The following is a 115,791-nucleotide window of genomic DNA, read 5'->3' on the forward strand; positions in this document are numbered from 1 at the left end:
ACCAGAAGCACTCGAACAGAGGAAAGGTCTACTAAAGTGCCCATGAATGAGGAAGGCTAGCTTTTTCACTGTTCTTGAGTTTTGATTTATGGGAAAAGAGTTATAAACGTGATCAGAGTGCATAGCCTCTGGTGGTTTGGAAATGGGAGCTTGAAACATAGTTCTGTATAAAGTGATGTTCAGTATTAATGTCTTTTGCAGGGGTAGTCTGGATGGATCCTAATTCATTTCTGTTAATATATAATCATATAAATTATATATACAGACAGTATTGTTATTGTTATTACAGTGTGTGTGTGAGCAAGGGTTCAGCAGCACGCACACACAGCTGGTTTTCTGGGGGATTCCTCTGGTCTGTTGTGAAAAAGTTGACTGTAAACTGAGAAGCAGATAGTTGATGTGACCAACTGTCTGCGTTTAACCTTGTGGAATTTTGGCAGTTTGGTGATCTGTGGTGGTGATGGGAACAGGGTGTGTGAACCAAAGCCCCAGTGAATCACTGCTGTGTCTAAATGTGTGTGTGCACGTGTGTGCGCACGCACATGTGTTTCTGTGTGTGTGTGTGAGTGTATGTCCATGTCTGTGTGTGTGTGTGTGTGTGTGTGTGTGTGTGTGTGTGAGTGTCAATGTGTGTCTGTGGGTGTCTGTGTGTGTGTGTGTGTGTGAGTGTGTGTTTGTCCATGTGTGTCTGTGAATGTCCGTGAGTGTGTGTGCGTGTCCGTGTGTGTGTGTGAGTGTGCATGTGCATGTGTGTGTGTGTGTGCATATGTGTGCATGTGTGTGTGTAGGTGTCTGTGTGTGAGTGTGTGTGGGTGGGTATGCATGTGTGTGTGTGTCTGTGTGTGTATGTGCTCAGGTTCATTTTCACTGTAGCATCCTAACTGCACCCTGCAGACCCTGTGGCATGCTGCTGTTTGTACATAAGTTATCAAAGCCACATGTGAACAGAGCTTTCCATGGTAACCCAAGGCGCGATGATGCAGCATGTGCATCACGAATATGCTTCAAAGCAATGGCACGGCTGTCCGTCACAGCACTGCCATGACAACAAGCATTTGCCTTACAACTATATTTCAACCTTCCACCGACCCTCACAGTCCTTCCGACAAACTGCTTTTAACTGTCACACCTCTAAATAACGGAATGCAGAGACATCACCTGAATTGTAGAATTTAATTATAATTTAAAAAACACAAAAAAAGATGGCAATTTAAATTTAAATGCTACAATTCAGGGGCTTATGGCTTATATTGTGCTTATTTTTAGTACTTTTTTCTCTATATTTTACTGAATCTTTCTAGCTATTTTTTAAATTTACTGAAACATGTAAATTTTGCCACTTTGATTTATCTTCATTTTATATTTTAGTCACTTGCTCTTTGGACTATATTATTGTATCTTAATATTATTATTATTATTATTATTATTATTATTATGACTGTTGTTGTTATTAATATGTCTCTCCCCTGAGCCCATCAGCAGGCTCCTCTCTCCCCAGTCTCACTCAGTTGGGAGGCGGTGTGGGAGAACTGGGCTGGAGGAAATTCTAGCGGACATTCCATCCAATCCGGGCTTCTCTTCCCAGAACTCTCCATGGAATTCACTTTCCCCCCAAAAAAAGTGATCTGGTTAACATCGCCCCTGATCCAGCTCCTCCCTGTTACCGAGAAGCTTTATTAAAGACAATAATAACCCCAGGGCGCAGACACGGCTAACATCACACGGCGCAGGCCTGGTTTTTAAAGAGCCCCCCTCCCCCCGAAAGGCAACTGAAAATATTTAAGTGAAAGTTCAAAGGGACGGCTTACACACAGCCTGCCCACGGCCGGGAACAGGCCGCTAGACTGAATCCTTCTCCTCACAGGTGTCCTGGCTTTAGATCTGGGTCACGCAGCGATGAAACGTCCGCTAAAACGCAGCGAAGCAGTGCGGCTGCATCTGCGCTACATCCGCTCTTTATTTGAGTTTGCGGGACTTACACGGCTTACGCTGTTACTGCGGAATATTTATCAGTGATTCAGGTCGTGTAAACTTTACACAAGGGTATGCCAGTGCCCCACCAAGGAACAATGTCTGCAAAATCTCAGATGTAAGCCAAAGCAATATTATGCACTGCCATCGTGTGCAGTATATGCTGATACATATAGAAACCTTAGCAAAACCACCATCCTCAGCACTTTCCCCTCAAAGGTTTATGTTGATTCTCTGCTTATTGTGAAAGTCATGGTGGTAGTTCTGTTTTTGGTAATAAAGAAAACATAACTAAACAAACTAGACTCTGTGACACTTGCTTGCAGGTACAGTACACTCTGAAAAAATGGTTGCAAAAGGAAACCGATGATTCCACAGAAGAACCCTATCTAGTTTAAGGGTTCTTTGTTTGGCAAAATGGTTCTTTGTCTGGGAGCTTTTTATGATAGAAAAAAGGTTTCTCTATGGAGACAAGCCAAACAACCTTTTTTATGAGAGCGTATGGGGCATTATAACTGTGAAGTAACTCCTTGGCTTCCCCACATATTCTTTCATCCAGAGGAAAGTAGAAAGACTTGCACATGATGGAGGATGTCCAGTTTGACTGACCCCCCCCACATCCAAAAGAAAATTGACCTTGTGTCGAAATAAGCCTGAGCTGAGTTTCCCACCAATGAAATTTGCCAAAGTGCTTGACCCCTCCCCCTTGCCCTAACCACTGTACAACCCAAAAATAGAAGACTTTTCCATTCTGTCTTCTTTATCCAAGCATTCCGGGCAGGCATACACCATGTATACGTGCATTTGTCTCCCATAATCAAAGAACTCCCGTTCTGATGAGGTGCAGTTCAGACTTCAGACGGGTAAGAGGGAGCCTTGCACTCTCAAATGTTACACACATTAATCAAGACATGGGGCAGAAACCTCATCAATCCCCTTCTCTGTCATCACATTTCAGTCAGGCTCTGCCCTCCCCCCCATCCAATCAGAAACAGCATGAAACAAACTCAGCCAATCCCTTCACTATCTCAGCCAGGCTCCTCCCATCCCCTCCCACCCTACTTATAAGAAATAGCCAATCACAAAACAGCAGAAGAGAAGCTCAGTGAGACTGGAGAAGGCCTTAATCTAGCCTGTATTACCAGAATCAAAGGACCCTTAAATGTTTCCCCAGTTCAGGACCTGTAGCTGCGTGATTCATTGCCTCAGTAAATAGTGACATATCAGACGTGATAGCAAACACAAATACATGACCTAACTAAGTCATTGTAATTAAGTCCCATCCATCAAAGTCTGTGGCTGAGAACAGAAAAAGACCTCACTACCAAGCCACACAGGAAACGTCTGCAATCGCAACTGCAAAGAAACAACAAAAAGCGAATACATAAATCACATTGTTTGGAATGTAGTTAACTACATTGACTCAATTTTCAGTCCGCTGCAATGTGGGTTTCAGCTCTGGAGTTGGTTAAGTGAGTAATATTAGTACCAAGCAGTAGTACCCAGAAGGACAGATTTTCTCACAAGTGAAAAATCATGATGACCAGTGACCAGCCCTCTACTAGCCTTGACTGCATGTTTCACAGCGATTTCCACAAGCTATCTGAAGATAGCAAAGCCATGAGGTTCCATTAATAGCAAACAATGTAATATTACCTTTAATTTGATAACCTTTGATAACCTTTGATAATCATAGAAATACCCTTGTAGGTGTATCAGTAAATACCAGATTTACTTCCTGAAAAGTACGATAAAATGTCCGCTTGGAAGAAAATATGGATGAATCTGTGAAGGTGCACTCTGTTGAAAAGGAAATAACTACACCAAGTAGCACCAAGCAGTGCTTGTTATTTTCCCTGCAGTTGTGCTAATTACAGCACTCTAATGAAGCAGTTTGATGTGAGTCTCACTATCTGACTAAGCCCTCCTACTGAGTGATTAGACTGGCAATAGAACGGTGATAGAGCAGTGACAAAGTGAAATTAGCCTGTAATTAGTGAGAGTTGCATTAGCAACAAAGCACAAAAGCAGAGCTAATGGGAGTGCCTCTAGAATGGAGTTAGCCTAGCATTCGTGTGACAGAGTGGCATTAGGGTGCAATTAGCGTAGTATTTTCATAGCAGTACAGTGGCATTACTGTGGTGTCCCAGAAACATCAGAGTGCCGTTAGAGTGGCAATAATCGCCCTGCATCAGATGACAGTGGAGTGCCTGACACAGGCCTTGCATTCCTCCCGATAAACGTTAGCGTTTGCATGTGGGTGGCAATCACCTCTGCAGACCTGAGGAACAGCTGAGCTGATATTTCCCAGCATTCCTCTGTGACAGGCGTAGGGATGGATGTTGATTTGTGTCTTATCAGTCCTTCAGCAGTGAGGGAGGGTGGGGGAAACCCAACATCTGCCCTGGTTGCGTTCCGCCCGTCACTAATCGGGCTGCAGTGCTGCAGGGTCAGGAGAAATGGCAGAGTGTTATCCCCCAACTCCCACCCTCTCATCACACACTGTGTACCATTGTAGTACGGACACTTGATGGAATTGGAGCGATTTGTAAAATTCATTTCACTTCCCTGGTGTGAAATCCAGCTATGCCTGCTTGACCAGACTTGACATAAACTGGACTATCTGGGTATGAGCTTGTCAATCAGCATGGCCATGCTTGTCATAAAGCTGATTAAGCAGCTAGTGCTGGTAGCTTGTCTGAGCTGGTAGCTGGTCAACCTGTTTCAAAACATAGCTTGAGCTGGTCAAACCATGTCAAGCTGGGAGCTGGTCTGGGACTGGTCAAGCAGCTACCAGTTTCGAAGCCCAGCTTGAGCTGTTTTTTTCAGGAGGGTTTGCTATCGTTTCAGTCACGGTGGTCGGTCCTTGCCGCCTCTGTCACACCATGTGAAATATGATGTCTGCCACTGAACCCGCTGACATCACAGCCAGCGGAGTAGAGCTTAAACACACCCTATGATCTCAAACACTCTCCTCTACCCGGTAAGCTGGCTCACAAAAGCTCGCGTCGCGCTAATCCCTTCAATGTAACCGTTTCGGCTTCGGATATCTCCTCTCCCATGCGGCAGAAATAAACACAGCTTATGTCAGCTTTGTGAGAAAAATGCGGAGGAATTTTCTCTTATGTACAGATTATGGGGTTGCAGCGGGCGTTCCTGGCAGCCCGCGTGTGTGAGGAGGGAGAGAATGAAGGGAAGCGGGCGGAGTGCTTTCCTCTCGTCCAGGGAGGGCGGTATGAAAACACGCTCGCTCCTGAGCGGGTCGCTCCGGCCCGTGGAGACCACACCGCTGCTCGGATCCCCACCTAAATCCCACTGTACATTCCAGCCCAGGCGAAACGCTGACAGGACAAAGCTGTACTTGACTGGGATTTCGCCCCCCCCCAACCAGAGCCTCTCGCCGCCACTGCGGACATGTGCTCTCCAGAATGTTGCACAAAAAAAACAACAAAAAAACAAAAAAAAAGCCAGCTGCCTCCCGCACGAATGAAGGACTTTATCTGAGTCACACAGCCGGGCCTTCACAGAGCTCTTATTCTCTGCCAGGACAAACTGCATTTTGAGGACATGCCCAAACGATGAACGTTTTCATATTCACACGGATTTGAGCTGTAACGCGGTATCCCTGGGAAATTGGTAAAGTTCCGATTTGCATAAAAAGCATTGGGGCCTTCAGTTATTGCTATTACAAATGGCTTTTGTGTTCAATTCTCTTAGGCTATTTTCTACTTCATAAGGTAACGAGCCATAGTAGTAAAGAGGATGAGGAATATATTCAGGTTTTTTCTTGAATTGCCAGGCATTCACTGTACTTCACATAAAATACTTCAGCATTTTTCATAGCAAGCAGTTGCCTGATGAAATCACAGAGAAGAAATGATAAGTTCACCTGCAATACAGTCTCTGTTTATCCCATAGAATTTTAAATGCAAAGGGAAATAAAAAGTCAATACTGTATGCCAGTCTTAAAAATGCATAAAAATGAGCGGAAGCGTTTATTTGTTATCTTCAAAACTTTTTCGTTTGTTTTTGAACAGGACCCAGATCTACGGGAAAGAGGTTGCACGTATGGGCTCGCTGCGGTTCTTGGAAAAACCAAGAGGCCGTGCATATCTCCACAGCAGCGGCGGAATTACTCTGGAAGGCCTAATGACTCCAATATGTGCTGGGTTCCAGGCTCCAGTGAGGTCAATGAACCCCCCGACCACCACCCCCTCCTCCCATCCGAGTGTCTGAGCCAGTGATACAAAGAGGAAGATGCACACAGAGGCCTATCAGCACTTCAACCAGGATCACGATCATGTCTCTGCTACCCTGCGCACAAGGCTCGCTCTGTTAGCCAGACTATTAAATACATTCCTTTTCATGCCTTTCTTTTTTCTCCGCAGTTTAATTCGCGTCTGGAAGCAATTAAGCCTCTCGTCCATTCCGCTGTATGCCCACGCAGTCTGGGTTTTCTGTTCTCTCATTTTTTTCTCTCTCGCTCTTTGAATTACCGAGATGGGGCCTGCTCTCTCTCTCTCTCTCTGCCCGAGACTTTCTTATTTTCTTAAAATTGGAAGCAAATGTATTTTTTTTTTCTCTGGCAAATGCTTTGTGCCTCCCACGGGCGGGGCTTGGTAAATCAATGTGATTTTTCTTCCTGTGTTTCAAAGTAAAAATGCGAAAACCTGCAGACATTTGCAGCGGAGAATGTCCGCTCAGTTATCTGGAGTTATAGCCATCATAACGCTTTAATTTATGGACGTTGTATCCACATTTCTGAACAGATCAAGCATACTGAATAATGGACGCATAAACATTAATAAGTACAGCGCCTTTATTTAAGTGGGTAGTATACCATGCATATTACTTACCTGAAGGTAAATGCATGTCTGAGGTAATCTTGGCGACAAAGTGATTAAAAACATTTGCGGCCTACCAGCAGGAAAGAGATTCTACAGATGCAACAGATCCCTATACTTAACATTCTCCATGCCTTTTCAGCTGAATCATTCTGTTTGAAGTGTCTTTTGAAAATTTGTGAAGGAACCAAGTAAAATATTGCAGCAGTTGACATACTGTGTACAGTAGCATAGCAGCAGAGACTCGAGTTACCACCAGTACTCTCCTGCTGTTCGAGCACATAATCATGAGAATATGAATCCACATTCTTAGCATTTAGACTAAAAATATGATCACCGCCAGTCAAATGGCACGTACATAACTTTAAGGAAACCTTTCTACTCAGTATAATAACTCAGTAGAATAATGGTAAGTAAGTCTCAACCATAAATAACGTGTAATAAAAGTCTGTTTGACCTAAAATCCCAGTCTTTGCTACTATCCTCCATTCCCTTTGATCTGTTGACCCGGATCGGCAACCAGTCAAAAAGGTCAAACGCACTCTGTGATGTCATTGTATTATGTCAAAGGTCAAATGCACATTGTAATGTCACGGTTTAATCCCCGACAGCCTGCCAGCCTCTGTTCTTTGGCAGGTGGCAGTAGCCCAGTTTTTCTGGATGAGAGATTTATTACCAGTGACAGAGACATTCTGCTAATTACTCTGATAGTGCACTTCAAACACTATCGCTATCATTGTAAAACAGTCGGGGCAGTCTGTACTTGACGGGGCAGTCTGTACTCGATCAGCCACTTAAAGATCAAATATTAGAGTTATTCATTGTTTTTTTCTCCCCCATGATAATGGGATTGGTTTCATTGTCCTTATAAGGGAAAGGACTTAGACAAATATTGCAGGAATTTCCCCAAATGAAAACCTTCTGAGATGATCATACAGTAGGTTGGACATTACTCTTTATCATATACATATGTATGAGCACATACAGTATATTTGTGTGTGTGTGTGTGTGTGTGTGTGTGTGTGTGTGTGTGTGTGTGTACATTTCAATTGAAGTAGTGGCACTTCTTTCCACACTAGATAGTCTTCGGGAACAGTTGACACATACAGTAAGTCCATATGTGGTGGAAATTCTCACTCATGGTCCCTGAGGAAGTGTTCAGTGTCAGTGTATTGACAAAGAGAACACATTGTGTCCCGGGTTCGCTGGTGTTTGAGGATTACTCGCAATACAGAGAAAAGGCTGTCTTCTATTTGCACATAGACTGCTGCCAAGAAGGCCATTTTAAAGAACCCACAATTTCAATGAAATGACACGATTACATTATTATCTACAGTAGGCATGTGCATATATAGAATGTATATATAATGTCTTTTATATAAATTGTTCCAGGCAATGTCTCAAAATATATGACAAGTGCCATTACTTTTTCGAGCTATTTTTTTAAGTGGGGAAAGACAAGAAAAATTACTTAACCAATAACAGAAGGGTGCCTGTGTACCTAAGTTCCCCCTATTTAGCCTGACTTGGCTTAAGGGTAGCTTTCCATCTGTCTTGGATGTTTCTGTGTCAGGTTATTATGTGAGATTATGCTTTTAATCATTACCTGAAGAACAGGGTCTGTAAGAAGCTACTGATTCATGCCACAACTGCCTCCACCCCTTTGCGTGTTCAGGTATGGTGTTGTCAGAAGTGTAACCCATTTTAAATTGCAAACGCATATTCAGGGAACAGCAGTGACATGTGTTTCCTCCGTCTCTGATCCCGGTCAGGAACCACGCAGAGAGAACCAAGAGCAGACTCAGGGATGACATGAAGAAGGCAGTCATTATTAACAGAAGGAAGATCCAACACGTAATCCGAAAACAGGCAACGGTTATTGTACAGGCACATGCGGGGAAAGCAGAGCGAAATCAAAAAGACAGGTAGAGTTCAAAAACCAAGAAGACAGATAAAAACAGCGAAAGTACAAATACGAAGTCCAAAGAACACAGGGAATCCAAAAACCAGGCGGAGATCAAAAACCAGAAAAATCCAAAAACAGAGCAAACCAGACAGAATATAACAAGGGCAAAGGCTCAGGGATGAGGAGGCTAGAACTGGGGGAAATTAATAAGAAGGGCAGGACCTGGAAACTGGAAAAGACAAACTAGAAATGAGAAACTGAAAAGGACAGGTTTAAACACAACACTGATTAACAGACAACGAGAAACAGATGAGAGACATGACAGAATGACAGGAAGGAAATACATATAAGGAGTGGGAGGCAGAGACATTAAATGGAGAATAGGTGAAACAAATGAATGATAGTGAATGGGAAGACAATCCGACTACGGAAGGCACAGAGGGTAACAAGAGGCGAAAACGCTAGACAGAAAACAGAGAACAGAGAAACACAGAAGGGCACAGACATCAATGCGAAAGGCTTTATTCCACCGACAGGAGATCTGGCTTGGAGAGTGGGGTGGGTAGGCGTAGTCTTTTCAAAACTAAGCAGCCGTCCAGGCCTTATTAGCTCCTGACAATGCAGGATGGAGCTGAGGAAGAGGTGGGTACCCAGTCTGGGTGAAACCCTGTCAACAAGTGTGAGAGATTAGTCTGGCTTCTGCGTCACGGTGTCCAACTGCCAGCGAAAGCACTTCCTTTGTTCTAGAGGGGAGCAGGGATTCAGTTTGGACAGGGAGAACAGGAGGTGAGGAGAGTGTAGTGGTGTGAGGAGAGCACAGCTTTTCATCTGTCAGCAACATGGACAGAAATGATTGTCTCAGGTTATAAATATGTGGTCCAGGATGTGCCCTTTTCTCAGCTCTCACTCTCTCCTGCTGTTCTGTGTTCAGGGGTGTTGAAAAGGAGGCATTGGCTTAGCCTGCAATTAAGCTGTTGATCCTGACGTAAGGACATTTATTTAGCTGAAAAGGCAGTCCCACCTTTCCCTCCTCCATCATTAGCAGCATTGTTTTAGCTGTGCTCTAATAGGGGAGTCTGGCCCCAGTCCGGATCGTTCTAGGCCAGATAAACACACACACCTGCTGTTAGCTATGTAGGCTTTACGGGCATAGAGCATTCCTTCTGTGCAAATACCCAGCCTGCTGTTTCCCCTTGAGGATAGACTACACGGTGTGTGTGTGTGTGTGTGTGTGTACCTGTGTGTGTATGAGTGTGTGTGTGTGTGCATTTACCTGTGTGCGTATGTGTGTGCGTGTGTGTGTGTGTGTGTGTGTGCGTATGTGTGTGCATGTGTGCATTCATGCAGCTGTGAGTGTGTGCCTGCATGCATGTGTGAGTGTGTTCATATGTGTTGTTTCCCACCAGAATACATCCCTGGGAATAATTCTGCCTAAAGCACTCAGAGAGAGAGAGAAAGAGAGAGAGAGAGAGAGAGAGAGAGAGAGAGAGACAGAGACAGAGAGTGAGAGAGAGAGGCGTCCAGGTGCGTCCCCATAAAACCTCTTCAGACAGGGAGGTGCAGCCTGCTGGGCGGAGGGGTGACTCAGGTGAGAACCATGCTGTAAGGAGGTCACAGACAAGCTCCTACCTGGACATCTGGATCGCCCCGCTCCACAGCCCCATGACATCACCCCCGCCCGCCTGCGTAACCACTGCTCTTCCCCCGATGGGGCCCAGAGAGCTTCTTCCGCTGCTACAACTCTCAGCCAAATATTGACTATTGCACCCAAGGGAATACACTAAAAGATGTACAAAGGGGGATTGCCTGACTAGTCTTTAGTCATATGCAGTCTTGTTATGATCTTCTCCTCATTTCGCATTTGGATACACAGCACATCAGGATTTTGCCTCATTTCATTATATTCAATACTGGGATATTGAACCAGCAGTATGGTAAATATTGAATTTGTGGGTTGATAGTACTTTACGATGCATTGGGTGAGAAGCAGGACTACACTTTGGACAGTTTGTTAGTCTATCACAGGGCACACACACCATTCACTCACACTCTCATACCTGCGGGCATTTTAGACTCTCCAATAAGCCTAACCTGCATGTCTTTCGATATTGGGAGGAAACCTAGAGTACCCAGAGGAAGCCCATTCGGACACACGGAGAACATGCAATCTCCACAAAGAAAGTTCCCAGCTGGAATTCAAACCCTTCTTGGTGTGAGGTGGCAGTGCTACCCTTGCAGCCAAACATAATATAAGTTAATACGATTTTAGTTTTGAACACCTAGTTTCTCAAACTAATAATTATTTTAAAATGGAGCAGATGGAATCCATGTCCTAAATAGGTCAGTGTATATGATCATTATTGCAATACAGAGTGCGTGAGAGACAAGCCGTCAGCTGCAATAATGTTGGTTCAGGTGACCAATCATTTATGTTGCTTTGACATTTAAGGTATGAGAGTTGGGTTAAAGTTCCCTGCCCAGTTATTTCAGTTGGTGAGTGCCCTGCAACATTGTCCAAACATTTAACATATTAAAATCATGCAGTGGGGCTGAGATTTTGAATTGCCTTTGTTTCTTACACGTGATTCTTTAAGAAACACCCAGATCTTAACCCGGATCAAAAAACACCGCCAGGGTGTCTGTATCCCCCAGTCACAGGTATTTTCTGTCGACCTGCACTTGGGGCTGCTGCAACGTTGACACGTTTCTGCTCACTCAGCAGAATGGCTCAGGGTGTAGGGGTTGCCACATTTGCTCCTGACAGCACACGCATAAATCTGACCACTGCTCTTCAAATGCATATCACTCACGAAATGTCAATCATCCAAGTCGAACACTCATCACTCACCCTGTCCTGTAGGCCATCATTACCCGTACAAGTTGAGGTGAGCTCAGCTGCTCGGTATCGTTTTGAAATTCCTCCTCGGTAATAAATGAGACATAACATATTCCATTCCCTAATGCCATAAATCAGCCCTGCATCGGCACTGGCTCAGATTGGTCATTCAGATTTATGTTTCCTGGCAACAGGTGTTTTAATGTTGTTATGGTTAAAAACTGCTGCTGAAACATTCCATGTGCATCGTGCTGGCCGGTTTTTTGAGTGCCGCACACAATCCCAGGAAAGGTGGCGTGAGATTGAGACAGAGTTTGGGCTGGCTGACTGAGAGCCGTCATCTGACCTCCACCTCCACATCTGTACGCTCTGAAAAAACGGCTCCAAAAGGAACCCTGCGATTCCGAGGAAGAACCCCATCTAGTTAAAGGGTTCTTTATCTGGGAGCGTTCGCACTTCACACCTATGAGAGAGAATGGCATAAATAATTCAAAAGGGTTCCTCTACAGAAACAAGCCAAACCCAGAGCACAGGAGTGCTGTGCTGTCACGTGTTTCAGCAGCATTTTTAATAGTGATTTAAAGAGGTTCCACATGCATCAAAAAAAGGTTTAGTCATTCATCACTGGATATGAAACTTGGTGTGTGGTATTGCTTAGCCATATGCTATTTTTCTTCTGCCAATGACCAACACAGTGTCGATTTCCTTTTGAACCGTAGTTGACCACACATGAATACCTATATGCCATTCAAAATCAGTTTATGGATTGAGGCACAGCTCAAAGAGAGGTTTTGGCTCAGTTATGCTTGAAGCCAGCAATATTCCTAAGAGCTGTAATGCTTTCTGACCTGCCTTTATGGGAAGTGACACATTCAGACAAATGACCAAGTTTATTTGTGGGAAAAATTCTGAAAATAAGAGGGATAACATACTTTGTGGCTGCAGTTTTTCTTTGTGTGCTTGATTCCCAGGGTAGGGTATTGCAGTTTTACCCTTGAGCAAGGTACTTAACCTTATTTGTTTCAGTTAATATCCAGTCGTCTAAATAGCTCATGTGTACAGAATCTAAGCTGTTTCAGCCCCTCTGGATAAGAGCATCTGTTTATTGCTTGAAATGTATTGCAAATGAATGAGTGTTATTTATCTATAACTGTGAGTACAAGTTTAGCATGAAACTTTACTAAGGTGTTCGGTTACCAGGGAGCTCTGATGTTAAATTTGCTGGTGGATCTCACATATACAGTGGCTTCAGAAAGTAGTCAGACCCCTTCACTTTCTGCAAGTTCTAGACACATCTCGAGGACAATTAAAGCAAACAGGATGCACCTGACCACAATTTTGAGCGCCACAGCTAAGGGTATGAATTATGTAAATTAGAGATTTCTGTTTAGATTTTTACTAAATTTGCATGTTTAAATGGTTTCACTTTGTCATTATGGGATATTGGGTGTAGGTTGATGGGGGGGAAATGGCAATTGTATCAATTTAAAATTAAATCTACAACACAATAAAGTGTGCAAGAAGTGAAAGGGTCCAAATACTTTCTGAAGCCACTCTAGCTCACTCTCACTCTGATTTAGCTGTCTTCAGAATATGTTGGTACAGAATTGAGATAGATAGGAATTGCGTGCCACTGACTCACTCTGCATTCACAGTCACCCCAACTATCACATTCCTAGCACAAAGGGAGGAGGTGAAACACTTATGGCATGTTAAAGCTGAAATGCTTAAGATTGCACATAAGATTAACGCACAGTGATAATGTACATAAAATAGGTTTCATGCTTTTTATGGGAAAAGAAAATAAACACAATTTTTATATGATTTATTTGAAAAAACATATATCATTTCCATGATTTAAAAGTGGGGGAGGGACAGTGCAAGTAATTGCACCACATAAATAATGTCCAAACACAGGTCACGTAAATGTATGTGTTAGCTGTACTAATGTTTTAAAAGAGTTACGATTAGTGGGGCTTTGATTTGTGCGCATTCATGTGCCCTTCATAACTCTGTGCTCCTATCTTATTCCTCCGCATCTCTCTCCCTGTGTCTCCTCCTCCACACCTCCCACACCCCGTCTCTAAATTACCCCGCTGTCAGCCTCCCTCCTGGAGCTCTGCTGGTCGCAGGAGACCGCAACATTCCTGCTAAGGCTCTCTGACCTTCGCAGCGGAAACGCTTTTCGAAAATTGGGGTGACCAGGGCGGCCAAAGCCCACACAAGCCCCCGCACCTCTCCCAGTCCCCACATTGTTTCCTTGAGAATTCTTTCATCCTCATATCTACAAAAAAGCCCTCACAAAATATACAATAACCACAATACACTGTCAAGTTACTGGGGCTTAATTTGTCTTTCCAAAGAAATAGGAAGCTAGCTTCAGAATATTTTAATCATATCTGAAGTATTTCTACAGAGTTTCTCCGGAATCAATGAAAGACCCAGATCAGGACAGCTGTGCTTTCGGTACTTTGGCTGTGTGCATTTCGAAATCGCAAGTCTTTCGCAATGTCTGCGTCTGGTCGGTCATGGAGCCTGTGCACAGTTAGTCGTGGTGTCAGTGCAGTCAGTTTTAGCGTGTGTGTGCAGGCGGCCACGGTGTCTGAGTGTGTGAGAAACAGAGACCTGTGGCTTGGAGGAAGATGAGAGTGAACAGTGGTTCCCTCCATAGAGAGCATTCCTGCTCCGTGCATCATATACATGATATCATTGTTCCATGAGCTTAGCCTGGCTGTGTTTAACTCTGCGTGCTTGGCTGCGTTCCTCAATGTTTCTGCAGGGATGCATCTATTATATTCAAACGTGTGTAACCTATAAAGATACACAGAACAGTGAGTAGGGCAGGGATTTGTCTTTTCAACTGGGCCTTTTACACAGACACGGTAGCGGCTTTGGGAATTTCAATAGCATAGGCCGCTTTTGGAAGTATTGCACTGTTCTACAATCAGTTTTGGGGTCAGGAGCTGAGCAGCACAGATGAGCTTTGCAAGGGATCTCATTGATCTGAGGTCAGTTTGCAGGATTAGCAGTTGTATTATGTAAATAATCATGTACTTACCTATACTTAGCATTGTAGTGTCCGGCTATGTGCAATGAAATGCATGTAGCGGCCCACTCAGTAACTCCCTTCAGTTGCTTTTGGACAAAATATTGTGAATGGCAACTGAGTACCTCTGTGGATCATGGTACTTTTGTAGTTTTAATGTCTTGCTCTGGAGTCTTGGTAACATGGGCAACAACTTTGCTTTGCTCACTGAACTAAGATACTGAGCCTTTGTTGCTGTTGTAGTTTGCAGAAGGCTACTGCGGCAATGTCAAGTACATCTGAGGCATGATTTATTTGGCTCATGAAGTAATAGTTAACTGTTCTTTTTGATATTGTACCTGAGGAGTGAGTTATGAATTTGTTTGTGCTCTTTACCGTTATTTTTATTAGGAGAATAATTCTGTACTTTCTACCATATCTTTGTGTTTTATGGTTGTTGTAAGCCATTACTGGAAAGTGAAATTACTGAGTGGGCCATTAAGTTGATTGCAGATTATTTCCTAGGTTACACATACATGCACATACTCACACACAGGCACACACACACACACACACACACACACACGCACACACACGCACACACACATTCCAAAACTAAAAAAACAACAAATTCCCATAATATTCCCTTTGAAACATTTCTGTCATACAGTTTATTTTGTCTTTTATGTAAACTTCATAGTTTATAACCTTTTGCCCTGTTCTGGAACAGTCTGCTGTGCAAACTTTCCCTGCGTATCAGATGTGTCTGGGGCAACAATAGCCAGTGATTTAGAAGTCCCGGATTGCAAAATATAAACAGGCCTCTTCTGGAGACATTCCAAACTCTATTGTGAACCTAGTGAATTTGTATATTCATTTGAACTGCTATGGTCTGGTCCACTTAAATTCTGAACAACAGTTTATCATGGATTTAAACAGAAAAGGTTCCAAATGGAAGATTGTCTGTGGCCATTCAAGGGAGATGATTATGGCCGGGGCAATGTATTGTTTGACAGAGGTGATAGGTATACAGTGCAGTCCATAAGTATTTGGACAGTGGCTCTGCACTCTAGCACACGGAGGTTAAAATGCAGACAGACACCTTTAATTTGAGGGTATTTAAATTCATATTGGGTGATCCATGAAGGAATTTAATCGACTTTTATACATAATCTCCCCATTTTAGGGACCAAAATAATTGGACAGTTTGCATTTTAGCTGTTTTGGATTAGTTAGGTGCATTAAATCGCTCCCTTATTGCAGGTATAAGAAAGCATTGAGTATCTAGTCTTGATTCTAGGCTTTTGATTGCCTTTGGAATCTGTTATTGGTGATTGTCAAAATGAGGACCAGAGTTGTGCCGATGAAAGTCAAGATGATGTTGAGAAATAAGAAGAAAAGCAGTCAGGGGCATAAGCGAAACAATGGCCTTATCCAGAAAAAATGTTTGACATGTTATCTCATGATAACAATTGCATTTTCCATGAAGAGTCAGCACACCTATAACATTGTTGACTATGATGAACATTTTACCACAAAACTCAACATCCTATATGGCTAAATGGCAAAATGCAGTTACCACTGATCTCCATTTGGTAGAAAAGCACCACAACCACACAGCCCCTTGAACAGAAATGTATATGCAATAACTGTGATTTTAAATATATGATTATATCTCATTACTTAGAATTCTGCTCTGCTGTTCCAAGCCCAGAAGAAAATTCAACTAAAGAAATAACCTTTACTCTGCTATGAAGTCATAATGCCAGAAGCCAGAAAAGACAAAGAGATGTGTGATGTGTGAGATGATAATTTAAGTGTGCTGTTTTTGGCCAAGGCGTGCCCTGCTGTTTTTTCGTTTTTTGTCGTTGATGTATTTTTTTGGGGGGGGGGGCGGGGGGGGTCTCAGCATCCTTGACTGCAGCTGCTCGTCTGCAGAAATATGAGAGACAAAAGCCTAAAACTGGGCAAGGTCTCAAGTTTTCCGTTCGGCTTCAGCCAGACTCTGGGATGGCCGTGGTTCATCTCAGACCCGCGTACACGCTCGGCGCACTCTCTGTGTGCTGGGGCATTGTGTTCCCCTGATTGTAAACGACGGAAAAGATTTAGTGCAAAGACCCCTGCCCGTTCCTCTGTGAAGGAACACAAAGAGCCAGTGGAGAAGGGTCACTGTGATTACAGCAAAGGCAGCCTAATTTGTTGCCTTAGTCCTGAAGGCTTCCATCTGGTTATCACATTTTTCGTGGTCTCTGCTTCCTCCAGTGTTTCTGACTGGCCCCATCGCCTACCTTTAATTAGAACTGCATCTGACTCCCATTAAATGCCCCCCCCCCACCCCCACCCCCCCAAGACCCGACCGCACAAGAAAGAACAAAAAAAAAAAAAAGAACTTCCCACTAACCAGCATTCACATTCATGAAAAAAAAAACTATCAGTAGAAAAGGGAAGATTCCAGAATAAGTGCGTGTCCACCCCCAGCTTACAGGAGGAGCTCTGACAGAACCAGTAACATCGTCAGCAAGTGGCGTTTCCATCTCTGGTCACTGTCCTGCTTCTGAAAGCATCTATCTCAGTCACTGATGTGGTGTTTAACACATGTGGCGTAACATTACAGACTTCCACTAACACTGATTCACACTTCAGGCTAATTTCAATTACCACCCTTGTCACTGCTTAATTGAATCCACAATTGTGAATTTAACATTTGCTGGCAACAATTAGCAGCAACTGAATGCGTTTTTCACTAGTTTCTCGTAAGTAGTAACATCAGGCAACACAAAAAAGACCATGTTGCAGAAGTTAGAAGACATAATTCAGTTACTCCGGTAAAATGCTAAATGGTACCAACCAAATGTAGAATGATAAGAATGAGCAGTTTTGTTTGTGTATTAGTGAGGTTGGGTGTTTGTCACATACCTGCCAGTAATCTGCTGAAATGTTCTGATTTCCAAAGGAACAAAGTTTCTTCAGTACTTATTTGACACAACTGTGGCATAGCCTAAACCTTCAATCTCAAACTGTAACATCGCTAAGGCTGAAAAGAGAGTGGATGCCAATAAGGGTTAAAAAGGAAAAGGCCTAGCCTGGTGTAAAAGTGACCCGATTCCTTACGCAGGCGTGATGAACTGCAGGCAGAGAAACAGGAGTGGACTCAGGGGAGAATGGACTTGTTTGTTCTGGTCACTCAGAGCAAAGATTGATGGCCCATCATCCACTGCTCTTAAAGTGGACCAATACTGCAGCTTTAGCTCAACAGGAAACCCATTGAAGTGCTGACATCCCTGAAGCTGCACATCGCAGTTACATGCAGGCTTTTAGCAGATTCTTATCCTTTTGACATACAATCTATTCAGCTGTATATTTACTGAAGCAATTCAGCTTAAGTTAAATTCATGCTCGGCATAACCTAAGCACCCTCTTAAATTGGAAATTGAATCAGAAACCTGTAAGTTACAGGCCCAACTCACTTACCATTCCTTAACACAGCCACCAGCGCATACAAAACCACCCCACTCACTTTCACAGTCACCTCAGAAAAGGTTCATTCGGATTTCAGGAGGAGGCTGAATCAGGTGAGCCGTAGGGCTCTTTAACAGTTTTATTAGTTGGGCTGGGGGTTGCAAATATGTGTGCCGAAACCGTGCTCCCAGCATCCCTGTCAGATGGAGGGAAGTGCTGTTCCCTGCACTTACTGTCCCTCCTGTAAATCTGTCTGTTTCCCCTCGTTTAGAGACCCCGGAGGGAGACATAGTCTGCAACAGGTACTTCCTCGTTTTCAAGCTGACTTACAATCTCTCTCCACTCGCAGCTCAGTTCCGGAACTGATTCCTGAGCTTTCTCACTGGAAAGCAACATCTTAAATCAAATAATTATGACCTCATCTCCTCTATAAGATAATAAGAACTGATGTTGGGGTAAGGAGGCCTCCTCTTCACCACGTAAGGGCTGATTTGGGTACACTGTATTCTCTGCTCCCTCCTGAAAGGTGGACATTTGGACGTGATCCCCCAGGCTGAGGGTGTTATTTCAGCAGGGCTGGGGGAAGGTCAGCAGTGGAGCAGCAGTGTGCTACAGATCGTAAACCCTGGAGGTCCTGGAGGGGGGTGGGGGTTGACAAGGACCAAACCACTTAGGGAGGGGGAACAGCATATTGAAGAATAATCTTTATCCGCGCATACTGTACATCTACACACACTCTCGCTCATGCATACAACACAAACACATACTCTCACATCCTCTCTCTCCATCTCATACACACACACACTATCATCCTTACAAGCCCAGCCCACTCTGCAGTCTTTCTGTCTGATACAAATCTCCTCTTGGCCACAGTATGCTCCTCGTTTTGCCAGGATGTATTATTGTTTTCTGCATGCAGTTCTGCTTTTGATTGATTATTAAGATATTCCAAGTACAACAACAGTGCATGCCACGATAAATTTCTCTGTGCATTCACTAGGTTCACATACTTAGTCAGCATAACAAAGTTTGCAGTGGAAATAAATGTAATTTTCTGACCACTGCACCACTCTGTTGCTCAGGTTAACCCTTGTGTTGTCTTAACATTCTGTATACTCCTCTTGTCCTAAGGGTAACCCGCCTTCACTAAACGCCTAAAATAAATTGATTGGTCATTGTTTAGAAATATGTATGTAAGGTCCCACAATTCACACTGCATGTCAGAACAAAAACCAAGCCTTGAAGTCAAAGGAACTCTCTGTAGACCTCTGTAGACCTCCTGTTCCCAGGACCACAGTGGCCTCAATAATTGTGAAATGGAAGGACTCTGCCTTCAGTTGGCTGTCCCGCCAAACTGAGTAACCAGGCAAGACGGGCCTTTTATCAGGGAGGTGACCAAGAACCCAACATTCACTCTAACAAAGCTTCGGATGTCCTCTGCAGAGATGGGAGAACCTGCTGGAAGGATAACCATCTCAGCAGCACTCCATGAATCACGCCTTTATGGTAGATTGGCTAGACGGAAGCCACTCTTGAGCACCCAGACTGTGTCTCCCTCTTAGAGCATTAGCCCAGGTCCAGCCCAGGAATGTTTCTCATTCTTAGGCCATTAGGCCTCGCAAGTAGACCATTAACACAGGCTGTGAGTCACTATAAGATCAGGCAGTGTGTCATTAGCCCAAGGTAGGGTTGCCAATGTCATTTTTAAATGATTTGTATAGATCCAGGTTGTGGTCCCAACTGGACAACATAATGTTTGATCTGTGTATACATTTGCATGTCAATGATTCCGGAGTGAGATAGAAGGGCTGCCACCGTCCCCCCAGTCCAACATTGGTGCCGACACCATTCGTGAGGTTGCTCAGGTTGCTGTTAGTCCAGGGGCCTGTCTGTACACGATGCCATTAGGCGTGGCTATGGCTATGTTGCTTTTCACCCAGGCTGACTCTCCCCAGCTCTCATCCTGCAGCTGGCAGTGTTTTCGTTTCGCTCCGGTGATGCACGAGTCCAAGACAAACTGAGCCTGGTGCTTCACCACAGGCTGTCACTGTGGTGAAGGCTTTGGATGAGCAACAATTAGCACACGCTTACCTCAGTTCCTCCTGAAAATCAGTCATGTCACTTCAACCTTCATCTTGTATGCATGTTCTTCCCTCTTTTGCTGTAAGATAGTGTATACAACAACAGGGATCAGCAACTCACAGTCCTTAAGGGCTGAGAACTGCTGGTTTTCCACCCTCCCTTTACCTGGGAGTCAGGTGTGAAGACAGTCTGGCCAATCTGTAGCATTAATTAGATGGGGGAAAACCAGAAAACCAGGGCTGGAATTGGACTTAAGAGTCAGAGTTGATGTTTCTCTGATGTATAGGATCTGCATTAGCTACATTCAGAACAACTACTTCACATAGACCTAGTACAGTTACCTTGCTCATTTTGTTTTAGTTTCCACGTGGTGTCACCAGGATAAATGGTTTAGCAGAGTTTGTCAATGCACACATTCACTTTGTCTATCTACTTTCATGAGATGAGATGTAATCAGAACAAAGTTAATGTTTTATGTGACTGTAAGTTTCGGTTAGCAATTTGCATCAAAAGCTCTGTGGAACTGGCAAGAATGTTTTCAAATGTTATTTATACATTTGACCCAGGTCTGGATGGAAATCTGCATTGCAGATGTAGTATAATTTGTGTCGAGTTTGTTCAGACTCAAACACTGCAGCAGCACTTACAGTTTGTTGCCCTTATCCTTTAATAATACACTTCCCCGTGGTACTCCATGGCAGTAATTATGTGTAACATTATGAGTCCCATATTGCCCGAACGGGAAAACATCTGGATTAAAAAAAGGGAAAGTGGTCACACTTTACAATAAGGCAAGGTTGATGAATTTGCATTAACTCATGTAGTTGTTAACATGAATTAATGATGGACAAATACATTAATTAAGCATGAAATTAACTTTTCTTTAGTTAATGCATTTATTAACTAACTTTATTAACTAACTTATCTTCGACATGATATGAGCAAACCATAGGATGAACTTATAATTAGTTAGCCATATCAAATACATTAACTGAGCTGTAAAAGTGAACTTATCAGCAGTAATTAGTTAACAGCTACATTAGTTCATGCCAATTCATGGAATCTTATTATAAAGTCTGACTGGAAAGGTTTTACTGGGCTGAAGGTGACATAATTGTAATAATCTGCCACCTACCCCTGGTTCCCATACCAAGTCATTTGATCAATTATGTTCAGAACCGGGGATAAAGAGACCCAGCAGTACCTACAAACCTCCCTGCACATCGACTGCTTTGCGCCAGTTTTGTAGCTGTGAGAAAGCAGGCTTGCCTTTTGGAGAACCTGCTCTTGTGATTTCCTGCATGTGGCTCCATTCAGGGGCTGAAAGAGGCCCAACAGACCGTGTCCGAGACACCGGAAGAAGGCCATGATTACATGGAGACCTCTTCAGGTCTTGTGCTGGAATCCCATAGCATGAGCCAGGCCTGGAATGAGATGAAATATCCTGAAGTTCAGGTCTGGCTGCAGAATCATCCACATCAGCGGAAGCCAGTGCTAGTCCTGGAAAGTTGCATAATGGCTGGTTTTTGCACTTGCCATAACTCAGCAACAGATTTTTGGTGCGTAAGCAACTGTAAGAAACAGATTGATCAATTACATGCTTAGCAAAAGCGAATAGCAGCAGGGCCTGCAGCTCTCCAGGACCAGAGTTAGGTTCCCTAGCAGAGCGTGGGGCTTTCCAGGACTAGGGTTAGATATCCCAGCAGGCTATGCGGCTCTGAAAGCAATATTTCACAGAGCTCCAACATGGAAACGTGGATTTTAGTTCACACAGAAATAACTGCATGCTGCTTCTGTCACCGGAATATGCTGTTTATTTAGCCTGTATAGCCATGTATATAGGCTCCATATATCAACATAGCTGCTATTTACATAATTGACAACCATTGATAGTTGCAAAATTAATCTCACGTGATGAAGATCTGTAAAGGGAATAGTTTTTTTTTTTTTTTTTACTCATCTGGCATAATGACCACATTCTTCTATTGTTAGTTATCATTCCCTTTGGAATAGGGGAATAAAACAAAAAAACGAGGCAACAATACAATAAAAACGAATGTTTCTTCTGGAACTCTGTTAACAAGCTACAAGATACAAAGTCCTACATACTGTGACTTGACGTGTTTTTATTCATCAGTGACAAGATTAATTGGGGTGACATAAAGATATCTTTCTTCATGAAGGTTCCTGCCCCTCTGTCTCCAAGAATAACACGAGGCATCATAAAGCGCGCTATAAAGCATGTCATTGGAAACTAGCCATAGCGTGCAGTCCCATCTAAACGCGACCCACGGTTAGATCCCGTCCTGTGAAGGCTTGTTTCCCCTGGCTCTCTGTCTGGGGCTGAACAGACCCCGTGTTCTGAGTAGTCATGGCAGGGGCTCAGAAATCCATAACTCAGACAGGGGATACCGCTCCTGTGGCCGGAATGGACCGCGATGTGGGATCGGTTAACCCGGGGCTGACAATGGGTCCCGCAGGGCGGGAGGACGACTTCAAAGCCTTGTCTACCTGCCAGCCCCCTACTGACTGAGGCATGTGGTAAGTGGATCCTCTGTCCTCTGTCCAAGTCTTTCATCTCCCCCAGGTTTGGCCTTTTACTGTGAGCCTGGTGGTGTGTGTGTGCATGTGTGTGTGTGTGTGTGTGTTTCTATGAGTGTGTGTGCGTGCATGTATGTTTCTGTGTGCTACTATGTGTGTGTGCATGTATGTGTGTGTGTGTGTGTGTGTGTATTACTGTGTGTTCTTCTGTGTGTGTGCACGTGTGTGTGTGTGTGTGTATGTATGTGCACGCGTGTGTGTGTATGTACGGGTGCGTGCGTGTGTGTATGTTCCTGCGTATTACTGTATGTGTTTTTCTGTGTATGTATGTATGTATGTATGTATGTATGTGTGCATGTGCGTGTGTGTGTATGTATGTGTGCGTGATTGTGCGTGTATGTTTCTGTGTATTACTGTGTGTGTTTTTCTGTGTGTATGTATGTGTGTGTTTGTGTGTGTGTGGGGGGGGGGGAGTGAGGGGTACGGGAGATTCAGGCTGCCATGAGGCCTGCCCCAGTGTTTCCTGCTTTGGACACAGCCGGGACTTTTTGTGTGTTTTGTCTGCAGACACGCGAGAATACAAAATCACTCATTTGATAAACAACACCCAGGTGAGCTTCTGCTCTTCCCAACAGCAGACAATTGAGCCAGGAGCTTTTTGTGTGTGTGCCTGTAATCGCTCCCCCGCGTCCCCCTCCGAACGGGCCGATTCACGAGACTGGAAGCACGCTCTGAGCGTCTGCACAAAGTCCTTTCATCCGCATCTGAGGGGGGATGACGAGGCGTCCTGTCTCAACTGCAGACCCGTTTGGCAGAAACCCCTGCATTGCTGCGGCCATCATTCGCTGGTGTTTTCGGCAAACCGTGAGTGAAACGGCCACGTCACGCTCCGGCGTGGGCCAGAGCCTGCCTGCTGGGTTTTGTTTCTACATCAGCAACAGAGCAGAGATGCAAGAACTAGGTGTAGCGAGTTAACAGTGTAATTAAGTGCTTTTGTTGATTGATTGCGCATTGAGTAACAATGAAAACCCATCAGACCCCGTAGCTCTCCCGGGCCAGGGTTTGGGAGGCCTTTGTCAGAGAGAGTCATTTGTTTGTCTTTTATTCGGTTTTCCTGCCATCCCCGAAACAAGCCCTCCAACCGCTGGGATAGTATTGTGCCTGCCAGACCCTGGAGTTATCTTAAGAAAAAAACATTCAAATACATTTCTCTTTCTGGACTAAAAGAAAAGAACAAAAAAAACCTAATTCTACAGGAATAAAAGTGTGTGAGCGGGAGAATGTGAGGCTGAATGGGCCTTATCGGATGCACTACCCCCCAGAGCCTGCTTCTGTTCAGCACACCAGCTCACATCAAAACACCCGCCTGTCACGTCCCAACACACCCCACTGCCTCAGACTGAGGACTTCATTACTTTACTGCTGCAACAAACTGTCTCAACAACCCACATTTACACAAACTAATGAGGTGAAAATTAGAGGTCCCTCTCCGACGACAAATGGGAAAGTCTCTCTCTCTCTCTCTCTCTCTGCTCAGCAAGGCTTAAGGCGGAATTCTCATATTACTCTCTTGTGCAAAATATACTGAAGTTTGTGCTGTTGTGGGGGATTGATGGGGCCCTGTGTAATGTCGATGGGGACAGGAGGCTGGACATTCACTCTTAGTGTCTGCAGAGTCATTCGGTTTTGCTATTACATGTCTCTTGTGATTGTATCACTTTTGACTATTTCCTGTGAAATCTCTTTCTCTCATCTTTTGATCTCGCTCCATCTTTCTATCTCTCTCTCACCCCCTCTCCCCCTCTCTGGGCAGATGGTTCTCACCGCACTGGAGTTGGCAGTCCCAGTGGACCGGTGGTTCTGGCCGGGTCTGAGCGCTGTGCTGTTCATTAGTCAGGCTTGCCTCGGCTCAGTGGGCCCACAGACCCAGCACAAAGCCCGGCTCTGTTCTGCTGATCCAGTTCACGGGCTCCTGTGTGCTGGCAGATGTGCAGGGGTTTGGGGGGGCCAGAGAGAGAAGAGGAAGGGAAAGGGGAGACAAGGGACATCTGGGTGGTCGAGCCAAAATCACAGCAATCACAAAACAATTACAGCAGTTACAACACAATCACGGCAATTCACACAATTACCATAGTTACGACACAATTGTGCCTGTTACAACACAATTATTGCAGTTATAACATTATTACAGCTGTTATAACATAAGTATAACAGTTACAACTTAATTACAGTAGTTATAACAGGTGTATAACACAGTTACAACTCAATCAGAGATATGATACAACTCCAGTACCATTACAACAGTTAGACCTTAGATCTAAAATGTTAGCATGGAGCTTGTTCAATTTGAACATGTCAAATGAAACAAAAATAAAATAATAATGAGAAAACTGAATTAAATTAAAGATAAAACTGCTATACTTAATTTGTTTGGTTTTTATAAGCACTTCAATCGAGGATTGCTGCTGTGCATCTTTTTAGAAGTGGAATTTAGTCATGAGTGCATTTTCATTGCTGTTAGTCGATGGTGGTTGTTTAAAGTGCCACTCGTGATAACTAAATTGAAATGTGAAATGACTCAGGCCTGCAGACTGAACAGGGACTTCCTGCAGTCTGTAAACACAGTTGAGCCTGGCAGCGATGGTTCTCTGTACTGTGGTTTGTGGTTTACAGGGCTTCGCTTAAAGCTTCCCCCTCCCTTTGGCTATTGATTGTATTTATTGGAACAGAGGAGCGAAACGGTAGAGAGCTGGAGCTACTTTCAGCTGCATGACATCGCCCTCTAATAACTTTTCCTGTCAGAGTGTTCAGTCTCATCCGAGTAAAGTCTGGAAAGAACCTGTGGAGAAAACATAAAAACGCAGAGTGCAAACCGTTCGTTCATTCATTCATTCATGAAATTGTTAATTCACTCATTGATGTGTTCATTCATTTGTTTACAAATGTATAGATCTACTCAGAATGTAATACAAGCTTAATTATATCTCATGCCAAAGAACTTTCAGTGTCTTTACTTGGCCTGAGAAACCAGTGTGATGGAAAGCGTGTTGATATTGATGGGAAGAGACAGATGGTTCTGAGAAAAGCCAACCCAAAAGTAAATGAAGAGCAATGTCTTCAAAACAGAAATCATAGAATCAATGGTGACAGGTCTTTTCGTGATGTAATGCATCTGATCTTATCTCATGTAATCACATTTTCACTCTCTTTCTTTCCCAGATTCAAACAGGAAACCTAGGTAGCAGAGGCTGGATTCCCTGTCAGTTAGAATAAGTGATGAAAATTGAGCAAGTTCTCTCCATTTGTTCTGTGTCTTTTCTCTTTGCCTCACACAAAACCCTTAAAGTACACCAGAAAAAAACTTGCAGTAATGCATTTGGGCACCTAGTAAAGATGGGAGAATCAGATTTTATGAAAGGAAAAATGGCTATGGCTGGTCTGCTTGTTCATTGAATTTGCCTACTCCAATTAGCCGCTAGTCTACTGTTAAATGTTGAGAAACAGACGTACATGGTTTCGCAATAGCATGAGAAAACAATTATCTTAATAACTACCGAAATATTAGACAGGTTATGCTGGTATTTTGTGGAGTTACGATTATTACCAACGCCCCTTAGCTGTGATAACATTTCTATATACCACCGCCTGTCATGAGTTATTGCTTAACGATACAAACGAGTGAAGTCGGTCAAAATCTGTTTCAAAACAGATATCAACAAAGTGCGTCGCCATGGCAATGCACCATTACACCATCCAAGCTGGCACTGGAGTGACAGTTGTGTCACAGTCACCAAGGCTACCATTGTCCGTGGTCACTGGCAGGGCTGCTGCTTTCTGTTCCACAAGAAAAAAAATCTCAAAAAAGGCAGCTGCTCTGATCTCATGTGTCTGGGCAAAGGTCAAAGGTCACCGGGACAAATGCTGGTAATAGCAAGCAGATAATGTATAACCCAGGTCATATTCAGCCATAGTTCTTCACTGTCATCATGTCTGCTTGTGTGCACAACCCTGAAGCATGTAAAGGACAGAGTAATAAAAGATAAATTATCCAAGCTCATCATTCTCCTCGAAGCGGGGATTTTTATTTGCGTACATTTTAATTAAATGGTTGGTAAATGGTTGGCATTTATATAGCGCCTTTATCCAAAGCACTGTAGAATTGATGCTTCTCATTCACCCATTCATACACACACTCACACACCGACGGCGATTGGCTGCCATGCAAGGCGCCGACCAGCTCGTCAGGAGCATTTGGGGTTAGGTGTCTTGCTCATGGACACTTCGACACAGCCCAGGTGGGGGATCGAACCCTCCGACTGCCAGACGACTGCTCTTACTGCCTGAGCCATGTTACCTTTTTTTTTTTCTAAAAATTAGCATAAATAAAGCAGCTAACTCCTTAATCCTGCTTCACAACAGGAAATACACAAGACAGGCCTCCCCCAGGTATAAGAGCACCAACAGTGGAATAAAATGACAAAGATTATGACAAAGATTAACAGGTCAAATAAACACAGTGTACCTGTCAATCAAAAAGCTAAGTGCACAGAGAGTCAATCAACACAGATATACAGCAGGATTACACCCCCATTAGACCTGCCAATCAACACACTCGTTCAAGCCAGAGGCAGCACAACTCCTACACAAGTTAGGTCGATTAATCTGTAATAGCTCCAATACCTACATGCCACAGTGCACAGACCCCAACGGTCTGTGAAAATCTGACAAAACATGGCCTTTCTGATCACAGAGTCCCGCACTAACAAGAACAAATGACACTCTGCTGCTCAGTAAGCAAAGCACCTTTTATGTTTTTAAGAAAGTGATAAATGGGGTCTACTGGAAAAGCCACAGCAGAGAGGCTTGATCTTTGAAAACAAACAGATCCTGAGTGCTTCAATGAGGCCGTTTCTGAAATGTCGGACGTTGAGTGACATAAGCCCTCTCATACCTGCGTCCAGGTACTCATTAGCGCCTGCCTTCTCTCCAGCAGAAAGCGTCCTGTGGAAGTTCTCGGTTACGTGGGGTTTTACATGACAGCACTTTTCAGGGGACGTTTTAAGTGTATGTCTCTCCAGAGTCCTTTTGGAGGCCAAGGATATAGACTGAGTATGCAGTCCCTCATTTCAGGACCATCCATTAATCTAAACATAAGAATATAAAATATGTGTTTCAGAAACTGCCAAGTTTAAATTTTTCTCTCATCGCAAGAGTGATATATAAGTCAATATTTTATTTTAAATGCCGCATAGATTTATACTAGTAGTCTTTTTATTCCTCTACAAAAAAGAAGTAAGATATTTGATATACGGCATATTATCATTCTGGGACAGTTAAAATTTTAAACAGAAAAATATTTGACTGTCAGAAATATCTGTTTGCGCAGTAGTTCTGGACACCCTTACGAAAACATCATATGTTCAAAAACCATGTGTCCAAAAACCACATGTGAACACCCAACATGTGAAGAGTACATCAAATGCTATATACTGTATATACTATAAAAATAACTCTACTTATAAGATGAGCGTGGGAAAAAGTTTTGTTTCATGTACATCACATTTTATATTCACATTTTCATGTTTCAAAGCCAATCAGATGTGAAAATGTTCACGTGAATATTTGAAATCACATGTGAAAATGTTAAATTCACATTTGAAATGTGTGAAAAGCCACATGTGATTTTTTTCATAAGGGCATCGCAATTATTTTGGTGAAAGGGGTGAGCGTGGCCCAGAACCCCATCCCCTCAGTATCTCAGGCCTTAACAGCAGTGCCACTCTGGTACTTTTCTCTGTAAAATGAGCTAACGACCCATACTCCTGCAATCACCCTTAATGTGTAATTATTTAATAGGGGCTCATTGCTCGCTAAGTGCTGTGCTGGAATCACCGACGGACCCCTTTTGTTTCCCTTGCCTTGCCATTGTTTTGATTGGGGTTTCTTCCACTTCTATTTAAGGAAAACGACTTCACTCTTTCCACCTCAACATCAAAATGGCCGTTGAGCTGCTGGCTGGAGCCTGTGAGAGGCATACCTGAATCATGAGAGTCACCTAAATCACAACCATGTGCAGAGCAGACCGCGGAGCTGCGCTGGCCAGCCAGACGCTCTGCCAGCAATGTTACTTTTCAGAAGGAAACACTTTAAGATTGAAGACCTGATCTGGCACTCTCAGCACTTCTGTAAACAACGTGTGTTCAGTGTCAGTCGATGTCGGATTGCGGGGTTCATCAAAAGATCTGAAACCGGAGTAAAATATATGTTCTCCAAGAATGCTCTTTCAGGGTGGGGCGCACAATGGATGTATTTTGAAGCTGCTGGCTGTTCGCTGGCTTTTAGACTTTCCAGAGAAAAGAGAGCGGAGATGAAGTACACCCTGTGGTCATTCCAGCCGGAACATTTCAGTGGCTTTGTGCTAGTCAATCGGACCAGAAATGGCAGAAGACCAAAGATAGCACAATGGACAGACAATCCAGGAGATGTAAGGAGGAGACTGCGTGCCAGTGAACGCAAACATGTTATTTCAGTTTTGTGAATCAACGCGGTGGACAGCAACAATTTGTACAGTACAGAATCAGAGCTTGCACTTGCTTTCCGAATTCCTGTCGGTAACTGTTGTGCGTGCTCTCAAAAGCCGAGGGTAATTACAAACTGCACTGACTAACTCTAGCTCTGGTTCTGAGATATTTCCCCTCATAAACAGAAAACTTTTTTCACTTCTGAGATTGACCCGTTCTATAAATATTGTTGTCATGGCAACACGGTTCATTGGGTTGAAAGCAAATTGCAACAGAATAAATGACAGTCAAAATAGTAATTAATTTATGTGCGCATGAGTTATGGTGAACAGGAGATTAGGAAACTATCTACACAGACTTTGAAGCTTGTCATCATTCAACAAGATGAGCACCTATTGGATGAATAGTTGTCTCACATGTTACTTTATTTAGAAGAATGACCATGTAATTATATTCAGGAGTTGGTAAATGACCGTTTGTTGACCCCACACCTGGATCAGCTTTCATTAGTGTGACAAGAGTTCATACATTCATTATGCAAGAATGTTTGGGGGCAGTAAGATGTGCAGTAAGTACTGTAAGATGGCTGCCATTGCTCTAAGTCTGACTGCGAGAAAAACGTTATGTCTGTGGTCTGTCTCTAAAGAACATTTCATGATGTTTTCTAAGAGTTGCTTTGTAAATGTTTCCTGAGCTGATATTCTGATTGAAGGGTATAAATGCAAAACATCAGCGGAATGTGGCGCCAGCTGAACTCTGTGAAGTGTGGACCAATGTTCAGCATCTGTCTAGACGCAAGCGAACCCATCGCATACACGCACGTACACCCTAGACGCATAGCATTTATCTTAATCCTGTAAACATTTCATTTCTGGTGTCAGCAGGGCATCTGGGGTCTTGGGCCGGATGAATGTTTATGTTTTAATGAATACACATTCAGGCCCTGCAACTGACCCTGGATCAGCCCTCCCTCTGTCAGCACCACTTTAAATGCCTTCCTCTCTGTGGTCACCCAGCAACACAAAGCAAAACGCTTAGACTGCAAATCCGCTTTCCGCTCGCCATCAGACACACCTTAACAAAGCAGGAAGTCCAGACGTTTAACTCTGTATTGGTGCCATCCCCTTCCAAGTCAATCATTGCAACAAAGCATCTGAATTTTGCGATGTGATTCTATAAAATTAGGACTCATAGTTAATTGCAATTGAATATACCAATTCACACAAAGGCAACTGAGGTCAAGTGGACTGACAAAGAGAACACAAAATACAAACACATGGCATTCAGCCAGGTCAAATCCGCCTGCCCAAAATAGTACTCCCACTCTGTGCTTCATGACAGATACACGACTCCATTCATCTCCTAACAGAAGGACATTCAGTGTCCACGTGGGAGTCACAACTCCACCTTTTACTGTCTCAAACAGCCTCCAACATCTGCACCTGCTATTGCAACGCGCCTCACACATCGTTTTATAGTCAGAGCTCCACCTTACACACCTCCAGTGCTTCATATGTCACACCTACGGACACGATTTCACTGCTGCACAACCACCCCCCCACCCCGCCACCCCACACACTCATTTTTTACTGTGTAAATACCATCTTTTATTTGCTTGGCTCCCCGAGGTGGAAAATGGGAGCCCCCGTGCTGCCCCGTAACAATACCTCCAGAACACGAGACGCTTATGAAAACTGAGTCCAAAGTGGCACAAGGTCGACTGCGGAAGGGTAACTGCCAGAGGGGCAGTTCTCATTGGGCCTCGTTAGGGGCTGATGGGGCCGGCGCTGGGGCCAGAGGCCGGTTCTGTTTGTGATCAGTGTGCAATCCCTTGTTACTAAGTAGACCCTCTCGTTGTTAAGAGGACAAAATAGGATCTGAGTATCTGGATAGTCTAGAGAATCTTTGGAAGAACAAACGAAATATTAATTTGAACTAGTCTGGCCCTGATCAGGCCCTTATACTGCACAGATGTATTGGCGGCTGATAGTGTGGAATCTTTTGCATTGCACGCTAAATTTGGTAATTTCATGAAGGATTGTGTTCCAACATTATACATAAGCCATTATTGTATCATTATTATTATTTCTTTTTTTGTGGGGGAAAATCTTAAAGCATGATTTAATATCCACAAAGAAGCTATTCAGGGGCAGCTCAGAAGCTGAATACACCAAGTTAGCTAAGAACTGTTTTCAGGGGGGAAAGCACAGCTTTTCATAAACATAAATTAATGGGGTTTATGTGAAGTTGTTTTTGCTCATTATATTTCCTGGCTGAAAATATTTTGGGGGTTAGATCCATCTAGCCCATGACATGCTAACAACGTTGCTGTCCAGACTCATAGATATTTAAGCCATATCCATTTTGTAAAGCACAGAAGCCTTATTTATCCATTGTTTTATATAACGCTCTGATTCCCTCTGTGGCATGTAAGTTTAAGCTGAAAGAGAAATGAATACGAGGGAAGGGCAGAGGGAAAGCGAGGCAACGCTCTGTGTAAATAGGACTGGGGAAGGATGTCTGGTAACTACAGGTTATTCTTGGATTGTGTGAGAGCGCTGTGCTGTCTCCGTTACCCAGACCGGGCCCCAGACGATCAGAGCCAGGGTTCAGGGTCAGGGACACCTGGGAAAAGCCTGGAAAAGGCCTCTGATGAACACAGGTGTTTGGAAATGTCATTCAGTTCCATCACCTCACCCTGTCAAAACACCTCAAGCTGAGGGGGGCACCCCCACCCACACACCAAAATACTCAGGGGTCTCCTCTCCTGGAGGGTGAAGTCATTTCTTTTCTTTTTTTCCAAAAAACCGTGGGGCCAGGAATGAGGTTGTGGGAGACATGTTTGCAAATGATGATCTATTAATAAAAGAACAGACCCCCACACACACACACTCCTGCCCCACATGCTGCCGCTGAGGTAATTAGATCTACAGTAAATAGAAACCTGCCTTCCCCCCCCCCCCCCCCCCCACCCACCCTTACCTTCAGCCCAGTAAAGCTGCTTCATTTATCAGACAGAACCCACCCGAGAGGACCTATCCCATTTCAGCACAGAATGAGAAAACAGAGAGCGGGGGAGTTAACACAGCGCCCCCCTCTGGGGGGTGGACCTCCTGCTTCACCTTTTAAAAAGCAGGCCTTTATTTGGACAGCAGATACAGGCCCGTCAGCATCGGATAGGGAAATGGAGGAGACCCCCGGGTTCCCAAAATGCACTGGCCCACCTGGACAGCACGGGGGCTGAGTGGGGGGGGGGGGGGGGGGGCTGGTGGTCCGGGGGCGGCACTGGGGGGGGGTGGGGGGGAGGCCCACTGGGGCTCTGGTTTCATGACCTACTTTTGTATGGCACATTGGGGCTGAGTTTCTAAAGCTCTCTGCTCCAGAAGGTGGGAGAGGGGGATTTTGCACTGTGCAGACCAAATTTATAAAGTTAATTTATCTCAAAAACAAAGGAGGGGTGAATCAAATCAACCCCCCTTTTCTGCAACTACAGTTTTCAGAAGATAGCAAATTAAAAACCTCCATAACACGACTTAGACTTTTACGTTGGCACCTTCGTTTTCTTCCTCTTCTGTGCCCTAACGCATGCACTGGAGATTTCCGCCATCTTAAATGAGATAGAAAGTAAAACAGTGGGAAAGAGAGGGTGGAGGGATAGCAAAATAGAGTCAGAGAGATAAAGGGAGAGTGAGAGGTGGAGTGAGGGATAAGGCAAAGGAAAGAGAGAGTGAATGAGAGGGAGAGAGAGAAGGGTTGTTATTATAAATACCAAAGGAGAAGGAATGCTTTGTTTCTCTTCTCTGAAGGTCATGTTTTGATAGCTCTCCACATGCGATCATTTATGAGTTCAGTCGTGAAACTGTAAAAAATATATATTTTTGAATAAAGGAGCATGCTGGGAACGAGTTGGGCATTTGTTGCCTTTTGGTCTCTTTAATTCCAACAATGCCACAGGGAATTCAAAATCACGGCCCAGAAGGGTGGGGGGGGGGGGCGTAGGCCCTGCTGTCTCTCTCTCTTCACATCGCTGTTTCTGAGCCTGCTGGGATTATGTGACCACACCAAGAGCATTCTGGGTTTTGTTGCTATATGTTGGTAGTGCCATTGACAGGAAATATACATATATTACACATATAACATAGGTATATAGTCACTCCCTTTTAGCTATCAGGAAGTACTGCCCCCTGATTATCTCACCCACAAAGGAGTGGCAGACAGAGGGGAATTATTTGTGTGGTGCAGAATAAGTGCAGAATAAACACTAATATCAGCTGTAGCACAGCCCAAACACTCCACAAAACACTGTTGCTACAATACTCTATTGGAGTTGCATAGGCTATTTGGTTGTCAGCCTTAACCCTTTCCATTCCCAATTTAAATAAAGAGGCCATTTTCCCAGTTTTCACTTCCCAGTCCACTAGGGGGTAAGAGGGAACTGGTTTGCCAGGGCGACTAAAGAGAACAGCAAAGGCTAATGTGGCAAACTATCCATCCATCCATCCATTATCTTAACCCGCTTATCCTGAACAGGGTCGCAGGGGGGCTGGAGCCTATCCCAGCATACATTGGGCGAAAGGCAGGAATACACCCTGGACAGGTCGCCAGTCCATCACAGGGCACACACACCATTCACTCACACACACACTCATACCTATGGGCAATTTAGACTCTCCAATCAGCCTAACCTGCATGTCTTTGGACTGTGGGAGGAAACCGGAGTACCCGGAGGAAACCCACGCAAACACGGGGAGAACATGCAAACTCCGCACAGAGAGGCCCCGGCCGACGGGGATTCGAACCCAGGACCTCCTTGCTGTGAGGCGGCAGTGCTACCCACTGCGCCATCCGTGCCGCCAATGTGGCAAACTACATCTTCTGAATACCACAATCCTTTACCTCACTGACATCTCTTGGTCCAAGCTTACTAAAAAAGAACAAGGCTAATTGCTGGCTTCCACCTCACCAGCTATATGTCAGTCTCTGGATATTTTATTTAATATTTCTGGATATTTTATACATGAAGATGTATTCTGCTAGAGTCAATGGACCTAAATTAGGTACTATACAGATGTGGAGAGATGCCAACCAGAGTTAAGGACCTTCTGCACTAAAATCAGGCATTTATGCATGTACTTACTATTATTACTATTATTAGTAGTAACACGAGAATAAATCTTCAAATAGTGTATTTAATTTAAATGTGTCATTGCATGCTGTGTATGTGGGGGGGTTGGGGGTGGGGGGTTTGACAGGATTTACTAAGAGAATGGCTGACTGCCAGAAATGCCTATGTTATGACTGATACCTCAATAAGAATTGAATTACAAATAAAAAAAACAGCGTTACCAATGTGCATTACAGCTTTGCAGCTTCAACCTCCTACAAACAGTTAAAAGTCCCTGTGAACCCTAAATCAGCACTGTGACCAGGAGGGGAGAATTATGGGACACTTTGCACCAGGGTTGTGTTGTTTTGTGATGAGGAGCTAATTATGGCCTCTTTGCTGGGGCAGTAAATCTGTGAGAGCAGACTACCCCCAGGGCTGGGGGTGGGGGTTGTGGGGTGGCTGTCCTGTGCTGTTTAAGGGCAGAACTGTGGCATGGTGGGCCCGGACTGTTCAGTGTGCTCTACAAACCAAACACAGTGGGGTGCAGCAGGTGCCCTCTTCACCAGCTGTAATCCTGGGAAACACATCAGACACCTTGAACAACACAGTGTTCAAAGACATTTCATCTGCAGACATTCCACATCTGCTTTTACATTATATAAAAAAAAGGTCCTCAAAAATGGATATTCAGATCATCTGTACAGCAAAAAAGTCACATCAATCACTGTCTACTATGAGCCATAACGAAGACGTATGGAGAGTATTTGGAGTATTTTGCATATTTGATTAATAATAGGCCGAGCAGCTTGTTAGCAATTCATGGTTTCCCTGGGGTACCTGTAATGCCATTTACGACCACTAGGGGAACCCCGTCTGGGGAACCACTAATCAAGAAAATAAACAACGATAAATCAAAACTCAGAGGGGTTTTGGGAAAAGAATGGAAAAGCTATTAAAAAGGGAAACATTTTGTACTAGAGGTAACATCATACCTTCAGAGGATGACATCATCGTATCGTAATCAGTCACGCGGCCTGACTTCCTCTCTGAGGCATGAAAGAGAGGAAGTGAGCCTGGGGTGGACGGACAGTGCAGCTCCCGCTGCGAAGGGGCCCAGGGGGGCAGGAGCAAACAGAACCTTCTGGAGGTTTCTGCGAGGGGATGTTTACAGCAGTGGTCACCAGCTCTCATGTGGCCTGTCCTGCCAGTGGATAAACACTGAGCTGCACTCCCGAACACACACATTCAGTCCAGCTGCTGATGTATATCTGCGCTGACAAACAGTCACTGTCAGTGCTTATCGGAGCAGAGGCTAAGCTGAGACATGTCATCTCTGTTGACACACCAGGCGTGCTACCCGACAATTATTTAGCACATTGTCAGTTTTGTTTGATAATGTAGTTACCAATATTTTGCCATTTCATGTCTCACTCGAAATAGTAAGTATACCTTTATTTGTGAAGGAGGGGAAGAGCGTGCTTTGGGAGGGGATGGCAGGGAATCAAGTTCAGTACTTTCAGTACAGCGGTGCTTTACCCCATGGTGAATATGTAATCTAGAAACATTTAATCTATTCACTTTTATTTCCTAATAATATGATTAGTGGTCAATTATGACTGATACTCATCAAAAGCAACACTGTAAATACTAAATTACAGAATACTCAAAGTTTCAAGGTTTTTCAAAGTTTTGTTAGAATTAAAAAGGTATTGACTGAGACCTCAGGTTTCCATGGTGTGAAATGTATGGTGTTTGAAATGCATGGTGTTTTCACCGTGAGAATCCAGTGGTGTTTGGGGCTGAAGCAGCTCCACTCCCAGCTGCTTGCACACTGTCACACCACCCTCCCCCCCCACCGCCTGGCCTACCAGGCAAGGCCCTCTTTCCTGCCATACATACTCTCTCATACATAAACCCACACCCACGTATGCACACACACACACACACACACACACACACACACACACACACACACTTACACACTCACACAATGTGGTGAAATAAATCATGAGAAATCTGTGAATGTCACTGCGGGAACAGATGACGGAAATATGTCCCCGCCCCCCTTCCCACAGTCCCTCATTGCCAACGGAAGCGGCCAATTTGCGTGAGGCTGAATTTCCACTCTCAGAAAAGCTGTGTGAGCAAACGCTGGCTTTATCCTCGGCCTCCATTCACACCGGCAAAAACTGGACCCAGGGTGTCCCTCGCCCCTCACGCCATTGGCTCTCGCTAAGTCTCCGCAAATCTACGGCCCGAAAAAAAAGCTGCTGACACAGCGAGACTGCAGGCGAGGAGAGCGGGCCCTTCCCTTCCGCCCCCGGACGGGGTAAAAAGAGGGGGCCACGCGTCCCTCGGCTGGCCGTGTCATTGTTGGTTTTTGGAAAGACCCGTCCTTCTTTTTCTTCTTTCCGCTGTAACATCATCTCCTCTGAAAGCCATTTAATTCTCCAAGGCCCAGCCATAAATGATTGCTTTCCTAAAAGGTTCAAGTTGCCAAATGCCCAAACTGCCCTTTCAGCTGATGTGGACACCAGGTTTCTCTGAGAGATAGACAACGTTGGAAACAGAGTTCTGTGGCAGACATTAATCTCAGCAATAGGCCTTTGAAACCATTGCAGAGGTTAGTTTGCTTCGGCTGACCTCTGAACAAGCTTTCCGTTTCCCTTTCCTACCTTTGCAAGTTAGGCGATATTCTCCAATATGAGTAGATTTATCGAATAAAAAAAATGTGAAAATGTCTTTTCCCTTCACAAGGGGGACATTTTTCCCCCTTTTATAAGTGTTTCATAAAAGTTTACTGTTAAATCATGTTTTAACATGCTATTAAATTCCACAATTTTTATTGGCTAAGTAGCAGGGCTATGGAACACAGGAAGAAGTGAACTGCTAAACTGAGCTCATAAGAAGTTATCATTTCATGTGCTGTAATTCATGCTCCCATCTTGGATGGCTTTACAGTGGAAACCAATCCTGTGTGTGTTTCTCCACACCTCTCTAGTTTATTCATGAAAAATGAATCACTCTTTGTTTCCGAGTAGTGCCATTTAAAAAATTTGGTTACGGATAGCCCAGGTGACTGCAGCAGTTTTGAGGCCACAGTATGAGAACAACATGGTTCAAGTAGGACGTAGTTTAGGATTAAAGGCGGCAGATGTTGAATGAAAGGCAAAAAGGTAACTTTAATGTATTGTTTTTAGGACCAAAACAGTTTCTGCTACCCCCACAGCGGAAGGACATTCCAAAGCTTAGTTAGCAGCCCTAAAGCTGATTGCTCTGCCGCCAGTTTTAAGACTTGAATTTTTGGTACTCCAATTAAGACTGTTTTTCAGGGGAAGGCTCTACCACACAGGTATATCACTGGTACATGCACGCATCCCCTTACGATGTTATGGCCGGAAGACAGTTCCGGCTGGCCGCAGGTGGTTCGCCCCACGCTGAGGTGGCACGTACCCAGACCCTTAACTTTTAATGCACAGCCCTCAAAGTCCTCAAAAGTTTGCATGACAAGAAGGCCAGTCTGTTTTGGAGAAGGTTCATGGTGCGGAAACACGGAGGCCTTCGGTGTTCCATGCCGAAATCTGCGTTGTAGGCGTCAACGCATCGCAAACATCAACTACTGTCCACATGGCTCAGCTGTTACACACATTTGTGTGTTGCTTTCTGCCACTCTAACAAGCCGTCTTCAATTTTCATGTTTTCATGTCAATTTCATGTCAACAAAGAGCCTGCACATATGTTTTATGTAAATGTATAATGTATGTATTTATACATTCATGTATTTATTAAGAATGTATGTTGCTCTGACTGAAAAACAGTAAAAGAAAGCATAAGTACACCTGGTTACATGCTACATGCTAACTCGTGCTAACATGCTAGACCTTACTAAAGCTAACTTGCTAATCTTTACTAATGTTAACATGCTAAGTGTAAACTCATGCTAACGTATTCATGTTTAACCGTATTCGTGCTGAGGTGCTAACATTTACTGTGAGCCATGCGTCTTGTAACACATCATCCAGCAACTGGATTCAGAGAGACCCTATCCCCACAACTTTATGTGTCCTGATTACAGCAGACAAAAAAAAGAACACAGGTCATCCAAGGCTATCGGTGAGCCAGGAAAATGCACGCGATTGTGCAATCAAACAGCCATAGGCGTTAATAAAAACTGGAAGCAGGGACCAAACCAAACAACCGCTGGGCCAAACAGCACAGACAGGAGGGTAATGGGAAAAACACTGGTGGTTTGCCTTGACTCATGGACAAGATGGAATTCACTGCTTTTCTCAGGGAGGCTGGTGTCATGTCACATTAAGGCCCCCATCAATAAAGCAACTGCAGCAGCAGATAAAGAACAGACTACCCCCCAACCTCTCCCCCACTGAGGCAACGGAAACCTGGCCTGGGTCCTGGGGGTCTCCATGGTTCTGGCTGCCATTTATTTCTTGCAATACTTCCAAATTTTCCCCAAGTCAACCTCTTAAGTCATCGCTGTGCATCATTTGGGGTAGATGTTGGCATAGGGGTAGGAGACAGTTCTTTGTATTGGGGTAGATGTTGGTGTGGGAGTTAGAGAGCTGTTCTCTGTATTGGGGTAGATGTTGGTGTGGGGGTGAGACAGCTGTTCTCTGTATTGGGGTAGATGTTGGTGTGGGAGTTAGAGAGCTGTTCTCTGTATTGGGGTAGATGTTGGTGTGGGAGTTAGAGAGCTGTTCTCTGTATTGGGGTAGATGTTGGTGTGGGAGTTAGAGAGCTGTTTTCTGTATTGGGGTAGATGTTGGTGTGGGAGTTAGAGAGCTGTTCTCTGTATTGGGGTAGATGTTGGTGTGGGAGTTAGAGAGCTGTTCTCTGTATTGGGGTAGATGTTGGTGTGGGGGGGAGGCAGCTGTTCTCTGTATTGAGGTGGATGTTGGTGTGTGAGTTAGAGAGCTGTTCTCTGTATTGGGGTGGATGTTGGAGTGGGGGTGAGACAGCTGTTCTCTGTTTTGGGGTGGGTGTTGGTGTCAGAGGGTCAGCGTTAGGGGCCAGTGTGAGGAGTGTTAGAACCCGAAGCAGTCCGCAATGTGTGTCCCTTCATGTCCTCTCCTCCAAAGTCAACATGGTGTGGGCCACCCTCTCGGGGCCTGATGCATGTGTGTGGGTTTAGTGTTTCAGGCTCTGGTCTGGTCTGGGATTCCTCTGCACAGACGTCATCAATTACCTTTAATTAGCTGGGTGATGCTCCGCTGAGCAGGGAGAGAAAGCTGTGATTAACTAAACACAGAGCTTTGGAATGAGAAGTGTCAGTCCACATGTGTCAGCTGTGTGACTCCTGGTGCCATGGGATCTGTACACACTCACACATGTGCACACACACACACACACACACACATACAGTGCACACACACTCACCGACATACACACTAATGCACACACACACAAATTTTCTGCACACACACACATACACACACACACACATACAGTGCACACACACTCACCGACATGCACACTAATGCACACACACACACACACACACACACACACGCACAAACATACGCACACACACAATTTCTCTGCACACACACACATGTGCACACACACACACACACAAACATACAGTGCACACACACTCACTGACATGCACACTAATGCACACACACACATACAGTGCACACACACTCACCGACATGCACACTAATGCACTCACGCACACACACGTGCATACACACACACACACACATATACAGTACACACACACTCACAGACATGCACACCGATGCACACACACATACACGCATATTCTCTGCACACACCAAGTTCACGTCCCTCTGAGTTTTCTGCGGCTGTGCCTTCCAGTTAGGGTAAATATCCAGGTGTGCAGATGGATCACATTCACAGTTTATGTGGGTCTGTTTCAGCCATCATGCTTACACATGCCCATTGCTAGACTGTCCAGTCAAACCATTACCATTACGCAGTCATATTACTACTACCACTACTACCAATCATAATCATAATAATAGTGTAATAAAGCTGTATTACGAATAATACAATTCATAAGAACATGAAGGACTAGCAGATTATTAATGCGCCCCCTGGAGAAGAAATAGGTCTATATCAATGACAGATTTGTTTGTTCAATGTGGGAGCATCTCTATTTACAAAAGTGACACATCCATTGGTTGCATTTCCAGACAATGCCACTGTGTGACAGTGCTGCAGGGAGCTTAAAATTTGTTGTCGGCCTCAAAGATGAAAAAGGAAAGTGTTTTCTCCCCTTTTCTAATTGGCTTATTACTCTCTTAAATTGTATGTCATTTTTAGTCTAGTCCATTCAACAGTGATACAGTCCATTGCACACATCCACACAGAGGGAAATGTGTAGGCAGTCAGCATTTGTTAATGTATATCTGCAACACTACCAAGGAAAGTTCACTGTTATTCAGTAAATACAGACAGACAGAAATACAGACTAGCAGACTAAACACGACTAATTTAGTCACTACACAGGCAAAGAAAATAATCAGCAACTCAAGAAACAGAGCCAAGTCTTTCAGAGGAAATGTCACATACTATGATTACTGAGGTAAATAAAAAAGGTTAAATGAAGGAACTACACCAAACTTGTTATAGACTCCCAATAAACTGTGGAAGATTAAATCAAACAAACAGTTACTGTATGTGTTATAACTGCATAAGGGACCCATGTTTCATCGCTATCTAGCGAACCCTGCTGGTCAATTGGCTGTCTGTGGACTCCAGGTTAAAAGCCCATATGAAAGGTCATCCTCTGACTCCACTCTATACAAGCTTAGCTAGTGTGGAAAAAAATGATCTTGCAACACCACATGTTTCAGAAGAGAATCATGGTTGTCTACACTCTCCCAAATCAGCAGTGCAATTTGCACAAAACTTTCTATTTATTTATATATTAAATGCTAGTCCATTACATTACATTACATTACATTATTGGCATTTGGCAGACACTCTTATCCAGAGTGACGTACAGTTGATTAGACTAAGCAGGAGACAATCCTCCCCTGGAGCAATGCAGGGTTAAGGGCCTTGCTCAAGGGCCCAACGGCTGTTATTGTGGCTACACCGGGATTAGAACCACCGACCTTGCGGGTCCCAGTCATTTACCTTAACCACTACGCTACAATTCGCCCCAATAAAGGTATCATGGAAAGCCACTGAAATGTGTTGCTCTCAAAATGTTCAAAAGACAATAAATAATTAAAATAGCAAAGAAATAACCAGGAAGAAAGTTTGCAACTTTGATTCTCACTGTCATGCACTTCATCTCTCTAGTGCTCCAGTGTGAGATGCAACAGGCCATTGAGACCTGCTTTGAACCCTTGACACTGAGAAGCCTAGTTGTTCTCTGCCCAGTAATATGTGGTGTGTTCAACCCTACTGTCAACAAGCCCAGTCAGGCATTTTACTCCATCCAGTCATTTTACTCCATCCAGTCATGAGCAGCAGTCCATTAGACACCAGAGGTATTTCAACAATAATTATATTCCTGCAATTTCATCAGTACTTGTATGAGTAATTATATCAGAGGCAATATGTAGGCATATAAGTGCTCTTGAAACCAAAAGTGTATTACTGCCATTACTAGCCTTTGTCTTTTACCTTGAACAAGCATTGAGTTCAACTTGCATATCACAGGAAATTTCAACTTGAACAGAAACAATAGTGTGCATAATCTTTTACCTCCAGTCTTCACATTCAAATGTTCAAATATGTGTGGGCGTGTTTGAGTGGGTTATCAAGTTTGTTTCTAAGCGCGTGCCTGTGCGCATGCACGCTTGGTAGCCCTCAGCCAATCCCTCCCTCACTGATTCCCAAGCCCAGACATCATTCCAGACAGTATGACCACAGTGTCTGCAGCCTGTCAGTGCATCACAGAGTCAGCTGGTGGCTGATGGGTGCGTATGAAGGCCTTTTCCAACGGGCCTTCAGCATGGAGATTAATCACCAAGGAGCATTTTTCGCCGAGGAGTCATAAGTGATAGCAATAGACCTTGGGAATGGTGGAAATGGAATTTTAAAAGACTGAAATATGCAGAGTTTATCATACCAAGGCCCAGCCATCGCTGTGCGGGTGTATCTCCCATCGTGTCACCCCGTTCATAATGAAAAGGTCTCAGAGCCTCCACTCTGTAATGAAGCTGGATCTTCTTTGATACCGTGCTGATTTACGGAGTGCCGAAGGCGCGCTTTTCCGCGCCGTTAATCACGGCTTCGGGACCGGGTGATGAACGGTCGCAGGCGGTCACTGGGAGCATAGCGGGAATGCCGGTGAAGCATGGCGGAACCCCACCCCTCCTCCCTCCCACAGGTCCGGCCATGCCAAAACATCACCTCTGACCCCTCACCTTTCACCTCTCGTCCAGCTGCAAGGGTTCTGTCGTCATCCTTAAGCCGAATCTTACCGAGGTGCAAAATACCTTGTTTTAACCGTTCCAGCAGAGATGATGAAGCATAAATCAGTAATGTGAGCTGTATAAGGCACCGCTGGATAACTGTATCATGTAATACCTTATAAATCTTACCATTGTGCAGACAACTCATAAATCCTACTCAAAGCTGTCTGCATTACTGATGCACCTCTGCAATATATTCCAGATGAATACAGTGTATGGCCATGAAATTGGGGATTCAGGTTAAACATTGCAGTAAATTAAAGTGCACCAAACATGAGACAAGCACGACAAGCACAACAACTGATAGAGTTTTGGTTATTATCGTACCAGAGTCTGCTGTCTTTAGTTTCTGGTAAATAAAAACGCACTGCCCTGTAGCTGCTTATAGAAGGGGTGCCCAACTCGGTACTGTAGAGTCAGTAGGCCTGCTGGATTAATTGATAAAAATCAATTGGTTACCCAGTTAAATCACCTCATCCGGTTTTAGGTATAGACTGGTCACCAAATTTTACAGTGAAAACAAGCCCTGTGGTTCTCCAGGACATCATATCTCTCAAACCACTGTACGAACACTAATCTAACCATCTCTGTTCATGACTTCCTTTCATAGCTGCACATCCTGGTCAACTCTCGTTGGTGCCACCCAGTGGTAGAATGAACACCCTGCAGCTGTACAGAAAACCAAAAACTTGGCAGCGTCGACCCAAGGGTGATGGAACACTACGCTTTTGGAACTTGCTTGTGTCCTGCTCCTGGCCAATCAAGACCTCAGTGACCAATTTATTAGGTAGACCTGTACAGCAGCTCGTTAGTGCAAATATTAAATCTGCCAATCATGTCAGCTACTAAATGCATAAAAGCATGCAGACTTGGTCAAGAGGTTCAGCTGTTTTTCAGACCAAATATCAGAATGGGGAAAATCTAAGTGTGACCGAAGTGACTTTGACCGTGGAATGATTGTTGGTGCCAGACAGAGTGGTTTGAGTATCTCAGAAACTGCTGCTGATCGCTGCTGAAGTGCTCACTGTCTGTGTATAATCTTAAACAGGCGATAGCAGGTCATTTTATCTGGCACCAGCAGATTCAATATGCAAGGTAGCTATGCTCTCATTGGCCACTATTTGGCAACATGTGGCCACCAATTAGATTCATTTTCAGGTCATTATTAAGGCTTTAAGTGCACATCAGAATGACGATGGTATGTGGCTCCTTGACATTATGATGACAGCATGTGTCTTATTACAATAGTGACTGTTGTGTATCTTCATTTAGCAGTGTTTCCATCTGATGCAAAACCACTGTTCCCATCTGTGCTGGGTTAGCGTCATGTATAATTTTGCAGCTGCTTCATGATACAGTATGCAGTCAATATAACAATGTCCCCATAAGTCACTGTGGAGCTCCTAAATAAATAAAACAGCTCTGATGAGAAACAGCCCTAAAAGGCCTTACATTGGCCCTGTGAGGAGTTTATACAGCAAAACCTTGAAGGAAAAGTCACAGACTGAAAAAACAAACGGCTCGACACCGCAGAATGTTGCCAAAGAAGCATCTGAATTTTGGGCCATGGCAGTGCATGCTGGGATATTTCAACAGAACTGCCACCCAGGGCTCCACACCGGCGTGATCGGAAAGTCTCTCTAATTAAGTTTACGAAATGTTTGGGGTTCGAGGCTCCGTGAGGGAAGCAGTTTCTCGTCCTGTTTGGTCAAGGAGAATAAGGAAAATAAAGATTTAATTGCTGGGAAGATCTGGGATGGTTGCCTTCCAGACAGCATCCCGCCAGGCTACCATTATCTTCCTGCTACCAGTTTGACAGATCAAGACATCGATGTGCCTTCAGTGTCAGATCACATTCAAAATGAGCTTTTTCTTCTGCTAAGACTGTCAGGATCAAACTGAAACCCTGAACATATCAATACATATACATTTATCTTCATTTCTGGTAAGGAATACTTATAAGAACTTAATTCCAGCAACACACAAAACAAAATCTGCTTCCATTTTGGGTTAAGATACAGTACTTTCTCCTGTTCTGTGGACAGTCTGAATATCTGAACATGGTTTATTCAGCATGACAGCATTCAAACCTGAAGCTCTTCAAACAGATTGTTTGAAGAGGGTTTCCCGAAAGTATCACAGCCACAGCAAAGGCATTGTTTTCAGTTAAATTACACAATAGAACACTGCAATAATCTGGTCTATAATCAGCAAATAAACAGAATGCTGGAATTAGTTATGCATTACATAGCCGAAATATATGTAAATACACTGTTTCATTTAACGAAAATAAGATATGAAATTATATCAAATAGTAAATATACAATGTGCAGAAAGTATAAAGCTGTTTACTCCAGTCTGATTCATTTTGGCACAAAGTCAATCTATCGTTATATCGTTGTTCCACTCCAGGTTCCAGATTATTCAGTTGCTGCGATAACTCTTGCACACATGGATTCACACGTTTCACACAAACGTAAGACCTTCTTTTTGAGAAGCCTGCTTCATTCTCCGATTTCCCCGGCAACACCGTTTTGGGAAAATAGCATTTGATTTAAAAAAAAGAGAGGAGCGGTTGTTTTCGGAGGTGTAATTAGCCTTTACAGCGACCGTCCGTTAAAAGGTGGCTAATGAGGACAGGCCTTCTTCAGAGACGTATAAACAGCTTTGAGTAATAGCTTGGAGCGTGAGCAGCTCTCTGACTCACAGGCATCCGCGACAGGGTGGTACATTATGTCCGGCTAGATCCAACAAAAACATCGGCTACCCCGTTTGCACTTGCTGGTCGATTACCTGAAAATCACCAAACCGTTGTTCCCTTTTTTGAAAACAGATTATCTTATTTTCATGAAAATAGTTGCTTCATGAGATTATTTACATATTTGAATGGGTTTTTTAGGGAAGGGGCTGTGAATGGTTAGGATGATGTCAGTTTTGGAGATCTGCAAAGGCATTCTTCACAACAAATTAAAAGTGCCATGGCTGATGCTTTATTACATATTTTCAGTGAAATCTGTCCTCGGCTAAGAATGCCCCTCCACCCCCACCGCCTCACTGATCACAGATCAGGTGGAATTACAGAAGGGGGAATGCACAATAGAGCCCTTTCATTAGGTTACATGGCTGAGCTGAAGCCCAGTCACTCTGCAGCCCTGTCCTCAGGTGAACACTCACCCAGGCCTGCTTCCCCAAGGCTCTTTCTGGAACATTCCGCTACCATGTTCACATGTACCCCCCACTGGCCTTTGAGCGTCTCAGCCTTGGGTGTCAGACGGTCCTAAAGGGCTCGTTTTCAGTGTGCTACTCCGTCATGTGTCATTCAAGTCATTTGGTTTCAGGGCCGAGACTGGCTGAAAATTTCAACTAAGCCACAGAAACTACATACATTGTCACCCTCCAGGACTTTTTGCTTTAATGAAGCATTTCACACTCCTGGCTAAAGCAAGCCATAATTACTCTGCCTTCAAAGAACATGGCTTGAAAAATAAACAAACGGCGGTGATTTTGAATTAATTAAAATTGTGTCCGAAGTGCAAAATTCAGAAGTGCAAAATCTTCAAGTGGGCCTGCGCAGGGATCTACTCACAAGGTGACATACTGCCCCCTGCAGCCAGGACGAACTACTGCAATTCATAGCATTCCAGCACCATTCAGCCACTTTACAGAACAGTTATTCAACTGTTCTAGCAGTGCACCATCTTCCCATTCAACAAGGGTGTGTATATCCTTATGTTTGCACAGTTTAAACAGGACATGATAGAATACGATTGACTAGTACTGCTGTTAGCATGAGGGCCTTTTTATAATTGTAGTATTGACACATCCTACGGCAAGAAAAAGACTTGGATGAGAAGCATTCACTACCATTATTCTCAGCCTTCGGAGAACTCTGAGCAAGCACTGTTACCTAGCAACCAAAGGGAAGCAGACATTGTATAACATCTTTGTTGTAAAGCTCATGACAGAGTAGATTAAAAGAGACCATTAAAAATTAAAATGCCTGCTTGAAAACCTGTAAGTCAGCTTATGACTCTAACAAGCTATCATTATCAAAAATATTACATTATTGCCATATAGCAGATGCTTTTATGCAAAGCGACTTGATTCATTGATTAGACTAAGCACGGGACAATCCCACCTGGAGTGATGGGCCTTGCTCAAGGGCCCAACAGCTGTGCTGTTCTTATCATGGCTACAGGGCTTAAACCATCAACCTTCTGGGTTCCAGTCATGTACCTTAGCCACTAGGCTACAGGCTGCCCGAACTGCAAGGCAACAGCATTTTAAAAACAAGCTTTCAAAGGCTAGTTTTTATAGAACATACACAGCAAATGTTTATCGAAGACGGCTCTGGAACACGGCTATTAGAATGAACTACAAATTATCCAAGACCCCAAAATAAATTAACATGTATATCCGAGAAGAACCCATCGCCAAAATTTCTACTGCTAAAACATGCATGGACAATGGTTTCGATTTCAAACTTTAGTGTTTAAGTGGTGCCTAAATTATCATTTTTAATATTGCATTTAGTAGGCAGTAATGGACAAAAAACTTGGTGACACTTAATTAGGACAGCTACTAACGCTACTCCCCGCAAGATAAGGTCACCTTCAAAGTGCAGTACACCAATAGACCTCCCACACAAAAAAAAGGACAAACAAGGAAAGAACAAAGTTCGTAATATAGTTGTGAGGACATAATTTTAAAGGGCATTTCGCATGTTTTTCAGGTATTATTTAAATGTACTTCACAGCTTGGAGCTCCGGGTGAATGCAACACTCAAACAGTACAACAGCACCCCCCAGTGGCAATGATCGACCATTGTAGAAAAGTGAGATCCCTAGGAAGATGCCTTCATTTGCTCAACCCTGTCTCATCAAGCGCAAATTACACAGCCCAGGCTTTTGCAAAATAACCATTCATACAGCTATATACAGAAATAATTATGGTTACATAGCTTGCTTAATATGCTACAGTGGTCTCCCAAATTCTAAAAAATAAAAAAATAAAAAAAATAAAAAAAACTTAGCCAACACGTCACCAGATCAAAGTCTACAGTAAAAGTCTTCTGCTTTCAGGTGTCAAAAAAAAAAGGAGCCAGATGTTTCCGTCAATCTTTATTAATATTCAGATTATGTAGAACTACAAGAGTGAAAGCACATTGTTTCCATGGTTACAGCAGGAAGAGTCACTTATTACATCAAACACAGTCAGACAGGTAGCATATTCAATGGACAAGTGCATTTTAAAATCTACCACTGAGCGCGAGTAGACCGTATGAACAGAAGATCTTTTGTCATATTTATTTTTAAAAGCATTATGCTCCATTTAATGGTGCAGCTGCGACTGCTAAAATGGATACCAGACATCTTCACTGAACAACATGCCAAAACAACAGTGTTAGAGGAGAGAAGCTTGTAGCAGTCTAATAAGTGTGCAGGGGAAATGCAGACCACTCTAAGATGTGTGCAACCAAGAGTGAGATCCACGCTGCTCTCAAATACAGCTAAATCTGACAGTTTCCCCCAAGCGGGAATAACCGGCACCACACGGAAGAGTGCCTGTGTCTATTAGGACAACTGGAAGATGCCCAACTGATCCAACCCAGAAAATCAGTCCAGGGTACCAAATGCAGCCTGGAACCCGGGCCAGTTTCCAAACACAGATTAAGTCTAGACCAGGGGTGCACAGCAAGGGCCGATCCGTTTCAGGATTTTGTGCCAAATTCTGCTCTTATTTAATTAGCTAAATATGGTCTTGATCACACATTTGTATATGCGCCAGCTACAGCTGCAGACCAGCATAATTTCTAGAGCGGTCAGAAAAATAAATAAAGATAATTGGTTGGAACAAAAACCAGCTCACAGACTAGTCATCCAGGACAGGAGTTGTGCACTCCTGGTTTAGCTCTAGACTAAACTCCATTTTGAATGAGTTTCTCCATACAGAACTCAAGTTTAGTCCAGGACGAAGCTTAATATGTGGTTCTGAAACACACCCTTTATTGTTGGCCTTTAAGTGAGGCCTGAGAGATGGTGCTGTATCAGTGCCATTTAGACGCACATTAAAGAAGCGGTTTAACATCTTGAAACTGACCACCAACAGTGCTCTTAAAGCTTTGTTACTTCCATAAATATTAGTGCTGACAAATATGTGGACATTGAGTTATCGGTGGCTATCTAGGTGGTAATGCATTACAGTTCGAAGAACAGTAGACACTTTAAAAGAACAAAAATAATTTCATTGAAAACATTAAATTGAATGTGAAACTGCTGCAAGTGAAACCACGGTTGAAACGCGATTCAACCGTACGTATCTGCATGCATTTCATTATGGGTCACACTCTGACGGACTAACCAGCTCCACCGGGCGTTTTCCCAATGGTCGTTACACAAAGTAGTAAATGCAATGTCGACTGTAAAACACAGAGCAGAAAATCCTATTGTCTAAAATTAGACATGGGTTAACGGTGTGTGCTTATAACATACATACCAAATATCAAGTAAATACCTGCCCCTTCAAATGAATGTGGTGCCTCAGTTTCGTAAGCATCCCAGCTAACAGAAAATGTTCTCACGGTTACTGGAATGTTCTGTCACCGTTATAACATTGCCACAACATAACAGCAACATAGTGAGCGCGTTTTCTGTTAGCGGGGACATTTCTGGGGAAAGTGCCTGAAAAGTATGAAGCAGTCTGTATGGGTGTAATGTGTGTAGTCATCCAGTAGGTGGAGGGTAGCGGACTCCGCCGCCCAGTAGAGGGTGCTGTTCAGGCAGCCAGGCGTCCCAGGTTCAGCTCCACGTGGTGGCTCAGCCAGACTGGCTCACAGGGAGCCCCAGTATCCTGGCCGGGCCGCAGGGGGGTGGCCAGGTTACGGAAATCGTGGCGGATCTTGAAGCACACGATGACGTCGCCCTGCTCAACCCGCGGGGTCACCCTGATGAAGAAGCCCAGCTTGTTGGACTTCCTGAAGGCCACCACACTGGAGAGAGGGAGAGGGGCATTTCATTGACTTAAGAACCATGAAGCAAGCTTTTTACATTACATTATTGGCATTTGGCAGACGCTCTTATCCAGAGCGTACAGTTGATGAGACTAAACAGGAGACAATCCCCTGGAGCAATGCAGGGTTAAGGGCCTTGCTCAAGGGCCCAATGGCTGTGCGGATCTTATTGTGGCTACACCTTATTGTGGGATTAGAACCACCGACCATGCGTGTCCCAGTCCTTTACCTTAACCACTACACTACAGGCCGCCCTACAGCTTTGTTGCGTGTTGTGTGAGGTACATGGTCTGTTGCATGTAGAGAGGCATGCTGACTGCTTCACGGTGGAGGAAGGCGTTTTGTTTGTGCTTGTATGCTTGTATGCGCTACTCAACTCCACGTCCTGTGGGCTGCAGTGTCTGCAGGCATTTGCTTCAACCGTTGCGCTACACGACCTGATTTCACGAATTAGCTTATCTGAGCCAAGCAGGAAAAATAATGTGTGAAATCAGGCGGTGTCATGCACGGTCAGAGCAAATGCCTGCAGACATTGAGACATTGAACTGGAGTTGAGTAGCACTGGTGTAGTTTAGCATAACCCGTTGTGTAGCATAGCTCGCCGTGTGTAGCGTAGCGTAGCCCGTTGAGTGTAGCGCAGCGTAGCCCGTTGAGTGTAGCGCAGCGTAGCCCGTTGAGTGTAGCGCAGCGTAGCCCGTCGTGTGTAGCGCAGCGTAGCCCGCCGTGTGAAGCGCAGCGTAGCCCGTCGCGTGTAGCGCAGCGTAGCCCGTCGTGTGTAGCGCAGCGTAGCCCGCCGTGTGAAGCGCAGCGTAGCCCGTCGCGTGTAGCGCAGCGTAGCCCGCCGCGTGTAGCGTAGCGTAGCCCGTCGTGTGTAGCGCAGCGTAGCCCGTCGTGAGTAGCGCAGCGTAGCCCGTCGCGTGTAGCGCAGCGTAGCCCGCCGCGTGTAGCGTAGCGTAGCCCGTCGTGTGTAGCGTAGCGTAGCCCGTCGTGTGTAGCGCAGCGTAGCCCGCCGTGTGTAGCGCAGCGTAGCCCGCCGTGTGTAGCGTAGCGTAGCTCGTTGCGTGTAGCGCAGCGTAGCCCGTTGAGTGTAGCGCAGCGTAGCCCGTTGAGTGTAGCGCAGCATAGCCCGTTGGGTGTAGCGCAGCGTAGCTGGCCGTGTGTAGCGCAGCGTAGCTGACCGTGTGTAGCGTAGCCCGTTGTGTGTAGCGTAGCTCGCCGTGAGTAGCGTAGCTCGCCGTGAGTAGCGTAGCTCGCCGTGAGTAGCGTAGCTCGCCGTGAGTAGCGTAGCTCGCCGTGTGTAGCGTAACATAGCCTGTAATGAGCAGTGTGAGACTCTTACTCCGGGTCGTCCTGGAAGTCGTGCGGCTCGGCCAGCTCGTCATACTCAGCGGCTGCATCCTTCCCTGCCAGCACCAGCTCTTTAGAGGGCAGCACCACCTGCAGCACAACATTCACACAACATCACTGCAACGGCAGGACAACATTATCCGCACACTGAACAACCGTGCCGCAGGAATTAGCGGTGTGTACAGGATAGAAAATAGAAAGGATACACATAGAAAAAGGAGGTGATGAAACATGCATGTTTTGTGTGTGTGTGTGTGTGTGTGCATTTTAGTACCTCAGCTGTGCTATTGGCATGGTCAGGGTCATTGGGCTCACAGCTCTGCAGGGTCACATGGGTAATGCTCTCCACAGGATTGGTCAGGGTCAGCAGCACCTGGCTCTCCTGTGCACAGTAGTAGTCATGTGACATCACCAATCATGTGACCACTACTTTAAAGCATTTACATCAGCAGGCAAGCAGTGGAGACATAACATACTGACAACTGACATCTGAGATATACTGTATGACCTTATGACCTATATGATGGTCCTTCATTTCACAGCACAGAATAACTGAACCACCCCAAACCCTTGATACCCAAAGACAGCTTATTTCACTGTCCATTAGACACTGTGGCACACCACCCTGGATTAGATAGCATGAGTGGCCTTCTCTCAAACATTTCACAGAACGAGGCGAACTTGCCTTATTGAAGCGCAGGTTGGGAATGGACATGATTCTCACTTCTGGAACATAGTTTCTGCAGAAGAGAAAGGTCACATCAATCACACTGAAGAAGGAGGAGCTGCTTATGAGAAACCAGTGAAAAGGGAACAGGACACTAGTTGCACACTAATACAGTGCCTGCTACTGGACCAAAACCACATTAATACTCACACAGCCACTAGCTGGATCTTAAATTTTATCGAGGTGGGGTTGAACTCCGGCTTGCTCAAATTGTGCTCACATTTCTGGAAAAAACAGGGAACAGAATAACCAATGACTAAAGCTTATGGAGGAAGTGATGCAAGACAGACAGACATGTACACCAGCGGCGCCCCCTGGCTGTGTGGAGGAGAGAACAACATACCCGGCATCGCAGTGATCTCTTTATCAGCAGCTGTTTGTGTTTGGGGTGCAGCTGTAAGACTCCGGGGGGCTGGAGGTCCGGCAACAGCAGTCTCTGCCTGAGGGTGGTCACTGCAGGACAAGTTCATCCATCCATCAATGGAGAAATACTCAATCAACATGCAAACAGTCCACAAAATCTCATTAGTGATGAATAATAGCCTCGAACACAAATTAGTCAATCAGTCGATCAGTCAGGATTTGTGGAGTACACTAGTTACATGCCTAGTGTGTGGGTAGCCTGTTCTGTGGTTCGAAGCGGTGTAGCCCTCCGTTAAATGCAAGTAGCGAGTGTGTGATGAATGATGAGCTCCAGGTTTTATGGTTAGCAGGTGTAACCCTCCAGCCACAGGGACATAACCCCTACAGCAGTGTGAGAGGCGCAGGTGAGCCGGGGTGGGGGGTTGGTTCGGAGGCCGGTTCGGAGGCCGTACCCTCGGGCAGGTTGACGGGTCGCGTGTAGCAGTCTTCAGGCAGCGGCTCCACCTCCTCCAGGGCCTGCGCAGGCTCCAGTTTCACCTCCCTCTGCTCCTCACCCTCCTTCATACTGCCAGGGTGAACACGACCACAGCGTTAGCCATGACGTCCCATCACAGCGCCACACCCTTCAACCTCGCCGTCAATCGCAAAACCCATTATGAGAGTAAAGGCAAAACTGATCCCAGAACAGTTTGCTTAATGACCCTACTGGGCTGCTTTTTGAAGCCAGGCCAGTGGGTGCGCGTGTTCCGAGCAGTTACTTACGAAAGGCCAGCCAGGCTGGCGATGGAAACTCCAGATCTCTGCCTCGGAGTTCTGCTGCCCAGGCCAAACTTCTCCTTAAACAGAGAAAGCAAAAGGCACAGACTGAGCCTCATCCTTCAGTAAGGCATGTTTACCCCTGTGAGCTTCTCCAGGTCATCGCTAATCGCTTTCCCACAGTCACGCGCTGTTACGCACAGCACAGCAGGGATCCTGCCCCAGAAACAACCTCTTCACATCAAACTCTCACAGAATTGCTTTCTTTCAAATATCTTGAGATTTTGGGGTGGTTCAGTAAAACGCAGCCAAGATACAAAAGAACCAGCAACAGCTTTTGCAGCCAGAACTGCCTTGATTTGAAGTAACATTGTGCCTATAATAATAATAATAATAATAAAATTGGAAAAGTGCCATTCAACTTGCAAAGGATAAATGATACTGAATCATGGCAACAGAAGTCACACAGTCTAAGACAGGCAAACATTGCATAGGGGTAGTAAAAGGAGAGTAATGGTACAAATCACAGGATGAGGAGCGAAGCTAGGCAACAGTAAACAGTAACTACCAGAGGGGACCGTAATAAAGAGGGCTCTGGACACGTAAGCTGCAGATTTAAGAGTAAAAGCATAGGTATTCAAGAGTGCTTTCAACTGTGGAAGCCGCCACTTCACACAACAAATCCTATCTGGTCAGCCACATCACCAGACTCCCCAATGATAACTTTCCCCTGAACTTTCAGAAATAATAACCCCCTTCTTCTTCTCCTGTATCTAAGGGCTCTTTGTGCTGGAGAGTTTAACAGCACTGGAGGACTTGTGACATGTGACTTGGGAAACCCTGTGATTACAGGAGTTAAAAAAAAAAAGCAGAGGGAGAGAACAGCCCATCCAAACATCCACCACACATGACGCAGTGTCACTTATGCCTGGGGTACACGACAGGACTTTTTGGCCATGTTTTTTGCAGTTTTACAAGCTCAGAAGAAAGAAATAAAATAAAATCACCAGCCTTTGTTGTAGCCGATGCAGAATTTAGCTAGTGTGTGACTCTTGCAAGAACATCAAGCTGATTTAATCTCTAGTCTTTAGACCCCCCTGCGACCATAGCCTGTAACTATGCATGCAATGTCAGCATTCCTCGGACGGAAATATCAGAGACTTTTTATATGAGGTGGTCATTAAATAAGAGATGCTCCCCTTTGTTAGGATTCTGAAAGTTGTGTAGAATACATAAGGCGTAGACTGCAGCCTCACTTCTCAAGCGCATAAATTTATGGTACCATGAGACTGACAAGGTTCACACTCTGAATGTGATATGCCTGCCCGACACCAGAGGATGCACATTGGTAGCAAGCCACGGGTCGGTTCCTTGTTGGAACTTAACCACGATATTATGCAGGTGGGGCTCCGCTGGCGGAAACTAGAATATAACGTTACCTGAATCACGATTTCCTGCAACTGAATATGACTGAATATAACTGCCCACAAGGGGCAGTTGAAAATGTATTGCACGGTCAAAGGGTTTAAAACGGTCGGTGTGTGACCGAGGGAAGGCTGCAAGTACCATGCATCTGTGCGGTCAAAGGTGGTTGTGTTACGGTCAGTGAGGGGGCTGAGTACCGTGTAGGCCAGGGGCGCGTACATGCGCCGGCGGACCAGCTTCTTGCGGTCCCGGTCCAGTTTCTCCCTCTGGGCCAGCTGCTGGTAGAACTCGATGAGCTTGCTTATCTGTGAAGAACACGCCACTGCCATCACTGAGGGAGCTTATCACAGCACCACCTGCATTCAAAGCTCCAAACCGCAAAGCTTTGTTTTTAATATTTCATAAATATTGCCTAGTTTTTATTGAGGTGTACTTTGGAATACAGCAGCCCTCGAAAAATATAAGGTAATATACTGCATGCCTTAAGTACAGACTGTCAGCCAATATGCAATAATCTTCACAGAAAAAATATCATTATTAACCTTTATTTAACCAGGAAGTCTCAATGAGATTTAGAATCTCTTTTCTAAGGCACCTGGCCAAGGCAGCAGCAGATAAACAGAACATTAAAACCACATATATAATACTATAATCATACAATGTAAAAAGACAAGCTGTCCAATATATGAGTAAATGAGCTCATTAAAACAATGTCAGCCTTGTGAGTCTACCTCAATTTTTTTCATTTTGGACCAAAACACATTTAATTAAAGCCGTAAGGTACAAGTCCTTCTGCACGGCAAGCAGAGAGCGCAAAATAAATAAATTCCCTTTCTTCAATTTTACAAATATCAGGAACTGAAAGCATAAAACAGTCATGGGACTGTACAACAATATCCAAAATGTAAACACATAAAATTAATGCATATACCAATTGAACATTAAAAATCCCTACACATAAAACTACTGCTCTGTAAAATCTACTCAATGATAAAATCTTCATCTACATAATAAAATATCTTTAAATTAATATCTTCTGCACAATAAAATGTATTGTAAATTAAAATCTACTGCATATTAAAACTACAGAACAATCAACTACAACTACTGTAAATTAAGCTAAACTGTACACTAAGCTCCACTGCACATTAAAAGCACTGTACACTCAGCTCCACTGCACAGTAAAAGCACTGTACACTAAGCTCCACTACACAGTAAAAGCACTGTACACTAAGCTCCACTACACAGTAAAAGCACTGTACACTAAGCTCCACTACACAGTAAAAGCACTGTACACTAAGCTCCACTGCACAGTAAAAGCACTGTACACTAAGCTCCACTACACAGTAAAAGCACTGTACACTAAGCTCTACTGCACAGTAAAAGCACTGTACACTAAGCTCCACTACACAGTAAAAGCACTGTACACTAAGCTCCACTGCACAGTAAAAGCACTGTACACTAAGCTCCACTGCACAGTAAAAGCACTGTACACTAAGCTCCACTACACAGTAAAAGCACTGTACACTAAGCTCCACTGCACAGTAAAAGCACTGTACACTAAGCTCCACTGCACAGTAAAAGCACTGTACACTCAGCTCCACTGCACAGTAAAAGCACTGTACACTAAGCTCCACTGCACAGTAAAAGCACTGTACACTAAGTTCTACTGCACAGTAAAAGCACTGTACACTCAGCTCCACTACACAGTAAAAGCACTGTACACTAAGCTCCACTACACAGTAAAAGCACTGTACACTAAGCTCTACTGCACAGTAAAAGCACTGTACACTAAGCTCTACTGCACAGTAAAAGCACTGTACACTAAGCTCCACTACACAGTAAAAGCACTGTACACTAAGCTCCACTGCACAGTAAAAGCACTGTACACTCAGCTCCACTGCACAGTAAAAGCACTGTACACTAAGCTCCACTACACAGTAAAAGCACTGTACACTAAGCTCCACTGCACAGTAAAAGCACTGTACACTCAGCTCCACTGCACAGTAAAAGCACTGTACACTAAGCTCCACTGCACAGTAAAAGCACTCTGCATAGGACTGCATTGATGCAGCTATACCCACACGCTGTGTGTGAGGACTCTCCGGCTCCTGCCATCCACCACTGGCTACAGAGAGAGAGAGAGAGAGAGAGAGAGAGGGATTCAGTTAAATTAGCAGCAGCAGTTAAACACTCAGGGGAAGTTTAAAATATAATCGTGTTCTAAAAACCCTTACTTGGAAGCTGCAATGAATATCATTCAAGGAATACAGAGAGTGAGAGAGAGTGTGTCTGTCTGTCTGTCTGAGAGAGTGAGTGAGTGAGCGAATAGGATGCAAAGTCCTGCAGTTAGCATACGCACCGACAGACTTATCAGCCATACCCACGTCCCGCGAGGTCCAGCGGCAGAAACCGCAGGCCAAGTAGTACGCCTTCTTCATGGCGGTCTTGGCTGGGTCATCGGGTAGAGGTGCCGGGATGTTCGTGGCACGAGTGGACAGGGTGTGCATGCAGCATGGGCAGTCAAAGCAGTTAGCACACCTGAGGAAAAGAGCGAGAGAGAGAGAGAGAGAGAGCGAGAGATCACTATTCACACCTGAGGGAGAGTGGAGTGTAAAGTGGAGACCGCCATACAAGGTCGCTTGCATCCTTTTTATATGATCAGTACATTGGTGCCATTTGTAATGCAGACACCAACACTTTGACTGGCGTATAAATGACAAGTTAATAAGAATCCCTTTTTTTCAGACCAGGATGCATCAGTGGTTTTATAACCACTGCAATAAACCCTCCAATGAAGCTTGCTGCAGCCCGTCTGCCCTTAAACACAGATTATAACGACACTACTTGTCTCTTGCACAAATTAATCAGCCAGCATTATTTCCAGAGTTCAGGTGCTCAGGTTATTTAGATGGAAGAATAAGATTCACACCTGTTCTTTTTGATCTTCGCTTCAGCCGAAGGCATATTCTCCAAGCAACTTGGACAGTAGTGAGAGTCCACCTGACAGCAAAGGAAACGCAAACACTCATTAATAAACAGATAATTCCATATGCAACGTTAGCAGCATGTAAATGACTCCTGGCCATATTTACAGCGAATCCTTATCTTACTCAGGACAATTGATGACAGTAGTTCGTATTAAACAAACCAGAGGGCATGTTAACGCTAGTCGTATTTAAATGTCCATAAAAAGAGTAATTTGTACAGTCGGCCAGGGTGTGGTAGCTAAGCAGCTAACTGGCTGGCAAGGCAATGTTATAACTTAGCTAGAACAATCACTATTAACGTCGTTTATGTATCATCATCGTGTATAGCTTGTTACGATGTTTTATTTTCATACAAATTCAGTGAAGCAGGCTGGGATGCAAGGAATTATATTACATAGTGATGATGATTAAGCGACTCGCACCTTCCATTTTTGCTTGCTAGGTTAGGTTGGCAAAGAGCTAATTAGCTTGACAATGCGGCCGGTTCAATTACATGTCTTGAGAATACATTCAACGAAACAATTAAACAATCGGCTAACTGTAACCAACAGCAAGACAGAGAAGCGTTGAATCTAATCTTAGCATTGATTTAGATTATTTAATAAGGTAACCCATTACTGGCTAAACAGCTAGCGAACACCCCCACGGAGCGAGTGGAAACAGTATGTGATATGTTGACAAACCCCACCCTAGCATTTGAAATAACAAAATGGGTTTATAGTTTGAATTCGACACAACTTACTTCGTGGGACACACATTCTAGAGACCGTAACTCGCTGCAGTAGCGACAAAAATAAAGCTGAGACAACGGAGAACGAATCCGTTTTTCTCCGTTAACCAAGTAGAGGACCCTGTCGGGCTGCAGAAGGGACGCCATCTTTGCTTAGAATCCTCCCCCAAAATCGCCACGTCACTCGCGAGGAGCGTGTGGAAAGTGCTATGGTCTTTGTTTTTGTCCTCGCTTATCAAATCGCGCGATACAACCTTTATTATCATTGGTGTATCCCGCCAAACCTTGACATGTAATTGGTTAAAGAACTAAGCGTTCTATGTGAAGATAAAAGTATCTGTTTCTGTTGATGACAGAGTGGGTTGTGGCATAATTCTGAAATCTAAAATGGAATACTTCTTTAAAAAATAAAGAAGCGCATGAAACTGTAAATACACATTTATTTAAGAGTAAATGGTACTTACATTTAGCCATTTAAAACGAAAGTTTTACACAACAGAGTTGGTGGCCAATGGTAATGTATTACTTGTTTTAAAAGCTGTTGCTGTTAATATGGGGTCAATGCCACAATTCACAAGTGAGTGGGTGAAGTCAACACCCTGGACCTGCAATTACTTATTCCATGCCTCTAATCTGTCCAGTGCTGGTCGATTTTGTGTTGGGACATTTTTTGTGAAGGACAGTTGGTTATATCATGCCTGGAAGTTAAAAGTAAGCCCACTCTGAATCAGACCTGGATCAAGGGGACTAGACTTGAGGGTTGCATGGGTTAAAATACACCAGACAAGTTCAGTAAATCATAGAATATTATTTTAATCCAAAACAATTACCTATTTTACACAGGACAAATTCAATTTGGAGTCTGTGACGATACTGACACATAAGTAGCTACTTTTCTGTATTTATACCTCATTTTTTTGGTTCCCTGACTTACCTACAACGTATAATCATGTCCATGGTGCTTTAACATAAAAAATGATACCATTAGTTTTACATGAGTGACTAGTCACATAATTTGAATCCAGTTTAAATAATGTAATCATCTTCCAAACCTGAAACCATGTAGGTGCAGTGTCTTCAGCATCTTTGACAGTGACACAGCCTGGTGAATTGCAAGAAAATAAAGATTGATCATAACTTCCAGGGCTAAACTCATCTGCCTCACAAACCAGCCAATCGCTGTCCTCCTTCCGTCATTTTGGTAACCGCTGTGAGAAGAAGAAGCAGCAGAACTTTTGAAAGGACGACGCGAGGCTCGCAAATATAATTTATTTTCATATTCCTACAGGAATTTCCGCCGAGGAACATTTAACGCATCTAAATCTGCAATTTGAATAAACTAGCCGTTAACCTCGAGGTGAGTTTATTTTGATTATGTTTGGTAAGCTCCTTAAATGTGAAATATCACCATTAGTTGCTCTACGTTTTATGTTTGTTTATTGATGTTTTTAAACCATGACAGCATATCAAAGTTATTGAGTCTTGCGACACAGTTATGCGCAAAATATATCTCACTTCATCAATAGCCTCTTTTAAGTGTTAGACAGCATTCAGTTAGTTAGTAAAACAAAACTATATTTACAGTCTCCCCGTTTATTTTAATTGACCGACTTTCAAGAAAGATATCAAACATATTTTGTAGCATAGGTTACAGCAGCATGCAATTATTTAGATGCGCTTCATATCTGAGATATCTTCAGCTCACTAAGATTACGTAAAGCATCACTCTGGGCACGTGGATCTTTCACGTTGTGTTACTGTAATGCATGGAATGAGTTCAAGTTTTCCGTTTTTCTTTATTCGAGCTTCGTTTAAAATTACTTTGTGTAGCTACTTCCTTTGAGAATGATTGCATGTCATTTCAAAAGAGTAGGCTACTACTTCTCCGCATATGTATGCTTTCTGAAACATAAATTGTATAAAATCCACCAACCCTGCAGCCTTCTCCATTTGTGACGCGCCGATGAAAATTGTAAATTGTAATGGAAAGGATTGCTGAAAGGATTGCATGCAGGACAGGGATCTCAAACCGACATCTCGGAGTGCCACAGTGTCTGGGTGTTTTTGGCGTTTCCTCTCAATCAGCAGGGAATTTGGCCCTTAGAAATAAGGTGTGTGGATTTTTCAGTCCATTACTTGAAGCATTTAAGTGCTGAAATACACATAAAATTAGCAGATACGGTGGCCCTCTAGGATTGATGTTTGTTTTCCTTGTTCTAAGAGTATCATGACAGCAGCACTCCTTCCCCTCAAGCGTCCTCTGACGTAAGCCTGACGCACTTGGAAACTGAAATTACTAATCAGTGTAGTTTCTGTGAAGGGGTTGTGGCAAGATTCTGCAGTCGCTGCAGGGCGTGAAACAGGAAACCAACGGCATGTCTCCCAAAAGGCCCTATCATATCATCCAGGCTTGTTTACTATCTATCTGTTATTGTGACTTTTCCTCTTTTTTTCCCCCAACCTGCAGATGGAAGGTATTTCTACATCGATGGACACACTGCCACCAAAACACGTTTTGGAGATATGGGCAATTCTGTTGGTAATCCTGGCAACGGTTGTCGTCATGACTACCTTGTTAGCTGGCCCTGCAGTCGGTCTCATCCTCTATCGGGTTCGCACTAGCCCTGGCAGGCACCAGAACTGCTGACGCATTTGAAAGGGCAGCTTGTACTTCCTTTCTGCAGTGGAGCTGTAAACTGTACAGTGATTGCCCCTCAAAGGCCTGGATGGACTCGTGCTATTGCCTTCCCAATGGACATGGAGTCCAGAGGCTGGAGAAATAGTTGCTGTCTTAACCCACAGCCACACACGGTAGCATCTATCTGTCTCCTCCTCATACAGGGGAAGAGTCACAGTCATGCCCTGTGACTTACAGGAATTCATGAATCACAGAGTAAGTGGGCATTAGAGGTCTAGCTAATGGAACTAGAAGTGAGTAATGGCTAGGTGGTTAGTGTATAATGTCCACACTACTGACAGCCACAGTGTAACTTTAAAGGTTCAGTGCACCAATTAGTCCAAGATGAGACCTTTACTCTCCAGGTGTTACCAGGGGTTTTTTATACCCAGTCATCATATTTTCACAGTATATTTGCACATTTATTGTGCCAGAGGCCTTCATTTCTTCCATCATTCTTTTTTGGGATGAGGCAGAGGAAGCCCTGCTGACTGGTTCCCTCCCTCCCTGGGCGATGCTTTGGCTCCATGGGACTGCCTGGCATAGGACTGTGGGTTACATCACAGCACTGTGAATGAGTGCTTAAGCTAGACATGCCACATATAACAGTGTAAGGATTACATTTCATTAGTAATTCTGCAAATTGCATTTTTAAACAAAGAAGATAAAATCCAGTTCTCATAATACATATAATTGACTATATATACGTACACTGCATTTTTATTAGAAAACATTGACAACCACAAATGTAATCTAAAAGGCACTAGTGGGCCCTTTTCCAATAATATTCAGGCCCAAACTTTATACCAAACATTACATTCACTTATTCTGCTAACGGTAACGACATCAGCTTTAAGTTTTTAAAATCAGCTGCTTATGTCATTTTGTGGGGAACAGTATCAAAATCACATAGGCTTTTATATATATACATATATATATATATATATATATATATATATATATACATACTATATATATATAAAGAACCATCAGTGGGAGAAAAGCTTTGAATAATATTTGGATAATGCTTTCATAACACTTGGTCATGACTCATGAGCGAGACAAGCCAGTCACCATCTCACCATCCACAAAGACAAGTACAGTCATTCAAAATCCACAAACATCGGTTTAACCGGGAATTTACAAACATTACATCGCAGTCGGAATTTTTACAAACTTTCCCAAGTTATTGTCTGCAATGTACAGGTATAATTTATTATAGAAACTCATGGGAAACACCTATAATTGAAAAAATATTCCCAGAATAGGAACTGGGATATTTTTAAGGAAAGGAATATCAAGAAGGGAACTTTTTCACAAATGAAGAAGTTGCTCAGACACTAAATTCAGGAAGTTCATGTGCATGCATGTGTTTTCATACCACCCATCATTACAATGTAAACAACAAACCTGTTACTTTAACAGTTATATTTTTGCAGTTAACAGATAAAATAATCTGTAATAATATTAAAAGAAGATTATAAAAATGAATGTGCATGTGAACTTGAAAAAAACCCACCCTAACTACTGAACTGTTGAAAATATGAGCAAAATTCCTAAATCTGGGATGCAATACATAGAAGTCAGTGAGTGAATTATCGATAATGCATTTTCTGGATAACAAGGAATAATTCATCAAGCACAGTGTGGTTCTGTGCAATATTTCACTACAGATTGTGCATACGGTACATGTACAGTAGATAATTACTTCATCGTTCATTGATTTGAGCAAATGGTGCTTGGACTGAATGTGGACAATTTGCAGTGTCTGTGCCTTCATGTAGCTTTACACTGTAAATATGTTCCCACACTTTCATTTCACTTTCACGCGTTCATGATGAACAGGGGTTAAGAGTTGTGTTATTTTAGCATCTACTGCTAAACTGAACAACTGATCCGGATCTACAGAGTTCATTTTAATGCATTTTAGTCTGGATCAGAAAATGAATGTTGGAAATATCCCCATCAAGAGGGAGACATGCTAGGGGGCTAAAGAGGACAGTCCAGAAAAGCAGCAGCGAAGCTGTATCAACAGGAAGCGTGGGCGGGATGCGTGCCTGTCTCCCAGCTAGAGTAAACAACCCCGTTTACACACACTGCAGGGAGCTTTCATTTTCCCAGCATTCCTTGTTCCAGACCTTCACATGTACTGTGCACAGAGGCGCCCCTGAGATTTTGGGGGCCATAAGCAGAATTTTATTTCCTCCTCCAAAATAATAATCATTTCATTTTTGTAAATAAATCTAAATAAACATTTTTTTTTACATCCCAGGCCTGCAGGCTCATTATCTTGTGTGAGTTCTAGGAGTTAGCTGAAGGTACCATGATGGTTTTAGTTTTGTTTGAATGGCTTACCTTGGTCTTCAAACGTCCCAAAGTTTTAATGAATGGTACTGGATGATGTTTTCTGCTTGAACTTTTTTTCTGATTAATAAAATCAATCAATAAGAATTGAGTAAACAATCTTCTAACCCATTATAAAATAATAACTTATTCCACAACTGAAGGCTAATAAATTCAGCCCCTGAGGGTTTATTAACAGAGCTTAACAGAATAGCTGCTGCTCAGGTAACAGGTTTAAAACAGCGGCATCCTATCGAATTGCTTCCCTTCACCTAATAATAGTGCATTCAGGTCTCATACTTTCATTTCACTGAAAATCTGAAATTCCTAAAGAAAACCAACACTTGCCGCTTGCTTGTGAAATGTAAATACATCACACATTGAAGGGGTGCACTTCTGAATACATGCTACCTCAGACTAAAAGCAAAAGCCACACATTATAGTGTCACTAAATCCTTCTGAGTAATTTGCCCCACTTATCAATGCGTGGGATGGGAAAATGTTTTGAATTTTATATGAATAACCGTAGCTGCCCGGTTTGTCTGGACCAACTGTCAGCAGCAATGTGTGGGTATCATCTCATTACCAATTGTGCCTACAATTGTGGATATGACTAATAGAGTTGGGGTAACAATTTAAATGAATGGAACACAAATACTCAAAAGCATCATGTTCATTTTTCAGTCCAATAACCTGGTATAATTTCCTGAAATTATTGAAATGGAACTTACACAAAATAGGTACCATTAACAAATTGTAGGTCCAATAAACATTAACTCCCTCACACAAACTCAATACTAATGTCATTAAGATGCTCTTGTCAGATTTTATGTGCTTGATGCAGCAAAGTCTTCAAAACAAACATAACTACTGAGTAGCGGTTTTGTGGACAACAGCCAATTTAGGCCTAGGAAATTAGGTGTGGACTGTATGGCTAGTGGCTGAAATGAAATGCGGAAACACAGGAAATCAGCACACTGCAGGCATTCTGGACCCGAGTTTGAGACCTCAGTTATAAAGAGGTAGGGATCAATAGAGAAAAAGCTGACACAAACATCTTCCATTTCATCTGGAAAGTGGAGCCCGCTCTCTCTCCTCACAGCAGAGTAAACTTCCCTCTGCCAGCTCCTCCACATACTTTAAACAGATTCCATTCCATTCATTTAGACTTCATTACTAGGGAGCCTAACTATCTGCGGGGTCGGTGAGAATGCTGGTTTTGTCCAAACTATTCTGTGTAGAGCAACACATTTCTCCTGTCTTGGACTATAGGAAAACCTTTTCACCAAGGGCTCACTAGTATAGTCAAATAAGAGAAGCCCTCACGGCATCTTTGAATGAAGACAAAACTAAAGAACACAACACCATGCAGGAACCAAAATAACTACAATAAAACTGGAAAAAATGACATTCCCAATATATTTATTATTATGCAATTCGAGTACAAAAAATGTGCCTGACACAGAGTGCTTCGGTCTACTAGTAAATTACAACAAAAAAAAACCTCTCATGACCAGTGGTAAAGAAAAAGAATATTCATGCTAGCAAAAAGCCAGTCACAACCACTCAAGGGCTCTACTCCACAAAACTTCCAGAATTTTCATTTTCCAGAACATTAATCATTAATTTATTTAAGAACAGGGTAAAATCGTTTTGTAATATTTTATATTGAACACATTGAGGGAGACAATGACAGTAACATACAAAGAAAAAGAAAAAAGAAAACATAGCGTGTACAACATTCAGACAACGTTAACACAATGCTTGTACACATTGTGTTTTTGTCAAGACTGTGTTTTTTGGTAGGTGTGATCACCAATTCATTTTATTAACCCATTAATACATTAAATTTAACCTGTCTTCGTGGTTTGGGTAATTATACATTATCGCCAAAACCTTTTCTTATTTGTACTAACTATGGTACTGAACACATCACAATATCAATGATACAATATGAAGATTTGCAAAATGTAATCAGGAACAGATTATATTACATAGATGGTTTTTATCCCTGTGAGTATTCAATGTAACTGCTGTGTACTGTGTGGACTCACTGTTGCCAAACAGAATGATTTAATGAGCAAGTGATTATCTTTGCATTCACTCCTCAATCCTGGCCAAACTGCAATCCAAAATAGAACTAATTCCTGCTACCATTTCTGCAATTACACCAGATATATAACAAAGAGCATTCAAATAGCAGTCGCTCAATCTTTCCATGCAGTTACACTGTGCCCACACAACCGGGTGACCATGTGCAATTACACAAGAATATCCGTCCACTTCTACTGAAGCCTGACCATTTCTTCCAGGGAAAAAAAAAAAATAGAACTTAAATCTGGAATCCTTTAAACACAGGATTTTATACGGAATAACTAACAACGAGATCAACTATAAATGATCTGTATTACAATAATATATTTTTTTAAATCAGCAAAACGTTATTTCACAGAGGTTTATAAAAGGTTAGCATAAACAATGTTACGATACAATATCTATACAGTAAGAAATTTATTTCAGGATGAATTCACTCACTATGCCAACCCAACAATAAGTGCCCCGGTGTAGCCCTGTGCAGAGCTGCAGCTCTCAGTGCTTCCCGGGGTCCATGTTCTGTCGCTCCCGCTTCCCGAACCCTGCGGCAGGGGCATCTGTGAATGTGAGACGCATTTACACCCCCGGGCAAATGTATTTATCTCACAGGTTTACATGAAGATACTAGCTACATAAATGACCTCAGTAGACATCAGTTACAACCATTTTTTGCTCGTCACCATTCCAGTGAGAAAAAGCACACATTAGAATTATTATTATTTCTTATTTTCTTTTTTCTTTTTTAAAGAGTGACACAGATGTTGCCGACACATAACACTGATCTGCTGTAATGTCAGACCATTCATGGTTACGGTTGCCCTGAACTGTAAGAATTTGCAAAGAACCTGTCTTGGATCAAAAATGGGAAGTTCCAGAAAGGACTGGTAAACTATCCAATACTGGGATTTTGCCACTGTGGTGAAATGATTGCAATACAGTTTTGATACTTTGGTTTTGGTAAATTTTAACGCGAATTTGATATTTTGGCCAGGAAAATCATGGCATGGAATGTTCACACCATCACAGCCCTACCCTAACAACAAGGCAGTGTCGGGCGGGGTGGAGGGGGCTTACCTGTGTTCTCTGGGGGCGGTCGTGGGGCCTCTGGGGGTGCTCTCCCGCCTCGGGGCTGAGGGAACGAAGTCTGCCAGGGGAACCCCTGAAAGCAAAGATTATGGCATAGGCGGAAAAAAAAAAGTTGAGTGTGTGTACATCGTGGCAACAGTAAGCCCAACGCACGTGGCTCATGTCATCTGTAAAATGGAGGCAGGGTGGGGGGCGGGCAGGGCATGGAGGGGAACGGGGCTTACTGGGTGATGGGGCTGGAAGTCCCGCCCGTGGGTGGGGCCGATGTTGGGCATCCTCGGGGGGCAGTGGGCGGGCCAGGCCTCGAAGCCCTGGGACGGGGCGGGGGGGCCGGGGGCCGCGAAGTGCCCAATGTAGGGGGGGCTCAGGGGCCCGTTGGCAGAGCTGGACGTGGGGTCTGAGGTACGTCGCTCATGCGGGCCCTAAAGAAACACACCACACTTTACAGCGGAATCCTTTCCAGTGTACTCAGGGTTTGGGCAGCGGTGCATTGCCGTTCGGGAAATGGGCTCGAGACTGTAAGAGGTTTGACGCACTGGTGAGACGCTGCAGTCTTACCATTATGCAAGGTGTTAACCAAATTGCTTTGTTAAATTATAACTTATTTTTCATCCATTTTTAACTTTCCAACCAACTTTAAACATAGATTTCATGTTAAATAAAAAATAAAAAATAATGATTTAAAACACTCCAGATAAGAACATCTGCCAAACGCTTGAATGTAAACGTATCAACAGGCTGGACTGATCTAACCTGAACAGAACAAAATATCCTAATCTGCCCCTTTCCATGTAGTAACCGGCTCCACCCACAGGCAGGATCACTGACGGTTGATTGGACAACACCATGAGCACAGACAGATGGACATAAACAGACAGATGGACATAAACAGACAGAGACCTAACCCTCCATTACACAGAGGTTCACACAGAGGAGAATGAGGCAGCACAGGAACAGTCTGTGTGGAGCATTCAATTAAGGTGCCACAAGGGGGCACTGGTCAGCAAGATACGACTTTGGTAAGTACAAAAACCCCTTACACGGTAATTGCAGAACATGCAAGGCATTTAGAGCTTTAATGAGAGCTTAAATGAGATGAAGAGACAGGAGATGAAGAGACAGAGGGCAGGTATGGGGAGGGGGTAAGTGGTGGAGCAGTCGGGAAGTGCTTCAGAGGCAAAGCATTGTGGGGGGGGGGAGGCAGGGGGGTACAGGCTCACTGGGGTGCAGGTACCTGTTTGAGGTGCATGTGCAGTCTCTCCAGCTTACACCTCTCTGCACGCTCTCTCTGACACTCACTCTGTGTCTGATGCAGCTGAAGACCAGAAACGCACACGTGCGCGCGCACACACACAAGCACATGCACAAAGACGCACGCACCCACACACCAGCATACACACACACGCACACGCGAGCAAACACACAGAACCAGCCACCCAGGGGAAATAGCAGTTAGAAAGCCCATCCTATAGAAATTTCACAGAAGCTACACAACAGAATTAAACATGCAGCGTCAAAGGGAGCCTTGACAGGAGCTAATACAGAGCCTGCTAGGATCCCTAGCCCTGGTCTTAAAAAGCCTCAGGGTCTTCTTGGGTGCCCAGCCCTGGTCCTACAGCGCCACATGGTCCTAAGTCCTTAAGTATTTGGAAAGTGCAACAGTTTTTGTTCTTTTGGCTCTGTACTCCAGCACACTGGAATTGAAATGCAACCAAAGAACACGAGGTTAAAGTGCAGACTGTCAACTTTAATTCGAGAGTAATCACATCCATATCGGGTGATCCCTGCATCTCTTTTTATACAGATCCCCCATTTTAGGGGACCAAAAGTGATTGGACAGTTGGCTTCTCAGCTGTTTCTGATTAGGCAGGTGTATTCAATCGCTTCGTTGGAGCAAGTATAGGAAAGCTTCAGATAGTCTTGATAGGCGTTTGATTGCCTTTGGAATCAGATCTACAGAGGCTACACTGCAAGTTGCAAACTACTAGTTAGGTGCAAAATCAGGATGGCTGGGTTACAGTTTGCTAAGTAGTACCTAAAAGAGCTTAGAAAGTTCTGGAAAAAAGGTATTGTAGACAAATAAGACAAAGCCTGACTTGTATATCAGAGTGATGGCAAGAGCAAAGTGTGGAGGCAAAAATTAACTGTGGGCGGGGTGTATGTCTTAGGCACACTAGACTTTATTATATATATATATATATATATATATATATATATATATATATATATATATATATGTTTATTTTCTTGTGTCTGTTAGTATAAAATAACTAATTGGAGATTTCCAAATATTCATTTTCCAAAAGATTTAATTTTACAGAGACATTTTTGTATTTAATTTAAAAAAGTTAAATATTACTGTAAGCAATTGACTACTTTTTACATAAAAACTTGATCAAGGCTGTCTGAGATCAGAAGCAAGGAGCCAACCAAAGTCTGCAGAAGGACTGTGGCAAGTTCTCCAACATGTTTGGAACAACAGGACAGCGTTGGCTATCTCAGAGAAGTGATGCAGTTTTAATGCCGAAGGGTGGTCTCAAAAAATATTGATTTGATTCAGTTTTTAACTATTCTGCCAAATTACTAAAATGTATAGTACGTTTATCCAACGTCCTAAACCTTTCGTTGAATTATTTTTTAAAGAATCTTTTCCGTACAGAATGCTATAGAGGTGCCTAAGACTTTTGCACAGTACTGTAACTGCTAGTAGCAGCATGAGAAAGAATTCTGACTTGTACAGAAGCATCCTATCTCCTTCTGTATTTGATTAAGTTTAATAAAACCTTTTCTAATAAATCATTTTATTCCTAATGATGTTCAAAACAGTTCATTTCAATAAGCCTATTGTTTTGCCCATGTCTCTGACTGTTTATTATTTCTCAGCCTCATAATGGCTTCCTTAACTTTCATTGTTACAACTCTGGTCCTCATCTTGACAAACGGCAATAACAAATGCCAAGGCCCTTCAGAACCAGGATGTAATTCCAAGATCGATCACCCCATATGGAGATCCTATGTGCTGGAGTACAGATCCAAAAGAACAGAAATTGTACCACTGTCCAAATACTTATGGACTGCACTGCAGGTTGTTGATTTTTGGGTAACATAACCCCCCAAAAAAACAACAACAGCACTCCCTGGGCCCTCCAGAACCAGGGTTTGGAGACCCTGGCCTAGCCCAAATAGGCTTTCAGCAGGCCCATGTTTATGGTCGAAGCTCTCTGCTGAAACAGTACAGCAAAATAGTCCCCAACCTGATTGGTGAGATTGGTCATCTGGCCCTGAAGCCTGTCCACCTGTCTCCGCAGATCCTCCTTCTCCTCATTCATCCTCTCCCTGTCGCTCCTCTCCTTCTGGAAGTCCTCCTCGAAGATCTTCACCTGAGGGGCGAGAAAGTGAGATCACTCCCTGACACACCGACGGTCAATCGTATCCTTTAAATGCTTGCACGCGCTCCCGGGAAGTGAGTCTACCACATGGAAACAGCATGGCCCTGTTGCTGTCATATCAACATTGAAGAGAGACGACTGATGTTATTAACCCCTGGAAGCATTTCACTTTGGCACAGAAAATTGGAGGTGTGATACCGCATCAGGTATGATTACATTAAAAAAAAGACACCGCATGCCGGAGATAGTGGTTACTGCGCTTAAAAAAAATAAAAATGAAAATTATCGTGGGCGGGCTTACCTGCTCCTTCAGCACGGCGATCTGGGTCAGAAGCTCCTGACGCCGGCTGCCTCCCGACCCGTCTCCATGGTTCCCAAACTGAGGTTGCTGAGCCGACGACGGGGGGTGCAGGTTCAGGGCTTCTTCCAGGGCCTGCCCAGACACGCACATACGTATGCATAAAACTAACGCACCGCACACACGCACCGCACACACACACACGCACACGCACACACACACACACACATACACACACGCAGGGGGCAGAGCTCTTACGCGATTGAGGCGCTGGATCTCCTTCTCTTGATATTCACGCTGTTTACTGAGCGGCAGCAGCTGCTCCTGCAGGTAACGAACCTTCTGCCTCTGCTCCCCAGTCTCTGTACTTAAGACCTCCTTCTCCGCCTGAAACACGCACACACACATATATACACACTCATACACACTCATCAGTCTCACAAACACTATGTACTAAAGACCTCCTTCTCTGCCTGAAACACACACACAGATGCACACAGACACACACAGACACTCATCACTCTCATACAGACACACACATCAGTCTCACACACTCTCTCTGTACTAAAGACCCCCTTCTCAGTCTGAAACACACACACAGTCATTCCTCCATAAACATAATGAATATGGGTCACTGAGTGTAAAGTGCATCACAGCGAAAGAGAAAGCATGCTAGCGGGGAAGTACAGAGCTCTTATCAACCAGTCAAGTCATTTACGCATGACGAACTGGCACCCATATGGAAACGAGACCCCATGAGGTGGTAAAAACTGAAAGAGGTGAGGAAGAGGTGGGGAAAGAGAATATCTCACCTGTAGGTTCTCGATCTTGGACTTTGCCAGCAGAAGCTTCTTATCGTAATCCCGCTGTCTCTGCTCCCGCTCTGCCTCCAGCTCCCCCACGGCCTTCTGAGAGTCCGCCAGCCGCTGCCTGAGGTCTGTGATCTGGGGGATGACACGTCAGATACTGAGCACCTCACTGTGCGTGTGTGTGAGTATGTGTGTGTGTGTGTGTGTGTGTGTGTGTGTGTGTGTGTGCGCACATGTATGTGTCGGCTTACCTTCTGTTCAAACTGCTGCTTCATGGAGTTCCACTGTATGTCCCACTGCTTGTTCACTTCCAGCACCTGGGTCACCACCAACAGGAGAGATAGTATTACTGCAGGTATGGTCAGGACCAGAGAAGGAAGCCAGAAATGATCGTTACTGCACTCCAAATATGGTAAATGGTAAATGGTTGGCATTTATATAGCGCCTTTATCCAAAGCGCTGTACAATTGATGCTTCTCATTCACCCATTCATACACACACTCACACGCCGACGGCGATTGGCTGCCATGCAAGGCACCAACCAGCTCGTCAGGAGCATTTGGGGGTTAGGTGTCTTGCTCAGGGACACTTCGACACAGCCTGGGCGGGGGATCGAACCGGCAACCCTCCGACTGCCAGACGACTGCTCTTACTGCCTGAGCCATGTCGCCCTTGGTAAATTGGTAAATATTAATCTGGTATATCTCACGCGCACTCACACACACTCTCACACTCTCACACGATCTCTCTGAAGTGACAGAAGAGACTCACATCCTTCCTCTGCTTCTCCAGGAGTTTGATCTTTTTCTCGTACGATTCTGGGTCACATGGCTTGCTCTTCTTTTCCAGCATTTCCGGGTCGCAGGGCTTCGACGCTGCTTTCTCTGCACCTTTGGTGCTCTGCATGAACGCAAAACAACACTGCGGATTTACTCTAAAGGACTGCCGAGCACACCTGGATAGGGCGGAATGCCTACCAGCGTCTCCCCTGTCCCAGACTGAGCCCGGAGACACAGCAGGGAACAGAGTGACCTGGAGGTACCAAAGAAACCCGCTAAACACCGAAACGCCCAAAAACGGGCTTCGATTTCAAAGCTCACTTCCTGTTCTTGTTGGGAAACTCCAGTATAAGTGTTTCAACCACCAGTTTCAATGCAAGTCAGTGGTACCAATACGATCAATACACAAATTCAATCATTTTTCCCCAGAAGGACGTGAAGCACGTCGCAATAGAAGTTTTTTTTCCTTTGTGTAATGTCTCCCTATGTGCCGATGACACAGTTCTTGTGTCATTTAGACAATATCTTGCAATGCAAAGCCAAGTCACTGTGGGGGTGGTTTCTCACACACTTAGTGAATGTCCCGGACCCAGCCCAGACCATATGACCCCATATGGGGTCCATATTTGTCTATACCTTTGCGAGAGTCTATGGTTACACCTGGTACAGGCACATGAAAATCATACTGCCAGGCCACATTACAGCACTATCACTGAAAATAACCCCCAGCCCTCATCCAGCCAAGCCGCATACACTATGAGGGGGCTATGGCAGAACGGAGTTAACAGCTAGAGTAGCATCCAAATCCCCTGGAACATGGTGAGCTCTGAAGTTCAGTTAAGAGTTAAAGTACCATCCTAACCACCTGGAATGCAGTATTCCAGGTATTACCACGCCACAACTGTGAATATGCTAATATAATACATTTAAAAATGCCTTAACACATATGGTAGGACATATCAGGCAATGCCTGAAAATCTTTAAAATCAATGGAACCCTGGGCAAGCAATATGGAAAAATTGATTGATTGGTCATGTCCTCCTATCTGTACTATGTGAACTCTGGAGTAGGGTCAGCAAAAACAGGACTAGTCATATCAGTTTCCACATCACAGGAATGAGTAAGCAGCATTTCCAACCATAGGGCTAGTGTGACTAAAATGAACAGCCATCCCATGTTGAGGATATGAGAAACGCAATGGGGTCTCGCAGGCAGACTGGCTCACCTGCTGAGTCATGGCCGCCTCCATCTTGGCTCCGAGGGGTTCCAGTTTCACCACGTCTTCCCTGACTGCCTCCTGCGATTGGCTTCCCGTGGGCTCCTCGCTGCCGGTGACCAGCTTCCTCAGCTTCAGGTTCTCCTGCCTGACGGGGAGAGCAAAAGTGAAGAAGAGCACCATGGGAAACGCCCTCAGCCCCCTTTCAGCCAGCGGCAACATCAGGGCAGGAGTGGAAAGACCCTGATGAGCCAACAGGAGAACTTCCCTCTGACAGCATCCTGTCCATATCCTCAGACCCCACTCCGCCCAGTGGCCAACGAGGGCCTCCTGAGGAGTCACTTCCTGCCTACGACACTATGCAAATATGTCCTTTGCTTGGTCAACAGATAACCTCCCGCTGCACAATGCTGCGGCAATGTTGTGCAAACATCGGGTGCCAGCCAGGGGCCATTCCAGCTCACCTGAGCAGCTCCAGGTCCTGGTTTCTGTGCTGCAGGTCCTCCTCCATCTTCTTACGGAGCTCGCTGTTCTCCTGGCGAAGCTGCTCACACAGAGTCTGTAACACACACACACACGAGTATTTATACATGCGCATGTACACACACACACACTCTCTCTCTCACACACACACACACACACACACACACACACACACATATCGTGTTCCAGGGTTTTCCCTGCTCATCTCAACGCCCGGAAATCTGCTGAGGTTTTCTTCCATGTTATCCCCCCCCCCCCCCCCCGCTGGGAATGAGACCAAAAGCCAACCAGCACAATATAATTGGGTGATTTAAGTTCACAATTATTACTGTGCAAAGGTTTATTACTCCTGTCCACAACAGACTTGCATTTTCTGGGTTCAGCACAGCTCCAGCCTTGTGAAACGCACTTGCTTAAGTCACAAATGATTAACCACATCAGTCATCATCTCGGCCTAAGTTCTGAGAGGGCGGTTTCTTTCAAACAAGTTTGAAACTGGGCAGACAGGCTTGTTTTGCCGTGCGGTATGCCAGTGAACTGAATCTCATGTTAATCTGCCTCAGCCTTGACCCCATACGACTCAAATGCGAAATCATGATCTCGACAGAGAACATTTAATGAAGATCTTCAACGCTGGAGGATTCTTGCGGGAGTCACGAGCCCTGGACGACGGGAGCGGGAGGTACGGACGTCTCACCTGCAGGAGGGAGGTGCGCTGCTCGTTCTTCTGCACTTTGGAGGAGAGGCGGTTGAACTCCACGGCCATGCGGCCCAGGTGTGCCAGCAGCTGGTTGGGGTTGGACTCCTCAGAGAACAGGCTGAAGGAGCTCTCCAGTCTCTGCAGCTGGCTGGCCAGCCCTAGCGTTTCCCTGGGCAACTGCGTCTCGCCCTGCGGACAGACAAGGGCCCCCGTGTCACATGACCCCGTCGCATAACTGCCAGGCCTGCATATAGTGCTATCCATTGTCCCCCAAAATGTGTCATAAAGCAGAGGAGGTGGAACGAAACATAGAAGGTGAAAGTGTGAAATACCCACGCCGCGCCGTTCGAACAAAGACCAGCATCAAAACCGGGACACCGTTTAAACAGCCACACTGTTTCATGTAATCCAAAGTTTGGAGGTGAAAAAAAAGTCTTGCTTCAATCAACCACGGCACAGATCCGAGTGATCTTGGTCTGTGTCAGCTGTGGTAATTCAAGTCTCAGTGCTGCACCCTGATTGGATAAGATTTCCCAGTGCTGACTCATAAAATAATTTGGCCTTTGGTTATGTGTTTACATGCTGGGAGGAGTGGTGCAACTCATACTGGTTTTCCCAAAGACGCATTCCCTGCGAGCCAATGAAGGGACAGGTGACGGGTCTGTACCATTTTTCTCACAGAGTGCGGGGGTGGTTGCCCTGGTTCTCTGCTGAGTCACCCAACAGACGTTCACACGCTCCTCTGTGACGCGCGGCGGCTGCTGACCAGAGGCTGGCTGTGAGAGAAACCGAAACCCTATTCCGTTCGACCGTACTCATGGTCCCCCCCCCCCCACAGCGTCTAATGCACCTCCCCCCGCCCCGATACAGCCATCCTGAGTCAGCCAATTCCACCATAGGCTTCTACACAAGCGGGTTAGCATGGGAGAACCAAACTGAAATTAGCAACTCAAATACTACAAACTAAACTAAACTCTCAATTCACATTACTTCTTTAAAACAAATAAGGCATTTAATCGTGACCACATTTATGAACGTTACTTGTTTTAGAATGTCTTTGCATTTTTACATACAATGCTGTATGAATGGGACTCATCCTGTATGTACGACTCATTTTCATTTTATAGAGTAAACACTCGTTGTCAACCGACATAAGTCTTTTACTGTTCTCTCTTTGTACCATGTTGCAAATAAATGTTTACACACTATATCGAGTTGAAAGGAGGAAGAACTATTTTGTCTATAGCAAGCTCAAAATGAACACCATATTGACAGCCAATCAGAAATTGTATCCTCAGGGAAACACCAAGTGCCAAAGCTCTGTTGCTTTCTGGAATCCTGCATTCCTCTTGGCGACATGCACAAGAAAGATCCTCGTGCTTTTCGGATTCTGGCTCATTTCCTGTAGTACACCGAATTGGCTTGAGGCAGCCAAAACGAACAGCTGAGTTTCACACGGCCTGCATGATGTCATTCTCATCTGTTCCGCAAGCCTACTTCCTCTGACACAGTTCCTCCAACACTGAGCAGCCAACCAAAGACTCATGGTAGATTGAGCATTACTGCGTTTTCACGACATTATGGTTTTTGTCTTACGGAAACCGCGGCACATAAGGTAGGTGTTGGAAGGGGGGGGGGTTTCTACACAGTGAAGAGTGTTGACAGAACGGAGTTACAGACGGGGGGGGGGGGTGTCAACGGAACAGAAGCAGTATGAAGTGGTGTGAACGGGCGGGCGGGGAGGAGGCCGCTTACCGATTTGTCATCACCGGACGCCCCCTTTTCATCCATGTTCACCACTTCAAATTCCGACGATCCTTCCTGTAAGCACACAGGAGCCGCAAGGCTATTTTAGGCCTTTGAGACAGAACCATAAAGCATTGACCCATAACCTGACCTGTAGTCACTGAAGGTCTGGTTTGTTACTGTTGTCTTATTATTTGCTTCCAGCTTTGTATAGCACCTTTTCTGACCTTGTATGTCTAACCGAGAACTAGTTTTAAATAAAATAAAATAAAAAGTTTTTACCTCCATGTATTACACACAATTCCATTACATACATACAGTAGATGTCTTCCGGTATAACTAAGATAAAGCTCATTAAAACAAGTTTATCAATAATAGAATACAGATAAGAATTGGATGTATAAAAACAGCAGGAGGTCAGACACACTCACGGTGGACTCTGGCTGGACTGAGTGTACTGTGGGGCAGTTGGATGGCTGGGTGGGCTCGACGGCAGAGGGTCCGTGTGTCTTGACCTGGGCTGCAGGAGTCAGAACAGTCATCCACACACAGCAGTGATCTCACCAAACAGTCACGCTCATAGCTACAGCAAGTCCCTCCGCAGTCAACAACCCTACCAATCTACTGCAAGTCTCTATCCAAGGTCATACAATACTACCGCTCTACAACAAGTTTCTATCCATAGCAGCAGTCCCACTGCTTTACAGAAAGTGTCTCTACGCAGTACCACAGTCTTACTGCTCAACAACAAATCTCTTTCCATAGTAACTATGGGTTGGTCCGTTTACTCAAGTAATTACTTGAGTGTTCACCAGAAAGAAATGCATTCGGAAATCTTTTCTGATCTTTAAATAGAAAATTGGCACGGCAACAGATCAAAGCATATGTAGCCTATGGATTGCTACACGTGTTTTGTCTCTCTCCTTCGTCACAGTTATGCAGTCCTGCTACTCTACAGCAAGTTTCTCCACATTATTCTGTGGCCTTGCTAAGCCTGCATTATTCACAGGTGAGGATTTGGAATAATTAACGTATACATATAAAAACATATCAGCCGCGCTCTGTAAAACGCAGGCTAAACGAAGAGAGCTAACGACACTAGACGCCACGTGTGATAGCTTTAGGACGAGAACGATGCCTGTGTTTAATCAGGCTTGCTCCTTACATGCCGTCATACACGATAGGCTCCATATTACATAACTGCGGCATAAACGCACTGGCCTGAAGTTTGTCTTGGGAGGCGGTATCAGAGGAATGTCTTCATCGGATTACTCGCGCAGACGGGTGTGGGTCAGGCGGGTTTGACGCGGCTGACGTACCCTGGAGGTCGACCTGAACGGGGGGAGCCACACACAGGCTGGACACGGAGGAAGAGGTGGAGGACCGCAGGGTCTCGTTGTCCCTCACCAGCTCCTCCACCCTCTGCCGCAGTTTCGACGCCTCCTGCTGCGACTCCTCCAGGAGGTGGCCTGCAGGACACAGGGATGACCAGTCAGGGCTGCACCTCACAAAACCCACCAATCAGAGCTCTCCCTCGTACAAAACACACCAATCAGAGCTCTCCCTCGCACGAAGACCCACCAATCAGAGCTCTCCCTCGCACGAAGACCCACCAGTAAGAGCTCTCCCTCGTACAAAACACACCAAGCACGGTTCTGTCTCACAATAAAACGGACCAATCACTGCTCACTACCGCACAACAGGACCAATCATAGCTCTCCCACCACAACACAGTACCAATCAAAGCTCCTTCTCAAAACTCAGGGAGAAAAACCCACAGATCAGTGCGTTCCCAGGGCACCTGCACTTTGTATGACTTTCTAGATTTAAAAACACCAACGCATTTAATAATAGACAAGAACGTCAGTCAAAAGAAAACCCATAATACGCCAAGCCAAGTGCTATACACAGCTTTAAGATCATTCAGAGGTTTAGGTCCTAGCTTTAGAATGATTTAAGTTAATCAATGAGCTCATCAGAACTGAAATCCAAGTCAGGAATTACACAACAGGAAGAGATCGGTCCCGCTCTCGACAAACACGCACTCGTCAAACCCGCTACACGCTCCCTGACGAGCCACTACAATCCCGCGAGAAACCGGACTAGGGCACATTCCTTCCTCTTCAATGCATTCCACAGTAAACGGTCAGGTACTTCTCCTGAAAGGTATGCGCTCGTGAGATGTAGTACATCACACAATGTATGTGTGATGTAGAGGACAAATGTGTGCATGCTGGAATCAGAGGTGGAAAATCCAGGTTCAGAAAGTACAAGTCCTCCCCAGTATTTCCATCACCTGGATTTGCAAATTAGCATGCGCAATTCCTCAGCCAGGAAGTACAACTAATCAGTGTTAACGGGTGTTAATTAGAGGTAATGGGTGGAAGGGCTTACTCTCTGACCCCTGGACTTTCCACCTCTGGCTGGGAATCACACAGTATATGGTGTATTCTGTCCTGGCTCAGACAGTAGGCATGCATGCACAGCATGAGTTATGCAGTGCTGTACCTAAGCTCTTCAGTCCCTTCATCCTCTCCCTCAGAACGCCGTTCTCTTCCACCAGCTGCCTGTAGGAGGTGCCACTGGGCTCACTCCCACCCGGATCGTAGATCCTGAACGGTCCTTTTCCTTCCATCAGGACGACTTCACACACTCTGCATCACACCTTGCACTGAGAAAAAGCACATACACACATCATCATCAAACGTTCCCTATCACACCCTACACAGAGGAAGAGCACATACACACATCATCATCATCATCATAATCATAAAATGCTCCCTATCACACCTTGCACTGAGGAAGAGCACATACACACATCATCATCATCATCATCATCATCAAACGCTTCATATCACACCCTGCACAGAGGGAAACCACACACACACACCATCATCATCATCATCATCATCAAACGCTCCCCATCACACCCTGCACAGAGGGAAACCACACACATGTCTTCATCATTGTCATCATCGTCATCAAACATGCCGCAACTCACCCAGCACTGAGGAAGAACACACACACACACACACACACACACATACCATCATTATCAATTCAGCAAATTAGCACACAGATCATATCCTCAGTGTGTCAGGGTGCTCACACAGGAAAAAGAGCAGCAGGTGAACTGCAGCAAATGTGCAGACAGCCGCAGACAGCTCTGCTACAAAAACAAGAGTCGCGCAAGCTCTGCAACCCCACCAGATACTCAAGGAATTTCCACTGAAACATTACAGTACGCAACCTCCTCGTTCTGTACAATAACAGAAGGTGCACCCAGTAGTGAGGCTTCAGAGGCGCGTATCTGGTGGGTATATGGAATCTGCGGTTTTGCTGGCTGGCTGAACAAGCTCCCACTCTGCCTGCAGCCTGCACACCGGCCTCAACAAAAATTCCACTACGGTGGAAAGTCTGATATAACTCGGGTTTTGTGCAGTTCAATCACCTCGTCTGAAAGCAGATGAAGAACGCTTCTCACTGACTGCTGAATGACGACATTACCTGGGAAACCCTTTCCACACTACCGTGGAAGTGGCAAGTCACATAATAATAACAGACAAGAGAGGAGCAGGGTCCAAGAGAGCAGCAGGGTCTGCTGGTCTTTGTAGTCTCTTAGCGCCGAATTTATCAAGCGGTTGATTATACAGTATCACCTCACCCTGCCTGCTTGAAAACAAGTGAATTGTTGAGAGAAGACCCCTGGCTATAGATGTAGCTAAAACCGTTCCACTAAGAATGCACAGGAGTGCCTGTATTATGCTGTGTTCTCTATGCAAAATCACAGACTTTATGCATCCGAATCTTTCCTAGCTGACAGCTGGTGGAGGAGCCATCTGAAGCTCCAGGGTTTTCAGCTGTATTTGGAAACAGAGAAGGAAAGTGAGCTGGAACAAAACTGGGTCAAATTCTTTAACCCATCAGACATTAGTCAATTTCAAAAGGAAGCTCAAGTCTATTTTAACCTAACTTAACAGATTTTTTTTTTCCCCTTGTCATAAGCTCAAACAGCTTGATTCCAGTCATAGCTACGTTTCACAGAACTTTCTTAGGTATCTGCACCAGTCTTCATATCAGATAAAATGAACAGCAGGACTCAAGAGAACAGATCAGCTCTGGAACAACTGACCTACAGCACATATTCCAGCGAGGAATGACATTCAAACACCACACAGGCAAATGTGAAAGCCCTGCTCTGCTTAGCCAGCAGAGCTGAACAGTTCACACAAAGGTAACGGAGACCTTTCCTGAAGCTACCACAAATTATACCGTGACCGTTTCACACAACAATGAAAACAGAAAGGGTACCCAGTGTGTGCGAGAGGTCCCTGCTTTACCTGAGGCTGAGTCCTGTCCCAAGTCGCTGTGAAGTGCGCACTGAGCTGGCCTCAGCAAACGCAACGGTCAGTTGGCATGTTGATAACTCTCATTTTAAAGTAAATGAAACCAAAAGCAAACCAGATCGGCACACCCCTTGTCAGACGCCCAAAGTCTCCCTGTCCAAGACTCGATCCTGTGCCCTGAGTCTGGGTTCCAAAGTTTACGTGAATATAGACATTGAACACAACCCGACAATAATAGCCTTTCACATGGGAACGCTCACTGATACATGGTACCCTCCACTGCACATTGGACTGGACGAGCTACAACTTTTAGTTTCATTACCACTCCTTGGTGAGGTAATCTGTGCTTTCAGAAGTCAGATACCAATAGATTGGAGGACTCAAAAGTCATAATCAGGGCTTCAGAGAACTAGGGGAAAAACATTTCTAATGGCTGGTATGGTTTTCATCTTACTCATCTTCAATCACCTTCACTTTCCCTTCCCTGTGTGCTCCACTGGGCCAAGGGGCTTCTGGGTCATTTCCACACTCTCAATTTCATTCATATGAACTGCGGGATTGTAAAAGGAAACAACCTAAACTTCAGTCTTGTGCTTTTGCATACTGTCACACAGCAACAATATTTTTTCCTGACCAAAATAAAAAATACATACGAAAGCCATGTTACGTTATATCAAAGACAAGGTGTTCATCATACAAGAGTGTGTTATGACGCAGGAAATAACCTGGCTGAGTAATAACAAAAAAAACAATACACGTTCAATAATAGTATGTTTTATCATTACCAAGACAGATGCTGTGGAAAGTGGGCATTGGTTATTTCCATGCATGGGCGTTTCTAGAATTAAAATATTAAAACTTTTCCAATTAAACGAGGGGTTAGGCAACCAGATCATATAACACCAGAACACAGTCTGGAGAAAAATTTGCTTTTATGAAGACTCAAATCAAGCATAGACTCCTGACCTAGGATCAGTTCAGGTTTTTCAGTTCAGTGCTGTATTTCAGATATCTTCTGTTATTGAATATTTGTCACACAAAATGGTTTCCAAGTCATTAAACAAAATGTAATATGAGACAGTATTGTGTTTGAACGCAAAACACATTTTTGAAATCATCATTTCACTTATTTAATGAAAAAGGTGATCAAACACCCATATAAAGATCTACAACAAATCAGTGTTACAAATATGCAATAATTGAGGAAATCAGGAATCAGGGGCAAATGCTTTTACACGGCACTGCAGGTCCACTTATCGGATTGCACTGAAACCTGCAAGTGCGAACAGGTTCCAGCAGATGTCACTGTTTCCACAGAAAGGACTTTTGTTTTTATGGTTACGGTCTGACGATTTGCTTTGGAATACTTTGACCCAGCGGTGATGACGTACATGTGTGTGACACAGAAGAATGTCCTGGATTGCTCAATGCTCTTGTATCTATAATTACAAACTGGAGATTGTGACATTGTGGAAGAGGAAATGTTGTCAAGCAGGGGAACAGCCTCATTTCTGTGCACTCATACTGAAAGCGCGATGAGAGATACGCTGAGCTATATTCAGGAGCGGCTCCGTCTTTCTGATGGGGGGGGGGTCTATGAAGCGTCACCCCTCCGGCTGACACGCGTTCATTCGCGAACGCGCCGCCACAAGATGTGCCCTCTCGCGGCTACGGGTGACGACGGCCACCCCTGTGCCACATCACGGACGTCCTAACACAACAGAGCTCCGGTCTTCCCATCAGCTCGCCGGCGTACTGAAGCCCTGCGGCGCCTGTAGGAAACGGAGGGATGACTTTTCTCCTGTTCTTTCCCGATTAAGTGGGACAAATTGACTTTGAAACGTAATGCTCTGTGGTACTCCTGAGGAGGTCTCCTCTCAAGCAAAGTGCTGAGGCAACCAACATGAAGTCAGCCAACATGAATAAATCAACCTTCTCAGTCAAAGATTACACACTAACTAAATTATTATCCCGTTGAAAAGAATATTATCTTCTGAGTTAAACCTATCCTCCTGGCTGTTTTTAAAGGAAAGGTTAATTTATCCATTTATATTTAACTTCTGAGCCAACCTTACTAGCATATTCTGCAGGTACAGCCTGGAGCCTAATGGCTAATGTGCTTGGCTGCCTGGGACCTGGAAAGTTGGTGGATCAAGCCCCAGTGTAGCCACAATAACATACGCAGTTGTCCCCTGCTTAGACTAATCAACTGTAAGTCGCTTTGGATAAAAGCGTAGGTAGCTAAATTATTTATCTAATAATCAGAATGGCTTCAGAAGTCCTCATTGTCAGAACAAACGGAAGTCTAGGGATGAGGAGGATCCAAATGGCGGCTTTAAAACCTCTTTGAAATAACATGTACAAACAAATGTTTGTGAGAATGACTCATTCAGATGCAGTCAGTGAGGCTACATCAATATTGGTAAATACATAGCCTTACTGCTAAGCCATCTCGTTTTCACCAGCGCCTTGCTAACGTGGTAAATTGCCTAATGAGTTCCTATTGTTACATCCTGTGAAATATGCAAATATCAAATCTTTAGAATAGAAAAAAAAAAAAAAGAGATGGGGAGAATCAACCAAATAAAACGTAGTGACATTTAATCAGTCTAATTGCTTAAGCTATAAATCAGTTGCTGAAATTCAAATGATACTGCTTAGCATAATTATTATGTTAAAGCCTCTGGCCAAGTGTAAAAACCTACTAAAGTAAGTATCCAGTGCTTTATATTGGTAATGGTGCCTAGTGGCTGCAATGTTACCTCCCTTTACTACAAAGCGCTTTGAGACTCTAAAAGGTGCAATACGAATGCAATCCACAGTGCACCCTCGAGAACAAGATAAAGCATTACGTGCAAGTAGCCTAGTATCAGCACCAATGAACAGCACAGTCATTTAATCCCCGTACACTGCACTACAAGACACTGCAACACCACTTAATTAAACGACTCAGGTGACAGCTATCAATCTCTCACGGCAAAGAATTACCTGAATTATACATGAGGGACTCCTGTTGGGCCTCGCAACACAAATGGAAAGAGCGGATAACACCTGGATGGCAGTGGACAGGATCTACACTGCTTCTATATGGGAATGTGAGAACTTCAATGATACTGCAGTCCCCCAACTTTGTAAAAAATGACTAGTTCTAGCTAGCCTACATGTTAGTATTAAACCGGAGCATGGCATAAAACTAAGGTTTAGAAAAAGTGCATATGATGAGATTATTCAGAGAATGTAGCAAATACAGTTATCAGATTCACAAGAATTAGCAGGAGTGATTATACGAATTTACATCATAACATTAAGTGCCATAGCAGGTTCAAGAAGGAGAGTGAGGATTAAGCACTTTACATAGCAACTGCATGGAAGTGCAATGTTGAAGGCAGCACAAGTACTGGTGTATTCTCCAGTGTATTCTTCGCTTTCTCGAAAACATGAAAAACGCTCAAAACCGTAAGAAAACAACCTACCAACACTGCACTGTGTCCAATCTAATGTTCGTAAAGACTGACTATCATACAGATGTACAGACAGGCAGACCTACAGTACACTCGATGCGGTGACCTACAGACAAGCGTATAGTCAAACAGACACATCACACAGAAGTACCGTGTCGCGGGACAGGTGGATTGTACACAGCGTAGTCTTTTTCACCACTCTGGCACACAATGTAGTAAGAGTAAGCCTCTCGGATTTACATCCAGACCAGCATTTGAATGCTCCCCTTTTCAGTGCTTCCCACATCCAAAGCATCGGGCTTAGTGATTTGAATGCGTGTGCGTATTGCTGCAAAACGTGAATTCATACCCCCTTTACATAGAACAAGATGGATACTAGTTCCTGTACCTCTGCGCTATCCCATCTAAACCATTGCAATCTCCTTCACCTGCCCAGTCTCCTGTACACCTGTGCAGCCCGCAGGGCGACTGTCCCGTGTGCTGGAAAGCTGTGGAAAAACCTCCTCACAGAATAACATACATTTTGCAAGTTTGAGGAGGCTGAGGTTCCAGGAAAATGGACTCAAACAACACCCTCTGTTATGTTATAAAACACCAGCTCAATGCCTAAACAAACAGAACCAATGCACTTTGACGGAAACTATGCACACACACACACAAACATCCCAGGTGCGCACATATGCATGGACATACAACATTTACACACGTACACTACTACATAAACCTCCGCATGTATGCCCCCATACATGTTATGTTCAGTTCCAAGCTAATTTCAAGGCAGAGTTTCTATAAATTGAACTTGTTTTATATCAAGTCTTTAATGTCACACTTCCATGAATAAAGTACACTTGCATACAAACAATTATTTACTTTCCTCAAAATGGGAAATGCAAAACACACCAGTGAGGGTGAGAGATGTGCATAATTATTGCTGAGCATTCTGAATGTACTCACTGACAGGATGAATTTGAGCATAAATATAGGATTTCTGGCTGAAGTGCAAGGTCTTAAAAACACACTTAAAGTGCGGACACCCTTTCTCCTAAAAGCTCTCAGACAGTGAGTATGTGGAAGCCAATCACGACACAAGGGAAAAACACTCCAAACACAAAAAAATATGAACAAATCTTTACTAATCTGAGTACAGTACATTGGGGCTAAAATTTCCCTCAACGCAACGAAGACCTAGGAGGTCATGCAATAGATACAGTACTGTCACAAGCTATGGAAACACTGTATTTAAAACAGATTTTCACAATTAATGCAATATTTTACCACTGAATCTGTTTTTGACACACAAAAAATTTAATAAAGATCAAAAATGTATTAAAGTAATAATAATTACACCGTCTGATATGTATTAAGCCTAGTTCATACCTACACAACTGAAGTCTACTGTTTCTTACTGTTGAAAATGTTATAATCAGCTTGAATGTGTATTTCTTTGTCTCTTATTTTTCTGTGGAAAATTATCATATTCAAACAAAGACAACTTTTTTGTTTGTTTCTGGCTTGTATTATTTCAAATGACTATAATGTAATGTATAATGTATAATTTCCACTCATGGTCAAGACAATAACTGTTTTGAGTACATTTCACAGACAAAAATGGGAAGAAGAAACAGAAGAAAGGGCAGAGATAAATGTTGTATGAGTACTAAACTTCTACCTTAAGCAATGTTTCCAGAATTTGTGGCAGTACTTTACATGCTAAGAATAAATGTAATCATAGTGAATTGGATTTTTTCAAATGTCATCACATAAAACCTTTTATTGTTGCCATGAACAAACAAGCCAGCGGGCATCTTAGAGGAATGAAGATGTTTGCCTTCAGTCACAAGATTACCAGAGTGTTTACAGCAGCCAAATGCACTGCTCAAAAGCATAGCCACTGTGGTAAACATCACAGTGATGAAGGAATCAATGTTAAGCCAAAGGGCCCCAAAGACTAAGAACAATGTCATCTGCGCTTCAGAGCCACAGAGTTAGCATATATATGAAAAGCAAAGCATGCCAATAAAGTAATTAAATCTTAGCATAACATCCCCCTGCAAACACACATCAGAACTTGCAGAAAATGACTTATAGAAACGAGGCACGCGCACGCACACAAACACGTGCCAAGTGTGTACTGCCTAGTAACCCCAGCTAGCTTGACAACGTTGTATATTCGGCGATAGCAATATAGGTAGCTAACTGGTGTGAAATCTGCAAATACAATACACGCCAAAAAGCAAGCTAACATTCATTCAAGCTATTTGCTCATGCTACAGCCACTTAGCACTGTATTGGTAGCTTGCAAACGTAGCTCTGATAGGTAAACAGAGTTGGCTAGCTAGCAACAAAGCATTCCATTTTGGAGTGTGTATCGAGGGAATGGTTACATTAGCTATGTCTTACTTACTTGCCGAATAGTATCGATGAACCTACGGCCAGATAACGTCAGCTAGCGTTCGGTAAATAGCAATGTAGCTAGCATCACATCACATATAGCTAGGCAACAAGCGAAGTCACCAGATATAAATCCTAGCTATCTCGTTATCCAGTCACACATTGTGTGTCATATATTCTTATGTCACACAAAATGACGCTGAATATGAACCATAGTCATAACAATAAGAAGGAGAAGAATCGTAATGATAATTGATAAGTACCGTTCACCGTAGTCTGGTTCGTCCCTAGCTATGTTGAAGCGGGATTGCGGAAGTGTCGCTCCGTGTTGTAACACGGGAAATTCCACCTCGAGATAGTCAAACAGCTGTGGTTGACAGGCGAGCCACCCAATAGCGCGAGTATCTTAAAGGAATAGGCGCTTTAAACTGTGTGCAATATTAAAGCTGGATAACTGCTACAGAACCGTGCAACTGTGTTTTTTGTACAGTTGTTAGATACATTATACCTGTAACAAAATATATTATAACAACACATGAAAAATCTAAAAGATGCTGTGCATGTTGTATTGCCCAAATTTGTATAAAATATATGGACAAAGAGTATGTGGCCTGTGGCGGGTTGATTGCTACCTATAGCTAGAGCAGCAGCTGTGCTTTTTTGTTAGGCCTACTGCGGTGGCTGCTGCGAATGCATTGTCTAACAAGGAATACGCTCAGTCATTCACAGCAAACACGCACACAAACACTGATTTGTCTTGGTAATTGGCCTTGGAGCTTGAGCTATAGGCCTACCTTGATCGGAAACAAAGCCATGGGAGCGATACTCCAAAAACGGAAGAAGCACTCTACAATCCATGCTCAGAACGCAACACGTTTCCACGAAACTGTAGCCTACAATGATAACCAGAGAGCCGTGGCTCGTGTTGTGAAGGGGGGTAGATCTATACGTATCTATATGTATAGATACATATAATCGAAATGCAGCAGGGTTCTGTTTTTTTGGTCCTAGGCCCATCTTGGTGTTCGCTTACATGTTCCACTGAAATAAATTATCATGAGGTATGGACTTGAAAAGATAAATTCCAACAAAATGTGAAAATTTGGTAATTTGCATACTTTATTCAAGATGGCAGAAAGTACTAATTCGAACATTTCTGTAGCAGTCTATAATCTGAATCAAATAAGATATCGTTATAATTCTATAAGATTCTAAATAAGACACATTCGAATTTTCCATGAAGAAAAATGATGAAATGTCAGGATCTAAAAGTGTATTGGTGCTGTACCCGTCCCTAACGCTTATAACAAGAAAATAATTGGCTAAAACACTCTCCTGGATATGGAGTAAAGGTGTGCGAAGTTTCATGATGATAGGATGACTTTGCACTGAGAAAAATGGTTCAGTCCAAAACCTCCAAATCAGGTTTTGAGGAAATCGACTCCAAAGATAGAAATAGTTAATAATTATACTACTTTCACCAATTGATCTTTAATTTCTGAACTGAGTTGGTATAAAGTTGTAATTCTATACAAAATATCATTGGGCTATTTATGTTGGGTGAAGTCAGGTAATTTGCTTTGTCTTGATGTTCCACTTCTGTACATTTTCCATTTTAGTTCAGTACATTTCATATTTTGGTGTATGTTTATAATATTTCAGAACGCAGTGACACATTTTAAAGCTGGTATGTAACATCTGATTTATAGTTTTAATTTAGTTTTTAGAATTGTAGGCATGACGTGAAATCAGCTGTTCAAACAAAAATACATTTCAAAATGAGTTTAAACTTTCGGCATACTACCATTACTACATTCACTTATTGATTGCATTTGTTATTGGTGGACTGAAATTCTATATGCACTTTTATAGTCATGGGGTAAAAAAAGAAAAGAAAGTTAATGTATGTAAATTGTATGTCTGTCTCCAATCTGAAGCGCTATGAATAGGCTACACGTTTTCTTGCTGCTCCTGTGACACACATTTGTGATAGACATGTGAGCTCCATATTTCTGCCATGATAGTTTCTTGCCCTTTGGATAACAGTTATGACATAAACACTGCTCTAATATCACAGGCCTAGAGCTCCATAATTCCCTTTTCTCAAGTCCCACCTTTTTGTTGAGGACCACCATTTTAAAAACGTTATTAACTGTCCAACACCCTCTATGATGCACTGTTTAATACACTACAAGCATAGATGGGAACAGGTCTTGTATACTATTTACTGGATCTATATCAGGCATGTACTACAATAAGTAAAAAATAAATGTTGACGAAATAAATGACAATGAGCATAATATATAGAAAATCTGAATTATGCAGTATATCAGTCTAAAATATGTCAATGTGTGAAATTAGTGAATATAAACAAAATATTCTTCAAATTGAACATTTTCTTCAGGTTCACTGCCCCCAAATTCAGATGACAGGGTGTTACAGACAAAGAGACAGGATCCAGAGTGTCACAAACAATAACTAGTGTTTTTGTTGGTAAAACTATTACTGCCATTTCTCTATAAAGTAATTGGCAAAAGAAACAGACTGGTTTTATCTTATGCAAAACTGAGGGCATGTTAATTTATTTTAAGTATGTATTCATCAATGGTTTTTTCCCCCCTTATAAAACGCATCTGGACCACAGGTCATGAGAGTGTGGTGACTATGATGGTGGATGTGAAATATGAGTAATCCAGCACAGATCAGCAGCACGTTAGTTACCGTATTCACCCCTCAACACAGCCCCGAGCCATCTATAACGAAATAACAGGGGACTGTTTTAAATGCCATCATGCAAATACCAAATACAAAAAAAAAAAAACAGTGCTTCCTGTCTGAATAGCAACGCGCAAAGGCCGCAAATAGGGTCAGGGAGATACGGGGAGCAGACAGATGGGGGCGCCGCAGAGAGGCGCAAGGTGACAGGCCTTATGGTTCCAAATAAAGATGCTGGGGATCCCCTCATTCATTTTTCTATTTCCTGTTTGACACAGAGAAACGGTCGCACTTCCTCTCTCATTACTGCTATTTCTAAACCATGGTCTATTGAAAAGTAGCAGTAGGGCTGTTGAGTTTTTAAATTGTGGACTTTTTTTACAATGTGATGATTGGAATTCTATGATAATAGATCCTTGTTGAGAGTCATATGCAGTACGTTCCTCTTTGTACATGTTTCTATTAAGAGTGGCTGGGGCACTTTATGGATTGACCAAATTAATGTTCTGGGCTTGATAGTGTATTCTTACATACCACTACTTAAATATATAAGGCTTCTCTCCAATGTCCTGCACATGTTACTTACACTAGAATATATTTTTGCTTCTGTTTTGCATGAATACTGATACCTTACAGTAATTCCAAATCTATGCTGAATGTGTTTTGACAACAGAAAGAACAATAAATTATACAGAAAATGCATGCAACCAAGTAAGAGTGTGAATCATTGTCTGGCTGATAAGTCCAACAACAGTGAAAATAGAACTGGATGAAAAATATAAATGCTGTCAGCATTTTATAAATAGGCCAGACTATATACACACACAAATGCACACACACACACACACCAACAGACACACATTTTTTTTAAATAAAGCATGCGGCTGAAAATCAGTTTGGATCTCAAAGGTTTGCTGTTGAGAGAAAGAATACTTCTGAAAGCAAATATGAAACCCGGAGCTACAGTATACCGTCCTTTGTACTGCATGTCATGTATGTCACACTCATATGTATTATATTGCACATACTGTATGTGGCAGCCATGTGTATTGTATTTCACATATACAAAGTAGTTGATCATTTTTCTGAGAAACATTTAACTGGCTTTTGCTTACCAACAAGGAAGGCATGTACATAACTAAAGGAACATAAAGATACACTGCGTGGGTGGCTTGTGAAATGTCAGATAAATCAACGATGAACTACAAACAAGATAATTTGCTTCACAAAAATACATGTCTTATTATTATTATTATTATTATTAGTAGTAGTAGTAGTAGTACTATTCATAGTAGTAGTAGTAGAAGTACTAGTAATAGTAATAGTAGTACTTATTGTGGAACTGCATTATCTCTTATATTTGCAAAATGGAGCATGTCTATCTTTATGTTTTCATGTGGGTAAGTTTTTATGTTGTATCTTCCTTTTTAATGAGAGTTTATAATAAGTACTTACAGTATATGTATTATAAATAACCAATACGTTTTGAAAATATTATTGTTATTATCGCAGTTATTTCCGTTGACGAGTGTTGTAATTAGTAACCAATTTCCTTTGTAAATTAACATTGTTATACATTTTGAGACAAACACTTTCTAAAAAGTAATATGTTGACATTTTTGTTAGTAATGCTGGTCAATTTTAATTCAGTATTATTGGTCATTTTTACTTAAAACACATCTGGCTTAAATTTTGAATATTTTTGCAGGCATTAGTATGTCTTAAATGGAATAGTACACTAAATAACATATTGTAAACAATAATGAATAAGCCAAAGATGATGGCTCATGGGTCTAACCTCACAAACAATACTTTTTCCTATCTATTTTTGGTTTAGCATGAATATTTCCGAAACTCAATTCTGTTGCCAAAGGTAATTCCTGTCGTCAAACCAGCTGAACAAAAGCAACACGACACACTATCGAACTGGCCAGAGAGCAGAGAGAGCCGTTAACTAGAATCAAATGTTTACTATGTGAACATAAGGCATTAACATGAACATAAAATACACTGAAATCAGCCAAGAAATAAAGGAACAAACTCACCTGCAGGAACACCTACATGTGTGTCCAAGAAGCGATTCTCACAGAAGAGAAGGAGCAGGGGGAATGCTGCCCAACTACGGTTTCGGGCAGGGGATTTCCCAAACAGCGAAAGTCCGGGATATTTTCAGTGAAAGAAAAGGGGCCTGGGATCGATCCAAGAATGAAGCCTTCCTCAACAAACAGCTATACGGCTTCTACAAATAATTTAACATAGAAACAATGCTATACTTCAGACTTCACAGATAACATAATAAATCATATACCACTGTTTTCGCTTTGGTACTTTGCAAATGCTTGCACAATTTTGGACAGATGCATTAGCTTCTCTGGTCATTTTTTCACTTATTATACCTTCCCCTTACAGATATACACCCACACAAAGACACAGAAGACTCAGTCACTGGAATTATGTCAGTAAAAATTACACAAATAGTCAGATCAGTAATAAAGTAACAAGCCAAAAATAAATATATACTAGTAAATATACTATTAGTCATTCAATTAAATATCTTGACTCAAGTATTACTTGAGACTTTGCAGGCTGGAATGACTATCAGATGATGTAGGACTTTTATCAAGTGGAGCATTATGCTATTTGTGACGTCGCTGAAGCAAAATATAAAAATGTTTCACTTCTTATGAGACTATACTTTTAAAATCAGTATTTTTATGCCTATTATGTACATCGTTCTGTCTCTCAACAGGAAGCTGTGACAGAGTGAGTATGGGATTAAAGTCTACACTGGGGATTTCCTGCCCTTGCTGTGTGAACTGTCTCTCTATCTCGTTCTCTCACTCTCTCATTTTTTCCCTCTCTCTCCTGCACACACACACACACACACACACACACACACACACACACACACACACTGGATATTTTTCACAGCTGCCTTCTGCCTAAAAGAGGGCTCTTGGAAGATCATCCAGGAAAACCAGTTTGCTGCTGGAAGTGTTTCATATGGGTCAGTCGGAAGAAGTCTTCTTTACTATGCTGCAGTAAATGAGCATGCTGTGTTCTAAGAGACAAAACCCCGTCCTTGCAAATTCATTCTTGCTGTTTCATTCTAGCCATTGGTTCAAACCCAGGTTATGTAAATAAGTCAATGTTCCTCCCTTTTGAACCTTTTTATAACAAAACCAATGAATCACAGTGTCCAAAACATAAAAAACAATCATTTTTGCTTCTTCGCTGAGTCCACAAAGGCCACCTTCCATGAGCACAGCTTGGGCCTTCAAGCTACCATCTCGGGTCAGGGCAGTGTCTTCAGCGGTCTGGGGCCGCGTGTCCACTGTGAGGACACACAGCTGGCTTCAGGCCCGTAGCAGGGGGGTGGGTTTCTGTCAGTCAAGGTTCCTCAGGCTGCTTCTGAATTACATTCTCCCAGTGACAGGCTGGAGACCCACAGGCCACCGGTTATCAGAGAGGGAAATGCTTCTCTTCCGGTTGCCACTAACCCTCTATGTTAGTTTTCTTGCTATTTTTGTTTTTATTTTATCTCTTCTTTGATATTTAACCCAACCTATTAACTTTATCTGTCCCTCTTCAAATAAACAAATACATAAACTGTAGCCTGATGATGATTGTGTCTTGATCACAATCATCACCAGGGGCAGGCAGCCTGTAGTGTAGTGGTTAAGGTAAATGAGTGGGACCCGCAAGGTTGGTGTTTCGATCCTCGGTGTAGCCACAATAAGATCTGCACTGCTGTTGGGCCCTTAACCCTGCATTGCTCCAGGGGTGGATTGTCTCCTGCTTACTCCAATCAACAGTATGTCGCTTTGGATAAGAGTATCTGCCAAATGCCATTAATGTAAGGTATTTAACTGTTATTTCATTTTCAGGAGTGAACTATGATATAATATGAACCTATAGGCCATATTGTATCTGTGTATTCTTTAAATACAAGGTAAAATGTTTGGTTTTAAAAGTGCTGGGTTTGGAGTGAGGGAATGATTGGAGGCCAGCCTTGGGTCAAATAATTACTTCAAATGCTAAAGCCCTTTACTAATATTACTGACAAGAAGTATCTGTTTTCACTCATGTTCAGAAAAGAAATCTTTGTTTATTTCAAAAAAATAAATAATTTTGTGTGCATTTGTGGAAACGCAGTGTAGGAAGTGATGTTTGCCCTTTTCACTTTTGCCCTTCTGTTACTCTGTAAAGCATTTTTGTGACAGCGCTATACAAATAAAAATTTACCCACAACACCCCTGTCCATTACTGAACTCCTCTCCACACGCCTGAGTCAGTAACACTTGTTCTTGTTTCAGCTGATGTGTCAACAGGAAACTATTAAACAAATGTAAGCACTAAAGGGGCATTTAAAGACATTGTTCAATACCTGCCATTTTTTTCTGGAAATATTTTCAGAAGAAATTGCTATTATCATTACGGTTATCTTTTTGCAGGAGACGGGAAGGTCCTTTACACATACAGCACATGTGATTTGACTCGAAGCTGAACTCTAATGACTCAAACCTGATTCACTTCCAGCACATGACTCAGGTAAAAAAAAATTTGTGAGTTTTTTGCAACTCTGAATTGTGGGAAGTGAAGTCACTGGGCCAGCCCAAAGCTGCCTTCAGGGCGAAACCAGACATACAATGACAGAACATGGCCTTGGTTTCCACTTCTGCTGAAACTCTGGCTCTGGCCCAAAACTAGGACGTCCATAGTCAGGAGGTGACACACACTTTCTCATACCGTAACTGTGCTATTATTGTATACACGTGATGCTCAATCAGCTGCTGTTTAAAAGTATTGCTTGGCCAATCCAATCAGCTGCAATGGTTACATCTGCTGGCCAATCAGCTACTGCAAGTTCATGTTTCAGCCAATGGAGCACAGAAATGTTGAGTCCAGTCTGTAGGAGGCCAATTAAAACCTGTAAGAGTCCCCATATTCTGCCATACTTCTATATGCAATGAAAGTGAGTGAAGAAGCACATGTCCTCCATACTGTTCATCAGGACATCACTGGTTAACATGATATTAACGAGTTAATGGGGGGGGGGGGGGTAAAGGAGTTCAAAGACACCCATGACGTCTCTCTCCATACAAACACCACTCTGCATTGCACTTCACTGGAATTTTATTCATTCAATAGAAAATTTTTTTAAAGGAACGGGTGGCTGTGACAGAATGGTGCAACCTGATTCCTATGATTAGGATTAGTTTTTTTTTAACCTCATTGCAAAGATGAACAGGAAATGGGCACTTGAAAAACCACATTGAAAAAAAAAAACCTGTACAAGTGGTGCTTTTTTAAGTCTTTGAAGCAGCAGCAAGGGTTTTTCCGAGCTGTCACCAAATCTACAATTATAAAACAACCTTGTTTCAATCACAGGTTACTTTTATAATATAATAAAATATAATATAATATCAGCTGGTAGCGGAGCCATACTTACAGAATGTTGGTCTCTGCAAACCTGAAATACAGCATGTAGGTGTTTCTTATAGCAGTACCTGGAAACCCAGAACATTTGCAGATCTGTCTTTGATCTGTAGAGCTGTCTCACCAGGCCACTAGTTTGAAGATGAGGACCTAAGTTTGTAGTATAGGTTCAAATATCAGGTGGACCACTGTCTTTAATACCACTTTATTGCATCAGCAAATATCCTGCTTTATAAATGTATAAACTATAAGCCATGTAACTTGCTCTGGATAAAGGTGTCTAATAAGCAAGTGAATAATGTCATAATAATCTGCAATACTCCAATACAGCGTAAGAACAGACCTGATTGAGATATATATTTGTCTCATTCTCCCCTAGTAATATAGTCATCTCTTAATGACCTTCAATGAGAGGCAGAAAATAGCCCAGTGTAATGATTTCTTTTTATTGCTGGGTTCAACATAAAACCGGGAAGAGTGGTGACAGCAGGTAGACACAGGCTCAACTGAGGTGACCCTTCTGTATGTTCCACGTCTCAGTCTACAGGTTCTCAGACAGGAACACGCCTGTTTAGCATGGTCAGTGCAATGGCAACATTCACAGAAAAGGAAAAGAAAACCCAGTGCTCTCATCCCTCTCTTCCCATTCAATTTCAATCACAGAAGTCGGTTGGAGCAATTTGGCGGAACCGGTTTGGCAGCAGCACAGCTGACGGAGGTGTCTGGAACCCTTGTTTTCACGGTGTGTTGGGGGGTGCAGAGGTCTCTGGGTCCTCTGGGGTGTTGGGGGGGTGGGGGGGGGGTGGGTGTTGAGGTTTCAGTCCTCCCCACCGCACAGCAGGAGCAAGGCTTTGCGGTAATCCCCGCTGGTGTCACCCTGGATGGAAAGGCAGTGTGGTCAGAACCGACATGCCAACGCAACATCGCCAACTGCTTCATCAGAAGAGCTCCGGATCTAAAATTGAACTGGGGTGCTGCCAAAAACTCATGCAGCACAACTGCCGGGAATTAAACCTCTGAGTTGTGGATTACTGACCAGCAGGAAACAGCAACATATTGTATGCAAATGCCTACTTTACGCAATTTTGTAATCATTGCTATTACTGGTGCAAAAATGGCAAGGAGTAACAGGAAATGCATGACTACCCCTGATAAAAAAAAAACTTGAAATACACTTCAAATTGTGTAATTAGATCCCAGTTACCATTGGTTTGATTGCTTTTTTGTTTTTGTTTTTTTATCTTTGCTACTAAATGGATGAAGCCAACTAAAAACAATAACGTTATATTAATGTAAGAACCCATTACAATGATTAAAATGATTTAAGTTTGTGTTATATGATTTAAATTGGTGCTTTCAAAGTCACAAAACCTTTTCCGGGCAATCAAAATTACATCTTATCTATTGAGTTTCCCAATGCCTTCAGCTCTGATGTTCTATTAAATGTCTTTCAATACACTACATACTGCAGGATGAAAGTCATTATCTTACCTTATCCACTGTAAATGTGTCATACCTCCCAAATCCCAACGAATCAGCAGTTCATATGACTACCTCATAAGGCTGTGTATGTAAAAACTTTGTTTTTTTATTGTTCCTGGTAATTCCATTTTGGACATTTTTAACAACCTGATGTTCCTTGGGCAGCCCATGAGTACACTGTGTGTATGCACAGAGAAATAAACAATGCAGCACACTGGTATTATTTGTCTTCCTCAATTAATACAAATGACTGATAATCCAAAGGTGTTTTTTTGAGGAACAGGTCTTATGATGATGGCATAAATGTTATCTGTTCCTGTAAGAGCATGATATGACATTTTTATCACCTGTGGATCTACGTGTGGAAAATGAGCATAGCAAAAAGTCAGCTTCGGACTAAATGAGTGAATGGTTGCAAAAAATACAACTATAAACAATACAGGCTTCTATTCACACATAATATTTCCTTCATGGTTCACCATGAGGATGTGGAAGGTGCAGAGACAGGAGCATTAAATGCTTATCTGCAGCTTCAAAAGGCAGGTCTCAAGAGGAAGTCGGTGGAGACCTGTTACACAGTACTTCCTGTCACAGGAGCCTTCAACCAATCACAAGCTGGCCTCAGAGAGGAAGTCATGCATGTGGGGGAAATTCCTGAACAGCTGAGTTGAAACCGCTAAACCCCAAACCCCCCCCCCCCCCCCACCCCCCACCCCCCGGACACCAACGCGATGCAGAGGCAAGGGCTGACATTAAAGATGAGACCGCATACGCCCACACTACACACTACACTGAGGCGGTTTGGGGGGGGGGGGGGGGGGCGGAAGGTGGTGTGTTTACGTGACTCGTTACCATGGGAGCATGACCTGATTGCAGCGCTTACCTGGATGAACTCGTGGAGAGAGACGTCATGGGTGTCTTTGAACTCCTTGCGGATGTTGAAGAGGTCAATCTCGCTCCGGGACACCATAATGCGGATCAGTGCCCGGTCGTCAGTGCCCAGACCCTGAGGAGAACACAGGACACTGCCGTAGAAATACACAGCTAGAGACAGATAAACACTGTAGGCCAAGCTACAGACACTGTGGGTGGAGCTAGTATCACATGATCTGGGGTGACTGTGATTGGTGCTATTATAATAGCTCTCTGCACGTAGTCCAGCCACACATTGCATGCAATAAGCTCTATTCGTGCTGGATTAGTTTGACCGAGGAAGTGATTCAAGTGATTACCAACAGGATGCAAGATTTTAATCCAGTATGAATCTGTAATGTCTGTAGTTTTTACAAGTCTAGAATATAAAAACACTGGAGCAAATTATCTTCTGTGTTTCTCCGAAACTCAGAGGTCCTTCAGTAATAGCAGTCCAGTTGAAATGGACCCTGCAGTAATGCAATGGGGAATCTGATTTGAACTAGCTCGCTATTTTATTCTCAAGGAAGTGCAGTTAGTGATGTTTACATCTGGGCCATCTGTGGTCATTTCGGGGGAGTTACAGACATGAAACATCTTAAGCTAGGTTTGACCAGTTCAGACCAGCTCCCAGCTTGACATGGTTTGACCAGCTGAGGCTTTATTTTGAAACAGCTGGTAGCTTGTCTACCTGGTTGACCAGCTCATATCCAGCTAGACCAGTTTATGACCATCTTGAAAATCAGGCTGGTCAAGCTGAAAAAACTTATACGAAACCACTGTAAAGTGAGTGCAACATCACCGAAGCACTAAACCTAAAGTTATCACATGCCAACCAAGATCCATTTTACATGTCAATCATCATAAATCCAAATAAAACCATAAAGCATGCTGTCAGCACCTTCATGGCTTTGTACAGACGGTCGGCTAAGTAGGACGGCTGGTTCTTCACACTCCTCACTGCAAGAATAAAGACAGCTGGTGAAAAACATTACATTATATTACAGTCATTTAGTAGATGCTCTTATCCAGAGCGACATACAATAAAGTGCAAATCAGAACCAGGGATGTTGAAGATCCTAGTGGAAAGTACAGTTCCAAGTCCTAGAGTGATCTCATAAAACCTGAATCCTTGAAGAGTAAATCAACTTTCCAAGTAGCATACCACAGTTGGCAGCTGGAATACCCAGAATACAAAACAAAATTATACACAAGTGCAATTATAACCTGTATACACATGGCTAATTTTAGCAGTGATACTCAGGCAGGCATGATCCAGTCTGAGCCAGAGACAGTCCATCACACGACCTTTTAAAAACCAAACCCCACAATTACAACCATCCAGCATTATATATATTATATACAAAAACATGTTAGCCTCAGTCTGTTTAATATGATTTATGAGCCATTGTCTTGTTTGAATGGCATTTGGGGATTATAAATCATATTATTTTCAAATCTTAGACACTTACCAAGACCAAGCAATGCATTCTTGAAGTCACCTGACATTTCCTTCTTAACGATTAGTTCGATGTCTTTGTTGGAGCATTTGACAAATTCTTGAAAGACTGTAAGCACAACAGCAGAGCTTATAAAAATGTAGCATTCATACTATTCCAGAATGCACATTTATATTTTTCTGTTATTAAAACACCAGAAACATTCCAGTTGGCCAGCACCTTACCCCTGCGTAGGTGAGGGAAACTTCTGGTGCACAGAATGCTCATGAACTTCATTTCCATATCACTGGAGTCTTCATTGCACGCTTCAGCAAGTTCCTGAAAACAAAACAAAAAGCATTTTAGCTTTTTATTTCAACTGCAAATGAAGGCACAGCCTGAAGGAGTGAAGTTCTGTGACCCCACACTATGAAGAGCGATGACCTCACAGCATGAACAGCAATGACCTCACACCATGAAGAGTTAGGACCTCACACCATGAAGAGTGATGACCTCACACTATGAACAGCAATGACCTCACACCATGAACAGCAATGACCTCACACCATGAAGAGTTAGGACCTCACACCATGAAGAGTGATGACCTCACACTATGAAGAGTGATGACCTCACACCACATACAGTTTATGACCTCACAACATGAACAGTGATGACCTCACACTATGAAGAGTGATATCCTCACACCACATACAGTTTGTGACCTCACAACATGAAGAGTGATGACCTCACACCACATACAGTTCATGACCTCACGCCATGAAGAGTGATGACCTCACACCATGAAGAGTGATGACCTCACACCATGAAGAGTTTATGACCACACACTGAAGAACATAACATAATGAAGAGCATTGACCTTGCACAAAACTTTTCAACAGTACCAATGCAGACCCCAATTTTAATTTAGAATTCCTCTTTACAGTATCAGGTTTACTGAGTTCTATAGTGAATAAAAAAACATGAATATACACTAGATACACTATGAATACAGTACCAAACCTCAACATTTGGATGATCATTTTGAAGGAATATTCATGTTCATTTTCTGAAAACCAACCAACAGTTTGTCAAGTTAAAGGATTTTATTTGCCCAAGTTTAAGAAATGTAAAAATAAATAAAAATAATTCTGACATACATAACACCTGTAACAACAGTCATACTGAAATACACCAATCACAGATTACTAATCACTGATTATTGTTTAAACTCTTCCTAAAGAATTTAATATTTTATTTTTAAGACACGTGTATCTGAAAATAGTTTCCTGTTTCACCACACACATACTCTCTCTCTCACACACACTCAAAGGTCATATACTACACAAGCTCATAAATGTTCCCTCATACACACACACACATACACTCTCTCTCTCTTTCACACCCACACACCTGCACCTACACATAAGCACATATCTGAATGCGCACATGGATACATGCATGTCTCTGTGTGGGAGCTAACACTGCTGCTAAGTTCTTGATGTAGCGCAGGTCTTACCATAGGCCTCCAAGCAGACATTCATGCAAACTAGAACAGATGTTCAGCACTTTGCAAAGACAATCAAAATAAAGGTGAACAAATTTCAGATTCAGATTTAGTTGTTTTCTATGGAAACTGTGCCAGCAGAAAAGTATTACGCCTTTCAATCTAACCACAAATAACTCACGCAAACCATGACGTCTGAAAACCGCACTGATTTTTCAGTGATGCGACAAAACAGAACAGAGCATGAAAAGCCTGAGAGACATTCAAAATTAAGTTTGAAATCCTGAATAAAAATCAAACAATTAATAAGAATGAAGACATTTCCCAAACTGGACATTAAGACCAAGGGGAACTAGATGAATGTATTGGTGGCCGACAGAGGAATGATACTTAGGTAGAGACAGATTTCTCGCTTGCACACATACCTGTGCATCTGCCATGGCCCCGTTTATGTCAGCTGGACCCTCGTCACGTGCCCCCTAGTGACAGAAATAAGTAATTACAACAATTGTACAGATACCCTCCATTGCCTCACATTCACTCAAGCTTTATTGACATTTCATGATTTTATTATATTTTGAGCACAACCCCATTTTAAACAAAGCTTCTCACCCTGCCATCTACACAATATGCTCTGGATAAGACAAAAGTCAAATAAAACAGGCTGACTCTAAGAATTTGCTTCCAAGTGACTAGGCGGGTGATATTACCTGCGCCAGTGAAACGAGGATCTGGCGGAAATGTCCAGATGTGTCTGAAGTGATGGCATCTTCAAGGTTCTTTTTGAAAGCTGAGAAAAACATACAGAGGGTAGACATAACATGGATGTTATACAAACACAGTCAGCCTTAGCTATGCCTCCTTCTTCTGGCCATATTGGGTACTGCAATATATAGAATCAGTGTCTTGCAAAAGAAATGTAAGCGAAACACGCTTTCTAAATAAATGGCACTCTTCAAACATACTTCAGACAACTGCTTTATTAATTGTTTCATTAACTGACATAAGAAGATTGATTATTTTTAGATTGCACATTATTACACCTGACCAAAGTTCAGGAAACCTGCATTTGGCCTGCTCTCACCTTCTCTTGGTCTGGTTTGTATAATTGTACTTTAGCATAGCATGCTTTAGACCAGGGATTTGTCTCACCGTCCTGAAAAGCCGTATTCATGGCCTGGATTTCCTGGTTGCTTCTCGTGATGAGAATCTCGATCAAGCCGTGTTCATCTGTGCCAACCCCCTGAAAGACAGAGTGCAGTGACCGATCAGATAGGCACATACTGTAAGGGTGGAGACTAGCGGAGGCTGGGCGTAGGAGAGAGTGTTTTCAGAGTGAGGTTGGGACATGGGCACAGCAGAGAGTGTTTTCAGAGTGAGAGTGGGATGTGGGCGTAGGAGAGAGTGTGTTCAGAGTGAGAGTGGGACGTGGGCGTAGGAGAGAGTGTGTTCAGAGTAAGAGTGGGACGTGGGCGTAGGATAGAGTGTGTTCAGAGTGAGAGTGGGACGTGGGCGTAGTTAAATGTGTTTTCAGAGTGACAGTGGGACATGGGCGTAGGAGAGAGTGTTTTCAGAGTGAGAGTGGGACGTGGGCGTAGGAGAGAGTGTTTTCAGAGTGAGAGTGAGATGTGGGCGCAGTTAAACGTGTTTTCAGAGTGAGAGTGGGACGTGGGCATAGGAGAGAGTGTGTTCAGAGTGAGAGTGGGATGTGGGCGTAAGAGAGAGTGTGTTCAGAGTGAGAGTGGGATGTGGGCGTAGGAGAGAGTGTTTTCAGAGTGAGAGTGGGACATGGGCACAGTTAAACGTGTGTTCAGAATGAGAGTGGGATGTGGGCGGAGGAGAGAGTGTTTTCAGAGTGAGAGTGGGACGTGGGCGTAGGAGAGAGTGTTTTCAGAGTGAGAGTGAGATGTGGGCGCAGTTAAACGTGTGTTCAGAGTGAGAGTGGGACATGGGCGTAGGAGAGAGTGTGTTCAGAGTGAGAGTGGGACGTGGGCGTAGGAGAGAGTGTGTTCAGAGTGAGAGTGGGACGTGTGAGGGGGGAAGCCTCCTACCTCCATTGCCTTCTTCATCATTTTGGCATCGAACTCTGCCGGAGTCATCACAAGACCCAGGATCAACCGGCACAGGTTCTTAGAGAGCTCCGACTTCAGATCTGCCATCAGGTCCTACGGGAGGCCACACTGATCAACCCCAATGGTAATAATAATAACAAAAATAATAATAATACTACTACTAATAATAATAATAATAATAATAATAATAATAATAATAATAATAATAATAATTTTTAAAAAAAATAGTAATCATAATAATAATAAGAAGAAGAATAACAAGAATACTAATAACAGTTTATTAATTAAGGAAGGCTTTTTGACCAGGGGTAGCAATATAAATATATAATAATAATAATCACCTTTTATTCTCCCTTTAGTGGAGACTGCAGTGTGATCGTCTTTTATTTTTCACTGTGATACAGACTACAGTGGGATACAGTATTTTATTTTTCACTGTGATACAGTCTACAGTGGGATACAGTATTTTATTTTTCACTGTGATACAGTCTACAGTGTGATACAGTATTTTATTTTTCACTGTGATACAGACTACAATGTAATACAGTATTTCAATTTTCACTGCGATACAGACTACAGTGTGATACAGTATTTTATTTTTCATTGCGATATAGACTGCAGTGTGAATCTTATTTTTCACTGAGATACAGATTGCAGTGCAATAAAGTATTTTATTTTTCACTGTGATACAGACTACAATGTAATACAGTATTTCAATTTTCACTGCGATACAGACTACAGTGTGATACAGTATTTTATTTTTCATTGCGATATAGACTGCAGTGTGAATCTTATTTTTCACTGAGATACAGATTGCAGTGCAATAAAGTATTTTATTTTTCACTGTGATACAGACTGCAGTGTGATACAGTATTTTATTTCTCACTGTGACACAGACTGCAGTGTAATAGTGTAGAATCTCACCCTTCCTAAGGTGGATTTGAAGGCCTGTCTGATCTCCTGTCTCTGTGCATTACTCCTGTTCGCCAGGATTTCTATGATCGTGTCCTCATCTGTGCCTGCAAGAGCCAAGAAAATGTTACATTATTACATTATTTCAAAATGAAACTGCCACAGAAAGTAAGGAAGTGAATATTAGAGATTTCATCTGTGCATGGAGGAACCAAGAAAATACCGCAACTGTATTTCCCATAATTCATCAGGAGTGAAATTCCATAGTCATACCCAGTGCTAGTGTGGTGTTAATCTGCATGTATCCAGATGTCCCACATAGTTTGTTCACAGAAACGAAAGGCAAACCAAGACTAAAACTGAAGTGACCATTTCCCAAAACTGTAGTCACAACAAATTTAATTTAATTTACATGACACGTCTTTCATGGTAAGATTTATTTGATTTGCTGAGATGACCTTGCATCACAGTCTGAGCAAATAAGATGCAATATTTTAATGTTCGAATATCAAGGTATTGTATTAAATACATAAAATATATTAAAAAGCATTTTATCACATTCATAACATTTTTTGAATCAGAATTTTTTTTTGTGTAATCAAAAATGCAAATTCACACGCACACACACAAATGCGAATGCAAACAAAATGAAAAGAGAAACTTATGTGCCTACTCACCAAATCCCTTCATGGCTTTCCTGAGGGCTTTAGCATCACTGTTAGGGTCAAAGCCTGATGCAGGACGAATTGTTCCCCTCAGCTACAGAGAGGGAAACACAGTAATCAGACATACACACACACACACACATACAGACAAATACGTTCATACACACACATGCATATATAGACACACACATGTGCGCGCACACACACGCACATACCACATGCACGCACACATGCATACCACACACACATATAGACACACACATGTGCATGCACACACACGCACATACCACATGCACACACACACACGCATACCACATGAACACACACACACACACACATACCACATGCACACACACACACGCATACCACATGTACACACACACACACATACCACATGCACACACACACACGCAAACCACATGCATGCACACACACACACACACACATACCACATGCACACACACACACGTACATACCACATGCACACACACACACACGTGCATATCACATGCACACACACACACACGTGCATACCACATGCACACACACACACCACATGCACACACACACGTGCATACCACATGCACACGCACACACACACACATACCACATGCACACACACACGTGCATACCACATGCACACACACACACATTCCACATGAACACACACACACACGTGCATACCACATGCACACACACGTGCATACCACATGCACACACACACACATACCACATGCACACACACGTGCATACCACATGCACACACACACACACATACCACATGCACACACACACACGTGCATACCACATGCACACACACACATGCATACCACATGCACACACACACACACGTGCATACCACATGCGCACACACACACACACACACAGACACACGTGCATGCCACATGCACACACACACATATAGACATACACATGTGCATGCACAAACGCACATACCACATGCACTCACACACATAGGCATACCACATGCACACACACACACACACAGACACGCCACATGCACACACAGACACACACACACAAATACATATATAAATGGTTATAAAAACGGGGCCAGTGCAGAGATTTAAAGGGCCAGATGGACAAGCCACAGAGTCGTATCTAACCTGCATTTTAGTCGTGGCACTGATCTCCCACATCTTGTAGGCTATTTGAGCTGCTTCAGGAAAGAACTCTCCTGCAATGCTGAAAAAGCAGTCAGTACACAAATACAGTCGGTATTAGCCATACAAACACAAGCACACTCGCACATCAGCACATCAGCACAACCAGTGGTCACAGCCACACGCCCTTCCTGCCCCATGGGAAATTCCCGAGCACGAATTTCAGCTTCTCAGTATTCTCACAGATTGGTTCCAGGAACTTGTGAAACTGCTGAAATCATTAAAAATGCAACTTGCTTAAGGATAGATATGTAGATTTAGATGTGAATCAGTATAATCTGTTACATGCTTGGCAGATAGAGATTATGTTTCTCATCAGAACTGTGAAACTTCTTTATAGATATACTGCCTGTAACACTTTGAACACATTTTGCATTTTCAAAATAGTGCTAATACACTGTGTTTTTTCATATATAATTGTCCACAGAAAACCCTACTCCATTCCTCTAAATATGCAGGATTATTTTTTCTGAGGCTGAAAATTGCTGTAGTCCAAGTCATGTGCATGCATTTTTATTTTTTCAACAGCATAGAAAACTGAATTCAGCAATGATGTTACATCACCACACAGAGACACGTCGCCCTCTGGTGGCCACAAACGAAACACCAACTCCAAGTAAACATACTCGTCATCTCCTCCGCACAGTTGAAGCAGGGTTCTCTTGTACACGCCCGAGGTGTCGTCCTGTTGGGGGAAAGAACCGGAAGTACACAGCCTTACACAATGTACGGTCCATCTACACGGTCAGTGCGCAAACCGTGCTGTCTTGAACCAGTACGGTGCAAGCAGTACAGTAGGTTAGCTGGCATGTACTCATTTGAGTTGATGTCAGCAGAATAAGGGGATGAGGTCACACCTTGATCATGTTGTAGAGGGATTTCTCGTACTGCAGACGGAAGCACTCCCGGATGTCCAGCATATCCAACTCTGAGCGCGAGATCATGATGCGGATCAGGGTGTTATCGGCTGTGCCCAGGCCCTAGGGAGACACACACAGTCACACAGGGCCACAGGGAATATAACCAGCACATCCAGTAGTATGTATGTACACGTGTAGTACAAAAATGTGCAAAAGAGAAAAGAGTAAAAGGTATGTGCCTATACAGCATTTTATGAACAGAACATGGTATATTTAGTAATAAATTACTGGGGTGAGTTATACCCACAATAGGGATTACAGATATAATATCTCAAAGGAGTACCGAGGTAAATGCATAGTAAATGCTGTAGCCTCAAATCACGCCATCAACATCAGAGATTTACCTTCATGGCCTTGTAGAGGCGTTTTGCAAAAAACATGGGAACACTTCTGATACACTGCACTGAGAGAGAAACACAGCCAGGTCAGATTCACTGCACTGAGAGAGAAACACAGCCAGGTCAGATTCACTGAACTTGGACACACAGCTGAGTCAGATTCACTGCACTGAGAAACACAGCTGAGTCAGATTCACTGCACTGGGAAACACAGCTGAGTCAGATTCACAGCACTGGGACACACAGCAGAATCAGATTTTCTGCACTGATGAACACAGTTGAGTCAGATTCACTGCACTGGGAAACAGAGCTGAGTCAGATTCACTGCACTGGGAAACACAGCTGAGTAATATTCACTGGACTGATAAACACAGCTGAGTTAGAATCCTTGCAGTGAGAAGCACAGGTGAGTCAGATTCACTGCAGTGAGAGAGAAAGATACATTGCACAGAGAAACACAGCTGAGTCAGATTCACTGCAGTGAAAGATAAACCAATTTGAGTTAGGAATACAGCTGACTCAGTCTGGAGTCAGCACTGACAGAACAACACAAAGAACAGTCACATCAGCTTCCCTTACCTACAGCCAGCATCAGTCGCTCAAAATCCCCAGAGAGCTCACTCTTGATACTGTCCTCTATCGACTTTTCTGTGAGCTGCTGGTATTCATCAAATACTGTAAGGGAAAGTAACAGAGAAGCTAACTCATCCCATGTCACTGTATGTTCAGTGCAATATGCTCAGTTTATCACTGTAATATACAGTAAGAATGCAAAATATTATTTTATATAGCTGCAAGAACAACATGTTTACAGTTTATGTACAGTATTGTGCAAAAGTCTTAGGCACCTGTATAACATTCTGCACAGATAAGATTCTTTCAAAAATAATTAAATGAAAGGTCCAAAATAAAAATACTATACATTTTACATTACATTTTAGTAATTTGGCAGAATAGTTAAAAACGGAATCAAATCAATATTTTTTGTGACCACCCTTCCGCGTTAAAACTGCATCACTTCTCTGAGATATAGAACTGCAGGACAGCGTTGGCTAAGACAATCAGCAGGGAGAACTTGCCACAGTTCTTCTGCAGACTTTGCTTGGCTCCTTGCTTCTGATCTCAGACAGCCTTGATCAAGTTTTTATGTAGAAAGTAGTAAATTGCTTACGGTAATATTTTACTTTTTAAAATTAAATACAAAAATGTCTCGGTAAAATTCAATCTTTTGGAAAATGAATATTTGGAAATCTCAAATGTGTTATTTTATACTAACACACAAAAACATAAACATTTATATATAATAAAGTTTAGAATGCCTAAGACTTTGACTCGCCTCGATTCTGCACAGTTATATAGTTACAATGCTTTCTATTTCGGATTTCTATAGCTAAAATAAATAGATTATTGCAAAAACAAACAAATCTGGATTGGACCCATTGGACAGGCTCATTTAAAGAACAGACTCAGGACTCTTTTGGGGGAGTTGCTGTTCTAAGTAGCTTCTTGATATCAGTGTTGTGCTTTGTGCATGTAGCTTGTGTTTGAATCTGAGCGTGCACACAGAATTTCTCACACACCCATCCTCAGATGGTAGATGCTCCGGTTGCCAAGCAACATGATGAACGAGGCCTCGTCAGTACCCCACTGCTCCTCCCCCGCAGCGTACAGTTCCTGCAGGGGATGAATATTCAAATTTACAACGACTGTATTGGTACCTCTGTATCATTATCAATGTGCTTCCAGCATTGATTTTTTTGTGAGCCAAGACCCACTGCTGCATGACTCAGCCAATCAGCCGCGGCGGAATTTGTAAGTCCTTGCCTGAGCCCCCCCCACCCACCGACACGTACTGTCATGAGATTCCACACCCTGGTGGAACAGTGAGCCGCCCACTGTGAACACCTGACCCGTAACTCACCCTGGAGTCCTCCCCCACCAGATCTGCGTTCACAACACCGCTCTCATCTCTGGTCCCCTACAAAGAAAGCGCTTCAGTCAGTCACATGACACCACCCACAAGACATTCAGCATTCAGTCATGATGAATTCCTCATCCGTTATTCAATTATAAAGACGCTGCAGCAGGAAACAATTTTCTGATGAAACATCAAGTCAAATCAAATGTTGAATCTGCAGGATAGACTGAATGAATGAATTAAATGAATGTTATACAGCTTTGAGTCAAACCAGATTCCGCCTGTGTCTCTGTGCCGAGCTGGAGAATAAATACCAGCATCTTTCTATTGCATTAGAGTGGAATCATTATGTCAACACTAACCTGGAGTAAAACCACCAGCATCTTCTTAAAGTGGCCTGAGGTGTCTCCTACAATATCTGCCTCCATATCACTACCATAAGCTGTGGAAAAACAGGGATAATAAATAAGTCTTTAACTACAATATAATAAATGTGTTTTTCACTAAATATGGGAATAAATAATCTTTCATTAAGAGAATAGGTTCACTGAAACACATTCAGCTCCAGCCAAGAAACTGATTCTGGCATGAATCTATTAAAATCCCATTACAGAAAAATCCCCTACCATCTTTGTAAGCTGCTGCCATATCATGGATCTGTTTGTTGGTTCTTGACGCCAGAATTTCGATCAGGCATTTTTCATTTGTCCCCACACCCTAAACAATATAGGAAAGAAAACACATGACATATAAATAAATATAAATAAATGATATTTCAGATATAAAACACACACACACACACCCACACAACAGTAACTAAAAAGTTATTACAGACATAAAACACATAAAAACAAAGACAGAGTGTTATTTCAGACATAAAATAGAATTGTACAAAGTATTATTTGAGATAGAAAACACACAACAGAAGCTAAGGTCTTATTTAACATATAAAACAAACGACATAATCTCAAGAGTCTTATTCACGCATCTCATTGGTCACTCACCTTGATTGCATCCCTAATTTCTTTGGCATCGTGATATGCTGGTGGCCTCATTAGACAGACAATCAGACGCTCAAACTTTCCAGTCAGCTCATATTTCAGGTCACCAATCAGGTCCTAGAGAATTGCAAGGAAATAACATTCCTAGGTTTTAAAAAATCATTATTTTTATCTATGCATATAAATCATATAAATACATTTCCTGAACTATGGTCAGAATACAAGGGAACCTAATAATTTCATAAAAACAAACAGTGCTCTTGCTAAAGCCATTTAAAAGTTTGACCACAAATTATATATTTTGATGAATTTTGATGAATTTGACAAAATATATGCCACTGACTACACAATGTACTGAATTTGTTCACATTGACGTTATCAACATTTTTAGAATAGCACAGGTCTCACATTACCTTCCCATAGAGAGACTTGTATGCAACAGCTATCTCCTGTCTCTGTGCATTGCTTCTGGAAGAAACCAGATCTAAAATGGTCTCCTTGTCACTTCCTGCACAAGAACAGACAGGATCTCACTCAGCTTTACATAATAATAGCTGAAATGTACACTACGTTACATAACTCTGGGCATGCATACATTACATTTAACACTATACCTTAAAATCTACGATGCTACTTTCAGCACTATCCCTTTAAACTCAATCTTACACCTAGGGTACTATGACATAAGACATTATGTTGTAAGTTTGCTTAAGGACACTACCCTGCTGAAGAACACAGCTCAAGCTAGGTTTTGAAACAGCTGGTAGCTGGTTGACCAGTTCAGACCATCTCCCAGCTTAACATATTTTGACCAGCTCAAGCTATGTTTTTAAACAGCTGGTAGCTGCTTGACCAACTATCAGCGCAAACAAGCTATCAGCACAAGCCGGTTGACCAGCTCACACTCAGCTAGACCAGCTTTATGACCAGCTTGACCTGCTCAATTTTCAAGCTGGTCAAGCCGGGATAGCTGGATTTTACAGCAGGGTAGTAACTTTGTGTCATTGCAGCTCCTTGCTTAACCTTTTAGTATGAACAGTATAAGACTATGGATAAGGGCACCTGCTGCTGTAAGTGACTGTGACCATAAAAATAGATAACAGAAAAAAAAATGCTCAGTATTCCGACTGAGTGCGAATAGGCAAGAAGTAAGGTGTGTGTGTAATGTGACATAACCGCAGAACACGTGGGTGTTAAAATGCAGTGTGCATTTCCCAGCCGGGTGAGAATGTTCATGTTATTTATAACACACCTATTTGGCTCTCCCTCTGGGTTGGCTGCGGAATGGGGCCCTGCCTGAAAACGACTAGCACTGAACATCACTGAAACCTTTCAGTGTAGTAAGGCTGCGTATCATGGACAGTCGTGTAGGTTGTAGCAACATTTTTTTAATACAAATACAAACCTACATGCCATGTTATAAATAGGGCAAGATAACATTTTATGCATCTTTTGCAGCCCAAAAAAGCCAAATAAGTCATTTTGTGTTTTGTACTAGTGTGTGTAGTTTTGGACTGATTATTAGATATGGAGTGGGGGGTTAGGGGGGGCACCAAGCTAAAGAAGGACATTAAAATCCATGTATTACAAGCATTTTATTTGCTTACAACCCTCAAGTCCAATTTGTTGCGGCCATTTGCTTGACTAACTTTAGCCGAACAAAGAAAGCATCCATTATGACATCACCAAGCTGCACTTTACATACAATCAGAGTGACATGTTGAAGCACGCTTTCTGCGTTAATACCCTGCCTGACAGTCCCCAGGAGTATCTGATCTCTCATTTGGTTCAGGATGGCAAACACTCACCCATTCCTTTCATGGCATTGTACAAAGTCTCTGCATCACCGTTGGCATCAAAGCCCGGAAAATCTGTTACTGTGCCTCGGTATCCCTGCCCAAGACACAAGGGTAAGATCCATACAAATATCAGTTTATCTGCATAACAGAAAACAAATTATACCAATGGTATTAGAGTCAACACTATAACCATTTTATTTCAACTTTACTTAATTACTTTACTGTTGGGACTGTGTTAGAAAATGCACTGGAAAATACATAACAAGACATGCTGTAATACACAATTTGTTATTATACCAAAAAAGTATATTGTGAAATATATCATATAATCCTGCAAAATATTGACAATTTTATTGTTTAAATAATTCCTGATTGAATGCATTTAATACAAAACATATGATTCCTAATGAAGTCTGGGTAACTGTAGTTGGATAAAAGCTTTACTGTGTCGCAATGGATGACATATGTTGTACGTATAAACTATTATATAAAACACAGACAAAATATTTGATATTCAGAAATGCCTGTTCCTTGCACATGTCACTTCCTGTCTGCCTCAGAGCTGGGGGGGGGGGTGGCAACAGCTGACACCTGTCCCTCCTATCACACAGGCCTGGGACCAGAGATGGGGTGGTAACACTACCCCCTGTGTGAGAGGGGTGATAACACTCTATCCCCTGTGTGAGAGGGGTGGGGATCCTCTACATCTGGTGTTCCCAAACCTTCTAAGAATGTGACCCGTATAAAGAGTGAGCACACTTTCATGAATTGCACCCTAGCATTTGTACAGACATGGTATTAAATCATACCATTTGTCAAAACAACTGCATGAATTCTCTAGCTAATACCAGTGCAGCGTTAAAATTGACAGATGAGTATTTGGCCCCTTCCCTCTCTACAGTCATGCACAGTAGGCCTGCTCCAATAAACCATGCCCCTGCCCCTCTCCCAGGCTCCTCTGCCAGCTGGAGACCACACCCTATGACTTCACCACCCTGAGTACATCTAAGGTTTTCACCCAAGCATTTCACCCTCCCCCCCTACTCCCAGTGCATGGCTGCTCAGCATCTGCCTGCCAACGGGCATAAGACCAGGCAGCTACATCCTCCCTGAGGGGGCCCCTGCACATGCCCAGACACCTCCTCTGATAGCTATCAGCAGGGGACCAGGGATTGACCATTCCACTTGAAGCTGGCAAAGCAGTGCTTTTCATATTGAAGTCTGGCAAAATAATACTATTTTTGGACAGTACTTTTAAATTCTAAACTTTCCACATCGACCAAAAAATTCCAAAAGTAGGCTAATTAAATAAATAAATCTCCAATTCTTATGTATCTCGATGGCCATCAGTCATGCAGACAGCTGTGCTTTGAGAAGTCCGCTGCTAGGCAACAGGCCGTTCATAACCAAACACTGCATGCATGCAGAGGACAAAGCAGTGGTGAGCTAGCGGACAGGAACTGTCATGTTCTGTTAGCAGTAATATTGCGACAGCTTTCAGTCATCTCTCTACAGCTTACTCAGGATTGTATGAAACATAGCTACATTTCCAGGTCTACTATCACCATTCTTCTGTCCTTGTTACGTTCACTTAGTTATAAGATGATCTGGACAAGTGTACCAAACTAAGTAGGTACACTTTAGTGGTGGGGAAAAGGTGAGCATTGCTAGGCTAAATGGCATGTTATGTTATGCTAAATATCTGTAAGTAAATATTAATGCCAGTGTAAATCTCCTGGCCAACAGGATAATGCTTGTTGGTTGCTATTTCAGTTTATGAGAACCAGAGAAATCCAAATTAAAGAGACGGGCATGGTTTGAATGTAGTGATAGCGCTGCTATGTCGCGGGGGTGGATAAATAACTGTCCTCATCAGCCTCACCTTACATGCTCGAGGGTCGGATAGCTCACCATCTGTGCTGGGTTCCAGCCTACACAATGCGTCTTTCAGAGTGCCTTATGAAAGGAGCTGCATGACTGACAGCACCCAGTCCCCGAAGGCAACCAGCGATATCCAACACTCCCAGGCTACCACCCCAGCGTAGCCCAACTCCATAGCTAGCAGTTTGTCTGACCTTCCTCACAACCGCGCTTATCAGCACTACCCAATCAGACCAGGAAAGTCTAATTATTTCAAACACTTTTTAAACATGCTCTTTTTACGTCAGTATTTGAAACAAAATTAATTTGTTTGTTATTTCATCATCAGTTACTTCATTCAGGAACTGTCCTCAGATTAACATGGATCTGCAAAAGTGTTTTCAACTTTACCAGTATCTAAAATATTCTTAAAGCATTTCATTTTACAGATTATTTGGTAGACACTCTTATCCAGTGCAACTTACTAAAGCAATTGAAATTACAGTACAAGATAGCTTCACATCTACATGATTAACACATACATCACAGAGCAATGACAATACTGTGAAATGTAATATTATGCAATAAAATATTAGAAATTAGATTCACTTACCTTTCCCATGGCTGCTGTTCTGTCTGTTTGTCAGGGAAAGTAACTGTGACCTGTGCAAATGAAGGGGGGGACAAAAACAGGTTAGAATTAGACAAAGGTTAGAAAAGGATAAACCCAGAAGCCCTGACCAGAAAGGAGATGTCCACTATATATTTGAAATAACATGTTTTGACGCTGGTGAAATTTGAATGAAGAAGTTACTAACCAAAACAAAAACACTAAGAGGTTAAAGTATTACACGTAATACGACCCAGATCTGATGCCCTCACTCACAATAGAGTCACATGCATCTAATGTAACGTAATTGAAACCTGACTGTTTGTGCCCACTTTGTGGCTTAAAACAAAAAAGTGCTCTTCATAGTCATTCTCTTCATTCAGCTGGCAAATTTGAGTAAAGGATTCATTAGCGTGCTACACACCTGTGTCTGTGTATCTGTTCATGAGTGTGTTGGCCACCATAATTATCTATAAATTAACAATATCAATGTTAATTAAGATCACATTACCCGAAGTAAACTGTTCAAGAGCCAATTGTAAAGTGAAATGAAATGGAACATGATATAGGATATTAGACCAGCTAGCGAACCTTAGGGATTGTGTAGCCTATAATACGGTTTACTTTATTCTTATAATAAATAAATAAAGAAATAAACTATTTTACTATTGAGGGGAGTTTGCTAACTGGGTAAACGCAGACAGAACTTAATGTGTTAACTAGCTAGCTAATATGTGAAATATAATTCGTTCAGCGGAGGTATTTACTAGATACAAATACTGTAGCTGATCTTGCTATTAGCAACTTATTGTATGCAATAAAGGAAAAAGTGCATGTTTTTGAGACTCCCTGGAGAGAAATATTGACATATTGACACCTACCTTCTATGTTGAAAGTGCTTTGAGTGATGTCATGTTATTCTCCTCTACATAACCCCACCCCTTAACTTCACAGTCCAACCCCCTTAGTAATTGTCCTAAAGCCCTTGTGAACTGTACTGACCTCTGTAGTGCACACAGAACTCATACAGGGAATACAGTGTCTACTATAAATACTTTTAGCAGGGAAGGAACAATATTCATTCATACGGTCACAAAGTTTCATAGGCCCGTGTCTCATCTGCCTTTTTAAACCAATGTCAGTAAAAGGTGTTCTGCTAAACAGCAGCAAACAGAGCAATAGTTGTTTTAGGTAATGGTTAAATGGGAATGTATTTAATGTATATATCAGGGACATTTTTTCCACAGAAAAACTGTTTTCCCAGAATGCACTTGCTTGCCTCAAGAAGATATACTAGTGGAAACCCTGCCTTGGCTGCACGCCAACATCTCTTTCAACAAGGCCTCTTTCCTCAACCAGCCCTCCATATATGGATATAATATAGCCTCTTTCCATGTTAGATATATTCAATAATGTGGTTGCGGAATCATTTAGCCACTAAGTCTTACCCCTCCATAACTTTTTCCAGACCAGACTTTCCAGATTAGCTCTAAGATACAGTCAGTTTCTCCATTATGAATATTTGATACGAATATTATGCAAGACATCCAAAACTAAAGAGTATTTTCAAGATAAACCAGCCCAAGTGCTGCTTGTAATCCTGCACATGGGTTCAATTAACTCTCAACCTCAAGGGTATAAGAGAGATTTGTCCAGTCATCCACACATACAATATGCATACATCTTCAGAGAAGAAGTGCTGATTTAGGATCAGTGTAGATTTCAGCAAATAATGGATACGGTTAGCATATGGACACAGCTAAGCAATCCTAGAGCAGTGCTACTATTTTGAGACTATGAATAATGGCTCAGGCCTTAGGCTGATAGTTTCAAGAGTATGTATCTTACAAGGCAAAATGCATTAGAAATCAGCTGTAATTGCAAGTTAGAGACTGAGGTACAGCAAAATTAAAATTTAGGCGAGCCTACATTATTTGATTTCAGCTTGTTGAGAGAATATTGACATGTAGGGGCACTGGGAAATGGAACATGGCTCTGAAAACCGGGACAGGTCTGGGGCCACACCCAAGGGTGACTTTCACTAAGATGCTGCAGCTTTAACACTCTGCATGGTCTGCATGCTCCCTGTGAGTGAACACCACTTACTTCCATGATTATGTCTAAGATACAATGCTTTCAATCTTTAAATCCACAGTCCTGCTATAACACATAACATGAGAGAACAGCGTCTCCAGAAACAGCAACTAAATTTAATGTAGAAAAAGTAAAGTTGTCAATGCTAACAGTACAGAGGTCGAAACTAATCTTTTGAGTTAATATTTGAAGACTCTCTCTCTCTCTCTCTCTCTCTCTCTCTCTCTCACACACACACACACACACACACACACACACACACACACAGTGTTACAGTATTACAGAGTAACTTCAGTCCGACGCGTTTCAAGATTTAAAATGAACAATATTTCAATAAAATATCAAATATAAGCAAATGTTCAGAGTGTGCCAATAGTAGCAGGTTTAACATTTCACCCTCTTAACCTATTTGGTCTCATCTGTCATGTATCTGTCACCCACTGTTCTCACAACAATGTTGGCTCAACATTATTTTATTCGCGCAGGCTAATTTTGATTGTATTCCTGATATGACAGGAAAAAAAGTTTGAGCTTACCTCTCAAAATAACGTTCTCTGAGCGATGAGCGTCTGCGAATCAGGGGGTTTCGCTAGACCTGCAGGACACCCGTTAAACTGCTAACAGCTGCTCCTTCTCGCTCTCTTTCTCGGACGGTGTGACGTAGGCGTGCCGCACTGGATGCTTGTTTGGCTCGTTCTTATTTCACTGGGGCAGAGGATGGTTTGGGTAATAAAGCCATAGAGATATTTTCTTAGCGTTGCTTGACGTGAAAGGCTGCGATGTTGAGCTTTGTTTTTCTGCGATGCTCAGCAAAACGCGCGCACCGAAGGTGTGTGTCGTTTAGTTTCCCGATATGCAGGTTCATCGCAGCACCAGTGCTTCCAGTAATTGCGCTTGCGTGACTAAATGGCTAATTACATTGCGACTTACTGGAAATGACAGCGTCTATAATTGTCGTCCATCAGGAATGTGTACATATTTAAATAGCGCATCAAATTTATATAAAAGGTAGCCTAACTAAATAATAGATGCAGAACCAGAAAGAGCCACTAGCTA

At 43.1% G+C, this 115,791-nt stretch overlaps 3 protein-coding genes and 1 long non-coding RNA gene across 17 annotated transcripts; 1 reads left to right on the forward strand and 3 right to left on the reverse strand.

Moving 5' to 3' along the window:
* Positions 1 to 47,813: 47,813 nt before the first annotated feature.
* On the reverse strand, positions 47,814 to 59,161 carry dctn4 (dynactin 4). 2 transcript variants are annotated; one of them, XM_061235170.1, is made up of 13 exons: positions 59,106 to 59,161; positions 57,266 to 57,336; positions 56,696 to 56,874; positions 56,418 to 56,461; positions 54,531 to 54,638; positions 52,915 to 52,988; positions 52,605 to 52,717; positions 52,133 to 52,242; positions 51,940 to 52,013; positions 51,748 to 51,802; positions 51,337 to 51,444; positions 51,055 to 51,152; positions 47,814 to 49,694 (listed from the first exon to the last, which is right to left on the reverse strand). In XM_061235170.1, exons 2-13 carry the CDS (start codon positions 57,298 to 57,300, stop codon positions 49,481 to 49,483), a joined length of 1,212 nt encoding a protein of 403 aa, XP_061091154.1. In that variant the 5' UTR covers positions 57,301 to 57,336; positions 59,106 to 59,161; the 3' UTR covers positions 47,814 to 49,480. The 2 variants fall into 2 exon arrangements, with proteins under 2 accessions (XP_061091154.1, XP_061091153.1); XM_061235169.1 differs by lacking the exon at positions 59,106 to 59,161 and adding an exon at positions 58,066 to 58,259.
* A 90-nt stretch (positions 59,162 to 59,251) lies between these two features.
* On the forward strand, positions 59,252 to 63,001 carry LOC133124196 (uncharacterized). The gene is made up of 2 exons (XR_009708291.1): positions 59,252 to 59,410; positions 60,521 to 63,001. It is a non-coding gene; the product is annotated as an uncharacterized LOC133124196 (long non-coding RNA).
* Positions 63,002 to 64,478: 1,477 nt separating this feature from the next.
* Positions 64,479 to 90,773, reverse strand: tnip1 (TNFAIP3 interacting protein 1). Of its 13 annotated transcripts, none has more exons than XM_061234788.1 (18): positions 90,632 to 90,773; positions 78,182 to 78,344; positions 76,993 to 77,142; positions 76,105 to 76,193; positions 75,683 to 75,748; positions 73,925 to 74,116; positions 73,209 to 73,303; positions 72,754 to 72,892; positions 71,521 to 71,649; positions 71,001 to 71,066; positions 70,753 to 70,884; positions 70,199 to 70,327; positions 69,944 to 70,075; positions 69,508 to 69,633; positions 67,488 to 67,568; positions 66,478 to 66,675; positions 66,242 to 66,326; positions 64,479 to 65,724 (listed from the first exon to the last, which is right to left on the reverse strand). In XM_061234788.1, the coding sequence occupies exons 2-18, from the start codon at positions 78,306 to 78,308 to the stop codon at positions 65,663 to 65,665; spliced, it is 1,998 nt and encodes a 665-aa protein (XP_061090772.1). In that variant the 5' UTR covers positions 78,309 to 78,344; positions 90,632 to 90,773; the 3' UTR covers positions 64,479 to 65,662. The 13 variants fall into 13 exon arrangements, with proteins under 13 accessions (XP_061090772.1, XP_061090771.1, XP_061090767.1 ...); XM_061234787.1 differs by having other exon boundaries at positions 64,479 to 65,709; positions 71,521 to 71,670; XM_061234783.1 differs by having other exon boundaries at positions 71,521 to 71,670.
* A 3,678-nt stretch (positions 90,774 to 94,451) lies between these two features.
* On the reverse strand, positions 94,452 to 115,538 carry anxa6 (annexin A6). The gene is made up of 25 exons (XM_061235361.1): positions 115,272 to 115,538; positions 112,645 to 112,694; positions 110,181 to 110,265; positions 108,786 to 108,880; positions 108,376 to 108,489; positions 107,998 to 108,088; positions 107,734 to 107,813; positions 107,375 to 107,431; positions 107,034 to 107,127; positions 106,033 to 106,128; positions 105,460 to 105,518; positions 105,053 to 105,175; positions 104,822 to 104,880; positions 104,139 to 104,217; positions 103,024 to 103,105; positions 102,359 to 102,453; positions 101,414 to 101,527; positions 100,515 to 100,605; positions 100,073 to 100,152; positions 99,788 to 99,841; positions 98,104 to 98,197; positions 97,892 to 97,987; positions 97,321 to 97,379; positions 96,391 to 96,513; positions 94,452 to 94,902 (listed from the first exon to the last, which is right to left on the reverse strand). The coding sequence occupies exons 2-25, from the start codon at positions 112,651 to 112,653 to the stop codon at positions 94,843 to 94,845; spliced, it is 1,989 nt and encodes a 662-aa protein (XP_061091345.1). The 5' UTR covers positions 112,654 to 112,694; positions 115,272 to 115,538; the 3' UTR covers positions 94,452 to 94,842.
* Positions 115,539 to 115,791: the final 253 nt, after the last annotated feature.

Source organism: Conger conger, chromosome 3 (genome assembly GCF_963514075.1).
Source record: "Conger conger chromosome 3, fConCon1.1, whole genome shotgun sequence".
Taxonomy (NCBI): domain Eukaryota; kingdom Metazoa; phylum Chordata; class Actinopteri; order Anguilliformes; family Congridae; genus Conger; species Conger conger.

What these genes read in the sequence shown, in the direction of transcription:
- dctn4 (XM_061235169.1), bottom strand. Translation starts at nt 58,200, where the DNA reads ATGGCGTCCCTTCTGCAGCCCGACAGGGTCCTCTACTTGGTTAACGGA. An exon ending in AGAGATCACTGCGATGCCGG is followed by an intron (nt 52,014 to 52,132) that starts GTATGTTGTTCT and finishes TGTTTTTTCCAG; the next exon opens with AAATGTGAGCACAATTTGAG. An exon ending in GACTTCCAGGACGACCCGGA is followed by an intron (nt 49,695 to 51,054) that starts GTAAGAGTCTCA and finishes CCCTCTCTCCAG; the next exon opens with TGTGGTGGCCTTCAGGAAGT.
- tnip1 (XM_061234783.1), bottom strand. Translation starts at nt 78,308, where the DNA reads ATGGAAGGAAAAGGACCGTTCAGGATCTACGATCCGGGTGGGAGTGAG. An exon ending in CGTCCGGTGATGACAAATCG is followed by an intron (nt 74,117 to 75,682) that starts GTAAGCGGCCTC and finishes GTCTGTCCGCAG; the next exon opens with GGCGAGACGCAGTTGCCCAG. An exon ending in TCGCCGTGCTGAAGGAGCAG is followed by an intron (nt 69,634 to 69,943) that starts GTAAGCCCGCCC and finishes CTCGCCCCTCAG; the next exon opens with GTGAAGATCTTCGAGGAGGA.
- anxa6 (XM_061235361.1), bottom strand. An exon ending in CCCTCTACAACATGATCAAG is followed by an intron (nt 104,881 to 105,052) that starts GTGTGACCTCAT and finishes TTCCCCCAACAG; the next exon opens with GACGACACCTCGGGCGTGTA. An exon ending in GTCTGTACAAAGCCATGAAG is followed by an intron (nt 96,514 to 97,320) that starts GTGCTGACAGCA and finishes TGTTCTCCTCAG; the next exon opens with GGTCTGGGCACTGACGACCG.